This window comes from Larus michahellis, chromosome 1, assembly GCF_964199755.1.
Source record: "Larus michahellis chromosome 1, bLarMic1.1, whole genome shotgun sequence".
NCBI classification, from domain to species: domain Eukaryota; kingdom Metazoa; phylum Chordata; class Aves; order Charadriiformes; family Laridae; genus Larus; species Larus michahellis.
In genome coordinates this window covers 40,509,982-40,654,160 of record NC_133896.1, presented here as the reverse complement: position 1 = coordinate 40,654,160, position 144,179 = coordinate 40,509,982, and the positions used below count along the sequence as shown (strand labels likewise).

General features: G+C 41.3%; 2 protein-coding genes across 2 annotated transcripts; both read right to left on the bottom strand.

The window, feature by feature from the left end:
- Nucleotides 1–39,630: 39,630 nt before the first annotated feature.
- TPH2 (tryptophan hydroxylase 2) lies at nucleotides 39,631–91,605 on the bottom strand. Its single transcript, XM_074572647.1, has 11 exons — nucleotides 91,343–91,605; nucleotides 87,924–88,076; nucleotides 85,294–85,477; nucleotides 85,087–85,187; nucleotides 81,917–81,984; nucleotides 76,363–76,559; nucleotides 74,442–74,577; nucleotides 68,864–68,990; nucleotides 48,849–48,944; nucleotides 40,696–40,829; nucleotides 39,631–40,608 (listed from the first exon to the last, which is right to left on the bottom strand). Exons 1-11 carry the CDS (start codon nucleotides 91,445–91,447, stop codon nucleotides 40,434–40,436), a joined length of 1,476 nt encoding a protein of 491 aa, XP_074428748.1. The 5' UTR covers nucleotides 91,448–91,605; the 3' UTR covers nucleotides 39,631–40,433.
- Nucleotides 91,606–103,347: 11,742 nt separating this feature from the next.
- On the bottom strand, nucleotides 103,348–143,842 carry TBC1D15 (TBC1 domain family member 15). Its single transcript, XM_074573377.1, has 17 exons — nucleotides 143,647–143,842; nucleotides 133,641–133,739; nucleotides 133,348–133,422; nucleotides 132,479–132,617; nucleotides 130,730–130,940; nucleotides 121,687–121,789; nucleotides 120,478–120,675; nucleotides 118,685–118,813; nucleotides 116,920–117,023; nucleotides 116,517–116,611; nucleotides 115,027–115,143; nucleotides 112,148–112,248; nucleotides 111,338–111,437; nucleotides 110,872–110,969; nucleotides 106,072–106,188; nucleotides 105,397–105,483; nucleotides 103,348–104,719 (listed from the first exon to the last, which is right to left on the bottom strand). Exons 1-17 carry the CDS (start codon nucleotides 143,668–143,670, stop codon nucleotides 104,513–104,515), a joined length of 2,004 nt encoding a protein of 667 aa, XP_074429478.1. The 5' UTR covers nucleotides 143,671–143,842; the 3' UTR covers nucleotides 103,348–104,512.
- Between the last annotated feature and the right edge of the window lie 337 nt (nucleotides 143,843–144,179).

Genomic DNA, 144,179 nt, shown 5'->3' with positions numbered 1-144,179 from the left:
GTTTGCCATTTCTTCTGCTCACCAGAAGCCTCCATCAACCAGTGGTTGTTCTTGAGATATCTCCCTATCTCAGGGAGATCCCCTGTTGCCATTTAAGCCATCTTCTTCTCTAACGTGCAGAGGACAAATCTGAAGCTGAAACTCCTCTATTTTTCAGTGTAAGATAAAGATATAACTAATTCGCAACAGCAGTCACTGTATGGAACAGAAATTATTTCAGATTCCTTCAGGAATTCTCTAAGCCTAAGCCTATCAGCCTAGGAAGGTATTTGGACATCCTAGCTTAACGCATATGAGCTACCCTAGGATTTCATGTGATTTAGGTAACTTGAGTTCGCTTACTGAATCAGGTTGGCATAAAACACTAATCCTTCTCTTGCCTCCCTCCAGCGTGTATTACTGTGGACAGTAGGTACTGCTTTTCATAACTGGGCACAGAATTGCAACAGTAGTTGTGGTTTTTGAAAAAAGGGCATTAAAATTAATGCTCAGGAACAGTTTTTCCTGTTGCTGCATGTAAAAAGGGGATAGTTTCAATTTATAGCTGAAGTAGCTCCTAAGGTCCCGCCGTTTTGGTAGATCCCTTAGACCACAGCATTGCTACCAGTTTTCTTTGCTTCCCCTTTTTTTTTTTTTCTTTGGTGACAATTACTCACCAAGACCTCACTGTACTGATCCCCACGGAAAGCGGCTGAGATGGTGGGTGCAGGCTGGGTGTGCCAGCAGCTTGGCTGTGGTCCCTGCAGGCACGGCATGCCCGGGGCACTAGGCTGACATCTAAAAGGTGAGTGATGCTGCTGCCTGGGGGACTGCTGCCTTCCCCCCTGGCCTGGGTGTCAGACAGGGTCCTCTGGGTGCTCAGGCTGGGACAGGACCGCCAAGCAAAGGTGCAGTTAAGCAGAGATTACTTTTTTTTGGCTGTAGCCTGTGCCTGCCTGAAGGTGTGATCTGTAGGATATTCTTGATATCGTTAATGATTAGATTTGCTTGTGCCCACTTATACTCACTTACCAGCCCCTGGTTACTACCACGTCATTAGAAATGGACATGCAAACTAGCATTCTCCATGTGTGATGTGTTTGTACTGTGTTTGTCACAGTATCAGCATAAGAGCTGACATAATACTAAGAAAAATGAGGAAGAATCACGGTATACCTCCTCAATCCCTGTTTGTGCATTAAAGTATAAGAACAACATCCCTGAAAAGGCAAACTGCCACTGGCAGGTGCCTCACTGTGCACTGGAACTAGCAACTCCAATCCCTCTCTTGGGTTATTGAATTGTTTTCCCAGCCCTGCTGCCCTCTCTCCCCGTAGCCCCACACCATGCCTTCACATGGACAGAAGGAAGAACCTTCTCCATATAACCAATCCACCGAGGCTGGCTGGCAGGCACCAGCTGCATGCTGCCCTCTATGGCCAGGACTGCTTGACGTCCTCTCGTCCAGTTGGAAACACAACATTTATGTAAGGAGAGTACATGGGTGAGGTTCGGGGGCCTTCCTGTCACCTGGGGAGATGACCATCGGTCTGCCCACATGATGGAAACGCACCCTATAGCAAGGGGCTGGAGCATCCCTCTAGAAAACCTTATCAGACCTGCTTCAGTTGAAAGATTCCTGCCAGTGATGCATATCCTGATGTATTTTTTATTCTGTTGTCAGATGCTTCCAAGCCACTGCTTACCACGTACTTAATATACGTCCATCGGCTTCATCCTGCACTCAAAAGCACGTTCTTACCTTAAAATCCTTGGTTAGCCATATGGGACTCACTCATATACTTGGTTCCATAGGGGAATAAGATCAGGTTATTCATAGCATGGCATGACCAAACCCTACAGAAACAGATGTCCTAATCACCTTTTCCAGCCTTCCTTCTCCACCCACTTCTCCACAGAAAGGAGGTTGCATATTTACACCATGAGTGGATGGGCACCTCTTCTTTTTTCATCAGTGAATGCAGCACTTAGGCAGAATTCCACACAGATCGCACGCTTCACGCCTTTCCCTTAACAAGTGCGGGCCACTTAATGGGACAGTTTAAAAGATCAAGTAACTGAAGCGAATTTATTAAAGCAAAGGCACAGAAATTCCAATTAATGAAGGCTGGCATCACACAAATTGCTCCTTTTCTGAAATACACACTAAAAAGGGTCTTCAAAGGAATTATTTGACAGTTTCATTTATACATTTCTATAATTATAGCCCCCAGACTTATCTCTCAACCTTCTTTATTTCCATTCACAAAAAAAAAAAAAAAAGGTTGTAGAGTTTTATTTTCTGCAGAGGAACAGAGTTTATATCTCAGAGTTTATTTTGACAGAATAAGAATCAGGGCAAGCCTAGTAAACAGTGCAAAAGAACCTCGATTTTTGTCCACAGAAGGGGCGGAGGTTCCCTTGCTAAAAAGTGACAATTATACACCACATCGATATACTGATCCTGGACACACTATGTCATGTACATCTTCCTTGTCAGGTACGAGTAAGTGCCTGCTTCTTCATGCACAAGAAAATCTTAAAATGTTCACTTTCAGCAAAAGAAAATAATCTCACTTCCAAAGCAGCTGGGCTGTGGTAGCCTAAAGTAATCTGCAAGGCAGAAAATATTTCAGTATTAAGTCTTTTGTTATTCTATGCATGTGCACAGTTTACAATATGCGCTAAGTGCATAAATATTTATTATATTTTTATAATTGCGCTTTTACTGTGTGGTTCACTGACACGGGGCTTAGAAGCTTTCTCTGTTTCTCAGTTTTGCATTTAATAAAATGCACACCGAAGTACAATCCTCAGATCGAATAGTGCCGAATGAGCTGAGATGTACAGACACTTACGTCTGCCTCTCCGTGCACTACGTAAAATTGCCAAAGTGTATTTACAAGACAGGAAGAGAGCATCTCAAAGGAGCTACTCTCACGTCTCCTAACAACACTGCAGATTTGCTTCAAGTTGAAACCTTCCTCGCTTGATACTTCTTCAAGAACTGTAAATATAAGCAAACCAGTTTAGTAACGACAAACGTTGCCTTCCAAATTCCAATCATATCTGTTCTTAGTTACAGCAATTTCTACCAAAACACACACACACCCCAAAGCGTTAGAGCTCTTCAGACACTTACCATTTTTAAACCTTAGAAATACAGACCTGGAATAAAGCCAGTCACTCGAATTGTGGAGACGTCCATTCCAAGTATATCTTTTATAGTGATCGTTGCTGACTTGTCGTCAAGATGTATTGGCCTTCTCCAGTTTCTTTACTGCTGAAGAATAATTTTATTTTTCAGTATTTATCCTGATCCTTTTATAAGCTTTCTGCTTTTGTTCACAGTATTATTTAACTTGTTCTCTTAAATAAACCTGGAGGAACCTTAGCCTCAGAAGCACAATGCCAATTTGATCTCCTTCATCATGCTTTCAGCTGGAGTATATGCCTTCAGACTCTATGCGTGAAATTCCCAAGTTTCCTGTCGCACATCAAACCGTAAGTTCTCAATGAATCTCTTCCCCAGCAAGTGAAAAAAGGACTTTAATGCAATCCACTCTGATACGTATTCAGAGAATAGTGACTGTGCGCTTGCGCAGCTCAGAGCTGGTCTGAAAAGGGAACCTGAAGTTTCCGATCTTTACGTCTGAGTCTGACAGTTCAAGATTAATGACCGGTTGCAAAAGGGCCTCTGCTTTGCACCTGCAAAATGACAGCGAGCGGGGAAGTGCCCAGGCGCCTGGCTGCCGCCACAGCAGCAGGAGTGCCTGCTTTCGCATGCAACTTATAAATCACTAAACAGTTAAGTCCTGAAAATACTCAGGGAACAAGAAAAAGGATGAAGAAATGCAGGAGGGCACTGTGGCAGAGGACTGATGTAGATTGGGACTCCCGGAATGTGGAGTCCATGTGGATATTTAAAACCGAGGGGCTTACATTTGCTGTGAGGCAAACCTGTGCATGGAAATTGCTGTTTGCCAAATACAGGGAATATATCTTCAGCCTCTGCCTTGATTTGCTTTTAAATTAATGGAATACATTTAAGAAAAAAGGAAAAAGAAGTAAAGTCTTAGGGGCAAAATACACACACTGCATCCAGAATGCTCTTAAAATTTAAAGATATACAAAAAAACAAATCATAGCAAAGCACAGCAACAAAAACTCTCAACCCGTGTTGAAATATTTATCGACCATGCTCTTTCCATGCAAATCCATCTGCGCTTCCTGAGAGGGGTCCTGTGTCAGTGAAGGAGCCATCCTCTCCGACAAGCCAGCTATATTCTCGACAGCAGTGTATCGATAAGCATAACTTCCTCAGCCTTCTTTAAACCTTTTTATACACAGATTTATATTTAGGCACTGTGTAGACAGTGCAAACGAGCGATTCCTCTGCAGAGAAGTGCTGTGGTACTGCTGGAAGTAGTGCCTTCTTTTGCTCTGCAGCCCCCAACCCACCAATTTCACTGGAGGGACCTGGGCATGAAGTAGCAACCTATCCAAAGCACATAACTCTTACTTATTCATTAAACAGGATATTGTCCACAACCCAGAAAAATCTCCGAGTATTTCTGAAGGGCAAACGGAGACTCTCTGGATATTGTAAGGTCTGTTGGGCCAGAGAGAAGGTGCAAGATGGGGTGTGAGTGGAGCCATGCAAATAAGACCACACTGCAAGAGAAAACCTTGGGTTTCATGGGCTTCCACACCTTTTCTTTTACCCTATCTTTGCATGATATACCAACTGCTACCCCCTCTTCTGTGCACATGGGTGGAGAACAGCCAGTGGGCCAAATAACACGTCAAAGTCAGAACACCATCAAAAAGGCAGGTACAGATTTTTCTCTTCCTGCAAAAATTTGTAAACCCCGGCAACGACTGTGACTCTCCAGGAGGTTATTAAGCCAGCCGTAAGTACAGCTTAAATGGATTCTGAGCAAGTTGAGGGTAGGTAAAGAAAAAATACAGGATTGAACCCAAAACCAGAAACTAGGCAGCAGGAGTCAAGGTGCCATCAGATATGAAGAAAGGGAGCTCAGGTACGATGCTCCAAGCGAGCCTTAGCTCTGAGCAGAGAGTGACACACAGCAGCTGGAGCTCCTTCTCTCTGGCTATAGCTGACAATATTTATAACAGAATCACAGAATTTATCAGAGTTGGAAGGGACCTCTAGAGATCATCTAGTCCAACTCCCCTGCTAAAGCAGGATTGCCTAGAGCACATCACTCAGGACTGCATCCAGGCGGGTCTTGAAAGTCTCCAGAGAAGAGGACTCCACAGCCTCCCTGGGCAGCCTGTTCCAGTGCTCTGTCACCCTCACTGTAAAGAAGTTTTTTCTCATATTTGATCAGAACTTCCTATGTTCCAGCTTGTACCCGTTACCCCTTGTCCTGTTACTGGGAACCACAGAAAAGAGTCTGGCTCCATCCTCCTTAAACCCACCCTTTAGATACTTGTAAACATTAATAAGGTCTCCCCTCAGCCTTCTCTTCTCCAGGCTAAAGAGTCCCAGCTCTCTTGGCCTTTCCTCATAAGGGAGATGCTCCAGTCCCTCAACCATCTTTGTTGCCCTAATAACATTTTGCTTTACAAATTTCCTGCAGGTCCACCTGGATTTTATCAGCTTATATGTTTTCCACAAAACCGTTTTTTAATTTGTCTGTTTCACTAACATTATGATTTGCAGCAAGTGGCTTTGTTTTGATATTGGGATTTATTACAGTCTTAACTTTTCATCCTTCCTCAAATATAGAGTCAGTTCTACAACTGAATAAGCATACAAGGACTGCAGCTTGTGCTCTGGTGATTGTATTGTCACAAAACTGCTTTTAAAGAAAGCAAGGAATCAGTGAAATCATCTTTTCCCTTTGTAACCAGTTATTCTTTCAGCTCTGCGCAATCCAGCAAAGAAAGCTTTTTTATTTAACAAGAATAAAGTAGATGCAAACAGCATGAGCTGCCCCGTGCTAACTATGTTTTTCACTGACGTGTGGTTACAGAGGGTATTTTCATCCCTTCCTTCTTTCCTTAGTGTTCTTTATCAGTCTTGTTCAAGACTAGCACCAACTGTACTTCAGTAATACTTACTACATCGGGAAGTAAATGAGAGTCTCACTCAGCAGTAGAAAATTGATGTGAAACACCATCTGACATGTTTATAGCAGCATTTAATTATTTAATCAATTTAATAACAGAATATTTAAACCAGCATCCAAAAAAATCACTGGGCATAACCAATTCAGTCTATAAATCAGACATTTTGGTCTTCTATTTTCATTCTTCAATCACATTCTGTGAACTAATTGGCAACACTTGATGGGAATATAGGATGTAGACAGACTATAACAGGTGGAGCGATCAGATCTTCACAAGAAAATTAATTTGTACAGCCACTATTACCCTCTCATACACACACATTCGGATTTGCAGATACAGCCAAGCAAACAGCCCTGAGTATGGCTAATTGTGATTACAGCCAAATGTCATAAAACACATTTCACAATATTCAAGGGAATGATAGCTGTGTTCATTCTTTTATCTTTTTATTTTCTTTGACATTATCTTTGTTATCTTCAGATAGGCTTTTGCTTCTTTTTCTTCTTGATTTGGGAACAAAATAATTGTCTTGTATCCCAGTATTCATACCAGGTTTATTTGAACTTCATTAAAGCCACTCTGTTAATTTCTGAATTGAATAGAAAGTATGTCAAAATGTCTAACGACTGTTCTCATGAGACGCAATGAGATATTTCAGTGTGAAAAGTAATAATAAACTGTGCATAACAATATTCCATCAAGAATAAATTTCTCCCACCACGTATCCTCATTTCAACCAGCTAAAATTCTTACTTTCAGAAAAGCAAGTAATTCTGGCTCTGGGAAACTCTGTTAAGCATTAAGATTACCTCTCTGGGTGGGGCTTTGTCTTTCTGAAGCCCCCAGGTGCTTCTTCGCACTCATCCCAGTTGCACTGCTCAGCCCCTCCGGCAGGAGCGGGAGCTGGTGTCTCTGGCTCATGGACTGGACCTCGTCCAGCAAACATCGAAGCCTGGCAGACCCTGGCCTCTGAACGGGTCTTGGGAGGGTTCAGGCAGCTCAGAAGAAAGCGTCTCCCAAGGCGAACGGTGATTGAAGCTCTTTTTCAGAGAGCTGTTAAAATCAGCGCACGAGAGAGAGTTCTACACAGAAGGTATCCTGGGCTGCCTCTGCTGCTCCCGGCGGCCTGCGCTTCTTAATGAGCTGAAGTGGGAGCTGAAGGATTGTCTGAATCACTTACATTTTAGGGATGACTTCAGGAGCAGAATGTTTAGTTAAAGCACCCTGAGCGCCTGCTGCGGGCTGGATCCTCAGAAGTTCGGCACGAGGAGCTTCCAAACAGCTGTTCAACGTGGAATTAGACGGGAACGCTTAAGTCTCTGTTTCCTGAATAAAACCGAGATTTCTCCTTTGCACAGCATTGCTACACTGGAGGGGGGTTGCAGCAGAACTCCCGAGATCCTCAGAGGAAAGAACAGGTACAAGTTGTACGACTGCAGCCCAGACGAAAGGACTGGAAGCCGCCCGTGGTATCTGACACCCACCGTCTCTTGTGCCCCCAGCGTCCCTTCTCAGTTCATCTGCGCTGCACACCTCCCACCTGACAGGAGGGCTTGGTGGCACTTTCTGACACCCAGAGGGATAAAATTTTCTACATCTTGTGTTTGAATACTGTCTGGTCCCCTGTGTTACCCAAACACGTCTTGTCTTCAATTTATCATCACTGTACAAGAAAGAAGGAAGCATTTACCTTGTAATCGGCTCACTGGAGAACAAAAAGCCACATCAGTCATCAGTTTTGTATTTTCTATTCCAGCATAGCTTGAATCGCAAGACATCCAATTACCCAGACATTACGGACCTGCCTTTATTGGGGTTTATCTTTCATTCTTCCTGCCTCCCATTAAGAAAAGGAAAATGGGGAGAAACTCTAATATGCCGTGGGTAGTAGGAAAAGAAGGAAAGAAACAAAGTGGCCAGCGCTCCTCTGGTGCAACAGGAGGAGCAGGAAATCCTTCTCAACAGAGCTGGGGAAAAAACAGCTCCTTCCGATAGGCATCTGTCTATCCGCGTTCCCAGCAGAGTAGGGATGTGTCACTAGCAAAGTCATGTAAAGGGTGAGTGCGTTTTCCACTCAGCTCTGAAAACTGTGCTAGTAGGCAGTGGAAACTCACATTCAGCCACAAACGTGCTACTGCCGTAGCTCAGCAAGATGCTCTGTCTTCCTCTCTCACGAGCCTCCCATTTTGGCTGACGTTCCTGACATTTCCAAAGCAGTCAGAGCTACAGACAGAGCCTGGCTGATAGTCAGCTCCAGTTCCAAGAAATACCTGCGCTGCTGAGCACCGTCTCCCAGAGGGCACTTCCAGCAGGGCCTTCTCAGCATCGAACGTCGCTCTCCCATCATTTGGTGGTCAATAGTTCATTGTCTTCCAAAGCATAAAGCGAAGCCCATATGTCTGCTGCCAGGAAAAAAAAAAAATGACAGAATTCTCTGGTAATACCATCCAGATCCCATCCATCCTCCTGGCTATGTTATAATACATGCAGGTTATTTGTTAAGAAGTAATCAGGTTTCATGAACACATTTGGAATGAGTGTTAGAGCACCTACAGCAGAGAATCGAGGATGCCTTTTTCCATTTTATGAGTGTGCAAATGCAAAGGAATACCCTTGGAACCTGAATTTACAGCAGCTGCAATAAGGGCCTTTTGTTTTCACTTTCAACTAAGCTCAAAAGGAGATGCAGCACAGCCAAGCTAACTTACTTTAGTAACTTTTGCACTTAATTAATAGCAAACGGAATGGCTGCAAGTGATAAATCATCCAGAGCCAGGAATGCAGAGTGAAGTCTGACATGGCGTCTCTGCTTCACACCATTAAGTTTTTGTCACAGCTTTGGGGGTTAGAAACAGAGCATCGGTCTTAGCTCTAAAATAGGAAATATGTCTCATCCTTCACACGGTTTCAGTTTAGCCTTTATATTTAATTGTAGATTACCCTTCTTATGTAGAGAGTTTATTACGGTTTTCATTTTCTCTTGTTTACATTTTCATATCAATTTTTTTCCCACCAATCTGCAATTTAGAGGCTGCTCAATGACACTAATGTTAATGGCATATATTACGCTTCTGTTCCACAACAGTGCATGTTTTTTAAAAACATGAAGTGCCCATTTTGCAGATGCTCTGACAGTCTCATACTCTTATCCCTGCCTCCACGCTGCAGTCATACAGAACCTTGACTTAAACAAAAGGGACGCCAAGAGACCAAAAGCATCTAAATTAATTCCACCCAAGGTCTTCTCTCACAACCTAACCGCTCAGGTGGAGGGTGGTTATCCACATTCCTGTCGATGCAAACAAACAGCATCCAAAGAGCTAAACAAATGTGGACGAGCAGATGTCGGCAAGAGGAATTGTTCCCCCATTTATCTTTGGGGAACTTTCCAGTGTCAGGATGTCACTGGAGATCATGGGGGGACCACGAAGGGGACAAGATCCAGACAGCACGTGTGTGTCCCTAGCTTAACATTCAAGCGAGGCCAGGTGGGGAGGGCTGCAGTGTTTTTCAAGAGTACGGTGATTCAGGTCTTCCCTATTCAACCCAAGCAGAGTGTTTTTCCTAAACAAGCCTGTGAAAACACACAGCTGGTCATCCCACTGCGCTGTACGCACCAGAGTCAGGGCTTTTGTCAGACGCTCACAAAGCTTTCTGAGAATTTGTAGAAGTCATTTCAAAAAAGATCCTCATTTTGTGGGATTTTTTTTTAAACCTCCATATGAGGCCAATACCCCGGGGCTGCCGGGTGCTTGCTACAGACAATAACAAGGACAAACGTTGATCTGTCGTGTGAGCGACAATGGGAGAACTGTTGCTGTTCTTACTGCTGAGCAGCAAGACTGGGTCTGCTCACACGCTGAGAAAGCATTCAGAACCTGCTCCAAGGAAAGTGGATGTTCACCTTTATTGCTCTTTTCCTGAAAAAGTAACTTCTTGTTTTCTCCAGCAGGAGTGGTCATTACTGTTGGTCAAGCTTTTTGTTCCTTCACAGAAGCTTGAGTTTCCACGTAGGTGTGTGTAAAAGGGAGCGGGAGGGAGACGTTAGGGGCTTTTGCGAGGAGGAATGTGCCAATACTTTCATAAAACTGTTTTTCATTACAAACTTGAACTCCTAAACATTGAAATATTTTGTATCCAAAACACTAGAAGTCCATTTTTCTGCCCATGCCTTCCACAATGTCTTTTTTTTTTGTCTTATCTTTTCGATATAGGCTACATAGATACCTCCCCTTCCTTCCTGATGTTCATCAGAATAAGTGGGTCCACAACAGACAGATTTATCCCTTGGCAGAGGAGATGGGATTCAGTGTTCCTACTGACGAATCTGGGAAACAGTTTGCTTTATGTCATTTGTGCATGTGACTACTAATATGGGGTGCTTTGGCTAGTAGTGGCTACTTACCCTCTCAGAAATGTGATTATTTTGTTTTCCCTCCTGTGAGGAAAACTAGTGGACTATGTCAGTGGTTCAGAGTGTGATGTACAACACTGTGTACAACCCTCCATCATTTCCTTGCAAAACTAGCAAAGGCAAAGTGATATAGTCTAGTCCACCCACTACAGCAAGATATAAACACTTGATTGTGTCCTACCAACAGGGCTATTTTAGGCTTTAATTATATGAGTTGTCCTTGCTCATTAGTCGCATACTACTGAAGTGCAACAAAAGTAAGTGATTCATTGCTGACACACGGCATTTCATGAGCAGTCATTAATTAGCAAAGTAGCACTTGGATATAAATTGGCAAAGAGCATCAGTAAAGGGAACTTTAATCAGGATCTCCCTTAACCCTCCTGTTCTCGTGCGCCTCCACGCCGTTCAGAGGTGAGCGTCACCGGCATCGCCACTGGGGTAAACCACCACTGCTGATTTACACCAACCACGGTCAAAAACCCACCGGGGTTGGGGAAAGCCCACCCAAGCACGAATCAGAGTGTTTTCTTCTTCAAATCAAGGAAATTTGCTCCTAGTCTGACACCCTGCCAAAGACCTTTGGATCCGTGAAGGTTGCAGGCTGGGGGGGGGAAGAGGTGCAGTGGGTCAGCCTGCTGCGAGCAGCCTTTTGCTCCTCCCAAATCCATCTGAAACCTGGCAAACATTTTCGTTCCGCAAGACTTGGTGTATTTGCAATTTTGACACACAGTGCATCGAGTTCGGTGGGCAAGCACAAGTAGAAGCCTTCATGATCTACCACTCTACGTTCTTTACAAGGTGTATAACAGTGCTTTAAAAAAAGAAAAAAAGGTGAAAGTATAAAAGGTAGAGCATGAGAGGAGGGTTCTCCATGCCATGGCATATAACCTTTTTCGCTAATACAAATGGACTTCAGTTTGATAAATTTCACTGCCATGAGAATCAATGGAATTAATGGTTTGCCAATTCTGCCACAAAGCCAGGACAAATCTGCATTTTATTTTCCAGTCCCAAGAAATGGAAAATCAAACTTTTACAACAACAGAGCTTTGTGGTCCCCACCTGGTTGGTAAATGAGGTGTTTATCCACATGACAGATTACAAAACTGGAGAATAGCGTTTACTTGAAAGCACTACTTTACAGGTACATTTTCAGAGCACTTTCTAAGTTCCTGCGGTGATTTCTGTGTATTGCTGTGGTGCAAGTACCCTTCTCAGGAGCTGTACTTACAAGAGCTATATGAAACCTGTGCTGGTTTCAGCATAGGCTGATTATGTATTCAGGATATATTTGCAGATACCTAAGGCTGCTGGCTATTAAACCAGAAGAGTATAAAAATCAACTCTCTTTCGAAAGTTACTGTTATTTTTCTCAGCTGGAACATCAATTTAACATTTTAGGGGAACTGCTTTCTTTTTAAAGTGATGCTGTGAAGAGAAACTTCCACTGGTAGGTGACTGAGAGCAATCTATTCATCCAGCCGTAGCTATGCTAAGTTCTATCACAGATAAAGAGTTATTAGACAGCAGATCCAGGCAACCCCCTTCCTGGAATGGTCCTACAGTCTCTGCGGGAACATACCTGAAATACTCTACCAACTTTACTTATTAAGATATTTTTAAAGACAACTTATCACGTAGAAAAACTCAGGGAGATTTTTGAGAGGAGTCGTGAGGAGAGGGCATTCCTTTAGAAAAAAATTCAGTTTCCACTGAAACAGCAAAGCCAGGAAAGAGCTCCTAATTTGAGTAGAGACTTTTGGTGATTCCTGCCCTGACACCAGCTGCACAGGCTACAGTATTATTCTGGACTCACTGGGGAGAGAAGAAAGTATTTACAGATGCCACAGTGTATTCAGTCTGCAGGGAAAGAAAACTTCTGTTTGTTATTTGAGAATTCACACTTGTAATTTTAGGGCCGTAAATGTAAGATGAGGGTTCTAAAGCAGGGATATTTTAAAAGGAGCTATGGAATAAGCATTGGCTCACGGGTTTCAGCAAAGGCAGCCCCGGGTGCAGATCGGAGGAGAATGCCCGGTCCAGTCTGACAAGGAGGACCAGGAGAGGTCAGAGGTGGTGAGATCCAGCTCCATTAGCTACATCAATTCTAGCAAAGTTTAGCATTTGCCATGAGATGTGGCCCAGCCAGGGGGAGCTCACGGGATCAATAAGCAAATACAAACCCGTTTACCCTCAGGCAACCGGTTAAATTCTTGTTCCAAATATTGCCGCCATTGATCCAAGCCCTTCATTTGCCTCCTAAGCCGGAGCCAGGGTGATTTGAGCTCAGCTTCACAGACAGCTGCAATGTCAGGGCTGCAGACCCTGAGTGGCAATTGTAAGACCGAGGCCACCTTTTAACAAACTCAAGGACATTTCACCTTCTGTGGTGCACAATGGAGAATAAAGGTGAAGTTTATACAACCAGGCATGGATTCAAATTGGGCTTCCTTGCACTGTTACCTGTCTTTCCTAAATTGCATTGCAGTATAATTCCTCTTCTATGGATCAAGGGAACACACAGGCCTCCGTTGCTAACTCTCCAGTATACCCTACAAAAGCCAAAGCTAGGTAGGAAACACTGGGAAGGAACTAAGCAAGATTTTCATTTAAAACAAACTGACTGAAGAGTGAAATTGAATTACTTCACATGCTGCAATGACTCGTCAAGTGGTTGCTATTTACTGCTATGCAAGAAAAGAAACCTTCATTTTCTTGTGTATTATCAGCTTTTAAAACTGAATAGCATTCAAGAAAAAGGTACTTTTTCCTCCAACATGATGATCGATCCGGTGAAAACCTGGGAGGTGTTATCATTGAAGTTCCACGTTAAATGAAAAGTGTACTGCTCTTTGATATAGCCTGAGACACATTTAAGATCAATATCAGAAGACATCATTAGTCTCACCACTAAAATGGACCAGGAGTACTATCAGGCCACTAATTGTTTAGACAAAGTAATAAACAATATAGAATTTAGTAGATATCCAAATAGATGAGTTCTGAATTTGCAGTAAAATTTTAATTAACAGCTAAATTTAAACCTGTATTTTCTGAGAAGGACATAGAGCAGCCTTTGCAAATTAGTAAGAAATACACTACATACTGAGTAAATTTTTGTGCACAAACATTACAAAGTCTGTTAGTTTATGAATCCATCATTTAAAAGCATCCTTAGAATAGTTCTAAGAATATTTCTACCATTCAGACAAACAAATCAATCCCAGACCTTTTAGAGGCGACAACTGACTGACTTGCTTCTATTTTGTATGGGCTTCTAATCCATGCTGCTAAATTATATTTGCGTTTTGTTCCTTTTTATGTTTTATGTATTTCTGTGTCACAAGAACCAGCATACATTTTATAAAATAAAGACCAGAGAAATTCAGCACCTCAACCTGTAACTGAAGCTAAGCATATACCACACTTCAAAACACAGTCTTCTATGAGTACGTAAGGGTGTTGTGCTGATCATCCTTAAGGACAAGAAGTCAAATGTCCTACTTTAAGGTCCTGCAGATCTCTATTTGAGGCTCAGATGAGACACCGTGTGGGAGCCAAGTCCTACACCCATTTGCTGCAGAATTTCTTTCCCTGCTTTTGAAGCACAGGAGCCGGGACACAGGACTGTAATTCTGCTCCAATGCCCTTATGAGCCTATGAAAATCATGAATAGTTTCCATAAGTCCATCGGATTATCTTGACACAAACCAGCCTTCAAACATGCACAAACACTAAATTATGAACATTCTCATATTCTGCCCTGGTTGGCTGCCATCCTGTTCCGGCAAAGACACGGCTGGACAGTCTCACATTTAATGATCTACCAGAGAAGTTCAGTGCAGCTCCAGCTCCTATTGCAAACATCACATGTGACCTCAGGGAACTCATTTACTCCGTCTGAGCTTCACTTCGCCGTTTGTGAGACTGAACACAACATCCCATGCTGACACCTGGAGACTACAGTCACTTAAAGTGCTGTGTATATTATGAATATAAACAAGAAACAGGGAATGTGTAGATTTCAGTATGATTTTTGTACGTGGTTTCAGTTAACAGTGAATCGTCCATTGCTCTAAAAATCATGATATATTTTATTAAAATGCATTAGAAATGTGAGTTTAGGTAAAGTAGGATACTCAGAAACAACCGTCTTGATTTTTTTTTTCCTTTTAGGGTAAAATTTATGTTTTTAAGATTCAATGTGTAAGTGTCTAATGGAGCAGCGTCAGTTTTAAAAGTGTGCATTGCAATGTCATTTTTCTTTCTGGACTACACAGTGACAGTGCTGCAGGTGAGCGTGCAGACATGGTCATCGCTGTGACGGGATAACTGAGCTGCAGCGACACTTGGCTAATGTTTGGAGACGCCTCTGGCAAGAGCTGCCTCGATTTAGGATTTCTTTGCACTTTAGGGTTTGTGTTTTCATCAAGAAACCTACTTGGGCAGCCTTAGTTCTCAGGCAAAACGGTGTCCACTGCTTGTCCGTCTGCGGTGGTTAGATGGCGGGTGAGGTGACAGGTGACCCAGCTCTCCATCCGCAGCCCTTCCAAAGGCATCAGTGCACGGAGGGACTGCTTCTCGGGAGAGCAAATGAAACCAAAAGCTGCCCGTATCTAAATGTGGCGCTTACCCAAGTCCATAAGCCATTGCAGGCACGCTCCTGAAGGTAGCTGGTAATAAAGAGAAACAGGCAGATAGGCAAATATATCTGTAAGAGCCACAAACGGCTTTAACAGACAACTCCTCCATAAAACTTTGAAAGGTATCACGCAGGTCTTTTTGCTGAAAAACTGGGCCAGCCTCCTTGCACTCCTCGCCGACATGTCTCCCCCCGCTCCGCGGAGGGTAAAATGATGTATTAGCCCTGCACTTGCCACGTCTCGAGCGCGGTGAACCCTGCAGTTACTCAGCCCAAGCTCCAGCCAGAAGTCACAGCAAGCAGAGAAGGAGACTGGAAATGTGGAACAGGATGAAATTACAACAGGGGCAGAAATTGTGCCAAGCGTTCTGCCTCTGAAGTGATGCTCATCCCTACATCTGAGCTAGGGATGGTGCATTTCAAAGGGAAAAGCATGGCTACTACAAAATCAAATCCGAGTCAACCCCAGAGAGAGGAAATATGAGACCAGCGCTGATACATTATAGATATATCTATTTTATTTCTCTGATGGAAAGCTGTATTCCCTGAATGCATAAAGTATTTTTAACTCTCCTACAGACAACTGATTTGGATTATACAGAGATCTCATGGGTATATGTATTGTTTTTCTTCTTTATTTTTGATGTTTATACCCTTATTTTCATCTGTGATATAGGAACTAATGTTCTGAGAAGCCAGATTTGCCACTAAGGGTCTATATATTTACTGGCTATATCCTAAGAAACTAGCATATATTCCCCCAGTCTCATATTTAACAGTGATTGAGTATGTGTTGTAATTCATTGGTCCATTTTGGGTTTTTCTTCTTTGCCTATTTTTATGACATTGTTTTGTTAAAAGAAAAAAAAGGGATACCACGCTTTTCCAGCAGTAAATCATCTGTTACCATTTACATATACATAGTGTATCTGCAAATATGTCTTCCTTTCCCTTCTGGGTTTCAGATCTTATCTTCATATCGCATCTGCACATTCTGAATTCAAGATGCGACGTGACCTTTATTTCCTTAGTCTGCTGTGACCTCTGGGATAGAACCAATAGCCTTTTTTTTTTTTTCATGAAAGCAAATTCAGATGTTAATTGAGCTGGATACAGCAATTGGCCAACTCATAAAAGTGAAGTGAAAAGACATAGCTCTCAGTCAGGCTCATTTTATGAGTTTACAAAAGAAAAAACTATGGAAAAAAAATTACATGTCATCTACTACTAAACCCAGAACTGCACTCAAACAAATGAGCACAATTAACAGATTGGATTCCAGGTTTAGGAAATGTCCAGATCCAGATCCACCAGACATGACAGTCTATCTGGAAGCTCTCACCACTGCCCCACAAAAAAACTGACAGATGCTCATCAGAATCAGTACAAAATTTTCTGGCCAATCCCTAACAATTTCAAAACAGATGCTAAAGTCCCTACTTTAACTCACTCTGAATTCAACAACTGAGGACATAATAAAAATGGATCAGGTGGGTATTTCGAATTATAAATCATAAAATGGTATGTCAAAGTGCTGTTTTCCCAGTGATAAGAGAGTAGGAAAATATAATAGCGGATAAACGGGCTGTGCGGGAGGAAGATACAACACATTGTAGCCAGCTCCCCATAGATGTTAAAAATGGAGGGCATCAAATTCGAAGGAGAGGCAGCAGAATATACCTCTTAGAGGATTTAAGTGGCACAGTCCAGAGACCATTTCATTAGTGGGTTTGAATTATCCACAGTTCCTTTTGCCAAAGTTTATGACTGAAAAAAAAATCAAAATCATTTATGAAACCATTATTGAAACATTTCAGCTCCTGAAAACTGCTTTTCCACGGTATCTTTTTTTTTTATTATTATGTTATTAGACTATAAATATGTCAATACAATTTCATTAAAAGCATAATGAAAGACATTACCAGCAACGGTGGGAAATGGCTTCATTTGACAAGTTGCCAAATGAGAACTGTCAGTATTCCTCTAGCTTTTCTTGATGCCACTTCAGACTTTGGACTACTTCCCCAGGGGAAAAAAGCAGATAAAATTAATAAATGGCTTCCCCCCAGTGATGTGAGAAGTCTCTTAAACAGCTCTGTGACCGTGTGCTTTCTAGGAAGCGGCGTGGGGCACAGCGGAAGGCGCCCACCTCTACTGAACTAAACCGGGTAGAATTCAGGCCAAAAAAGGGGCTCAGTCTCTGCCTCCTCCCTCGGCGCTGCCCTTCAAGGGAGAAGGACGGTGGCACACTTCCGAAGGCACAAAAAGCTCCTGGGTAGGGTCCCCGCATCGGCAGAGGAAAGGGGGGTTGGTGACAGACCCAAAAGGCAGGTCTGGGCCAGCAGAGCAGCCCCCGGGGAGCAGAGATGGTCCCCACCAAGGAGGCAGAGCCCCCGGAGCTGGGCGACGGCGCTGGGTGCCAAGTTCCTCTTATTCTCTCTCTGAGGACCCGCTGCCGGCCATCAGCAGAGACAGGATATTTGGCACTCTTCATTTCTTACACCACGGTGGCTTGGTAAGGCAGGCTGTATCTTTTCTGCCTCTGAATCCAGAAACCATAGGGTGCAGCAAAGAAAGCAGCGCAGAATTGCTAGACAACGTATTTGACATCATCTCTATTGAATCTATTGCCTTTCAGGGGTCTTGTTTTGATCAAAATGCTCTTTAATTCTTGACAAACTATCTCCTTTCCTAAATATACTCCTTCTCCCCACTTGCGCTACGTCCCGAGGGGGAACCACTCTAGGATATTAAAACCACACGGACTGAAGCTACAGTATGGATAGACTTTTTACTACCAACAGAAGGAAATGAGAGGAAGAGAGAGGAACACCTATTAATTCACGATTCCCTTAGGAGAAATAGCTCCAGACCCAGCCTCCCCCATATAGACTATTACTTCAAGAGTTGTCTTCATTAAAGAATATTCCCAGTGTAAACAAGGAAGTCTATATTTCCTGTATATTGAAAAAAAAACACATTTGGGCTTTGGTTTAGTTGAGTTCTTCTGCCTGCTTCTAACCTAAGGAAAATCAAGCAAGAAAACAGCAAACAAACAAAGAAACCATCCCTCTGCCACCTTTTACACCACACATTTTAATCATTCAATCACCGAATTTTTGAAACCTGCCACATCATTAAGCACTGCAAAAAGCCACACAGAACAAAAATATTGTTATCACAGAGGTACACAGTTCAAGCACGGGCTCATGAAGGAAAATGTTTTTACAGTGTTTCCTGAAAAAAATCCACATAGCTGGACAGCCTCTGCAGCGGGGCTGCCTCTTTCCCTGCTGGGACTGAACAAACCTCTTCCAGGAAGGAATTACTTAGTGCCTGGCAGAGGGACTAGCAATGGTCTCTCTCTGTGTCGTTATGACTGAGATTGGACACGGCACTTATGTTGACACATCTTGGGTTTGAACTCCTGCAGACCACAGGCAGGCAGTTTTTGTGTTCAAATTCATTCACGGAAAGCACAATTTGGGATGGTTTAGGGTTTTTCTTTATGAAAGTTTTCTATTACCACTTACTATGAAATACATAGGAATTGCCTCAGTGCTGGTCAGATCGTTAAAGAATTGACTGTTCTTTCTCCATGACCTTAAAAGTGGACCTATTTTCGAGAGCTTTTCTGGTCACACGCAGGCTGGATATTAAATGAAATTGGAGAGCCTATCTGAAGCGCCAGCAAAGAGGGAATGTGAGCACTTCGATTGTGGGAATTCTTGAGAGGGGCCTGAGAATTGTTAGAACAAGCTGTCAAAAAAAAAAAAAGATTAGTCAAAAAATACCACCCTCTGCAGCCTGAAATGTGCCAGTCAACGCGTCTCAAGCCTTCACTTCATCCAAGACAGCCCTCTGAGATCAGTTGTCCTGCCTGCTGGCACACCCGCCCCAGGCCGGAGATGCTGGAAGCTGTGCGGTCCCTCAGCTGGAGCCAGTCTCCTGGTGGATCCCCCCAGAGTCCCGTTCGGTGGCAGGCGCCAGCAGCAGCTCAGGGAAATTGGCATCGCTGCCCGTTCTTGCTGGAGGTGGCAGTAAAAGTGACAAGAACATCAGTCTCACCGAGCTGAAATGTCGTGTCCTGGGAGCTTGTCAGTTGGCAGAAATTCCAAAATCAGAAAAATGCTTCTACCCCAAATAACATTGAGATCAAACCCGGAGAGGGAGGGGAAGGGGAGGTTATTTCATATTATGGAAGCTTCTCTTTTAGGCTGCCTCTTCTTGAGGGTGACAAATAACTCCCCGGTACCTGTGGTTCGACAACTTGCCCTTTGCCTCTCCCCAAAACTGCCACAGCACCTTTCAGTTCCACCTTGCTTCTCTCCTCCAAGGACTCAAGAGTTCTCTAATATGTCATAAAATGAGTCTAGGCTCTGCCTAATTAGTTTGGACACAACACATTTCAATTAAACAAGGCTTCCAACAATGTATTTCAAACACTTCTGATTGAACGCTGCAATGAGTAAAAATGGTTGGGAGGAGTGACAGAGATCTACTTGGGGAATTTCTCCTGCAAAGGAAATAAATAGAAGGCTGTTTGTTAGATACTTTTGCACTGCATAATCAGTCTGCGCCATTAGCATCCCCAGGCAGTGGTAGTCGTACAGAGGGTGCTGCAGTTGGGATCATTAGTCCTCGCTGGCAACCGCTACAGCAGCATCTTTCTGACACCAGTTTCCTGCAAGAGACCCAGAGGAAAGAACAGTGGTAGATTATAAAATCGCTGTGAGCATAAAGTTACTGTCCTTTCCCTGGAGTCTGCCCTCCACAAGCAAAAGCTCCCTCCCCAGGCCCTGAAGGCGCAGTTAATAAACTTCAAGTCTCTGATCTGGCAGTGAGAGTTGGCCTCCTGAAATGGGGCCCTGGATCCTGCCCCAACTCTAAGGACCATCCACAGATTTTTACATGAAACCATCACCGGGTAAAACACGGGAACAGCTGGAGGACAGAACAACAAGGTGCTACCAGCAGCGAATGCCCAGCAGTCCCTCCTCTCTCTTCCCCACACATCTCCCTCCTGCCCTGCAGAGTAACAGGGATGTCCCTGCTGCTCCCTCCCTATTTCAGTACCGGCTTTGAGCATCCTTCTCCTCCCTGGGGCTCTCTCCCGTGCCCTCCCTGGGGACATCTCTCCTGCTATCCTACCCCCTTGCGCTGGGCTCCTCCGGGAGAAGGAGGCGGCTCTCACGATGAACATGTGCATCCTGAGTCCGTAGGAAAACTATCCATATACTGCAGCACAGCCTTAGATCTTGGAGCAGAAGCTCTTTCTGCCTCAGAGTTGAAGCACAGCTTTGGAGGCTTTTTGCGGTGCAAGATCCCCCGCTAACTGGAAAGGGCAGAGTGGGGAGGAGCCGGGTCCGAGTCTTTCACCAACACGCAGCAAAACAAATCCTCCGCGAAAATATTCCGGAGTTATGATGCCATTTACCTACGTTTGAAGACTACTCCCACTTCATGGCATTTGAACCACGTCTGTCTTCATAAAAGAGACTTCCCAGCTTCCACATCAATACATTTAATTCTTTAGTGTTCTGGTGTCGGTAAGCACGTTGTTTAAAACTGTTATGAAACACGTCAGTAAAACATATGCCCATTACGTAAACTTATATGAATGCAGTGGAACTAAAAGCTGTGCCATTATGTTAATAGTGTTGAAAATATGTATCTGTATGTATAGATGTGTGTGTGTGTGCTTGAGTGTATGCATGAAATCCAGCTCCCTGCTGTCAGTAGCAAAACTCTCTGTGGATTCAAAATTATACAGAACTTCATCTTATATATAATAAATAGATTTACAGGTATTCTAGCCGAGATTTTGAAGACCACAAGGAGGATTTGGCATCCAAATTCCACGTGCAACTTCAAAAGTCTTTGCTTTGCTTTGAAAATTTGTGTCTGTGTAGCCAACTGCATGAATGGGTTGTCATATGCACCTGCAGGTTGCTATCAAATTATTGTTTATTAGCTGCAAATAACTGCATGTGCACTTTCGTGCGAACTTTATTTATGAACATGTTTTCCCGGGAAGCACACCTGTGGATGCAAATGTACACATCCCATCCTGACAATTCAGTCCTTGCCTTGTACCTGTTATTTACTCCCTAAAAAAAACCCCACCCAACAAACAAACAAACAAGATGTAAAAAGCTTTTCCCCAGACATCCCCTGGAGCAATATCCAAAATATACCGTTGGTTTTATCCCTGACGAAATCTTGAAACAAAACAAGCGAACCCCTCAGATGAACCCCCCAGGCCGGAGCGCATTTGGTCTAATTTGCCACAGTCCTTTGTGGAGCTGCTGTTCCAGGGAAAGCAGCAGGTCTTGATCTTGGGCTCTAACAGATGGCCCCAACAATATGACAGTAATAGCATCTGACATGTGTTGTTTCAATGATCTCTCTAACTCTCGGAGAAGTATGCAAGCGTTACATGCCGTGTGCTGCTTCAGATTGTTATTTTTGGCATGCTTCTGCTGGCATATGTTATGATGAACCATTCACAACATCTTACATTTCCATCACAAAATAAAGGGGAAATAAGAGAGTAGGGCCATAAGCCTATCGCTTAACCTTGTTCCCAAGGTAACGTTTCCTTTGCCTGTGGGTCAGCTCCGCAGAAACCAAAACACAAACAGCATTTTGAGGGATTAGCTGTATTGCGGGAAGCGGAGTCCTGGGGATGGTAGAGAGACAGGTTGATGGAAATATTTATGGCCCGGCTCTCGGAGTGTTTCACAGTGACACGTAATCAGAGTTTTCCACAATATGCATTAAACGGTGGCCATCTACAATCTGAATGGCTCCTGGTGACTGGGGAGCTGTGAGGAGGGGAATCGGAAGGGGCCGAGTGCCCCATCGAGGCGGAGTTTTCCTGCTAATTGCAGGGGTAATGAACACGTCCCCTTTCAAGCCCAGAGGATCTTCTTAAAGATCCTGTGATTTTACTCACTGCCAGGTTTAACAAAATAGGATTTCTGGCAGTGAAATGCTTTCAACTGCAAGCAGCAAAACCTAGCTAAAGCAGAAACATCAATGATTTTCACTGAGTGCAAGTCATTGAAATGTCTTAGCATCATAAACTACTCTTGATTGCTTTTTTCACAAACGAGCTGCTGCCAAATAGAGGACAGACGGCAACAGGGAAACCCATCTCAGCTGCTTTCCTCCTCAATTTGCAGTTACACCCCCTACCATTTTTCCCCTTAAAAGCTTATCTAGCTCCTCATAAAATTATTTATTGTTATTGCTATGTGGGTTGTTTATTCAGTCGATGAAGGGCAGGCTCTGGCAGCCCTCCCTCCCCTGTCCCTCCAGGCCCTTACCTCCCCTTGACTTCAGCGGACGCTGCCTTTTCCCCTGGCGTGGCTCAGCCTGGCTCAGCTCCTGCAGCCCCATCTCCCCTTCACAGTCCTCTGCCTTTTTAACCACCTCTTCTCCGAAGCCGCAAGGACTCCTTTTCAGTGCACCTGAAGGGGCTCTTGAGCAGAGAGGCATGAAAAAGCGACAGCACAGAGAGAGAGAGGCGAAAAAAAAAAAAAATCATGGGGTTTGGTTGTTAGGTTTAGAAGAAGAAAGCCAAACATTTTTCATCACAGCCTTGAATTTTCCTTGACGTGAAGAGGAATGTTACGTGCGTTTCTTACAAAGGTACCAAGCTCGAGCACATGAAGCTACAGCGTTCGCACCAGAGAAGAGACATTTCAAGAGTCATAGTCCCCCAAAAGTGGCCACTTCTCTCTCATTCTGGCTTAGAAAAAATGGAAACAAAAAATGGAGAGTCCCATCCAAGTGACACGGAAAAAAGCGTCTGACTGCAGGTATTGAAAACCCACTGGGAAAAGGCAAGGGGAAAAGCGGGGAAGAGCAGGGAAAGGGAGCTCTTCTGCGAAAGCATCTGAGCAGGGAAGGAGCTACTGTGATGGAGATGAGGCCAAATGCAGACTGGTGCTCTTTGGATACAGGGAAGACAGAAGACAACTTGAGCCTCCATGGAGCCTCTGGGGTGTCCGTGCCAATGCCGACATCGCCAGTTAACAGCGCTCAGGATATTTACACATACTTACTCGCACCGGCCTCCGTGATGGCTGGGATTACTACTGCAGAAAGAGTGGGACAAGGTAGAAGGACAAGAGGCAACCAGCCTGCTTTGCAGGAGGGACAATTTCATAGAATCAGAGAATCATAGAATGTGTTGGGTTGGAAGGGACCTTTAAAGGTCATCTAGTCCAACATCCCTGCAGTGAGCAGGGACATCTTCAACTAGATCAGGTTGCTCAGGGCCTCATCAAGCCTGGCCTTGAATGTCTCCAGGGATGGGGCCTCCACCACCTCTCTGGGCAACCTGTTCCAGTGCCTCACCACCCTTGGTGTAAAGAACTTCTTCCTAAGGTCTAATCTAAACCTACCCTGCTTTAGTTTAAAACCATTGCCCCTCGTCCTATCGCCGCATTCCCTTGCAAACAGCCCCTCCCAGCTTTCCTGTAGGCCCCCTTCAGGTACTGGAAGGCCACTATAAGGTCTCCCCAGAGCCTTCTCTTCTCCAGAAGAGAATTTCAGCTGGCTTTGGGGATAGATTTCCACCATTGGCAGCAGTGCAACACCTGAAGGGGCTGACCTTAGAGGAGGTTGCGACAGGTGAGATGGCCAGAACTCCAGCTCCCGATTGCTCTGCATCACCAGACGGGATCAGTCCATCACCCACGTGCAGAGGACAGCTGATGCCTTCTTCCTTTCTCTATCATTACCCTTCTTCCCCGTGCTTTTCCCTTCCTGCGTGTCCCAGCATGCCCCCTCCAAACCTTCAGATAAAACACTCGGCAATAAGGCAAGTGGTGCTGACATTGAGTGAAACCAAGGAGTGTGAAGCTGGCACTTCACTGAGATGAATGGGGTGGAAAGGTTCACGCTTTTCTGTTAAGGCTGCCTGCAGACTCAGACAGGCAACGTTACCTTAATTGGACTGTGGGATGATTTTCTTGGCAAACAAAACGGTTAGAACGTCACTCGTTTAACAGAAGCTTAGATTTGGTGCTCTATGACGCAGTCACGCCAGTTTTGTTAACTCATCAAATAGCGGAGTCTGGGACACAAGGAAGTTATTTTACATGCAATTACAGAGAAAAAATGTAATTTCTCATGAAACAAAAGGAACTTCTCCAGACAGCTCCAATCCATGCTCTTGTCTTTACAGTTCCATACTCATCTAAGAGCAGTTCTAGTCTGAGGATTATCTTTGCAGAAAACAGCACAGTCAGACTCCATATTTACAATTTTTCCAGAGACTTCCAGATCAACCCACCTTGTTAAAAGTAGAAAGAACATCTTTTCTTTTTCCCCAGACTACTTGTCCTCCAAATTCAGCCTGGCACATAAAATTCGGAGAAGGCTATTGTAGCTTTGGTTTTCCACTATCTCAGGAATCATCAGTAATAAGGACCTAAAACGCAGTCAGGAGTTTTAACCACCTTAGTCATTGCCGTGGTGTCACCAGGGTATGCAGGAAGACTACAACCAACCTGTAGGTCCTTTCTGTATGGTTGCAAGGGTCCTGCTGTTGCTGTGCCTGCCTGCTGCCACTCAAATGTTAGCACACATGGCACCACGGAGCCTGGTGGGTTGACAGCCACGCTCTTTGCCCCTGACCCTCAAAATAAAGAGTTGCCCCTTCCTCCTTCCTTCCTGGCTGGTCAAACGGTGGGCTCACTCAGCTGCCAATCTGCCAATATCTCCATGAAACAACCCATAGAATGCACTTTTTCTTTCTTTTTTTTTTTTAATCAGGGTAAGATAGTTTTCATGCTATTTCAAATTCCCACTGTACCTCTGGGAGCAATATTCGCTCTAAGTAGTGGTAGCTAAGCTAAAGGAAAAGAAGTAAAACCCCAGTCACTACGTCCCAACACCAGGCTTCATGTTGCCCCCTCCAGTCCCTGATGCACAGAGCCTGAGTTCTTGGCAGAGAAGGACCATGCATCAGTGGCTGGGATGTCCAGCCCAGACAAGAGGTGCTGGGCTCTCTTCTTTCAGGCAGAAGACCTCTTATGCCTTTGGTCAGTTCTGCTTCCATCTGGCTACTCTGTTTTGGAGGAGGAGGGAGGGGACTTTCCCTGCTTGAGTTTTAAAAGGGAAAGATCACACAGGCCTAATTTCATGCAATTAGTCCTCCTGGTTCCAATCAACTTGTTCATGACTTTCGGGAGATTTGCTCAGGGAAATGCCCGATTGGAAATCACAGCTGGATTTAGGCAGTCGCCTAGTCCTGACAATGCCACTTCTGGGTCTTTCCAAAGATGTAGGCACCGTGAAATGCCAGAGTCAAGCCTTGTGGCACTTAAGGAATTCAAATACCTCTAAGGTGTAAGCAGGAAAGGAGTTGACATTTTCCGTGCTTTTCAACTTAGGTGCCTACACTTTGCCTAAACTACACTCTCACATCCTCTATTTTGGCACTGATGCCTAAATTCAGGAAAAGACCTGTTGAAGACACAGATATTTTCCTACCAACTGGCTACCACTTTAATTAACTCCTACATGAACAGAAAATTGACAGCCTGATGTCATGCCTGATGACAATGCTGGTGACATTAAGGTTGACAGTAAGTGCCTCTCCATTCCATAATGAGACTGATACTTTATTCAGTGCCCAGTGAGAGGTAGAGAACAGGCAAGATTAGGCTGGTAAAAGATGAAAATGTCGCTGGGAGAAGCAATCAAGGAACATTATAAACAACCTTCAGAGAGAAGGAGCATTACTTTGGTTTACAACTGAAAAGCCTGTTTAGATGCCCAGCCAGCACCTGACAACCACGTAGCAGCATTAGCTGGCACTTGGTCTCTCCATTCCCGCTGGTCAGGAGCTTGCAAAACTACCGTCCATTACATTTATTAGCTTCTGATTATTCTATTTACAACTTGTTCTCCCCAGGGAGTGCCCTGAAGCCCCCCGGACAAGCTGCTGCAGCATCACTGGATGCGGCAGTTGTACTGTGGAGGCTCCGACTGTAAGCACATGCCCTGGGCACTCAAGAATCTGCACTGGCAAGCTGTTAGTTTTCACCTATAATTACCAAAATGGCTGGGGATCTGCCTGTCTGCGAGACACTTCTCTCCCCAGGTGACCAGACTGTCACAGTGGCACTCAGCAGATGCGCTCAAGCTGTCGCCTTGCCAATTTAAGAAAGAGCAGGACCTGCTTGCAACGATTTTGCTGAAGAGGGCTTCAGGCTTTGAGATATTTTCCCTTAGCTTGAACAGAAAGGTAAAATCCCAGGAATCTCTTGACTTTTACAAATACCCCATAAAATCTAAAAAAGCTTTTGCAATGATGATAGCAGTGGTAAAGCAGGGTGTGCAATCAGCATTTGTCAGCTGGACAGATTATTCTTTATCTACATTTCACTACTCAGCATTTAGTCTGTAAATAAAAAGGACACCACTGGATTATGCATTCAAATAGTCAAGAATGAAGGACTGTATCATTTTGTAAAACTTTAGGGAGAGTTGGGGGGGAAAGGAACGCAGGTTGCTAGCAGAAATACATCAAATTAACAGTAAGATTTGCATGGGAAAAGAGATTTTACATTCCAGAGTGGGACGCGAGAGCCCTCCACATTTTCATTAACAAAAGATCTCAGGACCTGCTACTTCCAAACAACCCACCCACAGTGTTCAGATCAAACACCCAAGCTATTGACGCTGTGAGAACAAAAAATGTAGCTTGAGCTTAATTTGGTTCATTTTTTTTCCCCTCTGTAAAGCACCACACATCTTAGCCTGATACTCGTTTTGCCTACCACACTCTACCTGATTTACATTCACATGCCAATATACCTGCTATCAAATTCGCTCACACCATTTCCTTGTAGACCACAAGAGCTGAGCACAGAAAGTTAATGTTGGTAGTTTAATGCCTTGAGAAGGAGAATTAAAAGCTGTTCTCCCGGCATCAAATTAACCCCAGCTTTTTGGAATATAAAGTATATAGCAAGGATCAAGTCCCTTGATCCTTATCAGACGGGTGAAATATGCCCACATGTACAGAGACTGAGATTAGTATGAGTTTACATAAAACAATATGGACCCGTGTGGAAGAGTGGGCTGTATGAGGGAATGCAAGTACACACACACCGCCCACAGGCCATCACTATTCAGTAGGAATGGTCACGTTTGTTCCATGTGATGGATGAACAGCAGATTAACTGACTATGTTTTGACACTTATTTTGGAACAGATCCTTGAAATTATCTGAAGTCTAGATAATGGGGTCAAAGAGATTGAGGATATGAACTTACTGACTCCAGAAAACAGTTTTCTCAGTTTTTACCCATCCATAAAGCCATATCCTTGGTGTATGTCCTACTTCATCACCTCCAGAAGTTCAGGAGAATGAAGTCACAGAATCACACACAGAATGGTAGGGGTTGGAAGGGACCTCTGGAGATCATCTAGTCCAACCCCCCTGCCACAGCAGGGTCACCTAGAGCAGGTTGCACAGGAACGCGTCCAGGCAGGCTTTGAATGTCTCCAGAGATGAGACTCCACCACCTCTCTGGGCAGCCTGTGCCAGTGCTCTGCCACCCTCAAAGTAAAGAAGTTCCTCCTCACGTTTAGGTGGAACTTCCTATGTTCAAGTTTGTGCCCGTTACCCCTTGTCCTGTCCCTGGGCACCACTGAAAAGAGCCTGGCCCCATCCTCCATCCCACCTGTGGCTCTCTGGAATCTCCCCTAAACCCTCAGAGCAGAGCAGAGTGACCTGGCCTTTGGGCTTTGACACCCAGAGGACTAAGAAAATTTTTCTGATCTTAGTCCACAGTGGGAGGATCTTTGCCAGATTTCTTTGCTGAGCTGTAGGGGCTGTTAGACTCTGAACTCAAAGCTGCAGCTCGCTCTCAGGAATAAACCAGCATCAGGCTTACACACTCAGTGAGGTGCAGGTTGCTGATGCTTTTTGCAAAATTGCATTCCTCCACGCAAAAGTTTGGTTTACTTTACATGCTTAAGTTTGCTTTACCCCACTTATGGGAGATCAGAAGAGACCTTACTCTGTCAGGAACAAAGCTCACTGGTTAATAATCAGTGATTGATGTCTCAAGCAAAAGCATGGAAGATGGTCATAGAAGAAAACATTAGGCAGACAGCACTGTGGATCCTACCTCAAAAATAAGGTGTCATCTGCCACTTGATCCACATTTGGTTTAGAAAGAGATGGCGGAGCTTCTAATGGCACCATTATTACAATGTATTAGCAGCATTTGTGAAATGTCCTGGTCACAGTGTCTCAGCATGGTTGAGGCTGGAAGGGACGCCTGGAGGTTGTCTAGTCCGACCCCCAGCCCAGAGCAGGATCAGCCACGGCAAGTTGCTCAAGGCTGGGTCCTGCCAGGTTTTGAGTGCCTCTGAGGACACAGACGCCACAACCTCTTGGGACAACCCGTGCAAGTGTTTGACCACCCTCATAGTAAAAAAGATTTTTCTTCTGTCCAAGTTCCATTTCCTGTGCAGCAGCTTGTGCCCATTCTTGTCCCTGGGCACCCCTGAGATGCGTCTGCTCCTTCTTCTGCATCCCCATCTCCCATCAGGCATGCATGCCCGTCCATAAATTCCCCCAGAGCCTTCTCTTCTCGAGCTCTCCCGGCCTCTCCTCGGCCAACAGGAGAGCCCGTCATTGTGTGCTGATCCCACAGCAGCGCCACCACGCTGAACAAGCACCAGATCATTTGGCAATGACAGTGTCTCTGTTTCTGTTACACTCGCCCCGTGTCCCCCTTTGCTCTGCTGTGGGCAGCACTGGCCAGTCCAGCCCCCAGTGCTCCACTGTGTCCCTGCCCCATGTGGGACCTCCCCGCTCCCCAAGATGGGATTCCTTCCTCTTTCTCCCTCCGGGACCAGCCAGAAAAGCAGGGCTGTTGCATCGACAGGGTCGGTGAGTGCTGGGAGACACCCTGTGCTGGAGTACGAGGGCATCCACATGAGAGGGAGGAGAGAAGAAGGAAGTCCTGTGTTATGGCACCTACCATGGGTGTAAAACCCAGACTGTCCTTCCCCCTCCTGCCTGACCAGACCAGACGGGGAGCAGGAACTAAAACTCCACCCATCCTTTGCATGGGAATGGCTGTATTTGATGTTTTTGTGGTACCAAAATACAGCCCATGGCTCTGAAGCACACACTTCAGCCCTGAGATGTCACTCAGGCAAATGTTCTCCTGGCCTTGCCCCAAGCTCGTGACTGACCTCCAGGGACTCCCACCAGGAGAGGACCCTGCACGCAGCCCTAGGGTTAGCAACGCCCCTTTAACATAGCGTCTGTAATTTTTTCAGGATTATAAAAACAATGGTGTCTCTTTATCTATTGAAGTTCCAATCTAGCTCCTCATCACCATACTCTCTGGGCTGTAATTATAACATTATTAATGGTTATCCGTCCTCTGTGAAGCAAAGTAATCTTGACTACACCAGTTAATCAATACTTGGACAAATGAACTGAGCTTTTCCCTGGGCTAGGACAAGTAATTGTAATTATGAGATGTGATCAGCTGGTGAAGTACGGTTACTAACACGTGCAGCTGGCAGAGGAGCAAAGTTTTAAATATCTATCAAAAGGCTCTGGTTTCACAGAGAGAGTATTTCTTTAAGTCTAGTTAAGCACTTGTCAGAAGCCATTAGCTTTAGCTAATCAGATATCATCCTTCTGAGGAATGACAAGCGAGAGTCCAGCGAACTGACTATCGAGATGCCTTGCTGGCACCATTGTCCATCTGTCCGTGCGAGCACTGAGCAGAAGGCACCGCGTTCGCAGCAAGGTCACGGGGCATCAAAGGGAAGCGCATCAGAAGACAGAGTGGATACGGACCAAAGAAAACAGTAATTTTCTGCAAGTCTTGAACACTTTGAGGCATCTGGTAGTCAATATGGGTTAGTTACGTTACGTTTGCTCTGCTTTCTGCACAAGAACCACACGTGCAGCCTCGCAGAACCCTGGGCAGCAATTATGACATAGGAGACCACGGAAAAATCTGCTCAGAAAATAATTTGGCCTCTTTTTAATTTATGCATACATACATACACACACTGAAAAATAAAAAGTTCAACAGTATTGCCACACTGAGAAGGCACAAGATTAATTAGGGCAAATGGTAATTTAAACACAGAAGGGAAGGAGGGCAATAAAATATCAGTTTGCTTGTTTGCTTTACTCTTCTGAAAAGACTACAACAGGTTGGGTTTTGGTTTGGGTTTTACAGAATTACAGGGTTTTACGTACTGGGAAATGTCCAACAGTGAAGGACGTGTGCAGGCTGCAAGCAGTTAGGCAAACGTGTGAAAGAAGACGTACTGTCTGTCATCTCACCACAAAACATTTTTTTCAGGAATCTGCAAGAACCAAACGTCCTTTCTGCAGTAGCCAAGACGAAGCCGTCTTCTGAAAGGGAAACACGAGTCACCTTTCACCGTGCTGTAGTGCTCCAGGCAACTGAAAATAAGGTTGCAAGAGGGAAGCGCAGGGAACGAACGCTGTCTGCAATGACCCTGGGGCGAGAGCGCCAGGGAGGCTGGGAGTGAAGCCGTCACTCTCTTGAACTTGGTGGCGGTGGACAGGGAAGCTTTCTGTTTGCACCACTTGCTTACCAACAGAGAGAAAACATTATTATTTTTTTTTTCCAGTTTGTGGTTTCTTTCCCTTCTGCTACGCCCAGTAGAAAGCGGAAACTCAGGAATCTAAGGGAATCCAGAGAAATCTGCTGTAGCTCCTTAGTCGCAGCAATGGCCTTGTGCAAATTCTGCCCAGACTTAGTTTAAAAGACAGCCATAAGGCCACCGTGATCTAAACTTCTTAGCTCAAAGAGTTACCTGAGTGCCAAGGTCCATCTCAGCGTGGTAACTCCTTGGGCAGATTCCTCCTGATCCTCAAGATGGGTGATCTATTCCAGAGCTAAACAAAATGGCAGATTTCACTTAAATTCAGACCACTGCCAAGGTTTGCCTGGAACTTGCTAAGGTCAGAAAGATCCAGGGTGGGAGCCATCCAACTGAATGCAGACATCTACCGCTACATTTGCAGAAACTACCCCAGGCTAACTTTACAGAGAAAAGCACTTACAGGTCACATTTCACTTCATCCTGAAGTAAACACCTCATAGGACAAATCTGCCCCTGTTGCCCCATATTCACTCCTGCCACTCAAAGGGAAAGCTGCACTTCTCTGTTTAACAGGGAGTGGATTAACCGTACCACTGCAAATCCCAGCCATGAAACCAGTACTGCTGGCTTGCCCAGCAAACCCAGTCCCAGGGTGCTGGCTTCAGAAAGGGCAGCAGTAAAATCACCCAGAGACTCAGCAGACATTTAACCGGGCACTTCTATCCCAGTGTCATTGAGGGAAGTAGCCCTGGAACTAAGGATTCTCCTCCTGTGCATGGAGAGATGTACTGATAGCCTAGGATTTATAAGAAACTAACAAAAAAGGGCATTTTTTTACCTTAATATGCCAAGATTAGTTAACTCCAACTCTTCTGCTAGTGATAATCTCAAATCTTTTTCCCGTACCAAAGTCCTGTAGGCTGCTTTTGTCTAACCTTCTGTCCCTATTCCATTGTACCTATAGGGAAAAGGCAGATACTATCCCTCCGCTACGCGAAGTTCCCCCTTGGGTCTCCAACGTGCAAAATGGGTGCTGTGAAACTCACGCTCTCCAGTTGCTCTGAAGACACCGAGGGGTGCCATTCCCAACACGGCAGGTCCCCTCCACTGCCCACCCTACCTCCCCAGCAAGATCCGGGATTTCAGCACCCACACTGGCTGCCGCCGCCGCCGCCAATTTAAGCCGCTCTCAGACTAAAAGCATTTTTAGCACCAGCTTTATACTCATTGTTTATGGTGAGCATAAGGGGTAGACTCAGATTCTCCCAGGAAGCGACAGTCTCACCACCATTTAGCAGAAGGGGCTACTGACTTTTAATTTTTTTATATTTTAGCTAGGTAATTTGAAATAAGACTCCTAAATCCTCAAGTATGCAGGCTCTTACCCTTATTAATAGCTTTCATAGCCATCTTTATAGCCATCGCCTTCTCCCACCCAACCCGTTGACTCTCACTGGATTTTAAAAGCTCTACTGAATTAACACTTTAGGACAGGGATTACCCTTTTACAATATATACGTCCAGAATCTCCTTCCAAATAGCCCTAATAGGCACTAATGAGTAATAAATAGTCAATATTAACGAGCGACTAATCACACTCTTCTGGAAGGCTGTTCCCAGATTTTCCCTCATTCAGACACTCTGATCCCACGAGCAGGAAATGTATGCAGTCGGGGCCGGCTCACAAACATTTCCAGATTAAAAAACTGCAACTCCTCATAGTCCAAGTGATTTCTATTCTCAATAAAACCGGGGTTAAAGGCAGAAAAATGTCATCCTGCCTTGTAAAGCAGCTTAGCACATTTACCAAACGCCTCTGGGAGAAGCATCCCGTTTTCACCAGAGCTTTACGTGGCCAATTCAGCTGTAACTGTTCTGGCTACTTTACTACCGACAATTTGACAAGTGGACTCAAACGGGAGATGTTTTGTGATCTCCTTTCACAAACCTGGATGGGGAAAACATTAACTAGAAATTGAAAACCAAGTTCCATTGGCATTTTTCTTTTGGACCTATTTTCCCAGGGAATTTAACTTCATTTTTAGAGGAGTGTTCCAACAGACCTCTGGAAGGATAACACTGGCTTCATTTCCCTTCCCTCCAACCTTAAACAACCAGGATTTATACAGTTATTTTTATTCTTTTCAGATACCACAGCCTTGTCTGTTTATAAAATGTGAGAGGTAGACAGATAATTGTACTATTTCACTAGTAAACAGGGAACTGAATATGAAACCGAGCTCAGAATTGGAAACCTTGTCAGAGTGTTGGTGAATCATTGCATGAAACAAATTGTTCACTTTCTGTTCAGTCCATTAGCTACAAGGATGGAAAGAATTGCTCTCACAACGCATAACGCTGCAATTTCCTATATTCACTTAGCACTTCCCCTTTCCCTTCTGCAAATCAGAGGCATTACCTTTAGGATTTAATTCGCTCCCTCTAACCACGTTTTTCATTCCCAACTCTGACTCTATCGCTCGGTGGAAACGCAACAACTTTTACACAGAATTCACGAATACGGCACTTTTCCTCTCCTTTGGAAATAAGGTAATGGCAGGAAAACACGGAGAATTATAAAGAGGGCCCTGTGCCTACCCAGCTGCAAGCAGCCCCCCTTTTGATTCTCGAGATTTTTGAGAGATCGCATATCAAAACTGAATTCACACGAACCCCATGTCGTTTGTACGCCAGATTTTGCGCTGACATTGGGATGAGAAAATCAATACTTGCCTTCAGGTGCCACACGGTTGCCCATGCCCTTTCCTTGTGTTTGGGAGTCTGGGGGAGCTGTTAACATTTTTAACAGTCCCCAAGTGCTAGGCTTCCTAAGCAAGCTATTTAAAGGAATTCTGCCTCCGAAATGGGGCAAGGAAGATTCTATTGGTATAACTGGGGGCCACGACTATCCCGGAGGGCTTCACTCCAGCAGGGAGGCTGGGCTCACCGTCCCACGTGTGCTACCACACTGTGCTCATCCTCAAACCTGCACGAGGCCACACGCCTCTGCACGACAACGTCCGTGCAGAAAGAAAAGAAAAGAGTTGAAAGGAGAGCTACGAAATAAAATTCTGGGCATTTTGCAACCTCCCTTCGCTACCTTTCCTGCCTGTATGACAGCGTCTGTTAATTGATCCCGCTGCACAGACACCCACAAAGCCTCAGGAGTTGCTTTGGAAAAGCAAGTCACAGGAGACAAACAGTGGTCATCTGGGGCCACAGGAGCAGGTAGGAGTGGGAGCACTTCTCTGGCACTCGGGTGGCTTCGTAACTCCTGCCCCCCTCAATTCGCGTGGGCCAAGAATCTTCCCTTGGATGCATGAGCTGTGCTGACCGACACTGGGAGGAAGCAATGACCCCTCTGAAAAGATCAGACCTCGTTGCCTCTGCACCTTCCGCACACTGCATTTTTATTCGGGAGATAACGTTGCAAAAAAGGCTTTTAAAAAACACCTATAAATGAGATAAGGAATGGGACTCGCGTGCCCGACTTATGGCTTTTGCTCTTGCTCCAGCAGACACAGATCTATCACAGAAAACAGTGGCTGGATTGAGACCCCAAGGCAAAATGTCACCTTTCAGTTCAGCAACTATGACATCTCCTTTGAGCTACTTCTAATTGAACTGACGGGTACTGGCTCTAAAATACCTCTTGGAACATTTGCTGGTTTTGCAGGAGTTGAGATTTTGACTCCCCAGTTCGGATCTGACGTGAAACACCTGCTTTTTCATGACTTTACCTGCAAGTGATCTATCAGAAACAATCATTAAAAGGGAATTCAACCAAACTGATCCTCCAGACGAATTCTGCTCGAGTGGCAAATCCGCTGTGTGCATAACCTTAAACTCATTTACCATTAACTGGCCTTATCCACATCTCCGAGGTCGGCAATCCACGCCAGGGAGGGATGGTGAGGGAGGGTAGCATTGCAGGTGTACCCACCAGTTGTCAAGCCCTGGGCAATGACGGCATCATATCTTCAGCATTACTCTACTTCCACATAAAGCAGCAAGACTGGGCAGGGAGTTTGCTGGCAACAGGAAAAGCCTGAGGCAGGAAAGTGCTAAGAACATCAACCATTCCATAATTAACACACCTCCCTATAATCCTTACAGAAAAATAAAATAGTAACACATTTCAAAAGGTTTTTTTGCAAAAGAAAGAGAAAACAAACCTGATTTAATAGGAAATAAGAGTTGTTTTATTTGTGCAGTGCAAGCCTCAAATCACCCACTTTGTCTCCTGTGGGGAAGCTGTTTGGCTCTGGCGTGCTTTATTGCCACCCTCTTATCAGAACTGTATCCACACCGGAGCTCCCGCAGAAGCCGGTGATGTAGGCGTATTTGGGTCGTGTTTGAGGCCACGTGCCAGTTTAACACGGACCAAAATCTACCTCCTGCTGCTTTGCAAAGTCAACTTTTTTCCTCCGAAGGTGGAGTGTGGCAACAGCAGTTGCTTCTCCATTATTTTTCCTGTACATTTGAAATTTCTGACTACATTAAAAAAATGTCCACCTGAATATCCATCACCCGCTTGCATTTAAAAATACGCAACTATGTAACCCATTTCACACTTATTCTACCTGAATAGTCCACTCCAGGCCAAATCCCAAGAAGATGCCAGCACTTACTTTTAGTCTTAACATCTTATCTGTTGGCAAAGAGATAAGAATTCTTCCTGTAAGCTGTTTTGGGCCTTTTTAAAGTAAATATGGTTGCTGCAAAATGTTTTGTATAGGTATCATTGAATTCAGATTATTTTGTGTTTATTACCTTTTCTCTATGACCAGATATAAGATGAAACAACGGAGGTTTCATGGAGTATTTCAACTGAGGAGGACATTATTTAGCCTCCAAGCTCAGTTAAGTCACAGGAAATTGCCAATAAAGATGCCAAGGACATCTCTACAGCCTTCAGTACGTCAACTAGAGGGACTCATTACGAATAAATATTTGGTTGTATAACCAGAATCTCTCTCTTACCTCCATGTGTCAAAGACACTTTGAAGCCTGGGAGAGGAACCTGTCCCTGTTGTCCTGTTCATCACTGAGAAGGCAAGAATTTGTCTGTGAAACATCTCCAGAGTTGGAGTGATTGATACCACGGAACACAGCCTTTATGTAACAGTACCAGAATTACTCCCTTTGCAAATTATTTGGAAATACAATAATGGTTCCTCCTGAGATAGAAGGGAAGCTGCCATGTTTCTAAAAAGGCATAGACTGCCCCGCTGAAACAAGAAGAGAAGTTTCCAGGTTGGGGTGGAAACTTGATTTCCAGAATGGAAGAGCATTGCACTGATCCTTACCTGGCCCTTAATGTGACACCGGGCTGAGCAGCAGGTGTGGTCCCCAAGTTCCGTGGCCAGCTACATCAGGGGCCTGAACCAAAGCTCCCTTCTGGACTACACCAGGGGGTTTCTTTCCCATGGAAACCAGGGGAGTTAGGGAGAATGGGCTGCTCCGTGCCGAGATTTCACTGAGACACAAGGCTGATGGAGCACTTGGGCTCAGGAGCTTGGAAGAGCTTCAGGTTCTCCAGATTGTTCAAGGGAGCAGAGCCTTCCTGACAGCCCAAATGCAGGCACAGATAGGATGAAATACGCATTTCTATTTTGTTTAGAAAGTTGAGCAGCTTTAAACCTTGTTTACAAAAAGGACAAACGCTGGTTGTTCACTATCAGTCTTCTGCCTCTGGGTAGCTGTAACTAGCAGGTAACTCGCAGGCAGAGCTCTCTCAAATGGCCTATGAACTTGAAATAGAGCACCACAGTCAGCATTTAAGGCTACACTCCAACTATGGATCCTATTCATTCCCTAAGGGAAGATGGAAAGATCTACCCTTTAGGGTTAGTCAAAGAGTGAAGGAGGGGGCAGAGGTGCAGGTGACACACAAACGGTCCGCAGTGGTGGCTGTTGACCATTACAGCTTTCGTGAGCCGGCTGGAGCTCTTTCATGGAGGGGCTGGAACCTTTTCCAGGCAGTCGCTGTAAGGGACTTCAAGATGTCGTGCAGCCTCTCCCCTGGTCTCAAGAGGGGACGGACTGTGCTAACATCATTCCTGAGGGACAGCAGCCTAATCTGTTCTCTTAAAAAATGATGGAGGCTCTGCTGTCTGCCCAGGCAATCTGCCCCCAATATTTCCCTGTTACATAACTTAATGCTCCTTTCCTGCAATTTAAGTCCATTAGTTCTCGAGGCTGGAGAACAGTTTGTGCCTTCCATTTTGCAGCTATTTCTCTGTGTTTGAAAAAGGTTATCTCATCTCCCCTCGGTCTCCTCTGCTCCAAACGAAGCAATCCCAGCTTCCCAGTTCATCACACAGAAGCCAGGCTGCTGCTGGCTGGTGATAGCTTTCAGTAAGTGCTGACTGGGCTGGATTCCTACCAGCAGCCTGTAGGTGAAAGCCTTCAGCAGCTTTAGCTCTCTGAGCCAGGCTGTCCTTTCAAAGATGGGAAAACTTCATCTGTAATCCATTACGGCACATCGGTAAATATACATTACAGTACAGTACACTTCTGGAATTTTCCCCATCACATTAGGATATCATAACAAGAAGAAAGGAAAAGACATCTTATTTCATGAAAGTGCACTGAAGGGCTAAACTTAAAACAGGCTCCTAAACAGGTCTCAAAGAGTAGAGAGGGAAAATGCAACATATTGTGTTAACACCTTCCCCACTCCATCCTCTCTACCGAACAAATGAAATGAAATGCATGAACCATGTCTTGGTTTGCAAATGAAACTTGGTATTTGTATTTGCTGCAATGTCTCAGAGTGTTGTTTTTCATTTGAGACTGTGCATGGTAGTAAACACTGCAATGCTTTACATTCATTAAGCTCGGGCCCATTTACTCTGTGCAGGCAAAGCAAGTGCATATATCTCAGACCCATAAAGCATCAGTTCAGAATTACACAGGAAATAAATGAGCCTAAGCCAGAAGTCCAATTTCCAGAGTCCAGCTCACTAAAGCTAAACAACCACCTTAGATAAATATGGCCTATTTTAAATGAAACGTTAGTGCAATTTGATAACTGTCAATAATTCCCTCATTATGCCTAAATGAGCTTGTCATCCAAGGAGATTGCTGCACGGCTGATCTTAATTTGCTAATAAAAACCACTCAGAAGAATTTCAGCTAAACAGGGACTATTTGATTCATAAAAGTGCAATAGTGCACTTTTTAAAGCATGCCTTCCCAGTCCTGGCTCCTCACTGGCTGAAGCCGTGAGCCAGTTTGCTCTGCAGCCTGTAAAAAGGCAGCTTTGCTATATAAGAACAATGAGCAATTGTCTCTCTAAATCACTGTTATTCCTTAGCCCATTATATTTAATTTATTTTTAATCATGTTGTATAATAGAAATAAAATCATTGGATTAAGCATATATCTAGCAGCAGGAGCCCATTATCCTTTGACAATGTTCTGTTTCATTGACATTATATCTTCATTGTAGACAGTTTCCGTGCCATCATTAGTCCTAAAATGATTATTGGATTTCAAGGGTTTCTCCCTAATCCATAATAAGATTTACTTGCTAACAGCACAAAACAAAACAAAGATATGCTTCTATTGTTTTACTACCGTGGAATTCTTATTTTAAGCTATTCAGAAATCATCAAGAATAAATCCAGATATTATAAGTATTTAAAGTTTTCCTGCCTAATTCTGATTCAAGGGAAAGCCTCAGTAACTTTGTAAGCTTTGGATCTTTGTTACTCGTTGTGGCTTTATTTTACTTAAGCAAGCAGAAATACTTTGTCAGCTCTCGAATTCAGTAAGATCTCCTATTACGCACACAATGATTTTTTCAGACCAGTTAAAGCAAATCTCACTACAGTCCATTTTCACTGGGAAGGGCTACGAGAGGTTCCTCAGATTCCATGCCAAAGTTGCCAGCGATTCCTCTGTGACAAGTGCTAGCTCACAGACTCAGCACTAATACCAGGAAGCTAAAAAGCTCCTCCGGCATGCTGATCCCCATGGGATAATTCAGCAGCTCTTCATTTGTACCAACAGCAGTCACAGTTAAATCTAAAACTAGATTTTTTCCACACCCTATTAACAGCAGCATTAGAATGCAGCAGGGATCATCCAGAGAAAAGAGTGTTTTCTGTTATCTCATAGTTATCTTTGAGGAGGTGGCAGATTTCCCTGTGAAAATTATCCTTATAGATTGCCTCTTATTTAAGGATACGCTGGTACTATCAAGTGGTGCTCTTTTTATGCTGAAATTGCTAGCAACGCTTAAGAGTATCTGCATGACTCTTCCAGCTGGGAGAGCAGCTTCAATAGATACCTACTTCCCATATATGTAGACAAGCTATGACACTTTCACCCATACTGACATGATCTGCATAAGCCACGTGGTGTCCATTAAGAAGGGTCCATACAATATAGTCAACTCTCCACTATCTTGGCTAATAGGAGAATAGAATAACCCAGATAAAGGAAAGACATGCATAATTATTGCTTCCAGATAAGAGCCGGCTCAAATATTTCTGCACTGTGCTCCCCAGACAGAGCTTGTACTTCTGTCAGAGCTTTCTAACTTAAGAGTTTATTAACTCAGGCATTGCCTGCATCCATCTGGTACAAGCTACGCAGCTTGGGTGTCTCTATGATTTAATCACCCCAAACGTAATTTACTAACTGATAATCGTCTTGGCTATAATTAAATAACAGCTTCCATATTCACCCTTTTCTACGCACTGATACTGATACAGTGCAGACCCAGTCGAGCATGGCCATGTCAAGGTTGAATGTGGCATAATAAGGAAAGGCAAATTATGCATGAAATGCAAGAGGAGAACGTTCAAAAGACAAGGTAACGCGGAAGGCACACGATGATGTAGAAGGGCTTTATATTCACATCTAACAACCTAGAATTAACACAAGCCCTTCCTCTCTTATTCCCAGATCGCCCTTGCAGAGGAAGTATCCTCAGGACTGTCACAAGTAACGCATGCATGAACTAGAACTACCTTTCTGCATGAATTGTCAGAGGGTTTTTTTTATTATGGTGTTGCCATTACTCAGCCACGTTGAACATTTCTCAGTTGTGTGTTCTCATAATTTGTAATCTCCACAGAGCTTTTAGTACCGATATACAGCCTTCCTGATCTCAGCATTAGTATATAAATTGTACTGTTCAGTCACAAGAGACACTCAGTTCCGTTACAGATATATGGGCAAAACATTGTCTTCACCACTATAGAAAGAAATACAGATTCTCTTACAAAGAAAATGAAAATGTTGCAAATAACTTTCTGGATTCTTATGGGAGGAAAGGGATTATAAAGAAATAGACTCAGACTTCACGAAATCAGCAACACCATTTCTTATACATGGAAGTGAATCATCTTGTGGAAACCAAACCATTGCTAGGCAAGTTTTTAATGGTGCACTTGTATATGCCATTGTGTTGAGGAATTGATGATTATATTCTGCCACATTCCATGTTGCATTTACAAATCAGCATTGCCTTGGTTTGTCAGCACATTACAATTAGACAGAGCTACACAACGATGCAAGCCACGGGCCAAGCTGTAAAGGGAAAATGGATGGGTTTGAGAAGTTAGCCGTATCGTGGGATGTTACTAGACTGGCTACAGAAAAAGCAGCTGACAGCAAATCATAGTGCCACACATATCAAATCCCTAAATATCTGTTCATTTTGCTTAAAGCATCACATACAGTGTTTAGATCACTGCGGAGGTCTTGAACAACATTTTCTATGCTCCTGGTATCCTTCAGAATCTCAATGCTTTGCGTATATGGATTGAAATACACAGAGAAGGGACGATTGATTGATTTGGCGAAATCCCTGAAAGAAAAAAGAAAATTAACAACTCTTTTTTCCAACCGCTAAAGATGAGAAAATTAGATTTTTGGGTCAAGGGATATAATTTACCTCATCTTTTCTTTAGCTTCTTCAAAACTTTCTGAAACAAAGTAAGCTTCCTGGAAAGTAGTGATAAGGCATTCTTGCAGACAGGTTGTCTTTGGATCGAATGTTTTCACATTGGCTTTGTCAGAGAGAGCATGCTGCAAAACACACCATGGAATCTGTTAAACCATACTTTGATACTGCTGTGTGTCTATGCAACTGCTCATATATACAGCTTTTATATTGCTGTTCTCTATGTTTCCCATTAGTTGGTAGCCTCTCTTGTTTTACATACAGTGATTTTTCAGTGTGAATAAAATAAATCATTTATTACTTTAAAAAGCTCTTTTTATAAGAATAATTCTCTATAATAACTCAACATATAGGCGTACAGACTTAAATCTTCAGCTGGAAACAGGAAAGTCATCAAATAAACATTCCTGAAAAATTATCTGTACAACTACAAATATGTATGTCCCCAAAATTTCACTTAACCGGCAGAATTGATCATCGTCTTGCTGGGTGCATTGAGTCTGACCAAATCATTCATATAATCTGTGCTTTACATTTTCAGGCCAAAATCATATGCTATTTTCCTGACAGTGAGTTTAAGAGTGAAACAGTATCTTTGAAAATCCATTAAATAATGTCTACTTATTGCGTGCTCATGAAATGCATTACCCTTCTGCCGTGTATACCTGAGCAATAACGCTCCTTATAGCACTGCAAGGAAAAAATAACTAAATAAACAGACATAGATAAGTACAGAGCAGACACCGTGCAAATGAGGCATCAAATGCTGCTACCCAGAGAAGAGATTCCTGATTAGCTTTCCTCTTTACATGACTGGCACAAGCCACCACAAAGGACACAGAGGTTTCAAAACTGAAAACCAGGTACTCAGACATTTTCCAACACAACCTTTTTCTAGCTCCTTTTTCCACTTGAATACTTGCGTGGTCTTTTGGACCTACCTTAACTTTTAGAGCACACATATTTTCATTCTCAGTGCTCTGTTCAAAAGTACGAGGAAGGAGAGCATTTTTAGGTCAGCTTTCAACCTTTAGTTCCCCAATATCTATCCATAGTGAAGATGGGCATGTAAAGTATAGAGAAATGACAGGGAGGGAGCAGATCCCTGAGGTCCAAAGGTGCTTCTTACTTCTTTACTTTCTTTCTGCAGGGACATTCTTTATAGCAGAGTAAGGTATTAACCTTAAGGTATTCATCACACCTTTTATCTGAGCTTTTGCTTATGCTCATTCCTAAATCCCTGTGAAAGGCTCTGAAAATATCACACTAGCTCTCAACCTGCAGTCTCCAAATAACAGGACATAAAACTGGAACAAGAACCTCTTCCTCCCACCTTCTCTCTCTCCAAAAATAAATACATGAAAAATTAATGCATGGAATCTTAAAATGTCAGGGAATTAACTTTCCTTAGTACATGTATCTTTTCCTTTTCACATGGTTTGCTGTTTCTAGCCAGCCACCAGTTAAACAGCTCTGAAAACAAAAATAAAAAATGCTCTGTCTTAACCAGCATCCTCTTCTAAATGGACTGCAGGAACAGGCTCGCCTTATTTGGCCCCTGTCTATATCCATGTTGTCACTTTCTCCTTGCAGAGCCATGATGTGGTTGAGTGCCTGTAAATTTAGCCATTTACCTCCTTCTATCAAAATTAATTTGTTTTTCTTGACTGGGAATTATAATAGGCTCCCTGGGAGGTTAACTATAGACAAAAACATCGCCTCTTAAGGTGCCTTTGTACTTCCAGGTGAGACTTGATGCCTCAAACGTCTAAAGCACAAAGATTTAAAACTCTGAGTGGATTGAGTGAAGCCCTGGGCAGGGAATCAAGAGAGCGACACGGGGCATATTTTCTTAGGATCTGAATCAGTAGGTGACCACTTCTGGCTCACAAATTCTTTCCTGTACTGTGACAGCTTCAACAGAAAGAGTGACAGTGTTGTCCCCTCCCCTTCTCTTCTCCTCCACTCACTAACGGCTTCTGCTGGGCCAGGCCTACTCCTTGGGATTAAAGCCATCAGAGGCAAGAAGGGATTCAGCCAGCAGCTCCTACATTGTGAACAGCTGCTCTAACTGCTGAGCCCTAATTTTATAAAAGGAGCGAGTTTAAAGAGAAGCAAAAGCTAATCTTTATCACAGTGGATGTCCTCTGAAAAAGCCTTTCTGGTTATTCTCCTCAGATTATCTATGTTTATCTATGTTTATCTATCATTTCAGATTCCTACTTTCTGGGATACCAGCTTAGTTTATCCACGATCAGAGCTGCTGCTGCTGCTTCTCAAAGCAACTCAGCAGAGACTGGGATGCGCAGACACCAGGAAACATGCAACCTGGAAGTAGAGGGTAAAGAATTCAGCCATGCCTTCAAAGTTAAGTGACAGCTGATCAGTTATTCTTAGGATTGCAGTTTGAGAATTAAATGCCTAATTTCTGATGAATTCCCACAGACACCTATCTCCCTTCTAGGATATGGTCTTTTGTCTCTTGGATCAAGTAGGCATTGTCATGGCTACCAAAGCAATGGGAAACATCTTTGCAAAGCTGGATGTTGTTTTCAAATTCTGCAGCCTGGCATCCATAACATCTACTATTGAGTTGATACGCTGACACCAGCAACGCCAGAGATCAGCAACTGAACTGAGCCTGCAGACAAACATTCAGACAGACCACAAACTGTCTCATGTGAACTAGGATGGTCAGGACACCGACTCAAAGCCAAACTAGAGTTTTTTTCAGAAACATTACAGTGGTCTACAATGTTGGTCCTTGGCACTCTCAACACTATGAAGTACAGAATCTCAACAAAAAACTTTGTCTGGTAAGTCCAAAAGCTTTCAAACTCAAGCCTGGTTTTTTTTGGTTTTTGGTTTTGTTGTGTTTTTTTTAATTAATACTAGTCACTTATGTTTTGGTTGGACATTCAGTTCTTCAGTAAACTCAAATGAGTAAGTATCCAATATGGATTTCTCCATTAGAAATCTCTTCAGTTACCCACCTCCAATGAGATGTCAAGGTTAACAGCCACATGGAAAATTGCTCTTGGGCAAATAGAGTATCTTACCGTCTTGTGGATTTGTGATAACTGTCTCTAACGGCCCATTCATACAAATTGTACTGCTTATGCTAATACAGCTATTGGTGATTCTCCTTCAGCTTAAGCAACAATAGCTTGGAGTGAAACTTCTCAATGAATCGTCACTGATTCTCAGGAAAAGCAGCAGTATCAGACAGCTGGACTGCTTAAGAATTAGGCAACTACCCATACTGGAAATAAGCATAACACTAATGAAACGCCTCCACTCCCTGCTACATCAAAGGATAAGAGAGTGACAGAGGTACCTAACCACAGGTCTCTAGGTGCTAGGATGTCTGATGCATCTGTACAGGGATGGAAGATATAATGCAGGACCTAAAAAAGATTTACAAGTTTCTGGAGTGGCAGCTGGAGAGCTGGTCAGATATAATGGGGCATCGAATCACAGAATCATAGAATAGTTTGGATTGGAAGGGACCTTTAAAGGTCATCTAGTCCAACCCCCCTGCAACAAGCAGGGACATCTTCAACTAGATCAGGTTGCTCAGAGCACCATCCAACAAGACCTTGAATGTTTCCAGGGATGAGGCATTTACCACCTCTCTGGACAACCTGTTCCAGTGTTTCACAACCCTCATTGTAAAAATTTCTTCATTTATCTAGTCTAAATCTACCCTCTTTTAGTTTAAAACCATTACCCCTTGTCCTATCGCAACAGGCCCCGCTAAAAAGTTTGTCCCCATCTGTCTGGTAAGCACCCTTTAAGTACTGAAAGGCCACAATAAGGTCTTCCTGGAGCCTTCTCTTCTCCAGACTGAATAATCCTAACTCTCTCAGCCTGTCTTCATAGGAGAGGTGCTCCATCCCTCTGATCATTTTTGTGCGCCTCTTCTAGAACCGCTCCAACAGTTCCATGTCTTTCCTGCGCTCAGGGCCTCAGAGTTGGACGCAGTACTCCAGGTGGGGTCTCACCAGAGTGGAGTAGAGAGGCAGAATCACCTCCCTCAACCTGCTGGCCACGCTTCTCTTGATGCAGTCCAGGGTACGGTTGGCCTTCTGGGCTGCGAGCACACGTTGCCAGCTCATGTCCAGCTTTTCATCCACCAGTACCCCCAAGTCCTTCCCAGCAGAGCTGTTTTCAATCCCTTCATCCCCCAGCCTGTATTGATACTGGGGGTTGTCCCAACTCGGAGGCAGGACCCTGTTTCTTGGCCTTATTGAACCTCATGAGGTTCACATAGGCCCACCTCTTGAGTTTGTCCAGGTCCCTCTGAATAGCATCCCGTCCCTCAGGTGTGTCAAGCATACCACTCAGCTTGGTGTCGTCCACAAACTTGCTGAGGATGCTTCTCAGATGGCACCAGGCATTTACACTGAGCAATCATTTCCTAAGTGACCACTATCACTGACACATGAAAAAAAGAGCTTGGTCTTGTAATTTCTCCTTTGAGTATAAAAAATGGAGTATAATAACACAACTTGGAGCTTTTCAGTTTCACAAAAAAAAAAAAAACCCAAAAAGCAAAATCTTCAGCAAGCAAGGGGAAAACTTCAGATGAGCTATAAATACTGCATTGTACAGGAGGGCAGAATAAGAACACAGGTGAGAAGCTGCCTGCGTGCCAGTACTTATTTTATAGCCTTGCTATTCTGTGGGACAATAGAGTCTTGGAAAACCTGCTCTTAAATGTTTTTCTGCTTATCTTTAACAGAGGACACTTTCAGATTTGCGACCCTATTTTACCAGAAATTTGTAATGTTATCAGTATAATTTTGTCTATGGGAAAAGACTCTCTATTTAAAAAAAAAGGACTAAAATGAGCATCAGGGATCCAGGAGTTGTTTTCTATCCTCTTCATAAAACAGAACCAAAACTTGTATTTGAATCTTTTTGGTTATAAAGGCTAACGTTGCCTCTACTTAACACAAACTATCATTACAACAAAACATGACTGAATATTGTATTTGACTTAAAAACTCTATACAGAAAGATTTGTAGTCTACCTCTGTTATATATAGAAGCCTATCACAGGGATATAAGACTTGATCTACAGCCAACTGAAGTTGATAGAAGACTCCTTTAATGAAAGAGTTCAAGAGAGCATCATAGAAAGTAAATGGATTAAAGTTTCCGAGGACATTTGGACTGCCTTTTAGAAATAGTTTTAATAATTGAAATGTACATTATTTCTGCCTTATCTCTAAGCCCCAAATATATACTGTGTAATAACATTAGCTAGAGTTAACCTGACTATATTAGGCAGAACATTTTATAACTACTTACTGTATTACTCGTTTCCCCCCAGGCTTCATTTTCAATCTTCTCTTTCTCCTTATTTTGTTGTGCTTTTAATTTTTTTTTGGCTTGATGCTTCCATAGCATGTACATCAGGAGTTTCATTTTTCAGAATCCAAAATTCAAAGTCTAAATACTGAGTGGGGAAAAAACACTTGAAGGGAATCCTATATCGATAGGCTGGTGCCCACATTTCTCTAGCTTTTAGAGCTCTTTTTCGCTAAAGCCATTGACCAGATTTGCAGAGTGGAGCACTGTAACATAGGAATAGGGATGACTGAACAAGCCATTCACTCATCTGAAAGGCCCAAATACTGCTGTCCACTTCCACTCTGCAAATAGTGTGACTCATTTATTCCCATAAATTTCTAGAAATTATACATTAAATTGGCCACCATTTTGTTTTCTGTGAACAATGTTGCGTTGGAAAGAGAGCTGATAGGGAAGGGCAGCTGGAGAAAGGGTTTTCTTCTTGCTGACAAAAGCACGTTAATATCAAATGCCTGTAAAGTCAAGGTAAAATAACCAACATTGAAACAAGATCTCCCTTTCTAGTGATAAGGGTAACTAAGCATTTGAACTTCTTCACAGCAGGGACTATAAGCCCACAATAGCTGCTGTCTTAAGAATAGCAGTAGTTATTTCTGAAAGGACTTCTTCACTCTGACTCCTATGAGAAGTATGGGGGTTGCACACACGAGGGTCAGACTTCATGGCCATGCAATCTGAGTCTCCTATTCATCCCCACTCACCACAGAAATAGCCGGTATTGTTCTCTTAATATTCAGAGCAATTGCTGCCATCCATTAGGATGTCAGTTACAATCAGGATATTGATATCATCAGGATCTCACTACAGTCTATTATATTACCATTACCTTTCAGACACCTTCAGATCAAGGAAGAAATTTTCTCTCCCAATAGGTGCTAAGAGATAAAGGTGGAGGTAAGGGAGGTTGCTTTCCCAGGAAACGTCAGATACTGGCAATGGCTTGATGCAAGGCACCAATGTCATGGGTGCCCAGACATTCTCCTTCCTAAGCACCTGCCTGATGTACCTTGTTGACAAGAAGCACAGTCACTGCCAGGTTTCTGGTCTAAAAAGAGCTTCTCCCATGGTCAAATTAGCAGAAAACTTAGGGGTTTTGCATTTTTTTTCCTTACTTTTACCTCTTTTCTACCCTGGAGCACAGTCCCACCAAGACTTTCTGGACATTTTTCACCTTATCTGTTCCTTCATGGATACTATCGCTATTTGTGGTACGGTGCTGTTCTGTGCCTGCAGCACACAAGTGCTTAGTCTCTCAATAACTGAAATGTCTAACTTAAGTCCCTACGCTTGGTATATGCAAGATCTGGTGAAATTTAATAGCTTATGATACACAAGAGGTCAAACCAGATGATCTAATAGTCTCTTCTGGCTTCACATCTATGAAATATATATGTAGTGTAATAGAAAAGTGTACAATATTATTGATTTATGGCAAAATTATTATGAAATATGGCCATACCTTTGAAGCAGATCAATATAGTTCATTAATGTGCACATTATTTAATTTTTACTGTTGCTTTTCAAAAGGATTATTCTTGGCATTTATACTCTGAGATTACTGCTGAGTGAAGAACACCGATTTGGCATCACAAACGTGTGGTAACAAAATATGCACCCTTGACAAGAATAATGTGTTTGTTTATGACAATGATGGCAGAAGATGTATTATGTTTTTGACTGTTCATTTCCTCACTTTTATGCCCTTAGGTTTTGTAAATGATGCGACAGGTATTTTCAGGGTCATCACCTAATGACCATAACTGTTAGTTCAAATAAAAGGCCTGATTTTCTGCAGAAACCTGCACAGAGTTTGGGGCTCAGCACTGAATGTCGTTGGACCAGAGGAAAACAAGTGGGACACGTCCATCCCTTTGCATTTAACCTCTTTTTGCACTGTGGGTACAAAATATTGCCAGTCTGATACAGAATGCTTCTGTGACTGAAGTACGCACTGAACTTAGAGCAACTGCAATGCGATCAAAGAAAAAATACTGGAGAAATTAATTTTATTCAACCTTTTTTCTATTAATGAAAGAACAGCAATTTGACTAACGAGCCTCCCCATGAACACTCTCAGCTACAGGTGAAACAAACAGCAAAAAGACTGAGATTCTTCTTTTAAACTGCCAGGTAGCTCACAGAAAGCCAGCCCAGGAGGGTGGGAAGACATTTAAACACAAATAAACCGCAGATATATTGCAAAACAGTTTGTAAATACTATTCTATATATGCTTCCTAAAACCAAATGTTTACCTAAAAAGCTGCCAGGAGTTCATTTGGGTCCCAGAACACGGTACTCTTCCCTCTCCTTCCCCTTCCCTCCCATCTTACCAACAGAGACATGTATTATGTCCCAAAATACTACACTTGCGACAAAATACCTTTTGCTTGTTCCTATGTTTTCTAGGCATAAAAAGAGGCAATAAATGATCCACTACAACTACTCACATCATGCAAGGTTAAACACTTTCACCTTTGTAAGAATAGGGCTCTAGGTACTGTCACATAGGCATGTACTTCAAGTCCAGCATTCAAACAGAAATAAGTTTTGTAATTTATAGTTGCTTCATTACTTCAGTCCTTACAAATCCATTTCACGCTTCAAGTGCCAGCTGATATTTCAAACACAGATTTTAAGTCAATATCACATTTTTAAAGTAAGCTTTTTATCTTGAGAACTTTAACTGTTATTTGCAAGTTATTTGCATCCAACTATTACTTTGTTAAGATTAAAAGAAAGTTGATTCTGCTTTAAGGGCACATACCTTTAATTCGCCAATAGAAGACAGAAGTCCTGCCCCGTAAGCACGTAGCTGTCCTTCTTGCTTGCAAAGGCCAAATTCAATCGTAAAAAAATAGCACTGTAAAATACAGAGATATACAGATACATACAGTGTAGTTGCAAACAGGCACTTCAGCCATTACAGTTGGTACCATATTCACTTGATAGCCCCACTTCTTCAGAATTTCATGTCTTTAATATAAATTCAGATAAAGCATGTTATTACTGCTAAGTACTTTAAATGTCATGTTCTGTAGTAAGGGAGATTTGCACAAAAATGTCAGATTCTGCATTTTTCTGGGTACCCAAGGAGTTCGCAGGAATGGCCAGTTAGGAACAGACAAGCAAGTTCATTTAGATATCAAAGGCACCAATAGTAATCTGCAGAGATTTTTTGAACTTTCTGAAATATACGAAGTGCCTTAAAATAAAATCCTACAAGGCAGTTGGTCTGCCTGTCTAGGAACCTCTGAAAATGCCTGAGATCTAGTTCAGAGCACTCAGCGGTAAGATCAAGCTGATGCCATTTTAAAGCCTGGCACGTATTTAAGTGCTGTCTTGAGTTAGAATGAACTTACTTATATGTACGTGCTTAAGAGCCTTCTTGAGCCAAGGCCTTAGTCTTCACTAGATTTTACTCTGTCATAAATGAAGAACCAATACGCCACTTGGCTTCTTAAATTACAGAAAGAAAACTACAGTCAGTCAAATGCGTTCACTTGACCAGTCCATTACAGTTGTTCTTTAGATCTACATTCAATCAAGTAACACATCTGAGCTGTAAAACTGATGAGAAGCTGTGAAAGGGATGTGCTAAATCAGCGTAACAGTACTATATCTAACTTTGCCGCATCCACCCAACAAAGTGATATGTTCGGAAGACCGTAAGAAGTACAGATAGCCAGCCCACTGTACATGCAAAAGAAGACAGTCACTTCTGCTCCTACGGTACTGAGTTTTAGTCTGGTTTTGTTATGACACATCAAGATTGCTTTTTGATGTTCGTTCGAACACATGAGATTAAGTTAGTAACTATGTCCACATATGAAGGTTTTAAGAAGTTGATTTCTAACTTATACAAAAATACTGCATACAGATACATGCACACATACCTATATACGTGTGTGTGTTTATTACATTATGTGCCAATTTCAGTTTTTGTTCAAAGAGACATAACTCCACTGAACCTAACAGATTTACAGGTCTTTGCAGAAAATATTAATTTAGGATAAGAAACAACCCAGTATTTGGTACTAAACCTTAAGTTTTTCTGAATAACTTGAGAAAGGATCCTAACACAATGGGGGGGGGGTTGCCCATTTCCTCCTTAAAACCCCCACTCTTCCAGGCTGAGTATCATACTAAATGCAAAAGAGCAAAAATTAACAGCTCTCTGAAGTTCAACAAATGTTTAGAAATTGAGAAATGATTCATTTCTCTGCCTCTCATAAAAGTTCCTGTAGAGCTAGTGATTCATGCAGCATGGCACTATGTAGAAAGGTGTAATAAAAAAGAATAAAAACATGAGCCCTCTGTCTGATCCAAACCTGCTAAGTCAGCTGGGAAGAAGGAAAGGTTGTAGTGACTTCAAATGTCTTGAATCAGATTCCACCGCAGCAGTCAAAGGCACAGATAACCACAAGAGGAGGTGAAATCACAACATCGTCAAACAAAAAAAAATCAAAGTTCCACCTCTGGCTTTGCCATTGAGTTGAATAAGCCAAGTTAGCATACATTTTTTCATTAGATGCAACGAGGTGATGTCACCACTTAAGAGGAAGGCTAAAACAACCAGTTTCCAAATGAGACATCTCAGGAACAGTCAGATGCACAAAATGACAAAGGCATCACTGCAGGAGCGATGAGTGAAGCTGAGAGACCTACCACCAAGAAGAGTACAAACTTAGCTTCCCTGCCTAAATATTTTGCCAGAAAAACCTTCAGGAGGCTACAGTCCTGGTTCTGTCCCTGCTGCCACTGCCAGCAACGAACCACTCAGCTTCACACTTAAATCCACTAACAGCTTTTAATTCCCCCCCTCCCCCTCAGCTCTCTTAAAAGAACGCATACTGTAGTGGTTCTTAACGCCCTTGAACACAAACATCCCAACAGAGACACAGCAGGACTGGGCTCCTGAAAAAACACAGTGATCTCAGTCATTTTCATTTTTAAAACCAACGACGACTAAAAAGGGGGGGGTCTGGTGTTTGCCTGTTATAGATCTGTAAGAGCAGCTATGACTCTGCCCCCATATGTGGGACACCTTTACTGTAGACCTTCCTCAGGCTGAGGAGGACCAAACCGATGTCATGCTGCTTCCAGGAGAATGCCCACTCGGCAATCTATAAGGCCAGTGGAGGGAGGGAAAAGTAACGCTCTCCACTTCCCTGAGGACGTGCAGTCACAGGGAAGGAAGGGGCAGAAGGCTGAGAGCTGACGCTGGCAGAGGAGAGAGCAATCCCCGCTGCCCAGAGGTAGGGTGTTCACAAGACAGAGGGAGACCTCGATTTCACTTCCTCCTTGATGGATAGACAGCACACACAGAGCGAGCTTTTTTTTCTTTTTACTTAAGTTGAAAATTTATTATTATTATTATTATTATAAAAGGAAGCCATATTTATAAGCCAACACTTGCTGATGAGAGCCTATCTTCAGTATTGATAAGACTTGCACTCTCAGTATAATGAACTCAAATAAAATGCATACAAAATGACCAGATGATAAAATATGTCTGCCTACTACTAACCAGTGGCACTAAGCTATAGCAATAATAAAAGCCCTTCAAATTAAAAGCTGATTGTTTGATAAATTCACCATATGCAACAACTACAATTTCTGTACTTAAGAGAGCTCTCCTTAGCAAAGAAAATGAGATAGCTCACCCAATGCTGCCATCTTCAGATCATTATTCAGCAACACACGATTCCCCCCCCCCTCCCACTCACAGACAGACACGCAGAGGCAGCTCCATGCATTATGAGACTCTGCAGGCTTTGGCAACCCATGCTCTCAAGTCTACCAACATCGAGGCATACCGATAAGGAGGTTAAATATTAACTATATAGACACACTTTTTATAGACCAGACACATAAATACCTACTATATGTCTCTCTTTGTAGGGTAAACTACACTGACTGTGGTACTCTATATTATATACAGCATAACTGCACTGGAGTGGAAATGACTGAACAAAGAAATAGCTGTTGAGATAAATACATTTTTTAAATTCTCAGCTGAAGGCTGATTATTTCATTGTTGTTACACGTGGGCTGGTGAATGCAAGCGCAAATGGAGGCATGCAGGCTCTCATGTTCTGATTTCAAATTTTGGACCCACCTCTGGCATAGTCCCAGCCTGCGGTTCCTCTACGAGCTACAGCAATATCCTGTCATCTCCCTTTAGTTCCAGTTCCACCTCATCTTTGGGGTGAAGCATGGCTTTGCTACAACCTATTCTAGGAAGTTGTTTTGAAATAGGAAAGGTCTCTTTCCATGTTGCATAAATTCTCAAAGAGCCTTCCACTAAAATGCCGCTCTGCTAGCCAAATCAGCAAAATAAAATGAAGAGTCAAAGGGCCAAATGAAGGATTTAAAATAATTTTTAAGCCAAGAGACATCGATATAATGATCAAGACTGTGCCAGAAGCACAAAACAGTGTACAATATGATCTTAATTTATTTCACTTATTTAACCAAAATATGGTATATATGAAATACAGTCATGCTCACAAAACACTGTCTACATGGGTTCAAAAATTATTAAATAGATCCATGAAAGAAAATCCTATTAAGGGCTATTAAATACTAATATAGCAGATCTCTTCCTTCAGAGTCCCTGAATCAAAAATCATTAGCAACTAAAGCAGTATACTGGGAAAATATCACCACCGTACGGCTTTAGACCTACACTGTCCTCCAGATGTCTGCCATTTGCCAGTGTCAGAGACAAGATACTGGGGCAGCTACTCTGGCCCAGTATATGTGCAATTGTAAGAGTCAGATCAGTTGTCCTACTATTGACAGGAAAGATCACGCCCTGGCAAACTCCAAGACTGGTCTCCATGGTAAACACAATGTCTGTTCTTTATGTTCGGGTCTATTCTTCAATACAGGTACTGTCCTGCATTATAAACTGGATTACCAAAAAGAGAAAGAAATAAATCAGTGACACCTATGAAAGCTAATAATAAAAAAAAAAAGTCACTCAAGGGTGTTCAGAAATTTTCAAAGGCAGGAAGAAAGGTCTGATACGCTCAACTCTCCTCATCTGACCGGTTTCTAAGGCATTGAAAATTACTCCTCACAGCACATTTTCCATTTGGGAATCTCCCTCCTGGGACCCGTGCAAAGAGCTCGTACAGCGTGTTGGGTGCTAATGTCACAGAGTCAGTACTTCAAAACCTGACTTGTTCATAAAAAGGCCTTTCAAGCCATTCCACTTCGCTTAGTTTTCTTACGGTATAGCTTAGAGACTGGTATTTGTGTTCACTTGGCAATTTTCAGCATGATGTATAACATGAGATTTTATCTGTTCTCTAGAAGTACCTTGTAAAGATGTTGTCAGGATGAGTCCTGAGAACACCAACCATGTCAAGAGCTCATTCACTTGCACTCCCTGTCGCAAGGGGGAAGAAGGAAGGACTGAGTAACTGCATGACTGCAATACTAGCACGTGAGCAGGAATATTCACCACTACAGGAGCTTCTAATGGGATGGAGCGACAGCCCCAAGCTGACACACAGTACCACAAACAATCACTTTATATTTATATATAAAATTAGTTGCAATGAAGACAATACAACTACTAATGTGTGTAAATACTTGCAAGACCAGTGCCAAATAAATAACCTTAAGAAAACATCTTGACCTCTTTTCTACTGGATTTATTATTTCAAAGGATATTTGAATGGACCACTCTTAAAATTCAGATGTGTGTGATACGTTCGTAATCTGCAAAGATTAATTCCTTTTTCCTTAGAACAGAAGGAAATCTTTGATATTTTAGCTCTAAAATTATTCACCTAGAGATTAGCGCTCTCATATAGTTGTAATTATCTTGTAAGAAGATAGTTATACACAACTGACTTTCAAAAATCCCGTTGTTAGAAATTAATCCTAAGAATTAATGAAGTAAAGGTGTGTTCTTTCCCCCTGTAAGAGTTGCTCAAGTTGCAAGCAAATATTGATTCAGAGGTGTCGTCAATTCCATTTGCGGTTTCTTTCTTCATTCAGAGCTGGCGCAAATAGATTTGTGAATAGTCGCTTATTTTTCAGTCTCAGAGATATCAATAGTCACCAAAAAAAAAACCAGCTGGCATCTCACATTTGACTGAATTATTCAAAATTCACAGTCTGTTGAGTAGTATCAAGAATGCTCCGCTACAAGAAACAGACAGATGTAACACAGGTAACTCAGGCAACTAGCCAGTACAGCCCAATGTTGGAGTCCAAACATCAAGCAATCCCGGCTATTTGACAGCTATTCATGTGGGAACATTATTGAGTAGAAATGCAGGGAGACTTTTGAACAACAAATAAATCTCATGATGAGCTTGTGAATAGATCAAAAGCAGAAAAGAAGTAAAATTCAATGGCTAAGTCTTTCATTATAGATGATTTGCCTACCTCCAATAAAGGCAGTGACCCTATTCACAACCAACAGCATTTCTAAATAAGAAAACAAAGTTTAATTTTTCAGAGTTACCTCCTTGAAGTATTTTGTTTAGTCTGCCACTTTGAAATGTATTTAGGCTCACTGAAATGAGGCTTCCTTTGGGGATTTCAAAGCGTATATATTTAACAATATTCTCCTTTTCCCCCTCATCTGACTGCTTTGCATTCAGACCTTTCACTAAGGGTGAATGCCTGGAACAATCTCTTCATAAACAGAAGTTTGAGTAAATGTTGTGCCGCTCATTAGAGCACGCGGGGATAGACGCACACCAGCCTTCCCATTTCTGTTGACACTCACAGTACACAGTATCACTATATGCAAATTCCTCTAAGAGGCTCGACATGCTCAGAGAAAGCATGCACTATAGTGAGCACAGTGGGGCTTAACCCCTTGTGAATACTTTGAAATTATATGTTTCTTTTTTCAGCAGTATCTGGAGAAAAACTCATAATGGCAATCAAAACTACCATCCTGAGCTTGTGAGGAAGCAGAAAACGTAGCTCAAGCAACACAACGCTACAGTGGTATCAGTAAGGATGTAACTCCGTAACTCCAACACTGGGGAGCACAGCCAAGACAAGACAACGCATATGGCAGTTGCCTACCTTGCAGATGCAATCCATAAGATCTAGAGGACATTCCTACTAACATCTTTGTGTCTCTTGAGAGAATGTGTCATTCTTCTGTCCATTCTCACATGAAGGAGGCCCTCTTGCTACTCTAAAGAGTGGGCAGAGAGAATGGAGGATGAAGCACCTCTGGGATCTTTCTGCTGCTGCCACTCCAAAAGAAGTTATTTCCCACAGAGCTGGAGCCACTGAATCTCCCACTGCACATTTGAATTACTCCTAAATAATCTGAATTCAGTCTTGCTCTGCGCAAAGATGGTGTCTGTCCACCCCTCTCAGTTGAAAACCTTGGAGACCCCTGGAGCTGCAGGATCGGGAACCTCAACACTTAATCAGAAAATGTTTCTGTGTAAAAGGCCAGTGTTTCCTGGCAAGGCAGCAATTCCCCTCCACCAAAGCTAGTGCTCACAGAGATGATGTGAAAAAATCACTCCCACAGAAGCACACTTGCCTCAACCTGCTCAGCTCTCACAGAAAGAACTCCTATTTTCTTCAACATAATTAACTAACAGTGCTGCAGGTTAATATGCAGCTGAGGAGATGAAACTATGAACTGCTGCTTAGATCATTCGTTAAACATAAGGCATCGAAGCCCCAGTGCTTTACCCTTCCTATTTACCCTTCCCTATCATTTGACTCTTATCTTGAACAACTTCTAAAACCTGGGGTTTTAAGGTTTATTAATTTCATACAGAATTATTAGAACAAATGATGTGCAATAATGAGCCATTCCCTTTCCACTTTATTTTACAACATGTAATGTGAATTCATGTTCAGCGGTCCCCGTGGTAGCCGAAGTGAGTATTTGCTCATTTCTTTTGCAAGCTGTTGCTTCAAATTTCAGACATCTAGAGATTTCACACAGTTAATGTAAGAGGCACAGTCAGGTCTTCCGACATGTTAGCTGGGACTGTTTAACCACAGTCTTCAATCTGTGCTGCCTCATGTGACACACCTGATCTACCATGATCCTTCACAATTCACTGGCTGCAAGCAAAGACTGTCTTTAGGGCTCTGCTGTTCCTGTTTGCCAGATCTTTGTCCTGCTACTCTTTCAAATGAGGAGTTTGTGTTAACAAAACCTATGAAAGCAAGAACAGTCCTGATTTTATACATTACACGGGCAAGGGCTGGCACCCCAGAAGCCCTCCCTTAGCACTGTGGCTTATGCTACAGCTTGGAGAGTATGACTCCTCTAGCAAACAGCCAGGGACTTGAACACTGACAGGTTGGCATGACCCAAGCAAGAGCAGAATCTGAAACAAATACACATACCAGAGATCATTTAGCTGTCCTTCACCTGACAGCATGCCCATTTTATGGGGAGCCATCAACCCTAGGACTGTTGTTCCAATTGTGAACTGCATTGCTTAGAAGAACACCCAGAGAACTGGCAAGAACAACTTCAGACACTTTTCCTCCTCTGGCATCCAGAGCCAGCATCTCTACAAAAGCCTAGCCCAGCCCTCAGGACCCATCTCCCACAGTTACCTGTAGACCTCAGCACTGGTCCAACATAGTTTTCCCCTTCTCTAAAAAGACCAACTTCCATTTCTCAGCAAGCACGCTAAGAAGGAGACTCAGAAGAGAAGGCATGAAGTTGCAGCACTCCCTGAAATACCAAGAAAATCTCTTCAGGCTGGGCAGGCAGAGTCTGTCCTTTTTAACGTGATGCCACGCTCTAAGGAAACCGCATAAGGGGAAAACTGGCACTGGAGCCTCTTCCACTTATCTGGGAGAAGTTTTTGGTAGACTGGTAAGGTAAATCCACAGATTAACAAGAAGCAAAGGTGTAAGAACAAAACACAGTACAGGCAATCCTCATTTTATAAGCAGGGAGTTTACTGAATCACCGCCCTATGCCAGTCCACTGTCAGCATTAATTACCGCGGGTGGCAAGGCCTCTTTAATAACTATCCTTGGCCAGCCAAGAGACAGACCCCCAGCATCCTCCCTGACAGGCATTCCCCTGGGGAAGGCACCAGACGCATGTGGTGCTTCTCACGATGCCATTCCCTGGAGCAGGCTGCGTCCCACCTAACTGCCAGGTCAATTACTGCATATGGCAACTGCACTGCAGGGAGCGATGCAGAAGAGTCACTGAGCCTCCCATGACATTTTAGCTGAGAAGGGTGTAAGGTTCTTCTGTACACAATCAGCAGCAAAAGTCCTAATATATCTGCTAATGAGGGTAAGTCCTATCTTCAGGAAGGGAGGCAGATGGAAGGATCTCAGAACTTTTGCAAGCCCTGAAATTGTGAGGGCTGAAAGACACTGAAGAGACGGCAACAACTGGCCAGCTAAGTTTTTACATTCTTATTTCAAGGAACAAATGCACTATTTCTTCGCAGTCATATCCACTTCAAATTTATTTTTCAGGAACAAAAAAAGGGTAGAACTAACTTCCAAAAACAACAGCACCCACAGGAATTTTCTAAACATTTAAAAAAGAAAATTAACTTCTTGCATCTCTTTACTGAAAATGGATTTAATAGCTGAGACTTGTTTTCAAACATCACAGTTTCCAACAGCAACACCACATTTAAACTCAATGTTCTTTTAATCACATAAATGCAAAGGGACTCCCAAAAGCTTTTGTGGCTCTTAATGCATTTGCTTAACCTGCCTTGCAAAAAAACGATAGTAGGCATCAACCCAGATTGTAAGTTCTATTCATGTCAAGCTGACAGACAGATCAAAGAGAAGTAGCTCAGGGAATTTTAAATATCTATTAATTTTGCTACTATAAATATATCCAAATGGAAGATGTTTTTCACAGCCCCAAACAAAACCTTTTGCAAGTACAGTTGAGCATCTCTTTGTAGCTCCCTGCTTTTCAGCAGCGAAGGCATGTAAAATGAATCTACCATAACTACAGAGTAGTCAACTGAGTCACCATTGAGTTACCTGCCAGAAGTCTGTAAACACAAAGCAAATCCCATGAACACGTATCCAGTAAGGTGGAAAAAAGTTATACTGAGCAAAGTACCTGTGAGCAGAGAGATCACAGTTCTGCACTGTACCGAAGTCCAAGGAATTCACAGTGGTTGTGGTCTAGGAGTGACTTACCAAATGTGAAGATCACTCTGAAATCATAACTAGTGATCAGGGTCCCTCTGATATGCAAGTTTTCTGGGCACGAATAGGTCCTAAATTCATTGCTGATGTATAATATGGATCTGCTCATAAGCTAGTATGTTTATTCAAAGTTGAAAAATTAATCCTATAAAGGTGTTTACATTCTAGAAACGTATGTCTGGTTAAACTATAATTTTAGCCACTTTTATATAGTCAAACTGTTGTAATGGTAACAATTACAGGAAAATCCTTTAGAAAAAGAACAGTATGTTTTATGGGGAAAAAAGAATAATCTGAGAGTACCCACTCTTTCCAGCACGTCTTGAAAAAGCTCAAATTGTTTTATCCAGCACTACTAGTAGACACTATCTTTGTCAATGCCACAATGATGATCTATAGAATGTTCTCTATAAGGTACAGAAAATACAAAACTTACAGATGCTAACTGAAAAAAGGTTATCTTGTCAAAACTAATGCTTTGTCTGCTGCAAAAGCAAAATCCCAAACCTAACAAACAGCTTGAGGAAGTGGAGGGGTTGTTCAAAGCATGCCTGAAACAGCACCATCACACTGATGTTCTATTGACCTTGCACTGCAACAGCTTCAGCCACAGCTGGAATCAAACCAAAAGAACCAAAATTAACAGATACGAGGCCCTTCAACAGGGCTCTCAGGTTTCCAAAATTGTCAATAAAGAAAAAAAAAACTTTATACAATAACCTAAGGCTGCCAGCCAGCTCTAAGAAGTAGCTAACAGCATTTGTTGCATACTCCACCACGTGAGTTTGGTTTGGACAGAGAAAGAGCCACGACTGCAAAATCACGTGTCTGGCAGAGTCAATTCTTTCCCTGCAGAAACCCATATTCCTAAACAACAGGTTTTGGCAAGTAAATGATTAACAATAATTTTACAGCAACAACTCCTACTTTCATTTACATGTGTACAACCCTATTGAGTTTTAGGAGACTGTATACATGGAAATTAAGGTAGTATTTAGCCCACAGGCCTAAACTCATTGAAAGCAATGGCAAGCCTCCCCTTGGCCTGCTGTGGTGTCAGAGTTGAACCTATAAATATATAATTAAGCTATACTTACAAAATCATTATGGTAGATCACCCAAAAATATCTCAATTAAAAATTTATGGGACCATATTCCATCCAGCACTTTGATGCCATCTGATAGAAAGATGACAACAGGCACGAGAACCACTTCCAAAGCTGCAGCATTAAGCAATTAAGCCCTAGGCATAGTTAGCTCTTTATGGATACCAGCCATATTTCATCTTACTTCCATACTTTTATCTGTGCATACAAAGAAAATACCCAGGAACATGATGGATGAGAGAATTAGACTGAACACATGCTGTACGTTCAGTTCTCGAGCCAGTATTTAAAACAATCCAGATTAGTGCATAGTTGTGAATATTAAGTTTGGGTCTTTTCAGCTCTGTACAATCAAGAATTTTAAGATTCTTTCCAGAAGATGGTATTTGGGTCATGCATAGTAGCTACATGTATGAATGTCCCTTCCGGAAGAAAAATTATTCACTAAAATACTCCAGACAATAAAAAGAGAAGTGCATGCTTTGAGGACTTACTTCAGTACACAGAACTGCTTTGGTTTCTGCCTGAAAGCCAAATCTCCTGGCTTTCTTCTCCAGATGGGCCCACCAACCCCCCAGAGGAGGGCCAGGTGTGCAGGGTCACGTCCGTGGTGGCACTGCATGGCACAGGAGGATGCATGGGTCCCTGAGGGAGGGGAACCTGTAGGTGGCCCACCCCGGCAACACCGCAGGTCCCAGCCAGGCAACCGGGCAGCTCCGTTCAGGGAGCAGCTCCCAGGAGAACCCCACCTGCAGGCATGAAAACTTCTTTTGCACAGCACTCCTCAGCTGCTCTGACTCTGTAGAAAGCATGGATAAAGCCAACTCCTCCACCTGTGCACCCACAGCACGGACATCCCCTCGGCCCTAAGTGAGACCTAGGCATGGCTGAAATGAGTTGCCACGTGCTGAACTCCTTTACTTCCCCATACACCTGTGTGCAGCTGCCGGAGGATCTACACGTCTCATACAAATGACTCAAATAATTAACACTCTATGTTACAGAATCTTACAGATTTAAGTATGTAAACAAACACGACAGAATAAACAAGGAGCATTATAAAATTTGCTTTGTTAGTTTGCTTCAACACCTATATGTTCCTCTGAGAATGCTTAACATAGTATGGGGCGTACTGTGGTACACAAATAAAGCTTTAGCAGCTTGAGACCCTCGCAGTTCTGGACTGTATATGAATGTATTTTACAAAGTGAGCTTCACATGTATGTGCTATAAGCAAAGAAAAGTAAGCATAGCAGTGTCAGTATGAATGATACCTACACAGAGCCTGGGATTATCTCTTTCCTTCAACATATCAGTGAAAGCACAGGGGCAGTCAGGAACAGCAGTAGCAATATATTCCAAACCTTTCCTCTACTGCTTTGTTCCACCTGTTTTCTTTATTTAAACCTTTATTCCTGTAACTTATGTGCTTTGTTTGTAGTTGCTACCCAAAATGCTTGTGCTGCTGTTGCTCACTGGAAGCTTATGCAGGGTCCTTTCTTTTGTCCCAGTTACGTATGTTCTATAAATTACACTTTATGCCTTTTTGGTAATACATTTCCTACTCTAGGTCAAAAGAGAAAACAAATATGAAAAAAAAACCCTACCAAAATTCACAGACTCCTTCCATCTATTCCTCAACCCATCTCAACTGTATCCAACACCAAAATGGTAGATGCTTGCCATTTGCACACACTCCCAAACTCCACAAATTCTTCCTAAGCTCTTTTTTTGAGGCTCACTTTCATTACTGTTGCGGCAGAGCACGCATTTAGAGTGTGAGCTATTGAACTACCAGCAAAGATTACTATTGCAGAATCTGCAATTTCTTAATGAAAATGAAGTTTCTTCTGAAAATAAACAAACGTAATTAGCAAGCCAGTGCTGTGTGAAATTTGCACCATTCTCTTGTTAACCTACATGTCAAAATGTATTACTCGTGTGCATGTAAATTTGCATTTGCAGTTCAGTAACCTCACAGATTATGATCTAACCACTTTTGGAAACATAATGCTACAAGAAATAAAAACAAATCCAGTGTCTGGCTGTAATTTGTTATTTTATTAGAGGCTTTTGCTTTAGTGCTTCTAACTGCTTAGGGCTTGATCTTCATAAACAACATCCTGTCTAAAAGAAGCTATATTATTTCTACAGCAAAATTTCTAATTCATTCCCTGCTCCCAATTAAGTCAAATTAGTTCTCTCTTGCATTCAGCTCCCCCATTACAGGGCTGAGCGCAAGCATACAAACATACAAGTACGTTATAGAACAACACTAGTTACTTGTGAGTGCCAAATTTTAACTGTTAGGGCAACTTGAGATCCTCCCAAGAAGCCGGTCACTGACCTGACCAACTGGGCACCCTCATAGTAACAGGTGAACCCTCCTTCACGTTCTTGAGTGACACAGTACAAAGCACAAAACGTTTCATTTCCTGATGTAACATGGCCTACGTTGACCTACTTGGCCCAAAAACTAGTTAAAGCAGGAGGTTTGTACTTTAAAAGGTTTTGCAAAACATTATTTTATACCACTCTCTACAAACAAACAAACCCAAACCAAACAAACAAACAGGCAACCACACCAAAATTCCAACTTCAGTAGTCCAGCTCCCCACCTTCACTGCAGTGGCTGACACACAGTTTCTCTATCATCTAAATTACTTCTCCCACTCCCTCACAGAATTTGCAGCAGCAGAATCGCCCCTTTGTACTTCCTGCTGATCAGAAACTGCGGGGACTCGTATCCTTGAATAGCAATGCTGGTTGACAAAAACGGATTCGCTGAATCCTCCTTCCCTCCTGCATGCAGCCCATTTCTCCTGTCCCTAAGCAGCAAACCCTGTCAGCTCTACAACATCAGGTCCTCTCTTCCTGCCATACAAAAGGCCCCCACTTCTATAGCAAGCACATCCCAAACTGGCTTAACTCCACAGTGCTGCTCTTGACCAAAACTCAGACTAGGGCTCGAATTGCTCATTTATCCCACTCCCCAGCCTGGTGATTGAGGTATCTTCTCTCTTTCTTTTCCAGTTCTAGCTGGAAAGGTGGAAAGGGTTCGGGGAAGGAATAACACGCTCAAAGTTACAGAGCATCTTCCACATGATGAATAACTGAACAAATGATTGCTCTTCAATCCAGAAAAGGAGACAACGAAGGGAGACAATGGAACAATTCTGTAAAGTCATGATGGCATAGCGGCATGATTCGATCGTTCTCTCTTCAAATACAAAAAAGCTAGTAGGAATCAGGTTAAAAACAACAGAAGACAACAGCTCACCGACAGTGAATAGCTGAGCCATAGAGCTCTTTGCCAAAGTTACTGCTTGTACTAAAAATTTACACATCTTCTAAGATACACAGCTGTCTCTGGACAGAAATCCATTCAGAATAATTAAATACATAAAAAACACATTTGGCTCAAGAGTTCTCCAAGTTTCTGAATGGTCAGAAACTTGGAAAGCATTTGAAAAGAACCAGACGTGCTCATCCTGTTCTTACATGCCTCCTAAGCAGCTATTTATGACTGCACTTGGGCTCAAGGGACCAGCCATGTGGCCGGACCAGCACAGCAATTCTTCGAGGCCGAACATGGAAACAGACTCTCTCCAAACCCAGAACACAAAGGCCTCAACAAACCATCACAATTCCTGCAGAAGACACTGAGCGTTTGCTCTCATTTTAGCAACAGAACTCTTCAAATTCTCCCTGTAGTAACTTCTCTGGACTGGTAGCTTATTTACATGTACTACAGAACCATTTGGTTTTGAGCTACAAAGCTAGTTAGGTACCGCTACTGAGATTTCATTCTTGTACCATGAATCTCTGACGTGATGACCGTGAAAATGCACTGCAGGGGAACACTGCAGTATTCTAAAATAATAAATATTGATCCCTGGAATCTAGAAGGTTTTTTCCTCTTTAGCCCTGTTCTGTGATATATGTACTATCTTTTCTGCTTACCTATTTGATTACGCATACTGTAGGAAGGACTTGACATCAGCGCTTCATCTAGTTTATCAAAAAGTATTGCTGAAAGAAACCCTTAAAAAATGGAGACCACTACCTGTTATTAATTCCTGTAGAACATTACGCAGAGCAAACCCACAAATTAGGGCATGCTTTTAGAGTAGCAGTCAGTGAGCCCAGGGACACCTCACCAATCAAAGGAAAGTAATCCATGAGTAAGTTGTCCTTCTCTCCTGATTCAAACAGACCTGTATAACTTTGTAATAATTAAGAGAGGCACAAGGTTTCACCAGCTTTCTCATCTGCTACTTGTATAGGTTTCAAGTTTTGCACTTGGGCAATTTCCAAATACATCCACATATGGATTTTTTTGCCTGGTCAAAGTCAGGAACATAGCCCAGGCCATCTACTGATGAACAATACGGATCACAGTTATTTCCAGTGTCAGGTTGTGTGGCAGGACAATGTCTGGCTATAGTGATCCATCATATCCGATTTCAGCTTTATAGCCCTAGCTTTTACCCTGGGAATCGGTTCATCTTCCCTAAGTGACACACATCCCAGACAAAAGTAATTTCATATGTCTCCTGTCAGTCCATCAGAATTTACTCAAGCAGTTTTTAAATCATATCCATGCACAGCTCTCCATGCTGCAGCTCCTTTATTTATTAACTACAGGCGAAGCTGGAAGAGACTCCTTTGCAAGAAACTCCATTATGTCACCACTGGACTTAGGGTACTTGCAGTGCTCACTCTTGGCATTCGTCACACAATCACGGCACACAATTAGGATACAGGAAAAAAACCGAGCAGAGATTTGAATGTTAAACGTCAATACACTCAGTGAATGCCATAGCTCTTGGGCTAAAATACCAGGTTTCAGTTGGCCAATACTTAATTATTTTTATACGTCAGAATATCTTCAGCAGGGGAGCTGATCACACCCTTACCACAGTGCTTAGTTCACTGTCTGTCATTTTGCAAATATAAATGAAAAACATTCCAGCAGTCTTGATTTTCCAGATGCACAGTGGGAATGTTCAAAATCTCAAATATTTTCGTAGTTTTCTTCTCAGCAGCATTTCTTCATTCATGAAGGAAAACAGTAATCCAGTTCACAAGCTGTACTTACGGCCTAGCACTATCAATAGCCCCTCCGGGAAATCTAATCTGTTGTTTGTGAAGATGAGAGACTGCAACAGCCTGCTCTGTCTAGTGAGACCACAAGGGCTGTGTCTACCTGAAGTTACCAAATGCAACTCAAGTCTTTATCTGCAATGCTCCCGTTTCTTCCATCCTGGTCATCTCCTCAGCAAACATAAAGCGCAATTGTCCTGAATTATGTGGCAGTTGTTCAGCATGGGGGAAGAACTAGAATGAAGCCAACAAGACCAGATAACATAGATCCTGAAAGAACACAAGTAACTAAACTCACGTGAATTACCACTGACTTCTCCCAGAGAGGCTGTTCTGAATATTATTTTTACGCCAGCCTACATATCTAAGCTATTTTTTTTGTCATACATATACAGATAAATGAAAGTCAGCTTTAGAAACAAACCAGTGGCTTCAGTCATCATCCAAGCACGGTACAATGTTTAGATTCATAACAAACCCGAAATGCATTTACAAGACCTCATCACGCACAATTCCTTGAAATCCAGAAGCAGGTCCCTATTGTGTTTTTCTGCATAAAGGCTAGCAAAAACAAGATAAATTCCTTGATTTCTACTGTCCCACAGTGTTAAAATACAAGAACAAATATCAAGAAAGATTAAAAGGTGACAATTTTACAGTTCTAGAGAATTGAAGCTTTAAACATAACTTCCAGTAAGAAACCACTGGGAGGGGAAAAAAAAAAACAAACCACAACTTAGTGTGACTAATTAGTCCCTAATGGTCAAATTCTTGAGCGGAAAGATTTGATGATAAACTGCATACAAACCATAAACACTCTGCTAAACTCCTCTTTTCTGAATCACCACCAGTTAATGTGTGCCCCTGAATTTTATATACACAAACACATCCTATACACACTGCATCACAAAGTGGCAACTTGAGCTGCGCTGAAACAACTCAGCAGGAGCTGGGAGTCATTTCTGCCATTAGCAAGAGAGACAGGATCCTGCTTATCAACTTGCAGCTTTACAAGACAGCAGCTCTCTGGCTCCCAAGTCCACAAATTACAAGGTAACACTGAAATGTAAACTGACGTCTATTTTTTTACAATTTTCCTGACAAAACCTTACGTTATGTGCTGTTAAATGTGTTGTAAATGATATATTATACAAATTAGTTGAAACACCTCATGTCAAATCCTCCCTACAGCTTATAGTTTGATAGGTAAGCAGAAAAGACAGTCTTTGTTTATTTTTGTGCTATGTGAAAGTAGAAAGACCAGGCATGCTTGAAAAATCAACTCAAAAGCATTTTTAGAAAGTCACACAGAGTAGCACAAGACATTAGGGATGATGATGATAATAATTAGCACCCAGGCATGCATGGGCAATATTGTATTTCCTCAACTAGTAACCGCATTATACCACACTACAAGCAAAAAAGCGGATTGTGCAAATATTTTGTTTTGTTTCAGTAATATACCTCTCAGTCAATTTTTTTTGTGTCTTCCCTCTTTCTTACTCCCTTTAAACATTGCAAAGGGAACTGCACCTCTCAAAAAAACACTGCAAAGACAGTTGCTTGGCTCTTTCACTATTCCACTTCTCAGGGTAAGAATGCTTAAGTTTAAAAAGGAGCAGAAGCCATTCCTTTCTCCAATCTGACTACCAGACTCAAACAGGAGGATGAAGGGAGCTCACATCCTTCCTCTTCAACCCTCTTACCCTGCAGCCATTCTTCCCCCTCCAGCTGGCTAGTACCAGGGCCTCTACAATGCTCTCTCATTTAATCCCTGCCCTCAGTGGGGCTGCACAGATGTGACTAATTGCAATTTAGCAAACACTTCTAGTCTGTCCAGGGACCAGGCTACAGCTTGCTCTACAACCACAGTGTCAGCTCTGCAGGGACAAAAACACAAGCAGGTTTCCTTTGCGGCTCAGGACTGATGGGGCACAAAGAGCAGTTCTATCAAGGCTGATATGTGGTGGCTTTTGAAAGCAGAACACAGTGAAAGATGACAAAATCACCTGTAATAATTCTTCCAATTCTGATCTGAATTCCTAAGAGGTGTTTTCCTCTCTTCTGAAAGCCATTGTCCTCCCCAGAATGGCTCAGCTGTTAATGTCACTATCTTTTGAAACAGGTCATGCTAATGGCAAGCTTGCTTTGGGCATAGTGCTTCAAGCTCATTAATATGCATGTTCTCTCTCCATTCATTTGTTTCTCTCTTTCCTTTGAAGTTGCCTCGCTGGAACCTGCACTGCTTTTCTGTGTTAAGGCTCTTGGCTGGCATTTTTCAGCTCGCTGCAGTCTCTGGTTGTTCTCTAGGATGGAAATGGGACCGAATGTTGCAAAAGGCAATTAATAGCACCTCAGGTGACATTTGGTGCTCAGCTGAATGAATTTCTTGGCCTCCTCACCCTCACTGCTGAGAGACGTTCTTTCTACTTGCTCTCAAGTCAACTGTTTACATTTCAAATTTTAGGGCAAGTAAAATCTCTATATTTGTCAAGCACCTACCCCAGGGGAGTACAGCCCCTCACTGTGCTTCTACGAAAAATAACACCACCTGGGTTGCCTTCACTTTCTCTCTAAATGTCTCTTCCACCTGAAAGAGCTATTTCCAGCATGGGAGGAGAAATCAACTTTGACTCAGATATCAGCTCCTCAGTGTGATAAGGGAAAGCAATTCAGCTGTCTTCTTTTATTTTTGGCTTTGTGATTCAGGAGCAGCTCATTGTTCGGATGACGCAGTCAGCCATAACTGGGAACTGGTGTGAGGGGGAGGAGTAAAAGCATTTAAGTAATATTTAGAGGTCACTTTATATTAATCTCTCCCCAAACAGACCAGTCCTAGCATTGTCCTCTGCAACAAGCCCGTGTCATCCAAGTTTATTCTGGGGTGAAAGACTTGGACGTACTGTTTTCCTCAAAGTACCTACAGGGACAGCCACTTAGCTAGTTTCTCTTGATGCTGCAGGTTGTGGCAAGGTAGATCTGCTTCCTATTAAGTCCCTTTCTTGCAAATGTGCAGACACACAACTTTCGTGATTCTTCCATACAAACAACAGTTTCTTCTCAGTAGACACCCATTAGAAAGCCCAGGAACACCCTGAAGCATGTGAGACGAACTGGCCATAAGCAAGACATCAAGCCTGTCTAACTAAGAAGTAAGGCCTATTTGATTAAATAAATTTGGTGGCCGCTTCCGGAGGAGTCTGGGAGAAAAAGCTAACAAATGGGTACAAACTCCTTTTTCAGCAGATGGGACTCTAAGCCACTGCATCAAAATTATTACAGTTAATTGAACTTGGTTTGAATCTGCCTTCAACACTGTGTCAAAATTATTTCCAACCCTTTATATCCCAACTGCACTTCTCATGTAGAGAAGCAGTAGTATGCTGCATAAGATTTAAAGTAACCAATTCTTTTGCTGGTTGTCATGGAGGTTTTAATGAGATAAAACATTTAAATATGGAGTTGGTTTTTTTAATGCAATATAGTTCATTAAATTATTTGCAGCATTAGTTTTAACAGGATCCACAAAAGGAAGCATACAGTAAGTTAAAGCAACTGAACAGAGCCAGTGGCATAGACCGGGGTCACCAAAGGGCTGTATACGAGTTATTTGGAAACGGCAATATAGCAGGGCTGACAGGTGGGCAGGAGCTCAAAGTCCTGGCAACCTGACAGGGCTCTTCAGTGCAACCTGAGGGTCCCTCACACGAGGGCCAAGAAGGCTCCAGTTGGGTGGTCAGTAGCATCTAACATCTCTAACATGTAGCCCCTTTCAGTTCACACTGTCTACTGGCACGTGCCTCATTCGATGCAGCATAAAATCCATCTCACAGCCACTGGCTGAGGGACTTGACCTAGGCCTAGATCTACTGCTGCGCAGCCTTGCCTTAGTAGCTACATATTCTCCAACAGCAGCAGTAGCAAGGATGCAACATCATCTCAAAATCCATCACACGCCACAACACAGTGAACAGCTGCAAAATAGAAGAGGGAGTACAGAAATAGCAGTGCTAAGAGCTGAAGTGGCCATCTGTGGAAAAGCTAACAGTGTAGAGCTGAGAGCACACACCAAAATGTTGGATTTTTGGGTTTTAGTTGGGTTTTTTTTCAAAATTACCTTGCTTACTTGTTTTCAGCACCTTAAAGTAGACAAAATCTATTTCAGCTAGCCCTGAAAATTGGTGGTTATTGCACATAAAAAGTAAAACTGAATCCCTGAAGACTAGTGTGTTCAGCTTTACTCTTATTAAAAACAACGGAAAAATACCTAAAGCTCTGTGATTGTCACATCATAGTCATCTGCAACCTGAAAATGCAGTCAGCTGTAATAAGACAATGCACATCACTTCGTCAACCAAAGAGGAGGACAGACAATAGAACATGCCACAAAAAGATTTTGACTCACAGTGGCTAATTTCTGAACATCTTCATCAGATGCTCCCAGTGAAGCAAGTCCTATCTCTTGTGAAAACTGCGCAAACTTGGGATCAGCAAGTAGAGGCACGTGTCCCAAGAGTTCATGGCACGTATCCCTAAGGGAATGAAAATGAAAAGAGAGTCATTACAGAAATTAATTCCATAATCATTCCATAATTACTTTAATATAAGCCGTTTTACATGTGTCTGACCTCTGCCTTAAAAGTTTTACCATGAAATTTCAGGGTTTTTTTACAAAACAGTTTTTCTTCCCTATGTACGGTGCTGTAGAAATATCCAGGTTTGTTTCTATTAAATGGATTGTATCTCATTTAGCCCCACTTATTCCATGATTTCTCCAGCATTTCCAGATTGAGCGGGAGGGCCTGATCACTGCTGTCTTCCAGGCTTGGTGCCATGAAGACTGAACTGCCCAAAGAAAAAACACGTCTCACAAGTACAGTTTTCAGCATTTCTCTCCACATGAATCAAGTTCAAAATCCAACACGTTCCCTCTTCCTCCTCTCTATTCCCCTTTCTGCACCTGGGTGCAGCTCCACAACCAAACATTTTCCATTTGCCACTAGACATTCAGGACAATATTTACAGAGGTTTCTGCGTGTTTAATTTCTCATTTAGTCCTGACTTCCTACTGCAATTACCGAGTACTTTTGTTACACGGTCCACTTTTCACCGAATACATTTCAGAAAAAAGCAGAGAACGCGAATCATTTTAGAAAGAACTACTGTCCACACCTGTAAGTGCATTAGTCGCAACAAAGTGCAGGTGTAAGTGTACAAAAAACCGCTAACCAACCTAACGAAAGTGCACATGCATCATCTACAAAAGCTCTCAAACAATTCTGAAAGTTTTGGTGCATTTGTTCACAGAAAATAATGGACTTGGTAGTAAAGCTCACTTTAAAAAATCGGATCTGACATTTCCTTTGCTTTTGTCTCTTCAAAGACATTTCTCTCTTTTTTTTTTTTTTCCTAAGCTGTAAACAAATGTTTTAAAGGCAGGGAAAAAACATCAAGTTTTCTGCCTTCTATCCAAAATCATCCAATTTGTCTTTTATAAACTATTTTTGTTCGAAAAGACACAGAACCTGACACTTCAGATAAATCATGAACAGAAAAACAACCCTCTATATAATTTAAAGTCTCCTTACTCAGTACTCTTCACCAAGAAGTCTGTGCCAAATGTGTCTAGGTAGATAGTGGTAGTTTCTGAATGCATGCAAATGAAGATTAGCATTTTTGGTATTCCTAGTTTGCCTCACCAAAAGCTTATCAAATATCATTCCAGTATTGGAGGGTTACATACAAGTCTCTCTTTTCAGCCCAGATGGACTCACTGATAGACGCTTACCAACATTTGTTCACTTTTTGGTGAGACAAGCACTGCTTTGAAGTTTTCTGTGGCAAGTTTGAGCCAACCTCATATATGAGTAATTGACCCAACAGTACAGAGAAATTACCAAATCTCATTTCTCTTCCTTCCTAGACATAGAGATTTCCCAAAGAAGCAAGGGAAGTAAACAGATACTCTTGTGCCTGATGTGATAAAACGAACATGGTCTATGGACACTGACTGGAGATTCAGTTGTAGTAATATCGGCTGAGTTCTCAAATTTACTGTGCACCAATATTTTTAGTCAAAACCCATAAAACATGTTTGATACGTACAGCTGGCTAGGAACAATATCAGACATCATACTTGCATAAGGAAAATGGTTTGCATTTGTTTTCCACTGCCTGGTAAAGCTTGTGCTTCCTCCTGAAAGTCAGATCTTTCCTCCCATGTTTCTACATCATTGCATATCCTTTCAGAGCCTGGGAAATTCCCAGTTTCTTCAAAAGCAGATGACTTTTTTCTTTTATGATCTCCGGACCCTTTTGTTGATGCTCCGAGTAAGTCTTGCAAGATGATCAAAGTTCCCTACTACAAGACCCATAGCTTAGATATTACTTCATTCCTCACTGGAGCTCAGACTTGGCTGGCTCTGCATGGTATCCATCTCTTTGTTCAGGAGATGGCTTGAATCACTTGAGTGGGTAAACATCAAAGGTTAATGACCCTTCTTTTTTTATGCAGTTCCAGTCACAATTTCTTGTGTCATCTCCTGAAAGGTTTAGATGTATTGCTAACAACACAAGGGACATCAGGGAAATGGAGTTTGTAATCTGATAGATACACCCACAGAATTCTCAGTACCAAACAACTCACTGGAGGAACCTGACTCCTCTAACCATCACCTTCCAACACAGAAATGAGCCACAAAGCCCATCCTCTGGAAGCCCAGACCTTTAACTCCACTTTCCATCCTCACTAGAGAAATCAACACTGTTTGCTGAGCACTTCACCTATACTACACTACATCAGTCCAGATATATTTAAGGTAACTTCGTATCAGTAGTTCAAATAATGAGAGCAAAGAAGATGTAGCGGGACTGGCTTCAAGTTCCTGGCTTCAGGTAAGCAATCTTGCCGCCAGGCGGACTTCTACAGCAGCAGCACCACCACTATTAGTAGCTGAGCGAGTGTCTACACCTGTATTTTCCTGTGCTGAAGTAACAACTCTCAGAAACAAATAAGTGAAGACATGTTGTTTCTAGTTCTGCACTGGGACACAGGCACTTTGTGTCACTTCCATCCTTGCAGACAAAATGAGCACAGACAAAGCCTAGCCCCATTAACTTGTCTCTCCTTGCAAGGGGAGGAGGATGAGGAGGCAGAAGCTATTTCTGTCATGCCTTTAGCTTGTAGATTTTTCCATTAAAACTATGCAAAGTAGTATTTTGAACACAGAGTTACAAAGAGGGGAGCTTAAAAAAATTATGAACAAAAAAAAATATTTCAAATCTTCCAACCAGAACCATGATCCAGCATTTGGAATTGTCATTGGAGTCTCTTAGATTTCCCTGACAGTCTGGCCCTTTGTAGATAGTCTAAACAATATAATTCTTCGCTTAACTACCAAGGCTTGATTCTTTTGTTTTATTTTATTCAGAAAATAATTAAGTTCCTTTAATTTATTCACACATATAGCTCAGAGAAAATAAGATTTTTGTAATGCACTTTTCACAGCAAAAGATTTTTCTTGGAGTAAATTAGTTAGCAGAGTGGAGGAAATCTATATAGCTCTGCAAAAGTAGTAGAAACATAATGAAACTCAGGAAGAAATGTTTTAAAATGCATATAGTAGTGATACAGATCAGACCAAATGAACTCTCTAATTTGTATCTAGCTCTATAGCCCGGGTGTTAAATCTGATGGAAAGCCCACTGAAGTCAAAGGGAGTCTTTTTACCAGGTTTATATCATTGAAATGCAACATTCAGCAAGCCAGGGACCCGCAGCAAACCTCATTATGGCCCCATATATCAACCAGCAGATCTCAGGGCATTGCAGCTGCTGGGGAAGATGAAGAGCTGTCCCCGCTCAACTCAGTTTAGTTATGCTGCCGATTACAAAAAAGCCAGGATTTGACTCTGCATTTCTGATAGCACTTACTATCTGCTCTATCTTATGAAAAAATTTAAACACATTTTTAAAGGTATTTTCAAAATTTTCCTTTGGAATACCTGATGGTACAGATTATTTACTTTATGTGGTTTCTGGACATGCAGGTCTGCAGGAAGAGAGTAACATTATTAGAAAATGACAACTTAAATTCCTCTGTTAGTCATATTTAGAGCTGTTAAGACTATAACCTGGATTTTTAAGTTCAGCCCAAATAAGGGATAAAAATCTTCCTTCTAATTGAACTAGTATTACTACATAGTGACTTTCCAGACACAATGACCAGAAAGGTTACAAAAAAGTAGCTGCCGTTACTACTAAGGATCAGCTATAATACACTGCATAATTCTGAATGTAAACAGCATCCTGAAAACTATAGGGGTCTCAAATACCCAAATCAACAAACCAGAGAACATCAGCAAAAACATACACTTGTTTCCTGGAAGATATTCCTTCCTTTGTTCCTGTTGGAGTTACGTACCTAAATCCCCTACCAACAGATGAAAATGTTCTCCGAGTTTGTATTAAGGTAATAAATGCCATTCTTTTACGAAGCATTGGCAGGTGCTGCAATCTGAGACATTGGCTTCCCACAGGAGAGGAAATCATTGGTGCAAAACCTGGCACTTCCTAAGTATAATTTCTTTTTTTGAAATATCTACAGATATTTTTAGACAGACCAGAAGAGGTCCGGCATCATATATTCAAGCCCTTCTTTCAGGATTTTACATTGTAGCAATTTGCCTACAAATTTAAAAGATTAAAGTTTTAATTACAGAGGTTACAGAAGTGAGTGAATTCCTTCAGGGATTACCTCTTCTTTCCCAATAAAAACCTGCACACAAAACTAGCCTGATAGCATTTTTAGCAAATACTTTGCCCGGTTCACGTGCTGAGGAAGTGTAAGTAGATATGTGTATAACAGCACCACCTGGTGACTCCTGCCAGAAAAATGTTGGAGCATTTGTAGGGACAGCTTACTATGCGGTTCCATTAATGCTTTTATATCCAAAAATACTATTCCATGGTTTCAGCAGTCTATTCATGAAATCAAAGTTAGGCACGGTTCCAAGTGTTTATAGGACTGGAGCTGAATACCTTTGAGTAAAGGTATTTTTGTTCGAAAAAAAAAAAAAACCTTTGTGTAAATTTTGTCAAAAATAAAATACACCAAAATAGGACAAGCTGCATAAACAGTTACAATTTGACGCTAACCATCTGATGACTGATGCACTGCAATGTCATTCCTGTGGTTACAACATCAGTGGATGCCTTTGGTGAAACTACCTCCATATTATCTGACCGACATGTATTGTTCTGTTATTACTGCACAGACCACACCATACGTAATACAAGACAACAACTGCAATCACTTCCATCTTTTTTTTTTCCCCCACTTTTCATCAAGAGACCAAATGCCAAAATATTTCATCCAAACTTACAATATTCTGTTTTGGAAAAGCTGCAATGCTGTCCCATGAAAGTCATAATTAAAGTGTCTCATTTCTACCATGTTCCCTGTAACAGGCTTCGTATCTCGTATCTTCTCTGCGTGAGAGAACAGTAGCTCGTGACTTGCTTACATTGCGTTACAGGAGAGAAATTAAGTTCAGCTGTGGAGTGTGGCCCAAAAAACATAAATGAGGACACAAGACAACCCATTTATAATTCTGAAAACAATTTCTTTCAAGAAATTCAGGGCCTTTTTTTCCAACTTCTTTCTTTAGCTGTCCACAAGAAAAAAAAATTTTAGATACTTTTTCAAACTGTTTAGTCAAAAACTCCATTTTCCACTGAAAAATAATCTAGATAGAATTTTTTGACCCACCATATAAATAACCTAGTTATTTAAGTAAAAGTTCAAAAGAAGCCTTTGAATTAAATTCTAGCTCACCAATGTGAAGGGGTTTGTCATCAATGGTGTAACTAGATTTCTACCTTTGTGGGAAGGTTCCTCTTTTCAATCTTGGCAAATTCAATTACGTCGTTTAAGAATCCAGTGATCATATTTTTTCAGCACTAAAGCAAATGTAGCAACTTACGGTTCTGGTGTGTAGAGAGGATCTGAACCATGTCGTATGTACTGAGTACAGTGAAAAACTCTATATGCTAAGCCAGCTAAAAAATCTCGGGGAGAGAGGTATCCAGCAACTGGTCTCACTGTGAAGCCAGACCTTTCTGAAAGTGAAGGAGATCATAAAAGACCATATTAGATATCCGTATATCCATTTCTGAGGACAGGTAATGATCTATAACTAATTATTCTACCAGAAGCATGACACAGAGAAGATCTTGGTTGAAGATAACCACACATCTTTTTCACCTAGTATGTACAAGAACTATTTTGTATTGCTAGCATATGTTTAATGAAAGCAGCTTGAGGTATTTCAAAGTTTAATACCTTTGTCTAGAAAAGATGGTAAGGGACCATAAGAGACGTTCTCAAATCACCACATACCTCATTTTCATGTCTAGTACCATACAGAGAGAAGTTTCCAAAACAGAAGATAACTTCTGTAAAATACGTGAAAATCTAACAGAACAGAACAGGATAAAATCAAATCTTCCCTTATTTTTACAGATAAAATACTGTTTGTGACAGTAAGATATCAACTTTCACAGCTGAGGTCCTCATTTATTTAACAAAGTGTTCCTTTGTCAGATTAGTCCCCCAGTGGGGAATTATTTCAGAGTCAGTGACTTTGAAAAGGACATTTCTCTCCCAAATTCATTCGTTACTCTTTCCAAGTGTTTACAGGAGAACGTTCGATGTTTTTCCTCAACAGACACTACTATTGTTGTATTTAGTCTGAAAACATATTTCTGAAAGAAGTGTGAAGTTTTGAGTTTCTAGTTAGGGAGAAAGAACCTGTACACTTTGGCAGCATTCCTTAGAGACCATAACACAATAGATGAGAGACCATAAAGGACACAACCAAGTGCAGAGTGATGAGTCAGTTATTAGTAAATGCATGTGTTTCACAAACAAGCATTACAGATGAAGCAGGGACCGGAGAAAGTAAGCCTTTCATTACAAATTTTGTATTTCTTAGTTAATAATTTTCCATGCACATTTGGGACAAAACACTTTGCTATTTTTTCTCATAACACTTAACAGCACAGAACATTTTTGTCCAAACAACTGCCTTCATAATATTTTAGTTTCTGAGCTCCAGAAGTTCCTGAGCAAGACGATTAAGGAACAGTATGAAGGGACCCCTGAGGAGAAGAGAAAATCTTAACTGAACTCTTCGGCACCTTTTCCTCTAGAGTTAAAAACTGCAGGGTCACATCTGCCACTTCTCCATCCATATGGGATACATTTCCATTACAGATGAAAAAGAAGGGTATTTTCAGACTTAAATATGTAATATCCTGACCCCTTAAAAAATAACATGAAAGAGAAGTACCAGATTACCTGTGGAGTCCCATTGAGTTTTTTCAACATACAAATATAATGACTAACTTCATGAGGTCTTGGGCACCCAGGAAAGCCTCATATTCACCCGGCTGTACAACAATGTGCCAAACCTGCAGTCCTCTTTAAATTCTGTTATCTTGGCATTTTATTCCCTCTTTTACCTGCCTGGATATTTGGGGGGATGCCCACTGCGGTTATCAGAACACCCACCCTGTGGCAATGAAAAGAGCAGAGATAACTCTGCTCTTTCTTTTCGTTGTACTGAAGGACTTTTCTCCCTGTGCAAGATAACATCATGTGATACGTGTTCAGCTGTTTAATTCCTCTCAGCTTCATACCTGCAGGTACATACATACAACTGTCTTGACTCAACAAACTCTCTGCCATGGACAATGTCAAAAATAGAATGATACTTCAAACTAAACCAAAATCCACTGACAAAGCTGGGAGTCTTTTCATTCAATGTGCTTTGTATTTCGTACTAACAGCAAAGAGTGTTTTCATGAAACCGTATCTATTGACAAACCAAATACAAATCTTACCTTTAAGAAAAATAGAAACATCTTCCAGCTGAGGCACATTATCCTCCCTGTATCCACAGTACTTGGTCAGCAGAGGAAAGTTTTTTAAATATTCACGACAAGCATGGGTGGGATAGAGTTTACTGAGTTCCCTAAATACCACCCCCCATGTTTTAATTTCTTCAGCTGTGTACTCCACTCTGGGAATGGGCTGACCACTGTAAAAAATAAAATAATGCAAAATACATTTGAATACAACCCGATGATAGACCAATTGTGGATGGCAAAATTTCAGTGAAAAGTGTTATTTAAATAAATAAAGGCAGACAGAGACTAACAAATCTATTAAAAACTATTTTTAAATGACAGGTAGATGCTTTTTTCTTAGAATGACTTCTTGATATTATGTTGTAAATATTACATTCATTTCTTAAGAACTGTATTTCTTATTAAGCAATGAGATTATTTCTTAATCTTTGTACATATCATAGTAGAAAGAAGGATTTCTTATATGTCATGTTTTTATACCAGAGTAATATTTCTTTGTTTACTGACACTGATGCCTTTGCAAGTGGTTACCTGAAGATCTTATTCAGTCTAACTTGTATATTCAGTAAGACCATCAGCAGACTGCATGCTTTATGCCTTCTTAAATATACATAATGTTCACATAGTATCATTGCCTAGCATTTTACGAAATGAAGATTAGGCAATTACACAGATGTTTAGAAATGTGTAGATTCAATCAAAATACATATATATATTGTTTAGATTGTCGTTTACATGTGTAGGTGCATTTGGAAACCCAAATACATGCAGGACTACATCACGAGGAAGCTCACCTCAGAGCCAACAGCTTAGCCAAGGTGAAACTAAGCTTCTAAATACATCTCTCTCCTTTTTTTTTTTTTCCTTCTGTACCATTTTTCTGCCTCCTCCCCCTTATACAGATATACAGAAATTGCAAAGCAGGAGCCTCCCAGGGTACCTGCTAATCTGTCTCCAACTTCCAAGATTTGCCTTGAGTCATTACAGCTAATTCAAAACTGACTGACAGCGTGAAGGGTATGAAGGGCTCCTTGCAATTTGCACTGCTTTGTATTTAGCTGTAAAGAATTTCACATACTATGGTCATGGGCCACCATTACACACTATGAATTCCCCCTAGAACCTTTATAATCTCTCCCTGGATTTAATGTTCACAATCTATAGTATGTAATCTGTGCAATCTGCCTTCTCAGGTATCCTCTTTTCCTGCCCTGTAACGAAGTACAGATTAGCCACAGGATTCACAGGATCCCCTTCCACCCCATCAGTCCCTATCTCCCACTCCCCTGCAACAGGGCTGGCAACTCCCAGCCCAGTGCTGCAGCTTCCCCAGTGTCCCAGACAGCAGCTGAACAGGCGGATCGGGCACGGGGGATCTTACCGCACCAGAACTGCAGCACTGGGGTTTTGCTGGGGGTTGGTTCTCTATCTCGACTGTCATCGGGTTCATAATCCTGCCTCTACCCTATGAGGTAAGGAATGAGCCCTCATGTCACGTGTGATTGCTATTATGCAGTTCCTGCACACACAGGAGCATCCACCCTACACGCACTGTGGTCATCCCCTCATCTTTATTGAAAACTTACTATTTAAACCCCTTGCCTTCCACTGTATCAAAGTATTTTGACCCACGGCAGTTACCTATCAGTCAAAGGCCACTTTGTGTGAGGTAGTCATACTTGTTAAGGACTCATCGGACATCCACTACATCCACTAGTTCCCCTTCAGCCATTCTCTTGCAGATATGACAAGAATTGCAACACATTTAGTGAAGCAATTCTCATCAATGGAAGCTACATTAGGTTCATGCCCATTCTGCTGCAGGAGTCAGTCCTTCAGGCCGAGCATCTGTCTTCACCATTACACTTTTACCTGCCTTAAGCTGCCTGCCAGCTCATGGAAAGCACAACACGGCTATTCTAAATTGTACCGTACATGACAGATACAAGCAGGCTGCTACTCCATCCACCTGGGGCTGCCACAATACTGTGCAGCAGCCTCCTCCTTCTTCCTCAGACCTGACCTCTACTACGGGTACTGCCAGTACCGGGTCAGCACTGGCCCAGCAAAGCCAAAGAAATCTGTGCATCAGTGGAAAAACTCGGGTTTCTGTTTCACCCGTCACTAGAGAGGTATAAACACAATCAAGGATGTGAAGCTTGTTCACTGCTCGCTAAAAGGTTTATAACTTAGTTATTGTTTCAATTAATTCATTAGCACCGAAGTAAGGTTCACCGAACATTAATTCCTTAATAGGATTTATGCCTAGGAGGGCTGATCTTATTTCCAGCTGATCATGATACTGCTTGCTTTATTGAAAGGATCAAGGCAGCCAGACTTGAGGGAGGACCTATGCCTTTCTCAGCTCTGCAAATCTCATTTTTCTCACCCTCTTACTTCAACAAGCAAGACTCACACCTTGTGCTAAAACTTTTCCATAAATCCTGGGAATGGCCAGTCTGCACAGCCAGTTTTCTTGTGGCTGAGTAAGATCATTCTACAAGTTAACCTATCCTGATTTTTTATTTTCCCTTATTAAAATAGGGTCTTTCCATTTTGCCATGGTCATGAGCTATCAACTCATATTATAAATTCCCTCTTAAACCTTGTATTTTTCCTCCAGATTTAATTTTCTCAACACTTTTGCAATCCCTTATCAGTCTCAAAGGACTAATTAGCAAGATTAACATATTTTCCCTATCTTTACGATAGAAGCTAAGTGAAGGAGGGAGGAATATTTTTCTTTGGTCAATTTCTTTCACACAGCTGATTTTCACTGCTGTGCTCTATTAACATATCTTTCCCTTTAACATTCAGCACTAGCAAATATTTGCTCCTCCAAGTTCACTTCTTAGTCTTTTTTTTTTCCTCTCTCTCTCTCTCTCCACTGCAGAGGCCTCTTTTTGTTCAAGCAAAGCAGAACACCTACCACTACAGAACAGCAGTAATTTGTACAGGAAATGCTGATCCAGAGTTTTCAACTCAACAATTTTTTTTTTACAGAGCCAATTCCTTGCAGCCAATTCTTTGCAGACAAATTTCTTTGTTATTTTTTTAAGGAAACATGTATGGGTGGGTTTTGGTTGTGGGTTTGGTTTTGCGTTTTGTTTTTTTTTTTTTTCACACTGGAAAATGAAAAGTAGAAATGCATCAAGCCTCAGGAAATGATTAGGAAGGTCACTTACCTGGAAGACACTGAGAGGTTCAAGGCAATGTTCTGAATTTATCCCTGAGGGAAACAGTCCTTACAACAGACCTGCTCTTTTTGTGTAAATAAGCAAATAGTCACTAGACCACAGAAGAGGTTGTGATGAGGCATGTAGCGTTGAGACATCTATATTAATTCTGAGCTCCCCAGCATGGGTAGCAGAAGCAGCTTAGCTATAGCAGCACGGAGTTCTCCCTGAGCTGATTTGCCTTTCCTCAGCGTGGCATAGGCTGAGTTGCAGGATGCTGAGGGTAAGTATCTGCCTGGGCTGTCTCTACAAGCGTGCCCGGAGACAGACTGACTGTACAGCCCAGTAGATATGGCACATCCCTGAGGTTAAGATAACCACTGCAGGAGACCTGAGAGTATGAACAAGATTTTGCCACACCTTAGGTAACTGCCCTAATCACTGGCCTCCCAGCCGTTTTGTGATCCCTAGCTACAAATACGCCAAGCATCTTGTTTTCCTTCCGCTGATAATAATAGGAAGACTTTGAAGCTTTTAAAAGGTTTGAAAAGATCAGCGGGATGAAGGAATACCTCTGAGCAGTTTTGCTGAAGATCTGAACCCCAAATAACCTCTGAGTTGTTTGATTTTTGTAACGTGCCTGCAGAAATGGTTCTTGAGCCTTCAAAATCTAAAGAAGGAAAAGATCTTTGCTTTCCTTTATCTATTTTTCTGGGAATATGCAGGATTACTCTACGTGATTTTTGTGAAAAGACATTTCTCACTGCTTTCAGGGTGACAGAAAAACCCTTTGTAGCAGAAGACCAACCACTGCTTAGTGAGCCAGCGGCATGATCTTTCCAGCACTTAGGCAGCTGAGAGGGAGAAGGGAGGAAGATATTTCCAGCAACTTAGCAGCTGTGAAATGCACGGCACTACTGCCACCATCATGGGTAAATGGACAACTATCTGACTTACTGAAAGAGTTCTAGGAGTACACACAGTCTGCCCTCATCCACAGGTACCTGCTTGACATTTCGCATTACAATAAATGCTAGGCAAGAAGCACTAACTCTAGTGCAAGCACTAGTCTGAAAAGATGATAATAAATCAATCACCTCTAAACAAACAAAAAAACCTGTCTCATTTTGCATTTGAAAGCTGGCTAAACTTAGGACTTACCTTGTCAGCCTAGGAAGCTTCTCTACCAACCAGTACCCTGCCCCCAGCAGGCAGCAGCTCAGTGTGCTGGATGAACATCATGACCACCCAGCTAAACAAATGTCACCGTGGGTAGAAAAAAGGGGAACCAACACTAGCACTTACACATTTACTAGGCTGGTAATAGCTTAACGAAAGGAATGGGACAAAAGTAAAGAAGAAATACGATCAGGATTATATGGTCACAAAGCAGAGTTAATCCTCCTGTCCCCCCAGCCTTCTGCAGCCTGTATACCAGCCTTATATTAAGAACAAAAAAAACAGAACTGAAAAGCCTTCAAAAATCTATTTTTGAATTGCTTCCTGACAGGATGTACCTTCTACAAAGGGAGAAAAAAAATTGTTGTGTTTTATATTCTTTAAATAATGTAAGTAGAAATCTCAAAGGAGAAAAATGAAAAACCTGAAAATGGAAAAGAACATGAAATTAGTATGTTCTTTCCCTTGAGAATGAGGGCTTAGGCCTGTTGCAAATAAAACCCAGAGTAGGATTAAAATTAGTTGAATGCTTCTGTGACAAGAAAATTGCAACACGGTAGGTATTTGTAGGTAGCACAGAAAGTTTTCTATCTTCCAGGGATGGTAGCAAATTGAAAATACTGTCTTGACATGGGTGGAAAAAAAAAAAAAATCAAAAATGAGAAACCACATGCAGTGTACTTGTGCACAGGCACCAGCTCCACCAACTACAGAGAAATCTACTGACTGAATTCGGAGATATTTAGAGCTGTGTTGGCAAAACTGATAAACGGCATTTTGCAGCGTCCAGTATAGTAAGCACAAAAAAAGAAAATAATTCCGGTTTTCAGTGAGCTCGTCCAGCTACGTAGGGATGCTAACTATGTGCGATTCAGTAGTACATCAGTTTGTCATTAAGACATGCAAGCATTTGTAAGAGTTTCTTAAGTTTAAGTAGCTATGAATGAAACGTTGAAGAGAGAGTACTTACCTTTCAATTGCTTTACTTGCCTGTACCTGTACCGAAAATGTAACGGGACTTCAAGCAGCAGGTTTGTCATTTATAGCCTACACTAAACTAGTCAAAGTTTAAAGGATGACTTTGTCTACTGTTAAACTTCATCCTACAGAATTAAGTAGAGCATGAATTCTAACTAGTCAGCAGCACGGGGAAGAATTATGCCAGTACTTACTATTTATAGCTCATAGCAACATCCACAAAGTACTTTCTCCTCTGTCGATAGACGTTGTCTTTAAATCCCTTAAGCAAGGAAGAAGAGAGTAGTTTACAATATGTACAGAAAAGCAGCTTAAGAATTACAAAATAAATCATTAAAGTGTTTATTTAGTACCTAATTATATTGTATTTTGATTAACACTATCTACTGGACTGCAAGAGAAGATAGAGATTTCTTCTTTTTTTTTCCCCACCAAAGTCCCACAGGAGCTTTTTCAAGACAGGTTTGTGCCTAGGTACAGTCATTCATCCAAGATGTTGAAAAAGGGAAACTTTTTCCTTGTCATTTCATCTGAATGGAGATCTACACACAGGCACAAAGCAGAATAATTTACCTATCCTTAATACATCTTTCTTCACTAGAAGAATCAAGCGTCCAGAGTTCATACAAAGCTCATTTTGAAGACGCTACTTCAGCATATGCCATCTTAACCAAAACATTAGGGACGGCGCCATCAGCCTCCACCAGCAAATATGCATATTGCTCCAATCTGAGTTACAGAGGATGAGCTCTACCTCGTGGGCTACAGCAGGCTCATACCTTTTCCATATTAAGCACACAAGAGCTGTGTAACACTTACACACCAACCAGTTACAGCCCTTTGAGTTACTCAAAACTAAAACAAGATCTCTTCTATACCTATAAAAGATGTAGAAACCTCAGGTTTTGGACTATGAAGAGAGTTATCTATTTTCAAAGCAGAACAGCTAGCCTCTTGAAGATGAAAAAGGGTGAAGAGTTATCTACGTTCCCCAGCTAGTAACCCAGAAAGTGCATTTAAGTTTCCCCTAGTCAGAGCTGAAAAGTAAAATGCATTTTTTCCTTACTGCTCACATACACAAACACAAATCACTGAAGGGAATGAAATGATAATGTCGTTTGATTTGAAATACTTGTATGAGCTTCCAGAAAACTCAGAAGGCATTTTACTGCCCCATAACCACAACTGAGCTGCTGGGGCAGAGTAAGGGAGGATGTCAGAGGACTGCAGAAGATCTTCAAGCCTCCACTCCTACACAGAAAAGCTTTTTTTGACTGGCAAAAAGTTGCTGTAATTGGGGGAGCCTCCTTGTCTGCTTAATAACTTTTGATGTAAGCATTGAGTTACTCAGCTGCAGACCGTTCAAGAGCTGAAAAGCGATGGAAGACAGGACAGGGGATTTAAAAGCCTGTCACGTGTAGTGAAACTGAGACTGAAACCATTAGCCAATATGGAGTGGTTAGAGCTATGCTGCTGAAGTGGTGCTATACTGGTTCCGTAATAGGGTAATTCTCTTTGGTCCTCTGACACCTACACGTCACTGCTAAGAAACTGGGCAGGCACCAGAAGTGGCCTTTGAAAGGCCAGTCACAGATTTTACTTTTTTTTTTTTCCCCCATCTCTAATACCTAGCATGCTGCATAGGCTAACAAATGGTGTGTAAATTATGTTTATAAGAGTTCCCCCAAGTGTAAAATATATATTCATATAATGCAAATGTCTTTTTTCATTGTCTGTAAAACTGAAGACAGATTTTCAGCAGAGCACTCAAGTATTTAATGAAGGCACCAGATCAGAACATAAAACAGTATCAAATGGCCTGGCACAGTCATCAACTCAAGGCCAGAATGAGTTGCCACTACAGCCTCTGTTTGAACCAAATTACTGTTAGTGGTTGAAGGTAATCAGCGGGCTTTTCCATTCTGAGAAAATGTGAGGTAAATCCTAGTTTGTCATCATGAAGTGCATGGCAGAAACCAGGATGCAAGAACATGCTCCCCAACTGCGGGTCCAGAGCATGGGAAGGGCTCACACATGGTAGAGATGGCTGGGAACCAAGCGAGGCCATAATGATTATTGTGGGTGATGTGCGGCCAGGTGACACCAGAGACAGGCAAGTGGGGCTGCCAGGGGACATTGTGATGATGTGCGTTTGCTCGTGTGCACAGGCCTGAGGGTCTGTGCCTGAGCCCCCACCACGGCACGGCCACGGTAGGAGCTGTGGAGCAGACAGGACAGAAGGCAGCAGTCTGAGTGCCATTTCTGCACTGACATAGAGCCCCAAACCCAGGGCCACCAGGAGTACATGCCCCTCCTCAGCCAAGGCAGTCACCAGGGAGGAGTCTGTACAAGCACCACAGTACCTGTGCAGATGCACGCTATACAGATGCGTCACTAGAAAGTCCCCTACACCAAACGGATCTTTTCGCAGTCGCTTACAAGCTCTTCAGGGCCATTTTTCACCATCTTGGACAATACCAACAAAAATGTGTGTGACAAAAAAAAAAAGGAGACTACTGCCTACAGCTAGAGTTTAATATGACTCTATTAGAAGACAGTCTCATGGTCAGATATCTTAGCTCAATACCTGCTTCCTTTCAGCTAGAAGTTTCCTAAACACCTGTTTAATCCAGCCTATTTTACAAATGAATACAACAAGCTACCACCAGTATCTTTCAGCCAAGTGGTCCAAAGGTAGAATCTTGGATTTTTAACAAGTGGAAGTGTTGTAACACAAATGCTTGCGATCATCTGCCATCTAAAGATTCAGAGGGTAAGTATCTATGGACATCAGCCAAAACGAATAAAACAATAACAGATAAATTTTTCTGCCTTTTGCATTGAGCATTTGGCACTACTGCAGATACAGCTTGTGTGAAATGCAGACTTGTCTCCTGTCACCAAAGTCAGGAAACAATGTGAGACACCTTCCCATCTGCTGCATTCACACAAAAACAGGAACATGTTGCTCTGTTTTATTTTGCAATTATCCCTTGAGTAGCCTTTCTTCTCTGACACCTAGGTTAATATCACTTCTTACCTAAGAGTTGTGACAGAACTGAAGGTCTCTTTGATCTAACCTCTGACAGCTTCTATCAACTAGTTAATTAAAAAAATAAATGAAAGCATTACAAAAGGGACATAGCTGTTCAAGAGTGAATAAGTTTTCTGGAGGACCTCCATTTTGGGTGTCCTACTACAGAGAAGGAAAATTAATTCACTGAAAACATTGCAGAGAACTAAATCCCCTTCTGAAAACCATGTGCTCAAAAACGTACTCAGAATCGTCAGTCAACAAGCTTTTTATTTGACTGGCAAATAACCTGAACAAATTATCTACAATATGATTTTATGTTACACTTACAGGGTGATCTGCATCCAGCTCCGATCCATACATCAAAACTCTCTGTGAGCATTTGTCTAATTCAGATATCTTCCTGGGGAACCAAGGGACACAGTCAAGATCTGTAGAAGAGAGAATGTGAGTTGAGCAAAGCGGAGTGTAAGACTATGGAGATACCTGTGCAAAACTTTTCTGTGTCTAAACCAAGCAATATAAAAGCAGCCTTGCCTTCTTCATCAGTCCAGATGTTTTCTGGTGGATTGAGAGATACAATATTAGTTTGAAACTTGAGCAACTGGATTAGTTCATTAAATTCTTTCTTACTGCAGTCACAGTCCACAAAAATTTCTACCTCCGAGCTCCTTCTCTTCGATTTTCGTGATTCAATATGAACCATACTGACATGTTTCTCCTGTGGAAAGATGAAATAGCGTATGAATGCAGACATACCAGCTAAAAGGGGAATATTGATGGCATGTTCCTCAGAAAAGTTTTTCCCAGTGATTAAAAGTTGTTTTTATTCAAAGTACTCACTTTGGACCTACATAACTGGTTAGTGATGCTTAAACAATAATAAAGACCAAAAAAAAATCTGTATACAGAATGTAAAAATAATGCTATTGTGTTTAATGAGGAAAGTTAACTAATGATTTAATTTTATCTAAAAAGCAATCTTTTATAAAGGACAATATTACTTTATAGCTTTTAAAAAGAAAAATAATTTAATGCAATTGTATATTTACCTTTATTAAACATTAAATGCAATTTTATTAGGCACTGTGCACAATAATACTGTTAATTTAACTGGATTTGAGTGTGTTTACTTAGGCGCTATTAAACGTGTACTACTTCAGCATCTCTCATGAACACAAGGGTGAAAATATTTTTAAGGATAACTGCGTATCCATCCTCATCCATCCTTCTTGCAATAATTATGAATTACCTGCAGTGGTGATAGTAATAAAATTAAAATCTAATTCAATTTATTCTCTATTATGATGTCCCCATCAAAACTAAACACGAGTGTGTGGACAGTTCTCGCATTAAAATTTTCCTATGAGGTGTCTCTCCCACCACAACTACTGGTCTGCCAAGGGTGTCGTACAATGACAGACAACCGTAACGTGTTAGGGCTGACCTGATCTAGTGTTGTGATTAAGAAGGCTGAACTAGATGATTACTTTCAACCAATATTTCTATTGACCCTTTGATTTTTCCTTTTTTTTTTTTTTGCCAGACACAAACTATCTGTTACTTTTCAGAACTATCCTTTCACTTACTCAGTGAAGCCAATAAAATATTTTTTGACTTCCAAATAGGGAGGACTCTGCACTGGTACTTCCGCCTGCCTGACGTATTTTGCAGAAATGTCCATTTCAGGCGAAGGTCTCCTCTGGTACAGGCGACCAGTAGTCTCTACTTTTACCCCTCTGGATATATGGACATAATTCTTTAACTAGCGTCCCCCATAAGGTACGTATACAGTATATCTCCTTAGCTAACCCATTCACATAACAAATTCACAGAAGGAAAACCCTCCATCTGCTGAGGGTTTTGAATCTGCTATTTGTAAATTGGCAGATTACAAAGCCAAGCAGGATCATCTTGATGATCTACTGCTGAAAAACACAGGCCACAGGACTCCCCTGCATGTTTCCAGCTGACACGGAGCTACAAGTTTTAGGCATTCTCTTGGGAAGTCGGACAAGCAGCTTTGACCTACCCTGGGTTGAGAAAAGAACAAAACCCTGCGCTCCCCCTCACAGTACTGAAATCGTTGAGTGACTCCATGAATGGGGATGATATCTCTGCAACATCTTCCAGCCATGTTTTAAGAGACCAGAGTGAGTTGTATGCCCGTACAACAAGGCAAGTTGATGTGTAAATCCAGGATTTCAGGTATGAACCCATTCATTTAAGCCAGAGCTGCAGTTAGACACTTAACGCCCAGGGAGAGAAGCTGTATTGAAAACATGATTCCTGCAATTCCTATCAGCTTTCTGTCAAACACCCTGGTTCCTGGCAGCCTCCCTCCTGGGGGTCTAACTCACCCAAATCTCTTTTCCTTGGATGGGGAATCCAGGTATCTACGTCAGCTTTGGGAATCTGCTCCCAGAGCCAGCCCCTGTGAGTTAGGACTGGTAATGCCCAGTGCTCTCACACTTAAACCCCTCTGATGGTTTGGCCTTAGAAGTAGATCCCAAGCAACTCCTAACTTTCTCTTCACTGCACTGCATAGACTGTACAACTTTTACCATGCTGCTCCTTAACCATCCTCAGACATGCCTCCAAGCCCTCTTCAATTTACTAATAAGGCAAGCAGACTATGTGCAGTACCAGTCGTCTGACCAAAAACCACTGACTGCATGGGAATCTACAGGGAACTGATACTTCACAATTCACGTTCTAGTTAGAAACATAAAGCCCTGACCCTGCGCACTTAAAGGTGCATTTAACTTCATGACCAAGCATTGTCCTGCAGCAAGGCTGCTGCCGCCACCACCACCTCATTGTATGTAATTTAGATTCTCAACTGCTCTCTGGAAGTGCCTCCTTTCACTGTGGCCTGTGCAGACAACTTCAAATCTAATTTACGGTGTTGAGAATCACATGTCGGTAATCTAAAGCAAATGGTGTGAACATCAGCATCACTGTCAAACTTTATTCCAGAAAACCCTTCACAAGCCCAAAATGCTTTGTTGAATGGTCCATAAAATTTTAAGTTACTTTTATTCAATTCTGCAGAGTGTAACTGCACTTTATTCCTTCCGCCACGGTCCATTAGATTTATACCAACAAACAGCCCGACCTCAGTAGCCTTTCTCAGCCCAGTCAGCGTAATGATTTGTAAGCTTTACCTGGAAGAGTCGGAGAGCTTTCACCAATCCACCAACTTCATTCTTCAAGGAAAACACCACAGCTGTCTTTCCACCTTCAGAAACAGATTCGCCTTTCCCATTTCCCTTATTCCCTTTCTTTTCCTCATTTTTCCCAGAACTTGATCTGTTTAGCTACAAATGGACAAAGAACAGCATCATCTCAGATGCAAACAGGCATCTCCCAAAATTAAGTCCTTTTATGCAAAGAAAAATTTTTGTTAGAAAATAGCTGAATGGAACTCATCCAGACTTAAGTTAAAAGGTAAACGTTATTTACTTGAAACCAGAATCACAGATCAAAGGCAGCTGTTAGAGATGACTATGTAAGAGGCCAGTCCATAAAAAAAAAGGCTTAAGGAAAAGCATAGGAATGTCTGGAATACAAATACGACACTATTATTAGGGCAATGCTGTCATTAGTAACAAATACGGAGCAAACGGAGATAGTCTGAATTACTGCAAAGCTTGCAATGATGCTGTTCTAACCTGAACGTTGCTGCAACGTTGCACCGCAAAATCGTAGTGATGCTGTTCTAACCTGTAACAGCCAATTTACGACGATTTACAGTGGTCTATATTTTGTATTAACTATTAAACTTAAAACATAAACTTTTAAGTTCTCTGTTATAGTACAATTAATGTTGTTGTGTAACGTCATTTTTCCTGAGAAAACAAAACCTCTGTTGCTTACAAAAACAAGCACAGAAATACAAGGTTAGACTGTACCTCCAATAGAAGACAATCTGTCTGAGGAACTCAAGAAAATACAGAAAAATCACACCATCCTTAGCCACTCCTACATTCTTCTCTCAACTTGGGGGTCAAAGACTGCTTTACAGCTAGCAATTTTCCACAAACTACTATTTTATCAGTTTAAATCTTGTTGAGATGCCAACAGTACAGCCTTTATAGACAATTTTTCTAAGATTGACCATGATTTAAAAAAAAAAAAAAAAAAAAAAAAAAACCACCTGCATTTTTCAATACCCAGGTTGTGACTCCTGGAAAAATTAAATCTCCAGTGAAATTCTAACTGCTTTTTTACCATCTATAATGTAGTCACTAAAAAAATGTGAAACAGAAATTAAGAATCATATACAACTATTCCACGTGGATTAAATTCTCCCTTGGTTAATTGTAAAGCAGCTTATGGAAAGTCACTCAAAAATTAATGCAGTTTTTAAACAGGTCTCTTAACACTTGATGAAAGCCAAGTTAGATCTCTATTCTTATTTTTTCCTTACAGGTGAGTTATTCCACTCATATGTCCGTGGACCTGCAATGATGAACTTTAGCAAAGAGTCTCCCTGTGCTTCTAGAAGATTTTACAAGATTTTATGAAGTTCTTCGTGATGCAGGAAAAAATTACTAAGCGTCAGCCTGATTCCTTTTCCAACCAGATTATATAAAATGGTTTTCTTAAAAATTGATATCACTAATAGTTACAAAGTATTTGCATCACATCCATCTTAATATATCCACATGGTTCACGTCAAATTGGTTTACTTTTTTACCCAAACCTAGTCCACTCTGAAATATCTCCCTCTACTTAATAGGGAGCCCAAAGCTCTCAAGCCAGCTGTCCCTGGATCTTCTGAGATATTAAGGTACAAGAATGCACTAAATAAATTAAAAAGAGGGCTATTTACAATGCATAATCTTGCCAAAAACCACACTTTAAATGGCACAGGTTAAACCAGCCACCCTTAAACTAGTTACCGGACATGCTAAAAAGTCTCTGTGGTCTTTTCTCATAATTTATTAGACTACACAGAAACAATCTGGAAAAGCAATTACATTTGTAGAATGATATATGAAGGGTTTCAAACATGTTTATTTTTTAGTAATTGAGCTTATATGATTCTGCTCAAGAAGAAGGTCTCTTTTGTTTTAACTTCAATAATATTTGGGATTTGGCTGAGTCCTTTACACATACATCAAGCACACAACCTCGGCATGAAGTGACAAAGATGCTATTTTTATAGCATACATGATTTTTCACTGTATGCTGCTTTCTGGAAGCTAAGTACCAAGGATCGTGTAGTCAACTGAGTGTCTGAGAATCTCAGTACCATCAATCCCTCTGGGAAACGAAAGCACTTGCCACCTTCCAAGACTGTCACAGATCCCCTAATACTCTCAAGCGAGCATTACCTGAAGTGATGACTGAAAACCTCTCTCAAGCATCTGAAAACTGGATTAGCTAATTGTTATGAGCCCAGCAAAAGAGGCTGTGATACTGCAAGAACTCAAATCTTATCAGCCATCCTCATTAGTACACCTCAAAATTAAATAGTGACTAAGTAGATCAACTTTTCTAATGAAAATTAATTATCTGGAGCAAACGCAAGTACTCAGGAATGGAAGTGATCTATAGCAGAACTCAGTGAAGAAAGTAACTCAAATATAAAGACAGTAAAACAAGTTTATCCTATTTAATTCAATATTTCCAATAGAAATAAAGCACATACAAATAGAGATACTGCACATTTTACTATAAAGACAATAGGCCAGTTCGCAACTGGAACAAACTGGTGGAGTCTGTTAGTTCTACTCAAGTGATCTGAATCCTCATGCTCTCCAGAGCTGGCACAGAATTTTACAGGAGGTAAAGTCTTTATAATCCTAAATATTTCACATATTCAGAGCAGATTATATTATTAGTACCTATTAACATTCTTTATTCTTATTAAAGTAAACCTATCCAAATATATTTCCCCATAAGCATGTAGAATTTTATCCCGTGCCTGAAATCACCTGTTGCACCTGTATCGTCCCCTTACAGGGAACCATTCCTGCCTCCTGGCAGGGATTCCAAGAGGGAAACTGCACATCCCCTACATGATGCTCCCGGAGGCTCTCGCACCCCTGCAAGGCGGCAGAAGCCGGGAGACCTCAAATCCAGCAGCTCCCCGATGGAAGTGCCATAGGCACCAAGGCAATAGGAGGAAGTTGCGCATCGCCAAAAACGTTTTACACACCGTGCCGAGAGGTTTGGAAGTGCCTTGGAAAGCAGCAGGTTCTGCTGACAGCAGCCCGGGAGCGGGCAGCCGGCAGGGCTCACCGCAGGCTTCCAAAACTCAAGCAGTTAAAACAACCTGCACTGGACCCTAATACTTTTATATTATTCCAATAGCAACATGGTTAATCTCTGTAGTAAGGCTCGTACTGCGAATGAAAACTTTTACTATTGTTTGAAGACAGACTTTTTTGAACGAGGACTAGTCAGAATGACCCTCGAACTGCCAAAAAAAAAAAAAACCACCCACCCGGCCTTAAAACTGGGAGGAAGGGGGACGGCTGCTCGGCACCGGGACCCCCGGAGGGGGCCGGCGGAATCCGACCCCCCCCGGCAGCTCCCCCGGCGGAGAAGCCCTTCTCCCAGCCCCGCCACTTACGGTGAGGCTGCCGACGGCGGGGCGCTCCTCCGGCAGGGCCGAGTCCAGCGAGAAGCCCCTCCGCGCCCAGTACTTACTGGAGAACATCATCATGGCGGGCTGCATGGGGCCGGCCGGGCGGGGGGCAGCGCCGCGCTCTGCCCGCCTCGCCCCGCCGCGGCTCCTTTTATACGCCCCCGCGGAGACTGATGGAAACACGATTAGGAGAGACCCGTCTCCGGGTGACGAGAGCCGCCGGCAGATAGACGCCCACGGTCCCCGCTTACCTCAGCCGCCGGGGCGGGACGGGGAGCGGTGTCGCCGCGGGGGGCTGCCCAGACTCGCCGCCCCGGCCCCGGCGGGAGCCCCCCAGGGCCAGGACGGCGGCGGGCGCCCCCGGGGAGCCGTGCCGACCACAGGCCCGGTGGCCCCCGCGGCTGGACGGCTTCTCCCCGCCCGCCCCGCGGCCGTCTTTGGGCGACGCCTTCACCTTCCCCTCACGCCGCCGCCCGCTGCGGGGCACGGCAGGGCCCGGGCGGCGGCGGCAGTGTCTCGGCCCGGCCGCCTGCCTCGGGCGGGGAAACACCGCTTCGAAGGCAACCCGAGACGCCAAAGCAGCCTCCCCTCTCCCTCCGGCAGGGAGAGCAGGGCTACAGGCCGGAGGGACGCCGGCACCGCCGCCCCGGGAGCCCGGGGTGGCCCTGGGGAGGAAGAGGCCCGGCGGGGACGCGGGGACAGTTCGCCCAAGGGTGGTCGGGGCTGAGTTTCTACACGGGAAAGTTGTGGAGAGATTTTGATGTGAGCAATTCTTTGATGTAGAAACTCGTCTCTCTCCCTTTTATAGAGTTCTGCTTTGGAAAACATAGGCAGGTTCAGAGAACGTCTATTAAGGGAGAGGAATTCTACGTTGTAATGAAAGACTTCCTTACCTTATGTATTGAAGGGTGAATAGGGACATGGAAAGAATACTTCTACTGAATGAGAATGCTTAACTGGAGAAAGCTTTTTAGTCAGGACAGGTTTGTGCCTGAGCTGTGTGAAGGCCAGGCTCCGATCATAAGACTGTTCTAACCACAACATCAATAAAGCAATTAATCACCTATGAAGCTAAAACAGTCCCATACAGATTCTGGGGGTCTTCTATATTTATATGTGTATGACAACTTCACTTGCTTCTGAAATACTTAACATCTCTGGAGTAAAAATTATATATATATTTTTCTTAAGAATTTGTTTACTACCTAATTTCAAACTACTGTTAGCTCCGAAATTTTAAGTGAGCAGAAGGCAACTGCTGAAACAATAACGTCACAGCAGTGTTAAGGTACTGTCTCAGTCTCAAATCTGCCTGTGCAATTGCTTTAAGATTTTTAATTAATTTCTCTTACGTTAACATTCTGAGATCAAACACTCATTTTGTCACCTACTTGCTCTCCGTATAATTTTCCTCCCTGCTTCTCCCATTTTCCAGAACTTTTCCGTCACCTGCTTTGAATAAATAGGTTACCTTACAGAGTGTAGGACTGAACAGCACATCTGGATTGGGAGCACTGTTTCAGTAAATTTCCTTCAAATGCATACACACTTTTCTCTGTTCCAACACAGCAGGCGGAGAAAATGGGCATCACTTCCCCTTGCAAGTCACCGACGGTGCTTTTCTCTGCAGCCTCGCCAAACGGGCAATGTAGCTGAGAGCGACGGCTGGCATCATGTGGCCGTAATTTCGTTGGTTTGAGGAACCAACAACAATTTATTGTCACTTAGACAATAATTATAAATAATTATCATTAATAACTCTAAAGAACCAGTATTGGTCCCAATACTAATATAAAATATACGAGGATTACACTCAACCAATTCTATCAGCAGGAAGCTGCGCGCTCCCAGCAGGGGACAGCAAATGTCGGACACTGCGAGTGCTACGACTTCAGGGGAAAGGGAAAGACTCAGGGGTCTGGCACGGAGCCAAGAAGTTCTCAGGATCGCAGCCACCATGGGAGAGAGAGAACTTCTCAGCAAACTTACTAATTTGTACTGAATGTGACGTTCACGGTATGAAATAATCCTGTTGGCCAGCTTGGGCCAAGTGCCTGGGCCTTGGCTCCTCCTCATCCCTGCGCCTGGCAAGGCTTGAAAACACTGAGACCTTGAATCCCGCATACCATATCTGGCTGTAAAGTAAATATTTTCACAAATTTAGACACAAGAGTCTTCTAAAAGCCCATTTTCCTAGGCATTAGAAGATAAATTTGTTCTCTGTCGCTCAAACCAGGACATTGGTACACCAGGAAAAAGTTTGGATTGACTGAAGCTGAGACAGGGAGCAGGGAGGTCAATGCACAAGGAAAGTAGCAGGACGTATCGCCCATAGTACTGAGCTTCATGTCACATTTAACTCAGCTGCAGATCACCTCCTCTCACAACGTCAATGTCTTTAGCCTTACTAGACTTAGTATCATATAACTAGCATTTACATACCTCCATCATGGCAGAATTCGTTTTGCTCTTTAAAATAGACCAACACAGAAGCACAACAGAAGATTTGAGAGGGTTTCATAGCTCCCATGAAGTATCATGAAATCTCACAGTTTATCACAACTAACAAAAACCAGCAAAAGCTTCCAGTCTAACTGGCCGTTGTCAGTCAGATCACCCCCTTCTTAAAACGGTGTTCATGCTCAATGTTCAGGACCAGGTCAGGTTCACAGGTGCCTCAGAACTGGAGGGAGGCCTGAAGCAAACCCATTTAGTCTCACTTTTCCAGAGTTTCCCATGTGTGAAATGTAATGAGGATCCTTTCTTCCGCTTGACAATAAGATGGTAATAATATTTGGTTCCTCTACCTGCTTCTGTAATGCAAATCAACCATTTTCATCATGCTAACCCACAAAGTTTTACTGCATTTTCCCAGTTAGGGGAAAGCATGTCTACATCTGACAGTTCAGTCTTACATCCTAAGTTATCAAGAGATATTCTCTGTCAGGTTTGTTCATTATTTTTAATAATGGGAAAGCAAGTTGGAGTCTTTGGACACTGATATTCCTACCTGCTCTGCCTGAGATACCTAGACACAGTTCCTGCAGCTGAACAATTATGAGAGTGAGATCACTTAAGCACTCTCCAAATGCCCCAATGACGAAAGCAAGCTCTACTGATCAGGCTTTTCTCCTACCAACGTGACAGCACGATTTTACCTACGGTTAACTGTTAGCTCTGCAGCTGGGACATCACGCAAACCAATGACCCGCTACCCAGTAGCCTTGTTGTCCATCACAGCTCTGTGCAGTAACTAGAGCATGGCAAAGGTTTTCTGTCTCTCATAACCTCCTCAGGATGACTGATGAATGCAAAACAAACACAGCTACTACATTTTGTCAACAGGTACTTATAACAGGCAGGGAAAACTAAAATTCAGCTATTTTAGCCATGCTGCCTGTCCATGAATCCCGCAGAGACACTGATGCTCCCTGGAGAGGAAGTTCTTCATTTGCAACTTGTATTTTGTACGTATCGCTGCCAGATTGAAGGACCTACATTTACAGACGTTTGTTTCCTCTTTGTTCTAGCTACAGTACAACAGAGCTGGTATTTGGCTCTACACAAAATCTGTAGTTCAGCAGTATTGCCAGAGTTCAACTAATTTTTCTGTAGTTCACAGTGCTGTGTACGTAACACAAGCGAACTCTTAAAAATTGCTGGCCAAAAAATTGGAAGTTCATTGAAGCAGCTATTAAAAAATATCTGTTCTAGAACATATTCCAGTGTGCCACACAGCAATCTTGTTTCATTTTGGGAGATGGAGTTAGTGTTGATAGTAAGAAATAAAGCTCTGTCTAGCACACAGACATAAACTTAATTTCTAAAAGGCATCTTATTGCTTATAATCAAGGAATCAGAAACTCCGAGATCTTTAGTTTATGCACACATATTTTTCTTTCCTCTTATGAGGGAACAGAGTCACTGTTGTCTGAACTCCTAAACTGTGCACTTTTTAAGCTTAAGAGTGTAGAATTCTCAAGTGAAAATTTAACTCTAAATCTGAAGCAAGACTGTGAAGTGTTTTCAATGTTTGAGTCGTTTTTTCCCCTTAGAAATGGACTGACTGTCCATTTCAGCATAGTTTTCCTTAAAACTATTTGTAACATTTACCATAGTTTGATGACATATACTAGCAACCTTAAGACCTCTCACATTTGATTTTAACAGGAGGATAAAATTCACAGTGCAGAGCTAGCTAGTATACACCAAGAAATAATCTGAATTTACTTCTGGCTCTCCCAGACCACCACCAAGTCTTTGTCTACTGGCTTGCTGCAGCAGGAAGGAGAACTTTCAAGTCATCTTGTGGCAAAATGGGAAAACAAACGAGGCTATGAAAAAGTACCCAAAAAGCATGAAGAAAGGTGGACTTCACAAGGATCTAAAAATGAAAAGAACATTATTCAATGTAAAGTCAAGAAGTCAAGGAGGAGAACAGGTATGCTTATTATTAATGCAAAAGAGTGTGACACAAGCAGAAAATAGAAGTCTTGATACCTAACCAAATCATCATTTATTTGGTAAAACAAGGACTTTGTGAAATAATTGTCAAGTGGACTAGCCAAAAGAGCTTCTTACAACAAGGAAAGAAAGATGTACAATCTCTTCCCAGGTCATCAAAGATACACACACCAAGTCCAAAGTCCGTTTCTCTGAGTGAGACGGGTCTCCTGAAAAATCTGTGATGAGAACATACACCTGATTTTTAAGTCATGAAGATGTGGGAAACACAGGCTTTCAAGCAGCCAGCAAAATCATCCCAAGTTCTAATAGTACTAAGAGGATTTTAATCAAGCAACAGCTGTTGGGAAAGGATACCTACCAACTGATAGACTGGCTAGGAAGATTTGGGAATACAAATGATAAATTTTAATCCAGGATTTGGAAGAAAACAATGAAAGAAGAGGCTCTGGTAGATTTGATTTGAGCCAACAGAGAGGAACTGGTTGAAAATATTATGCGGAAGGTGGTCTGTGTGAAGAGTGAACATAAAATGAATTCACGATCTTCAGCCAATAAGGGTCAGAGAAGAAAGCAGAAACTGACAATTTCAGAAAAGAGGACTTCAGTAAATTCAGTTATTATGACATCCAAGGGGAGGAAACGTAGTGCAGAAAGACAATTCTTTCCTTGCTTCAGGAAAAAAGTACAGTTTCGTCAAGAAACTCTTCCACTGTAGAGGAAGCGTAGTCTTCTACTACACTTTTACTAGTAGTATTCTAAGTCATTAGTTTGTCATTACCTTCAATTCAAGAAAGTAGTTTAAAGGAGATGAAAGCTAGGACCAAGCATAACACATTAATGCATAGACAAAGGCTGTGGTAAAAAATTCAAAGTAATTAGTATAGGACATCAAAAGCAATTTTTTTCCAGCAGCCAGAGGAATTGAAGTATTAGGCCACTACTGAACATGAAAGGACAAAACAAAAAACTTAAAATTATCAAATTATTTATTGCCTTTTTTTTTTTTTACATCATTCTTTGCGAAAAGAATTAACTGTGACCAGGTGTCTATCATTATTAATAGCAAAGGCAAAGAGGTAAGCTCTTAGCTTTTAAGGAGATAAAAAAATGTTGGAGAATACTGGGATAATTCTGATAGTAGCAAATAATTTGGCACCCTTACAGAGTAGGCTCATTAAATCTTTGCCATCAATAAGTATTTTAAGAACTCAGGGGATGGACAAGTGACAAAAGACTGGGAAAAGGCCAAAATAATGTCAATTTTCAATAAGGTATTATGGAGGAGGAAGGGCTGAAGAATCATGGGCCAGTCTAATTTCATTTGTTTCAGAAAACAGAAGTTATTTGTAAAGACCTAGAAGATAACAGATGATTAAACAGTCAAGATGGATTTGCTGAGAACAAATTGAGTCAAGCAAATCTCATTTCCTCTTATGACAGTCCTGTGGACCAAGGCAAAACAATACATGTCATTCATCTTGATGGTAGTGAAGCATTTGGCGTGGTCTCTCATAACGTTCTCACAAGACAGATAAGGAAAGTCCAGATGAAACTAACAGATAGATTGGACAAATGGGTGGGTTCGCTGTTAAATGGAAGGGTGCAGAGAACGGGAGGAATTAAATACCCTCACTATTTAATAATAGCCTCAATGACCATGTAGAGACCACCCATAAATTCCCAGGCTGCACCTACCTCAGAGATGCTGTAACATTTACAAAATTTAAACAGATCTTGGCAGGGGGAGGGCTACTTATAGATGACAAGCTGCACAATTACAAGAGAAGGCAGAGCTGATATGGAGTCAGAAGTTACAGAAGTCACCAGCTGCATGTGATCATTCAGTCTGCCCTGGAAGTCTACAAACACTTGAAAAGTGCTTGCATAGTAGACTGCAGGATCTACAAAGGAATCCTCCAAACGGATTAGACAAGCATCTGGCAGAAGACAGACATGCCTTCCGACAGGAGATACTCTAGCTAGTCTATCATTCATGAGCTTTTAAAAGTGCCTTCCAGTATTGCAAATCTATGATTTTAACAAACTTGCTGTATGTAAATACTGAGGCATATTCCTCATGGTGAAAAAAATGTGCAGTATGATTGATCTGACCAAAAGAACTGGTTAAGTCTGAAATTTATCAGCTCCTTTATGTGGTTCACCGTACCCTGCACAAATTAATCATGCCAGCATAAAAGATGTAGCGACACAGGGCAGAGAACAAAGAACTGGGACTGCCACTTTTGGTAGCCATAATTGTACTGGTTTGCTGCTTGAGGAATTATCAAGTCCCTGAATCCAAATATCTGTACATTAGAGACTTTCTTGGTCTCCTGACCAGGACTGACTGGTCTCCTCCAGTTCCTTTAACAGTAAAACCCAAAGAGTGCATGGAAGCTCTCCAAGCCCAGTGCCCAAAGGTGGCATGCACCCGTGTAACCTAAAGGATATCTTTACCAATTCATACCCCAAAAGGGTTTTGGAAGAGTTTCTGGTGTTGCATCTCATTGAATTATGACAAGCAACAGAACAGCTGAATATAAGTTCTTTATATGTATTACAGCTATTTTTTGCATTAGGTCTAAATGGGCACGTAAAGGGTGTCATCTTCAACAGGAAGGGTTAATTTATTTCTAGCATGAGCTCAGACACCATCAAGACTGGCCGTCATCACACCACGCTGGGTCAAGCTGGGATGGAGTTAGCTTTCCTCATCACAGCCCGTATGGTGCCGTGCCTTGCGTTTGTGCCTAGAACAGTGCTGGTGACACAGCAGCGTTTTGGCTATTGCAGAACCCTCCCTGCACAGCACTGAGGCTTTCTCACTTCTTCCCCCGGGAGTGGGCAAGAGGTTGAGAGCGGACACAACCAGGACAGCCGACCCAAACTGACCAGAGGGATACTCCATACCTCATAGAATGGTTCAGGTCGGAAGGGACCTTAGAGATCATCTAGTTCCAAACCCCCTGCCATGGGCAGGGACACCTCCCACTAGACCAGGCTGCTCAAAGCCCCATCCAGCCTGGCCTTGAACATTTCCAGGGATGGGGCATCCACAGCTTCCCTGGGCAACCTGTTCCAGTGTCTCACCACCCTCACAGTAAAGAATTTCTTCCTAATATCTAATCTAAATCTCCCCTCTTCCAGTTCAAAACCATTACCCCTCGTCCTATTGCTCCACTCCCTGATAAATAGTCCCTCCCCATCTCTCCTGTAGGCCCCCTTCAGGTACTGGAAGGGGCTATAACATCTCCCCCGAGCCTTCTCTTCTCCAGGCTGAACAACCCCAGCTATCTCAGCCTGTCTTCATAGGGGAGGTGCTCCAGCCCTCTGACCATCTTTGTGGCCCTCCGCTGGACCTGCTCCAGCAGGTCCATGTCCTTCTTGTGCTACCACTGTGCTCAGCAATAAAAGCCCGGGGAAAGGAGGAAAGCAGGGACATTCATGGCCTTGGCGTTTATGTTTCCAAGGCCCCTGTGCTGAGTCCTTGCTTTCTAGGAAGTGCCTGAACATCTCCCTGCCGATGGACAGCAGTGAATGAAGTTCTCTTTGTGCTTTGCGTGCAGGAGCAGCATTTGCTTTCCCTGTTAAACTGTCATTGTCTCAATCCAGGAGCCTTCTTGCCTGCCTTTTATTTTGTCCCCATCCTCTGGGAGAGGGGAGTGGGCGAGGGGCTGGGTGGGACGCTTGGCTGCTGGCCAGGGTCAGCCGCAACACACAGAGGAAACGTTTGCTGAACTGCTAGCCTAGGCAAAAAATTAAGCTCTACACAACGGGGCTCTGCATTTAGTTGGTTAATAACAAGATATGTACGTAGAAACAGTCCAAGAACTAATGTTAAGGTAGGGCACACGTAGCCTGTATAATCAAAATAGATACTATAATCAAATTCTTTCAAAACATAACCCATCTAGAAGACTGCATTTATTTGAATTACATGGACAGTTTGAAATATATATTTGATTCAATTGTGAAATTCATTTTGGATGAGGCAAAAAGTGACATCCTACAATATATTTTTTGTTTGCAATTCATCAGAAAATTCAATTTGTGCCAAAGATAGTGATTTAACATGAAAAAATAGCACACAGTTCTCTAAAAAACGTTTAAGATTAAAATCCCCACTTGAATGAAAAATGAAATTCAAGCTGAATTTATACAAGGCCTGCACTGCAATAACATCACTTAATTGAATAGCAGACATTTGCAAGTCCCACTAAACATGAAGGAAAATTCATATTTTAACATCATAAAAACATTTGAAAGCATCTTTAAATCAAATAGTACACATATACGAAATCTGTCTGTTAAGTGGATATTATGCGTATGTGTCTCTTATCACCTTATCAATGTGTATATACAGTCATGTCAGCTATTGAGCCGGATATAGGTACGTGATTGCACATAGAGAACCAAGGGTTAAAGTTTTCCTGCTTTAATCCCAGCCACCATAGAGCAGCTCGTGGCAATTCCTCCCTAAGAACAAGCACAGACCTCACTGCCACGATTCCTTCACGCAGATGGAAACGGCACCAGCCGTGGACTAGAAGCGTTCCAACAACAGTCAACAGATTTGAAAAATATACTTCAAGATATTTAGCCAGCCACAAACAAAATCATGTTACCAGCCACTTTTCTACAGACCAAACTTCAGTTTTAAGTTGCATCTATACAAGAATATTGACTAAATGTGAGTCTAAGGAATCAGTTAACACATTTCCTAAACAAGTGATTACTCCTGCACGCGGCCCACTTAATTGCTATTTTCCAATCACATCTGTAATGTGAATCTATTCTCAGATGCACCTTTAAAATTTCACCGTCTTCAGCATTGTTATTTCTGTTGTCTAACAAGGAACAGTTTGAGAAGAACATAGATTTTTACCTACAGAAATTCAATCCCAAACTTGGCAAGGCTTCATTTGCATCACACTAGGATGCATGACTCGTGCTAGCGGTACCAAAACTCCTCCATGGTCCAAGTTCTGAATGCCAAATCATTTACAATAAAATCTTTTTTCAAGTTAGGCAAGATTCTCGTAACACAAAATTCTTCAGAAAAGTGAGGAAAAAGTGCCTCATTTATTTTGAGCTAGAACATTATCACAAAAAATGAAAGCTAGAAGAATACTTTTTACGGCTTTCTTAAGTTTCTGGAGCTTTGATTCAGTGCTTAAGAATATATTTGAAAGTAGTGAGGAATCTGATTCCTCGCTGCTTTGGCTGACTGGGATCAAAGAATTTTAGAGAGTAACACGTGAGGAAAAAGTAAAGAGAATAATTGAAGAGACACCATCAGCATCTTAAATTTGTCCGCTAGAAACATGCACAGGTTTTAAGAAAAAACTTGTTAGCAACAAAAATTGAGCTTGTTGAACATTAAACGCCTTAATTTTAATTAAACTACACATCCAAACCAAAATGTTGCTAATACAATCAGCATGACAGTATTTCCACATCTGGTTCTTAAAGCAATGAGGACCTGCTGTAACGTATATTCCTTAGGAAGATGACCCACCGCAATGAATACAAGTGGCTATCGCGTGTATCCACACCCAACAGGGGTTTGAAGGCCACTGGGAGCAAACACAGGCGTTAGAGATGAACGGGGACAGGCACACATTTGCTAAATGTAATCAATGCAGCTGAAGCATTAAGTGATTACTATGGGCAGCTACGTATAGCATCATCCTTTTTATAGTTTTTTTTTAACCTCCCAGTGTCAAAACCATTCTATAAACATTCACGTTCATCCAACCTTCCGAGAAGCTTCAGCCGCTTCTTTTTGTAAGCTATCCTCTTGCCCTCAAACAGAAGAAAAGGCCCTCAAGAATGTACTTTCAAAACCAATAAAATCGCCCAAACAGGCAAAATAAGGAAAATCTCTCTTAAGGAGAAACCTACATAAGTGTAATTTTTGCCTTGGAATGGATAACACTGGAATACTGCCATGATTGAAAAGTATGATGTTTTAAATACACACTCCCAAGAGATAATTATCCTCAAGTCAAGCATGAAGGTAAAAAAGAAAGCAAAACAGGTTTGCAGGAACTAAACAAATACAGCCTCTTTCATAGCCTGACAACTGTAACCAAAAACGTATACTGAGTTAATTCACAGCTGTTAATTCTAAGCAATCTAAATCATTCGTGTACAAAAGAAATTTACACATCCACAACCTTCAACCCATGGCATTCAGCCATCCTGACCCGAATTAAGGGCTCTCACAGTGTTTGTAGTCTCGGCTTAGACTAAATCCATCCCTAACGATCAGGAATAGTTTGGTGGAAGATGAAGTTCCTCTTAAATCGCAACTCTCTGCAAGGCTGCCTGTCAGCGGGAAGGAAACGGCAGGTAGCGAATGCTGCAAGGGACTTGATCTTACTGTAGGGAAGGAGAGGAAGCCTTCCTATTCCAAGCCTTCCACAGCAGCTGCTCACTGTTAATTCAGGAGCAACCTTCTCATCCTCAACATCCAAGTGCTTAATGCAAAGGGAAAAGATCAACAATTATACCCAAAAAGGAAAGGCAAACTTCAAGGGCTGGTAGTACTTCTTAGCAGCTATGGCTGTAATTCTAAGAAGTGACGGAATTCCACTTAAATATGCTTTTCCTAAACATTTGAGTAGTCACATTCAGTCAATTATGATTTTCTTCAAGATCTTAATATGTTGCATATAATTTTTGGTGGCTGTACATCCTGAATAACCAAGAACCACGCACAGTTAATTGACAGACTCACCCACTGCATGTCTTAGTTTTAGACATTTGCCCCCCCCGCCCCGGCCCCCGTTTCATTTTAACATAATTTTTGACAAAAAACCCCATACTGCAAGTACACTGCAAAGTGAACCAGGGGCTCCAAAAATACTGAAAGTAACCTCGCTTAGTCTATTTGAACCAAGGTGTTGATTATGTAAGTTCTATGCCTTTATGCATTCTGTGCCACATTAAAAGAAGTGCCAAGCAGCACAACGCTCAACAGCGAACAAAGGCACGATGCTTCACAGTCATTTCCTGGACAGGAAATGAAAGGCCATAGATACGCCGAGCTGTGACTCCCTGACTTCCACCGCGTAAGACTCTTCTTATTAACTGATGAGAGATAGCACACTGACGATATTAAAAACAAAATCTACACTGATTTAGCTCTCCGGTGTCTGTTCACAACTGGTGAGAGAAGTTTAATCGGGTCTCAAATTATTGTAACAACTTGATTTATCTATTAAAGCCTTTCTGTATTACTTGTATTTGCTTTAGATGGCACAAATAACATTTGTAAAAGTAAGCTGCTGCAGAAGAAAAGAAAGCTCTGCCATATGCCACACATCAACTGCCTAGACGTGAAAGGCATGTTCCACTCTGTAACAAACAGATGTTCCCACTGCTCTTCATTACTCACAAAATATAAAATATTGATGAACTGTTAACGTTGTTAGCTATCCCCTCTATCTCATGTTCTTATATCAACAACCAGACAAATAGATTTTTTCTCTAAATATGATTTAATTAAAAACACTAAATCAGCTTTGATTTTTATTTTATATATGTACAATAGTTACCAAATAATGAGTACACTGATCAGTTATGTTAAATTTCACATAACGTCAAAGGACATCAGCATGGCATGGAATAAACTCACACTGCCTTCTGCATATACAAAAAATGCATTAACGTTAATTCCAATTACTATTTTGGTTTGTGGGTTTTGTTTTTTTTATAATCTGATCATTAATTCTCCAAATACTCTTGCCATAAAAACAGTGTAAGTAGTTAATTGATCAGTTAATATATTAGCAAAGATAAACATTAATAAAGTTTGCAAGAAATCGATTGCAAAATTACCTCAAGTGTAGGACTGACTGTATTCACATAAAAGTTACCTTCAGTTAGAAAAGTTCTGAAGAAGAGCCCAAGTTGGAGCTGTGCATTAATTTGGTCAAACTGATTCATATGAATGAACAGTCAGTTTATTCAGGTACTGAAAATATGACTATCCTTTTTAGTATTCACAAACATTTGTGTATATAGTGTGTGTATGTGTGTAAATATATATATATGCATATATAAAGTGAAGATATGTTAATGTAAAAATATACTGTTCATCCACTCCCAATTACACAAAATCCGGTATTTGGACATTAAACTGTGTAAGTATAAATGTCCATTTCAAATCTACATTCAACCAGCAACAAATACTTAGAAGTATTTTTGTAAACATTTGAGATAGGGCAAACCCATTCATTTACAGAACGATCCTTCTTTAACACATCAGCATCTCTTCAGCTTGAAAATTTTGTAGAGTGGCTTCAGCTGGCCTATTATGAATCTGCTGAAATCAAAGAGCTCACACTGTCTTAGGTCAATACATGTGAAAGCTCGACAAATGCAGAATTTTCAAATTCATTCTTAATCACCATCCATTTCCAGTTCACCAGCAAAAAGAAAATGCACTTGGCTACAAAAATATTAAGGAATGTTATTGAAAACAAAAGGCTATTTTGGTAGAAGAAACTACAAAAATAGTTAAGTGGAGTCATGTTGTAAAGCTTTAATGCAAGAGCATTACAGTACAGATTTTCTTTCCAACCTTAAAGCTTAATCAACACCAAATTTAAATATCCATCTCTCAAGTGCTTGAAAAAAACGTGCTCAGTAAAAGTCTTTCTTCAATTTAACCAGCTGTAATTATGCAGGTGTCAAGCTCTGCGTGTCAGACATCTGTTGAGTGCTGTCTCTTGTTCCATTGGCAGCAATTACAGGTGGTGAGATACTCTGATATAATGACGTCGGACAACTCAGCACAGCTCCGCTTTCGTCCTCTCCAGTATCCGAATCTGGTGTTACAGAACTACTTTCTATCCCCAGGATCTCACTAACTGCTTGAGGCAATTCCTACAAAGGAGCAGGGTGGGAAATAAAAAAAAAAAATTCACTGTAATTAAATGAAAAAAGTTAAGAACAAGGTCCCTCCCAGTCCATCCCCCATCCCCAGTAAGTAATCATTCATCTGAATTTAGCTGTGCCGAAACCATCTCTCTCAGCATTAATTCCATTAAAGCTACCATTTTCTGTATCTGCTTTTCGAAAAGACCGCAAAGGAGACAGGCTCAGGAATCAATTCCTGATTAACAATATAATCTTCATTACAAAAAAAAAAGTGTAAACAACTATTATAAATACACTTCATGTTATTGAAATTAGTTATTGAGTGAACCACTGGTTTCTGCCTGGTAAGTCTAGTGTGCTTTCAGTGCAATGTGCCTTTCACCTCATTTTTCTCGAGCACACTGAACATCAAATTACTTGTATTGTTGTTATCTAGTAAGAGTTAAGAAATCACCATCAAAACCAGCACAATTCAGGTTTACCCCAGTGAACGATATTACTCTATAAAATTAATCACTCTTTCTTAGAGACCTTTAGAATATAGGCGCTGTATAGATACAGTCCATCCTTTATCATACACAGGCATTTAGTTATTTTACAAGTCATACATGTACACTTAGAGTCAACTACATACTTTTACTCTCTATAAAAGCTCATGGTAGATATATTCAAAATAACTTTACCTTGCAATTCATCATCTGCATAGAAATTGCTTCTGCTTTGCGGAGTATATATTCCACATCAATTTTCATAGACAGTTCATTGATATGCTAAAAAAATATTCACAAATAATAGTAAGTGTGATCAGTGGTAAATATGCTTTATTATAAAATACACTAATACTGCACTGCTAATAAGTATCACCTTATAAGCTTGCCTCTTAAGCTATGAAATGTTAAACATACTCTATTTGCTGTGACAAATGGTACTGAAAGACGTAGTATGCAACAGCTGGCTTTCACCGGCATCCAAGATGTGCAAGAGGAATCCATGGTACTTCTAAATGTGACAAACTATCTAGCCCTCCTGGGTACCCTCCCCCTCTTCCCCCCAGCCCCCCCGCTTCACATTTTCAAAGAGATAACAAATAAGATTACAGAAGAAAAAGCAAAAATTAAGATTAAACATACTAAGCAGTAGTCTAAGGGGGAGACCGTTTTCCATCTGTTAACAATCTTATCACTAAACACAGACATCAAATAAACCATTTTGAAAGCTCGGAGGACAGACATTCTGTTCACATTTAACCCTTCAGAAGGTAGTACACACCTTATCCTCCCTCCAACATGAAATACAAACATACTGCATAAACACCAAAAACTTACTTAATATTTAAATAATGCATAAGAATTTAGTACCTTTAGTATTTCATTAAAGCCATAGTGCTTGTCCATTATTTGCTGTTTTTCAGATTCTAAGATAGCACAACAAAGGAGAAGATGAAAATTCTGGCAAGGCAATTCCGTCCACATGACCTGTTAAAATATGAAAACCACTTTTGAAATGCTTATGCTTTTCCTCTGAAAAGAACAGTTCTTGGAAAAGTAAGCCCTCAAGCCGAGTGGCTTAACTGCAATTAAGCTATTTTTGAAGCCAACTAAGTATTTGTCCAGTGGTTTGAAATCTTTCTTTTGGCCAATTAGTGACAACTGCAAGTCTGACTCACCAAATGCTTATCTGGTTCTTTAAGACTTCTGTGTCTACCAGGTTATCCACCATAATACCATTAAGCTCCCTGAGCTTGCGATCTTGGGAACATGTGTGTTCTGCCTCAGCTCACGTGAAGTTTTCCTCCTCAACTACTAACTACACATAAGTAATTAAAGCTAACAAATTATTTATGTATCTTTTGTGTCTGGATTAAGTGTGAATTGCTAGAAGTGTGTCATGCTCAGCAATCCCTCCAAAAGGCTCTACGGGTTATAATTAAGGTGCTAAAGTTGTACCCAATCCCCCACTACAAGAGCCTAAATACATGTACACACAGGTGTTAGGGGTGGGTGGGTGTTACTTTCTGACTGGAGACACATTGGCTTTTGGAACCACAGAGGACACAGATAATCACTCTTGAGGTCACTGGCACAGAAATGTGCACTCTCAGTATTAACACCCTATTTTAGAGTGATCATGAGAGTCAAATCTTAAAAAAAAAAGTATTAGAAGAGAATGTGTGTGGTGGGCAGAAGCTAGAGAACAGTTTTGACAACAAAAAAAAAAGAAGGAAACAAAAAATTGTTTGCATAAATTACTCTTGTCAAACAGATAAAGGGATTTAAGTCAATGGATTTATTTTTTAAAAAAGGCAGGTAAAAAAAAAAAAGAGAGGAGGCTCATGAGAGTCTTACTTCACTAGTAAAAATTTTCTTGCTTCATTATTCATAGAACAAGGCCTTAAAGCTCAACAAGAGCTTACTTATACTTGAACTTTTATCGCTAGTACATGTAGCCCACAAATGAAATTGCATAAATCTGAAAGATATCCAAACCAAGTTCACCCAAAAATAAAGTGCAATTAATCTTGAATGTTTCAATTAAGATTCTATTCATTCAGTCCAGAATTAAATTTCTTATCTTTTTCAGGTATCCAATGTTCTGTTAAAGCACTCTCTCACACCAGGAAAAGGGCTGGAATGTAAATAGGCTGATATACAATAACAATCATTCAAAAACACCTACAGTCTACCAAATACAGTCTGTCTACAAACTACTAGTGTATTTCTACTTCATAAGAAGGAAATGTTGACAGCTGTACATGGGTTTCGTTCAACGTCAAGTCTGCACGTGAAGAGAGCAAACTACTGCCTACACATTTCCAGTACAATCAAATTCTCACAGTACACGTTATTAATCACCTACAGCAATCACTAATGAAGCATATCAGACAACAGGCTGCCTCTTGGCATTAAATCTAAACCAGAACATAGATGATAGAAACATGACAATGCAGGATATGGGGGGAAAAAATCAAACCAAAATATAGATCTGTATAAAAGTTACCTTCTTATAGACATTAACAGATATTTAACTTTCATATCTACAATTTAATGCTATCCTACTGGAATATCTCCTTTAAGAGGTATTTGCTTTAAGGTGTAACTACAGCAGTAGCTGGATCCAGCTTCAAGAATAGAAAAAACCCAAAAACACTAACAAGGATGTTTACAGACATTCTCTCCTCTGTGAGGTAAATTAGCTGCTGTCACCAGCTGCTAATACCAGCTGCAAAAAATTCCATACTTTTTGCTACCATTTTTGAAACACCTTTCAAAGTCTGGAGCAGAGCACATACTTAAGCTTATGTATGTAAATGTGTAACAGCATCATCACAAAGTGCTTGGAAAAGGATGAAAGAAAAGCAGCATTTAAATTAAGAATATAAAAATACACCACTTAAGTACAATAATTCTTTTCCTCCTATTTCTTTCTGATAAAGCTATGCAAGTAAGGACTGATTAGTTCTAGCACTACCTGAGCATGCATGAATATTTGTATCACATACTAGCATATATATGAAGTAATTTATCACTAGGTCATCCTGGTTTCATACAACATGAGCTGTACTAGAATAACATTGATAGTAAGTGTGAGCTAGCTGTGTAATTGTTACAGAATGTTTTATCTTTCTGTTTCTTTTTCTACTCAGTCTTCCTGCACCATCTTGAGAACCAAGCAGCTCACTATGCAAAGGAAAGACGAAGAGCTGTCTGGAATTACCGAGTAATATTGTCTGTCCCTCCAGTGTGAAGGAGGGACTGAGCTGCTCTCATTTTGGGACATCTAAGCAGCAGCTCGGGATGCTGTCTATCTGGGCTGAGTTTGAGAGAGATTGCTAAAGTGTACTGCAAATAATCCCACCCCCCGCAAGCAGTTTAACCTCCATTCGTATTTCTGCAACCAGGTGTTGCAAGTAACTGCAGTCATACAATGTGTCTCAATTTATGCACACAAAGTGGAATGCCACCTCTCTGGCACTCACACTGCCCGGCACATCCTGCTGCACCACGCAGCGATGATGTAACCACCCACATTTGCTACCACAATCCGATTATTAACGGCTCTCGCTCAGTAAATGGGAGAGCTTGGTTTTAGCTTCTACTCTGGCTGATGGACACTGGTATCTCCCATCTCGAAGGTGAATGTCTAATAATCAGTGTAGTGAAGAATCTTCTTCATTCCGTTTTTTGAGATAAAACACTGGAAGTCATGAAGCCAGAGGGAACAGGGAAGAAGCATCCAATGCTACCTTAGTGGTTCAAGCAACTCACAGGCCAGAAATGGAAGTCCAAAAGGAACAACCTGAAATTCATAGATTACACAGAACTAGGGACTGGAATCTCAGATGGTACCTCCCTCACATCGCTTTCAAACGGGTTCCCTCAATTCAGGCACTATTACAAAACAGCACGTGAAATTTGCTTAAACTGAAATACCCTAAAAGCAGTTAATTTTTCTCTACTGATTGCAAAGGAAGAAATGGGCTGCTGTGCCTATGCTTGCCTTTGTAAATAACACATAACACACGCCACCGATACCAATGAAGCTGCATAGCTATGAACAGGAAAAAACACTGTTGTAAGCTGGACTTTACTGTGACAAAGGTGTCACTAGCTTTCACATAAAAGCATTAACATAATGCCTTAATTATTTGGTTTTATAAAAGAAAACAAGATATCCCCTTTCCCATTCCATATCTCCCAGCAAGAAAGTTGAATACTTGTAGGAAACATACATTATGATTTGCTGGAAGGAACCTACAAGACTGTCAACAGAACTCCATCATCCTCTTTGGACAGAATAAAATACCCAGAAGTTAGAAGTATAGTGTATTTCTTTTCTTTATGCATATGTATACACGCATTAAGGCAGAGGTGATAAAAACATGCTAGCCTGGGACTATAAACTGAATAAAAATATTGTCGTCATCAATTTAAAACCAAAAAATACTGAGAAGGGAACATAACACTGAGGGGGGAAAACCAAATGATGGGTGAAAGTTTTTTCCCCAAAATCATTATAATTTTATCCCTTGGAATAAGAGAATTCTTTTTGGTTTGTACATTTTGGTTCCCTTATTTATGAATGTTGTTAATAAACTTTTTAGTCCTCTTCAGTTAAAAATACCACCTCAATACTCTATGATAGTAAATTCTACCAACTGATGATAAAAAGCTAAAAAAGATTTATTTTAGACAGTTTTAAATAGTGGTCCTCCTCTTTATGTGACTCCTTTTTCATTAGTGGAAAAAGTGAATAAAAGCATCAACGTTATTTTTCATCATACCAGAAACAACATTATTTTTCATTATAGTACAAATTTTATGCATCTCAGTCCTGTTCTTTTCATTACCCTTCTGTTCCCCAGCACAATTCAATTTGATGTTATGTCCTAGTAGATACTCCTACCATTCATCTCAACATTTATTCTCGTTTGGGAGTTTTCAGCGGATACTGTGCTCTTGTTAAATGCATCTTAGACAATAAACCTATACTGTTGACACACTTCTCAATTTTATGGGAACAAAGAATCAAAGAATGTTCAACAAAAGTGTTAGTTCATCTTAATTACTCCATCTGATCCCAAGATCACCAAAGTCAGAAGAGATCTCATTAACCTGGAATTATTAGAACTTCAACATTTTGATGGTTTTTTTACATTATGTTATTTGGCATCACACAGCCTTATCATCAAGATTAACCGGATCTTCTGACATCATCCTCTACGGTTTTGGGTAACACAAAAGCTACCTCGCCAGTGTTTCATCCCACTTATTCTATAAAGTACTACCAATATCAAGGAACTAATCAGAGACACACACAAATGCTATTTCTTCTGGCATAAACTGTTTTCCATTAGAAGTTAACTGGTAGTCTACACTTACTACTTTCACTGAAGAGCCTCATCTGAAGGATCCTGTCCAAATGTTTTTGAAAAAGCCAATTTATCCCCACCAGCTCTTATAAATACTTTTTCATTAACTTCCCAGTTTGTTGTTTGGCTAAAAAGACATAATATATGCTAATATATCCCCCTCTCATTGCAGTGGATCAGTTTAAAAAAAAAATAATCTCAGAGTATTTATCACTTTGAAGAATGTTCCGTGCTTTTCATTCTGAAGTCCAAAGACTGCTGGAGTTTGTGTGATGAAGTATCTTCTTACCTCCCAGAGTCGAAGAATATCTTGAAAACTAAATTCCCTTTTAAATCTGATAAGAAGCCATCGGAAGCAAAAATAAAGGTAGCCTGAGTCTTGAGATTCTAGGAATAAGAGTGTTACATTTCATAAACACCAAATTCGGTTAAGACAACAGGTAAAAAAAAAAAAAAACCACACCACCACACTTCACAGGTACACAATCATACCACCGATTTTTAAGACAGTAGCCTTTTTTCAGAATCAAAGATATTTGCCAGAGGACGACATACTTTTAAAATCAGTAATAAGATGGCGCTATTTTTCAATAGGCATGGTTCAATTATTGAAATCTTTCAGACATTATTAATTTACAAGTCCTGTATTCATATATTACTACTATTGGAATTATGTTTAAAGACTGGTAAGGATATCAATGCACACAGAATGCAGTAAGTCGTTTTTAGTTATTGTGCATGAATAATACACCTACCTAAATAACTGCAAAATCCACTGTCTAGTAAACGAAGCAAAGTACTCAGTTGAATTAGTTGTGTCTTCATACCCTGCATCTGTTCTTCAAAATTCTGATGCTGGATGGAATAAAATATTAGCACTGTCATTTTTATTAACTCATTGATAATTTTGAGATTTACAACTATTTTTAATTTTAAGAAAAAATTTTTGTTATCGCAACAGTAGTTCTCATCCTTTAGATATTTAACATTCAACTATACTTCCATCTAATGAAATGTATGCCTTTTACTGAAAGGTTTAACAAAGCAGTGAACTGTGTTTCTTTGGTAACACTTGTATGTAATAAATGGTATTTTAAATCAGCCTATCCTTAGTATCTCCAAGCAGCACCACTGCACTCAAACCAGAAAGATAACTTTTTTTTAATTCTCATACCAGTCACATTGTTTCGCCATATCCACAATTCACAGAAGCTTCAGTTTGTGGAAAGTCTAAATTGCATTTAACAAAATGTCATAAGCTAAGTATGACAGGGAGCCAATATCCTGAACAAAATCTTGCAAAAGGACTCCTGATTAATAGGAATTTGTCTGTGATGGTTCTGAGTTACTCTGAAATTTCCAAGGGGCCAAATTTGTCTGTATTGCACAATAATAGTATCACACACCCAACACAACCTGTGTCAATCAAAGAAAGACACTGACTTCAAACAAAAGATGATTGCTTTAAAAGAATTTTCAAAAGTAATGAAAATTGTAAAATAAATTAACGCCAAATGTTATCCATAGGTTAACTGTTTATGTGGGCTAAAAAAGCCTTATTTTACCATTTGATCCATGTATGATACAAAGCACCAAAAGGCATCTACTTCATTCTCCATAACATACAAGACAGGCGAAAGTAAGTCGCTCATCCCCTGGACATAACCTTGATGGAGAAAAAGGGAAAAAAGGCAAATAGGAATTTACTTAAACTCAGCAGTTAAACAGTAATTCTTCAAGTGTTGAATGACTGAGTGAAATGAATGTCTGTATTCCCAGTTTGTACTACCATTTTCCAACATCCAGCAGTTCTAACAAAATTTAGCAGCAGTTTTTGCCAATCTAAAGAAAACATAAAACATACACATTGTGTTTGTAGTTGTTAAAATACACACAAACTGAGCTGACACCAGAATAGATTTTGGCTCAGAAGCATATATTGATATTTTTAAGATTAAATATATACCTTGCACCGTCACAAATACAGACTCATATTTAGTCTTCTCTCCACCTGTAATTGATTGCTTTCTTTCATACATTTAAAATCTTTTTATATCTTCCCACTTAACTGAAGGTTTTCTTTTCAATAGATCATCAGAGAAGAGATGCTGAGTTTCAATCACAGGAAAACATATGGTGCAATAGCTTTTATGAAGAAGATTTCACACTTAACATCTCTTTTTTCTAGAACTGAATATACTTTAAGGATTCCTGTATTTAGGGAAGTAGGAACTGTTCTGCTTGGATGGTATTTTAAATACACCAAAAGCCCAAGATCATCTATGTAACCAAGCAGCCAACAACACCCCAAAAAAAAAGACGACTACTACCTATCAAACTGAGGAAGGGGATTATTAGCAAAGTATTGCTTGTGAGAAGCATGAAACACATATCCAGACCTGGTTCAAGGAAGTGCTTTAGGTTTCTGTGCCCAGAAATGGTGAATCAAGCTCATATGCCCTAAAAAGCACTCACATACCTTATAAGAAAGGCTTACATCTAAGTGGAGAATAAAATGCCTATTTTTAGAGCATATCATTTTTACACATAGCTAGAAAATTCTAGTTGCATGCAGAACATTTTCAGAATTTTATAGCTTTTTAATGTGTCTTCCATCTTCCTTGTTTGTAGTTAACAGCCCAATTAAAAGTAGAGGACAAGGACTTTTAGAGCTCATTTTTCCCCTTCTTCCTGACTCTTCCAACTACCTTACCACTGATGCTCAAGTCAGCTTATCTACTGGCCTATTGCTGCTGACCTCCCTAAGTAAGGGAGAACATGATTTATGTGTATGTCTATCATCAGTGGTTGGTTCAACATGACATGACATTTCCCCGTTAGACTCAAGCTTGGCTGATTCCATTTCTTAACGATGCAATTAATTATAACTGAATAACCAAAAAGAGGATTTGAGTCAATGACTGAAAATATGGAGTAGGTGCGAGAAGAGAAATAGAACAAGGAACAGAAAATAGGTAAATAATTAAAAGGTCAAAAGAAACAAAATGATTATTCTCTATGCATTTAAAAATAAATCCAGAGAAAATTGTGTTTCAAACAGTTTAAAAATGTCTCTTAAAAATGAAAACCAGTTTCATTAATGCAGGGATTATTTTGAGGAATTAATTCAGAAAAAGTGTTGTATTAACAGCTGCTCTGTCCCTTCCCCTATCTGGCAGTTTGTGGCCTTATTCATACCTCTCTAGAGCTGCTGTTGAAGGATTAAGATCAGCATTGTACCAATGCTTGAGTAGCTTAGAAGCCTTGGAGAGATACAATATCAAATGTACTATATTCCTATTATTCTTGCTTGTTTATAAAACAGAAGACTGCATACGTTTAAGCCATCTAAGCAATGTTTTTAATAGAGTGGGTGGTGAATGTGCTTTAATTTCACTTAGCACTGTGTGTTAATGCAGGTTGAAGTGTGGAGAGACACACGGGACAGAGCTCCAGGTTTAAACAATCTTGATCAGTTTTAGTTTTCCCCTTCTTTTTCAAGCCAAAGATCGAGTCTCTCTACAGACTTGACAGAAAGGACAAAAGCTGACAAGTACCACCACTCTGCAGGAAATCTACTAGCAATTAAAGATTTGTTCCTACTTTTTCCCTTCAAAATTTGGCACAAAGTGGGCTTTAAGAACGCCAACACATTTTTCTGAGACAGAATACCCAAAAAAACCTCAAGTACACAACAGCCAAATTTCATGTCAGCGTGGAGGGGGGAATCAGCTAGAAGTATCTTTTCCCTCCCTCCCTTCCAAGACAATTAACAGAAGCCAAGACTTAGACATCGCGTATACGCTGTGATTAAAATAAGATGTTATACGCTCTTCCTTCTGGAACAGATGCATACACTAAAGTGTAATTTTTGACAGACTGTTAAGTGTACTCCTCAAGAACCAGCTTTGAAAGTATTGCTAAGAACACCCACATTTACAAACAGCTGGTTCAGCATGCTGAGCTTTAATTACAGCAGTGGCAGCTGGTTTATCATTTTTATTGATATATCGGTCTTAAAAATGGATATAACACTCAAGCTCCAAAGATCTAAACCTATTTAAAAGTCTGAAAAGTAAACTTGCTTAAATTCTAAAAAAAACAAAAAAAAACAAAAAACCACCCACCCCCACACCCCACCCCCCAAAAAAAATCCCCACAACCCAAAACCAACCAACAGCAGGGCTATGGTGAAGACAAACTGCCACTTAATTCCCAATCCCACCTCAGCTGATGAATTCAGATGCCTGTGATAAGCATCAGATAGAAGACAGAAAGAAGCAGGATGAGAAACTGAACAAAGTTATCTACATTATTAAAATGTCAAGATTTGTATTTACAAAAAGCATTGTAATCAATACAAGTTTAATAGTATTAACAGGCCTTAGCAAAACTGCACATCAGAAACTAAAAAAGTTTTTACATTCAGAGGAACACAACTTACCTAAGTCAAAGTCATACATGCAATAGGTCATCAAAATATCATGAAGTAAAATCAATCCTGGATTATCTTCACCTTCATAGAATTTATTTGTTCGATCTGTCCTGTTTACATCTTTTTCTGAGAAAACAGTCCAGATTTAAAAACATTTTCAAAACAAGTTCTACAAAGCCAGCATCAAATGAATTCAGAATGTTTTTAAGCTGCTGATTTTTTCCTCAAACACTGTTGCAAAGCTTTGAAGTGTTTAAGACAACTAACTGCATAACAGAATGTCATTTCAAAATAAAGAATATTTTAAACGAAAAGAAAATCCTTCCTGCCTGGAATAAAAGGATTTGCTTATAAACAGATTTTAAAGCTTTTTGCCTTTTCTTTTGCTAATACTTTTTAATGGAAAAATTCCTGATTGTAATTCAGTGAAAATGTTCTACACTTACAGGGATTAAGGACAATTTTATGTGAGTTTGCTATGCAGCGCCATTTATGAGTACTTTTGCAATGCCACATAAGCCATAGTAGGAAAGTTACCACATGGTCAGCTCAAAGACACTGTGATAGGTCATGACATCACGTTTGTAAGTTCTGTTGAACAGCTTCCTGTAACTCAGTGAGCTGAAACTGCCCGCTTGTTTTATCAGGCGGTTTTCATGCCTCAAAAATACATGCACACAGCGTACGTTTTAATAATGTGAAATTCAAGACTGATGTATTGAAATAAGCAAAATTTTGAGTGCACTTTAATAAAAGGAGTGTTTTGTAGTTTCGGATCTATTTTAGAACATAAACCTAATATTGTCATTTACATTTCAAACACTTAAAAAAGGAACAGAGCTGCTTCACCAGAAAACTTTGAAGCCTTTTTGAACTCTGAATATTTTTTTTCATGTTAACACATTAGACTTTCTCAACCCTTTCAGCTTGACTGTTGAGTAACTGAATGAAATACATTTAGTCCATGTGTCAGAATAACACAAAAATTTTATCCTGCCTCCTGAAATAACTATTTAGTAATCCTAAATATTGGTGCCCAAATCTAACTGCCAAAGAGAACTGAGGACACAAAATGCTAATATGCAGAACTTGATGAATTTTTAGAAGTAGGTATAAAACCCCACAAGTCAGAATGCACATACAGAAATCCCTGTAAGAAATTTAAAAATATAAACAGACATATTTTCATTCTTATTGTATGTCATTAATGACATTTCCAGTAAAACTACATCAGGAAATAACAGTAAATAAAGAGCCTTTTGTGATTAAGTAAAGGAAGATAAAAAAATCCAGCCGTTCTGTAACACTAATGTGTAAAGTTCTGAATTACTCTGGTTAAAATAAGTATATAACAAAGTTTAGACACCTCTGAAAACAGCAACTTGTTAGTTTTTATTGCCTCTTCATACAGGTTACTCAAAAGATTACATTTTTTCAACTTCATATTGTACAAGTGTGTGAACTTGTACAGTTAGGTATGTTTCTAAATCTAAATTTACCTATAAGACTCCGGTAATCTCTTAATCTTGAATTTCGTTTTTCCTGTTCCTCACTGACAGATTTCCACTGCAGTTTCATCCTGAAATATTCGTCCCTGAAGAAAGATAATTTTGAAATCAGAACATGCTCAATTATTACACTTCTTTTGTTTTTTATCTAAGCATCCATTCATTCCATTTGTTCTTCAGCATAATTAGGATAACTACACCCTGTTTATACAATATTTTTACTTTAGTGTAACAGTCATTTTAAAGAAAGTCTCACACACTTCTTTGCATTCAACAATTTTTAGTAGCTGTCTTTCAAGCTTCCAAAAAAGCTTTCTACATCACTATATGCCTTAAGAAGAAAGCAGCTTTTTAATTTATTTTGTAAAAAAAAAAAACAAACCACTGTACTTACGTTTTCCTTTTTTGCAGATTTGCTCTCTCTTCTTTAGTGCTATTCCAAGGAAAATACCCCAAAAGATATTTCCATGCCTCTTTTCTTAAAGTATGGCAGAGACCCTAGGGAAAAATGGATATGAAACATTAACAAAAAGACAATTTCAACTTTGTGAGGAAACCTTCCTATAGTAATAGAACAGTTCTTAAAGTAACAACTTAAAAAGGAATTTTTATAAGTAAGCTTTTTACATTGTAGCCAAATCTTATCTGCTAACTAGGTATCACATTTGGAGGAAATGGGAGGAAAAGAATATGATTAAGCAGAAAACCGCAAACGGACTGGATTCATCCTCGAAGATAAAAAAGAAACCTGACAAAAGATTTTTCTGTACTTCACTGCTGGCAATAAAAACCTTACAGGAAGAGACATTAAAAAGCAAAAAAAGTACCTTTAAAATGTATATTTTTAAACATCATGCTGCCTAACTGCCAAACTTCCGGTCTCACCACAAACTGATTTGGAGGACTAGACTTCCATTTATTTATTCTTTTTAAATGAAAATTTTAACCTTACAAGACACAGACAACATGCAGATGAATCTTCCAAGTGATCAAAAATATTAGTGTCTGCTGAAGGTCATTATTTGTCAGAAATCTTTCCAAGTAACATTCATGATTTGTAGATGACAAAAAATGACTAGCTGAATCATACCCCACTGTCATCAAGAGTTTCATTCAACTCCTGCAGTACAGTCACGAAAATGAGGCCCTTTCGCTGTCAGGCTCCCCAGTCTGCGTCCAAGGCAGACCTCATTCCTCACTACATTTCCTCACTTACCATTAGATTAAGGCAACGAAGACAGTACAATAAACAGCATCAACCACTGCAAAAACAAGTAGCAACTGGAACTTTTCCAGTAACTGGCAAGGAGTTTAACAGAGGCATTTTAACTTTTTTCTTTTTTTTTTTCTTTAATAGGATCTGTACTTAATGTACTGCAAGTTATTGGAATCTTGAGTCAAAGAAAATCAATTAAAGGACAGTCACAGAAACTGAAGACAGCCTCAGTTTCGCTATACCCCCCTTCACAGTATATTACTTAATACGTATAGGTCTTTAAAAAACCGTAATATCAAAGTTATCATTCTCTACTTCTGCTCAAACTCCCAAGAATGCAAAACTGCATGCTTGGAAGCACGCATCAATGGGTACACAAAGAATGCATTAAGGCAGCTGGATTCCCATCAAAAAAGAAATAAAGTAACATTACGTAGAACGGATATGGGATATAACTAAAGTTTTCAAAATTTCCACCACTGAGACTGAATTCACATTCATATTGCAAAAACCCTCAGTTCAATAATAAATATCAGCAACAGTGTTTAGGACTGTTTATACAATGAGGGCCAAACCCAGGCAAAAAAAAGAAGCTTTTGCTGGAGAGGAAAAGAAAACATCCTCAAAAAGAACAGAATAAACCCAATATCTTAACACTGAAGCACCAGTTTTTTCCTGAAAGGCACTTTGATTTCTCTTTTTTATCCCTTAAGCCTTTGTGTTTTCAACTCATTCACTTTAGCCAGCCACCACAAGATCTCTCTCCTTGTAGAGCACTTTGTATGGCAGCAAGACTGTCGAGGTATTTGATAGCATGAAATCATGGTTTATGACGCCTCTCCAACAATACTGACTGGCTCATGCTCAAAGTCCCACATGAAGCATTACAAGTATAATGAAAACTGCAGAACCATGGTTTGGGAAGGAAAGAAAAACAAGTTACCCCTTTGAATATTAATCGCTTTATGTAGTCGACATTTAAAATTCTTCCTTCAGAATCCATATTCTTAGCCCATTCTTCAGCTGACACAGGCTCTCTTCTAGTAACTTCAGGCTGTTTTCCTAGATCGATCTGAAACATATGCAAACATGTTATATGAATGATGTGCTTCAGTAGTTTTAAACAACTGCACAAATAGTACTAAGCTTGCCGCTTGCTTATATTCAGTGCGGCTACATTGTCATATGTGCGTACCTCAGTTAGCAATTCTACGGATCTAAGGCTGTGTCCACATTAGCAAGTAGTGTGGACCAAGGCAAGCACATCTTTAGAGCAAGACACTGTGCTGAGGAACTGGGTATGTATGTTAGTATTTCAGATTTTGGAGGAGGATACACACGTGTTTTAAATCACCTTCTACCCTCACAAACACCTCTGAACTAGCTTCCCATGGACTAAAAGCCTCTAGGCAACTAGAAATGTATTAGTATGTGCAACACAGCAAACAAGGACAAAAGGGAGCTTCACTTCAAAAGCACATTCCTGATACACGCTAGCACATCTTAAAAGAGAACTGAAAAACTACTTGGGTTCAGAGATGTTATGCCCACGCAGACTGCACAGTATGGCTGAAAGATCCATTTAAGTACACCGCCTGTCACGGTTTGGGCTGGACTGACCACTGAAGCAAACAACAGACACTCTTCCCCACCTCTCTCTCCAAGGAGAGGAGAGAGAGAAAAGGAGACTTATGAGTTTAGAAAAAAAACTGCCTTTAAAAAAAAAACTCAAAAAACAAGACTATATGTGCTTTCAGAACTCTTAACACACAACAAAGTTCCACAGTCTGTGGTTAGTCTCTCTCAGTTCCCAAATTGCACATTTAAGCACAGCAGAATTCAGACAGTAATCCCCTACTTTCAAAACATATTTTGGTGATGGCAACCACCAAGTCAATTTGTGTTTCAACTCTTCAGAAGTCTAAGGCATTTGCCAGATTAAGATATATAGGTCCGTAGTATTTTAAATATGTAGCATTTGTTACGCTTTTTCTCATTGGTAAATTAACTGATTAAGTGCTGGGCAGCCAGTTCTTACAATTACATAGTTCATACACCTACTGCTAAGTTATTAAAATTATTTTGAACTCAAGAAAAAAAATAACATTCAAAACAGTTTAACATGCTAAAAACATGTTAGCTGCTTAAATAGTAATCACAAGCATTTAAAAATAAATCTTTTTCACCAATCTGTAAAAGACCCCAACAGGAGCCCACACAAAGTGATTCATGATTCAATTGCAAGCTCATTCTAGCTTTATTTCAATTCATACATAAATCCATACATTTATACACCCTAGACATTAATCATACAATTAAATACTTTCTTTTAATCTTCTTAGCCCTCTTAAAACAAATTGAAATGTTAAAGTGATAAGCCAAGAAAGTTGGTTATTAACCTGTATACCCCAATTTTACTTAATACAGCTCTATCTGACCACAGCGGAAACACTAAAAACAAAATGGGTCACTTTTCAGGGTACTGACACTAAGATAATATTCTCATTTCAGTAATGACAAACTTTCTTTCAAAGCAAAACTCCTATTTGCAGGCATAAAAATTCCATATTCTAGAAGTAGCTGATAATGATCTTACTCTTCTGAATAAACGGTAGGGCAGCATACGCCACAATCGCCAACCATAAACAGTATAACTCACCAAGCCTCAAGTCCTACCATTCCTTTAAAGGTGTGCATAAACAGAATCAGTGCATCCATATCGATTTATACACTCACTCGTGTAATGACTTCAAATCCTGGTTCTTCCTGCTGATTTATCTTTAGCCCTGGAATAGCATCATTGAGAAAATCTGCCATTTCGGATGGTGGTCGCCTTTGAGTTGAAGGGTCACTTAAACGGAAACTGTCAAAAATATAGTTTGTGACTTTGGAAAATCTTCCCATTGTTACTGTGTATGGATCCTTCTTCAATTTCTGTGTTATAACAAGAAAAACAAGTAAAATACAAAAGGCCTCAGATTATTTGGAATTCTTGTACTCAAAGGAGGCAAAACAACACGGAGAGTATCGTAGCTCTCAACATAATTGAGGTTTCATGTATCAGTAGTTTCATACAGTACATTCAGTACTGTACATTCATATGTTATGTGATTAAAAAAAGATATCTTAAGTATTAAGATAATACTACTGATTGATTTGAAAGACTGCATAGGAGTGTACTCAGTAAGCCTGACCTACGTATAAAAGTGGATCAGATCTACTGTTTGCTTTACAGCAATTAATGCCTCAAAAAGTCTTCCTTATGCCTAGCTTCTTTACCTTCATAGAAAAAAACACCTTGAATCATCATGTACTCTGTTAGGAATCTCACACAAAACTTGATTTGACAACTAAATCCAGAAACAAATGTTATTCACTCATGAAGATTTTCTTTAATTAAACAAATCAGTGGGTCAAAACTCTGGCTCATTCAAGTCAGTGGAAATTCTGCAGCTGACTTTCATGAGTCCACAAACCCCACCACATGATAAGCAGTTTTAACATTAAAAAGAGCATTTAGCTCTTTGCTGCTGTATTTCCAGCATCCCTTCAAAACTGTCAGAAAACATCAAGGAAAAGAACGTTTAGTCAAGGAAAATTTATAAAATTCTGATTAATGCATTTTGATAACTCCTAAAATTTTTTCGTTCTTCCCCTCTCTAAAACTATCTGTACCCAAATGTAGAGTCACAGACAACACTAACGTGAATATGTTTGAAATACTGCCACAGGGAAGTTAAGAAATTAGAACATAGAAAGTGTTATAAGCCTCCAGAAACGTATAACCTCCTTATAAACTTATAAGTTTCTATAGTAAGCATTTGCTTTAGGATACAGTCAATGCTACTACAATGGCAATCATTCAGGGAATATTTGTGTGACACAGTACAGTGGGTTTTTTTAATAAGTGTCTTCAGAATAAAAAAATTCAAAGATAATACATACTTGTAATAAGCCATATGATGGTTCATCAAAGAGATTTTCAAAAGACTGAGACAAAGACTTGTTCTGAGAATTCACAAGAAGAATCCGTTTATCCTGTGGAGATCTGAAAAAAGTTAAAAAGGGCTTCTATAAGTACCACCAGTTCTTCCTGAAAACATTTTTAGAACATCTACTGTTTTCTTAAATCACATTTCAGGTTTTGTGCACAGAAAGTATGTTTGATGCAAGATTGCTCTTAGTTCTTGGCACAAGTTCACAAGCTAACACACTACAAAAATGGGACTTTCATTTTTCACGAGATTAGTCATCATCATATTAATTCTGAATTGTACTCTTTCATTCTTTGAAAAATCATAATGCTTTTGAGAAGTTATTCTAGAAGCTAACTTTTGTCACCCACATGTAAACAAAGTTTTCTTCAACTATAGTTTTATATATATGACAACAGACAAAAAAAAAGATGACACAGGAAAGGAAATTTTGTGAGACACGGTCAGCCTCAACACAGATACACTGAAACTCCTTTAACATAAGAGGACATGAAAAGAGCCCATGTCACCATATACAGTTAAGGATTTCTTTCTACTAAATGGTAAATCTTACATGAAGGCACCCTGTGAAACATTACATTAAGGAATACAAACTGCTTTTCAACGTATAGAAGCAGATCAACAAATTTCTAACCAACAGTATTACAACAGCTACTGTCAGAATAATTCTAAAATTCATACTGATCGGAGCTTAAAAAACACCACAGCCATTGTATTGCCAAACAGAACCATCTTATCTCAGTACAGCCCTGCAAATGTGTTTCTGTGTAGAGTCCAAAAGCTAAATGAACACAAACTGATTTGGCCTAACTCACTGTATTTGTACACTCTTGTTCTTTAATATAGCATTTGCTTCTCTGACAGGCGTGCACAGGCAGATGAAAGTGCTAACAACAAGGATAGAGGAACCACGCTGCTTCTAGCATGTGATTTGTTCTTTTGCTCTCACCCCCCCCATCCCATCTTCTCCCATCCTCTGCCACAGACACCTCTTCAATTCATTAACCAGCTCCTGAATCACCAATTTACAGCTCAATGTGACAGAAGAGAACAGCTCGGAAGCCAGACTGACATTCCAGCTTCAGAGTTGGTGGCCAGGCAGAGGGAAGCCAAGCACTTCGCCATCTGACTCTAATCTATCACACAGACTTACATTTATAAAATACCTCTCTACAGCTCTCTCCCAAAGTTCAAATCCACTATTTCTAGTCTTTGAAAGAAAAATTACTTTTATTTTTATGAGTACCTGCATCATCTACCAGGTTATTAAAGTTAAAGATAAGAACTTTAATAAGCCTTATCTCTCCTCCATTCCAACAGGACAGGACACTGTTAACACCGACGGATATGAAATGCAACAAGAGATCTCATTTTGAGACAGCCAGACACCACTGTCATAGTTCTGAGGCAGCAACAGTTAATGAAGTTCAACTGGCTTTGGCTAAAAAACAGAGCAGGGGCAAAGGCTGAGTCATGTATTTTGTTTTCCTTAACCAAAAGAACAAAAACTTTGTACCATATCTCCATTTTAATTAAACATTCTCTCTGGACAGGCAGTTGGGTATCAACAGCTACTTCAGTAATGTTCTCAACAAATTTGAGAGCTAGACACTTTATTAAACACTTACTCATAATACTGCAAGTTAGACAGTGTCATCCCTACCTGCAGTGTTTTCTCAATATTAGACTGGTGCCTCCAAACTAGGAAGCACACAATCTTTAAAGCAACAAACTACAAATATTTTGTTCAAATTTACTCACTTTACACACATTCATCACACACAGTGACATGACATTTTATAAGGAATGGTGTTAAGGGAAGGGCAAAAACTTTTGAGGTAATAGGAACAGAGGAAGAAAATACCCATGACAGAAAGATATTTTAGAGAAAAGCTAAACTTTCTGCCTTAACATCAATATCCCATATATTATAAACTAGAGGTTGGGATAATAAGTAATTATGCTGCCAAGTATTTGCTGATGACATCCAGAAAGCTGAGTAAACATCTTTTCCTAAAAGAGGTTGTGAGCTTAGATATATCATGTACTAAAGCATAAATAACCATCAGGAAACAACTTACATGGCCTATTTGCTCTTTTTGCTCTCCTTAAAAAAATAATCATCTTAATTCATGACTAGACCACAGAAAAGAATTTGGTGCCAGAAGCAAAATTTAACTGGAAGAGAGGAATTTAAGTAAGAAAACCAAAACTGGAAGTTCCTGCTAGCTCAACGCTTAACTTCATTCACATTTTATTTCCATATCTGTCTTAGCTTTCTAAAAAGTTTTAAAGTTCCCAAAGTATCTGCTGTTGCATTCGTCAATGCTGAGAACTCTTCGAGGTGGCAATACTAAGCAGCTCAGCCTGTCCTGAATGCTTGAACATCACCTCAAGTTTCCCTTAGCAGGGAACTCATCTGATAAGCATTCCTGGACCTCCCAGTGCACAGCTGCTGGGTCAGACTGCACAAACCCTACGCCGCTGCCTTCTTGTAAATTCAGACACATGAGGACATGACTGCCTCTCTTCACACAGTTTCTTCCCCACCTAACAGCTATTGCTTTGCATTGTCCCAAGAAAAATGTCCATCACCTGGCAAGAGGCTACAAAGGGCAAAAACTAAGCATCCACTGGGTCAAATAAAGGAAGAATGGTAAGCACCCACTCACTCACCGCAGACTACCTGAAAGAGACAAGAGTTTGGAACAGGACCCAAAATCACTACCCATTTCATTTTCATTCAGTGACTCACCAATGAGCATTAATTTTATATAGCAGTGTGAAATATGATTTTTACAGCACATGACTCAATAAAACTGGAAATAACACCTGTTAATAACACAAACTGCCTAACACCATGTGCAGTAAAAAACTGACAACCAAATGCTGGACAAAGCCTAGATGTTTGACTTACAGGAGCTTAGGTGTCCAACTTTATAAAATGATTTAAGATACTCTGGTATGTTAGTTTAGATTCCTGGGTGTTGGGTTTTTTTCCCCCAAAGCTTTCAACCATGAAGTCAAAAGATACAAAAAACCTCCCTGAATATGAAAATACAAAACAACTTGTTACATAGCAAAGCAGTATCTTCTTGTAAATATTTTATGCCTTTGAGCAAAAAAATATTAAATATAAAATAAGCTTAGTCCTGGTGTCTCAACATTAAATACATCGAACTCCAAAATTAATGGAAGTATAACTACAGATCTGTAGTTGCAGTACTGCATTTTAATTATCAACTTTTCTGTTGCGTATTGCTTTTCATATGTGTATATATACATAGAATCACTGAATCACAGAATCTTCATGGTTGGAAAGGACCCTTAAGATCATCGAGTCCAAACAAACAACCTACAATCTGTGCCCTTCAGAGCATGCCCTGAAGTGCCACATCTAGACATTTCTTAAATACCTCTAGGGATGGTGACTCAACCACCTCCCTGGGCAGGCTCCTCCAGTGCCTGACCACTCTTTCAGTAAAGTAATTCCTCCTAATATCTAATCGAAACCTCCCCTGCCCCAACTTCAGACCATTTCCTCTGGTCCTGTCATTATTCACCTGGGAGAAGAGGCCAACACCCACCTCTCTCCAACCTCCTTTCAGGTAGCTGTAGAGGGCAATGAGGTCTCCCCTCAGCCTCCTCTTCTCCAAGTTAAACATGCCCAGCTCCCTCAGCCTCTCCTCATATGACCTGGTCTCCAGACCCCTCACCAGCCTGGCAGCTCTCCTCTGGACACGCTCCAGCACTTCAATGTCCCTCTTGTACAGAGGGGCCCAGAACTGAACACAGCACGCGAGGTGAGGCCTCACCAGTGCCCAGTACAGAGGCACCATCATCCCTGCTCCTGCTGGCCACACTATTCCTGATACAAGCCAGAATGCTGTTGGCCTTCTTGGCCACCTGGGCACACTGCTGGCTCATGTTAAGCTGGTCGTCCACCAGCACCCCCAGGTCCTTCTCTGCTGGGCAGCTTTCCAGCCACTCTTCCCCAAGCCTGTAGCATTGCTTGGGGTTGATGTGACCGAAATGCAGGACCCGGCACTTGGCCTTATTAAACCTCATACAGTTGGCCTTGGCCCATCGATCCAGCCTGTCCAGGTCCCTCTGTAGAGCCTTCCTACCCTCAAGCAGATCAACACTCCCACCTAGTTTGGTGTTGTCTGCAAACTTACTGAGGGTGCACTCAATCCCCTCATCCACATCATTGATAAAATATTAAACAAAACTGGCTCCAAAACTGAGCCCTGAGGGACACCACTGGTGACCGGCCACCAAGAGGATTTCACCCCATTTGTCACAACTCTCTGGGCACGGCCATCCAGCCCCTTTTTAACCCAGCGAAGAGTACACTTGTCTATGCCATGATTCGCCAGCTTCTCCAGGAGAATGCTGTGGGGGACGGTGTCAAAGGCCTTACCAAAGTCCAGACAGACAACGTCCACAGCCTTCCCCCCATCCAGAAGGCGGGTCACATGGTCATAGAAAGAGATCAGGTTGGTTAAGCTGGACTTCCCCTTCCTAAACCCATGCTGCCTGGCCCTGATCCCTTGGCTGCCCTGCACTTGCCGTGAGAGCTCACTCAAGATGATCCTCTCCGTGATCTTTCCTGGTACCGAGGTCAGGCTGACAGGCCTGTAGTTCCCCGGATCCTCCTTCCGACCCTTCCTGTAGATGGGCGTGATATTAACCACCCTCCAGTCATCTGGCACCTCCCCTGTTGACCAGGATTGTTGATAAATGATGGAGAGAGGCTTGGTGAGCTCTCCTGCCAGCTCCCTGAGTACTCTTGGGTGGATCCCATCCGGCCCCATAGACTTATGTACATCTAGGTGCAGAAGCAGATCATTGACTACTTCCTCCTGGATTATGGGTGGGCTGTTCTGCTCTCCATCCTTACCTTCCAGCTCAGGAGGCTGAGCACCCTGGGGATAGCTGGTCTGACTATTGAAGACGGAGGCAAAGAAGGCATTAAGTATCTCAGCCTTCTCCTTGGCCTTGGTTGCAACTTTCCCCCCCGCATCCAGTAAGGGATGGAGATTCTCCCCGGCTTTCTTTTTGTTGATGTATTTAGAAAAGCTTTTTTTGTTGTCCTTAATGTTAGTGGCCAAGCTGAGCTCCAGCTGGGCTTTTGCCTTCCTAATTTTCTCTCTGTATAACCTAATGAGATCTCTGTACTCCTCCTGAGTTGCCTGTCCCTTCTTCCAAAGGCAGTAAAGCCTCCCTTTATTCCTAAGTCCCATCAGAAGTTCCTTATTCATCCAGACTGGCCATTTTCCCCGCCCTTTAGACTTGCGACACTTGGGGACAGCCTGCTCCTGGGCCTTTAAGATTTCATTCTTGAAGAGCGTCCAGCCTTCCTGGACCTCTTTGCCCTTCAGGACTGTCTCCCAAGGGACTCTCTCAACCAGTGTCCTGAACAAGTCAAAGTCCGCCCTCCGGAAGTCCAAGGTGGAGGTTTTGCTAACCCCTCTCGTTACATCGCTACGAATTGAAAACTTGACCATTTCATGATCACTAAACCCAAGACGACCTCCGACCACCACATCTCCCACTGGTCCTTCTCTGTTTGTGAGCAGTAGGTCTAGCAAGGCACCTCCCCTGGTAGGCTCACCTACCAGTTGTGTCAGGAAGTTATCTTCCAGGCACTCGAGGAACCTCCTAGCCTGCCTGCTCTCTGCTGTGTTATATTTCCAGCAGATACCCAGCAGGTTGAAGTCCACAACCAGAACAAGGGCTGGCGATTGCGAGACTTCAGCCAGCTGCTTATAAAATACTTCATCTGTCTCCTCATCCTGGCCAGGTGGTCTGTAGCATACTCCCAGCACAACATCTCCCTTATTTGCCTTTCCCTTCAACCTTACCCATAAACACTTGACTTTATCATCACTGGAATCTATCTGTATACAATCAAAACACTCCCTAAAGTACAGAGCCACGCCCCCACCTCTCCTCCCTTGCCTATCCCTTCTGAAGAGCTTATAGCCTTTCATCGCAGCATTCCAGTCGTGACAGTCATCCCACCACGTTTCCGTGATGGCAACTACATCATAGATGTCCTGCTGCACAATGGCTTCCAGCTCATCCTGTTTGTTGCCTGTGCTACGTGCATTCATGTAGACGCACTTGAGCTGGGCTACTGATCTCACCCCCATCCTTGGCCCTTTATCCCTAGGCTCATTACTAGTGGGCCTGGTTTTATCCCCTTCCCCCTTCGATACCAGTTTAAAGCCCTGTCCATGAGCCTTGCTAACTCTTGGCTTAATATCCTTTTCCCATTTTGGGATAGGGTTTTCCCATTCTTAGCAAGCAGGCCCAGTGTCCTGTAGATCAAACTATGATCACTGAACCCAAAGCCCTACTCGTAGCACCAGTTTTGGAGCCAGGTGTTGATCCATCCAATTTTCTTGTTCACCCATTCGCAAGTCCCCAAAGCTGGAAGGGCAGAGGAGAACACCATTTGTGCTCCCGAACCCCTGACAAGCTGTCCCAAGGCCCTGAAATCTTTCTTCATTGCTCTCAGACTTTTACTCTCCAGCTCTTCACTGTCTGCCTGTAAGATCAAAAGAGGGTAATAATCTGAGGGCTGTATCAGGCCAGGAAGCTTCCTGGCTATATCCTTAACACGGGCCCCAGGGAGGCAACAGACCTCCCTATGGGAAGGGTCCAGCCTGCATATGGGACCCTCAGTTCCCCTCAGAATGGAACCCCCTATGACTATGGCCCTCCTCCTGCTCTTCACAGAAGCAGTCTTAATGCGTGGAGCTGGCTGCTTTGGCGACTCCCTGGATAGGGCTTTATCAGTATCCTTAGTTCCCTCCTCATCTACCTCCAGAGGCCCATATCTGTTCTGTATGGGCACCTGGGGGGGATGGGGGGTCTGGAGGGGGCTCTCCTGCTGCTGTGAGCAGGTACCCACTTCCATTCCCCCCCATCCTCTCCTAGTTCCCCTCCTTCTGCCTGGTGACAAGAGGGCAGGGGATCCTCTCTCTCTCATGGAGCCTCCTCCTGCTGCTTTTTCCCTAAGGATGGCAGGATGTGCCTCCACCAATCAATCTCCCTTTCACACTCCCGAATGCTCCTCAGTCTTTCCACTTCCTCCTTAAGCTCAGCCACCATGCACATATATAGTCAAATAAACTTTTTTAGTAGCAATTAAAAAACCCAGTAGCATGAACTCATTAGTTCTAAATTGCTTTTCTTAAAGCCTCAAATGGACTAACTGTAAAGAAGGCATAAGGGAGAATCTTCATGTAAAATTTTAAAGTTTCTAGTTGATAGTTAATCACATGAACAAAGTTTTGATTAAGTCAATGCAAACCAGTTTGCTACACTATCAAATGCACTCACTAGGCCTACTTAAAACTTCGTCCTGTTCACGAAATACACGTTATGGGAATCAGTTAGAAAATTTGAAATACATTGACACAGTAGATAGGGTATAAAGCTTTCATCGACTCACTATACAACACAGCTGTTTTCCTAGTGTTTACTACATACGTCACCCCAAAAACCTGCCCTAGCCTACCAGCAACTAGTCAGAAGATATCAACAAATAGGTAAACACGAAACAGTACGCTCAAAAAGGAAAAATTTCCCTGGGGGGAAGGGGAGGGAGGCAGGGGGATGGCAGGATGACCGTATTCCCCTGTGCCTGCAGAAGTAGTGAAATTAGGAAACGAAATGAAAAAGGAGATTTAACGAAGAACTCAAAGGAAACCTAGAGGAAAAAACTCAGGTTTTAAGATGAAGTTGTCATCCAGGGTTTCCTAATCTACAGCTGTACAGAGAATATTCTTACTTACCCCTTTATCTTGTTCCCCTATAGCCTTCTCTTTTTTTCTTCTTGAATTTTCCCCTTAAAAAGCTTGCATATAATGCTACAGCCAGTACCATTTCACCAACTGGTCACACTGACCATGCTACTTTCTCCAAGCAGTTGAAAACTTCTGATTATCACCAGCTCCAACACCACATCTTGACACTGTCAAAGCCTTTCACAAATCAGTATTACTGAGCAACGGCCTTCCCTACTCAAAGGCAAATCTGACCTCATTGATCCTACCAACATGAGAAGAGCCCTCTATAAGGATTCCCACAGCCATTTCACTATCCACCTTCAAATCTGTCATCAGAATATTAGGTTGCAAGTGATGATCACAAAACACTTCTGAAAACAGAATACCTGTTACACTGATGTTACACATGTTACAGGTGTATCCGTTACCCTTCAATGTTTCTTCATGCTCTACCTGCTCTTATTTACCGTGTTGCCGTCTTAAATTATACTTATGCCTAAATAGGGAGAGCAGAACATCTTATTTTATTCTGCATATGCTGATCAAAAAGGCTTTTATCCAAGTGAAAAACTTGGAGGTAACACAATACAAATACAAAACAAAAGCCAAGTATTTAACACCACAATAGAGTTTCACTATTTTTACATTCAGAAAGTTGATCTGAAGAGTAAAGATCAAGTGTGAAACACTCCCCACCACAAGAAACTACAGGGGAACAGAATTCTGGGGGAAAACTTTTATATACAAGTTGATTTAGGTGCTATAAGTTCCCTACACACTGATGTCAATACTCAGATATTTCACATAAGGTAGAAGATTTTAACACAAATTTTAACACAAATTATCCCATTTAATAGAAGTGGTTCATGAAGGATTTAACTTTACACTGAGTGTTCATGAGGCACTTCTGTACCCACTAGAGGGAGCTACTGAGGTATTACAGAGCTAATAACACTTCAACAGATTCTAGATGAGCTCATAAATTGATCCAACAATTTTAAAACTTCAACCTACGTTCCAAATGCGTATATAAAATTATCATTTCTGGCACCTTGAAAATTGATTCTACTAATTAAAAAAAGGGGGAGCAATAATACATTAGGAAGCGTTAATCTGAAATTCATTACAAAATTTAAAAAGTAAACCAATAACCCATATTTAAATCAGAAATCAGAGTTGCCCGATACTTACTCATTCAGCACAACATGCTTTTCAAGGCATTTAATCAATAGTTTGCTATTTCCACGATGAAAGTGAAGAGCTGGAAGCTTCACATCGTCCTTCAGACAGAACACCAAATAAGACCATCCCATGCCTTCTTTGTTTTGTTTGATTGACTTCAGATCTGTCAAACTGAACAGGAACGACCACTTGCTTTCACCATTTGCATGAGTTGCAGCATCTTAAAAACAAAATTACCACATGATTTTAGTTTGACTTCTAATGTTAGAAATTAAAAATGCATCATATCTGCCACTGTTCCTAAAAAACAAATCCAAACCCAAAACGCAGCATTTGTTCCGATAATAAAATGCATCCCATAACTACTTTAACTGCTATTTCTGGATTTTGCTTTGTGCCTCCTTTTTTCTACAGACTTCTAAAATAACAAAGAAGTCCATCAGACTGCTCCCCTAAAGCTGTGCCTACAGTTTAATAAAAGTGATGCAGCAGTTAAACATACAACTGCTGTATCAAATTCCAGCAGCAAGCTGATTCCTACCAGCATCTCCACCAAGTACTACTACTTAAACTAAATGTAACATACATTACAATACTGTATGCTATGTATCACACACAGTATTAGCCATGTGTTGCAAGACTACTAACAAAGGGAGAAGGAATTGAAAGTCTTTCCACCCACCCCTCTCTCCCATACTGTGCAAGCAGGCATACACTCTGCGCAAGACTGTATATGTTTAAAGGGAAGGGATTAAATTTTACTTTACCACAGGATACAAAATTGCCAGCACGCCTGGAGGAAATCTGGCAAACCCCCTGGCCTGCCCCTATCAAGTTATAGCAACTGCAAATAAGAAACAAGCGGCAAAAACAATCTAAATCACTAGCACTCACTGACACCAACTTGGATGAAGATGTACTGACACCTAAAGAAAAAAATCGACACAAACCAGTGACATAATAGACCATCCCTATGCCTGACAGAGATGCTGGTTTTAGCTTTATATCATGCTAGTACTAAAAGCTCCTCCTCAAACACAGCATTCTAGGAGCAAGAACTGTGCTTTACCCAAATTTACCATTCATAATCTTAAATCCCAACCCTGCACTCATATATGACATAGATGACACTAGAAACTATCACAGATATGGTGAAACAAGCACAATGGTTCCCAGTTACAGGCTGAGAAATAATACACGGAAAATAGGTATTATAAAGAAAAACACTGCTGTAGAATCAAGAAAAAAAAAAGATTACTTGAGAATCAACGTCCTTCCTTCCCTACTTTTTTTTTTTTACAACATATCTACTGAGACACTATAACAAAATGATGTAGCTATAAAATTATTTTACTAAAGTAAAAAAGACTCTATAAAAAGACCCATGTACCACATAACTGTACATTCCATCTCCCCCTGCTGTTGCAGTGTGGAAAAGCATTTGAGTAGTAAACCACTTATTTTTTCATTTTCCTTTCTAACACAACATTTAGTTCCAATTCCATTTGTTTGAAAGAATGCAAGAGCCCAAAGCAGATAAAACTGCTACATCATATAACGATCATCACAGCAAGGAGGCAGACGGCAGCTATTCCATTGTGAATTTTTTTCCACACCCAGAGATTCACCTCTTACCACAAATGACTCTCAGCCTTTCAATTCCTAATATAAACCATTTTACTGTATGTAAAAGGCAATTCTTCAGTTACAAGTTATCATAAACAAAAACAAAGAACCCCACACTCATTTTTTAAGTACCTCCATTCGAATGAGGTTTCTTTTTAAAAGAGACTGTGGTGACCATGTCCCATTCTGCTTCATAACTACTTGGACGGTCTGCTCCTCGGGAACATTTTTCTTTAGGAGTGTGAGTCCACTCCACAACAGAACTGGAATCCTAAGAAGAAAAAAAGTGACTATCAAAAAACACAAGGCATGAAAGGCTCGTTTCTCAGATTCAATAAGAAGAATTAGCATCTTCATTTTCACAGGTTAAAAGAATCTGTAGTATTAAAATCCTAAGAAACATGAAACAGTTCAACCCAGGAAATTTTGACTTAAGACTAATAAAAGAGGTTTTACTTAATAAATTCAACATGATACTAAAATATTCTAGCTTTTCTTGCAGACTCTACCAACATAACAAATTATTTAAATGTAAAACTTAATTATCTTTTCTTTACTCACATCCTTTAATGCTGCTTAAATACCACATAGCACTGGATCTTGGAACCTCCATAGACTTCTATTTTTATTTTGCATTAGAACAGTACCTCTTTGTTTTGAGTCTAATTATGAAGAGTGAATCACCAGACTACAACATAGTAGATGCAAGGGGACCAGTGACCATGATACAATCATTTGGTGTTTACTATTCATAGAGATAGTCCCCTTCTATTTTATATATGAACCAAGTTAAAACTAAATACAGTCACCTACACATGTATCCCAATAACCTCAACTGGGCTGCAGTTCACAAATATGATTCCTACATACAGCTATTAATACCAACAATAATCACATAACTAGATTTTGCTTCCAGTTATGAGATCACCTACACATAAGTTAACACAAAATAAAATCTCTGGAGAAACAGAATGAAGAACACTGATAACTAACAAGCATACCTTTCCAGCACAGAGGATATTAGAAGTATCCAAAGTATCATCCACTGGTTTCCAGTCTACTATTACTTCATTTTCCTACAATAAAACAATCATAAAACATTCCAGTACTACACAAAGCACGTACAAAGAACTTACACATATATAAAAAAAATGATGCAGACCATGTCAAACATTATGTGGCACTTGTTCATTTATGAAATCCTATACTTAAAAAGACATTTAAGATTTGCCAAACATGTTACGTGCTTTGTCAACAAATATATGAAGTTTCTGTAACTGTATTAGGCAAATACCTTTTCTATGACACGTAGTACTCCTGGTATTAAACTGTCCTGGTCATCATTTTTTCCGCAGGATGAATGGATGAAAACACCTTCTTGCTCATATACAACCTATAACAAAGCAGGTAATGAAACAAAACCCAAGATTTAAAAATTGTTTCTCTCTCCTGTGGTACTCATTATCATTTTGACTCAGTTACATAAGTTGAAGTGAGCACTTCTACCTTATTAGGGGTTTTGTTACCTTTCCTTCCTCCCTACCCCCAAGATCCAAGTCTTTCACTCACTTAAATCAAGAAACAATGGAAAACAGAACTTGTTAAATTTACTCTAAGTAATATAGCAACTATTATTACTTCACTTGTAAATCACAAAGAATGCTTTCAACACCTACTATTTTTTTAAAATCAGCAGGCAGAGGGGTTCATATGGAAATACTACACATCTTTTAAAACATTAAAAAGCTTTCTTACTTAGTCTGCCTTCCCCCACTAACCATCTAAGTATGTTGAAATTATAACCTTAGTTTGAATTAAAAATGGATGAACTCTACCAAAATTGCAGCCTTAGATTAAACAATGGTGCAATCCTACATTCAGGGTGAATGGCAAAGGTTCCATTTCAAAGGCAGAATATGTGACAATCCGATAAGAGAGGCTTGTAGGAGTACACGCTGCCAACATAACTTTTGCATTTAAGCATTTACAAAACTGTTCACAGTATTCTGATCATGCTCTGAAAAAAAAAGAAAATCTGAGAGTTCTTGTCTGTCAAAATTCATCAGGCTCTTCAAAGCTACATGCTATACATACTCTTAAAAGCTCTATAAACAATGTAAATGGGTTCCGTTTTAAACAACTCTCTAAAAGAAGACTGAAAAAGTCCCTAATATACCAAACTTAGATTTTGTGGAACTGAAATACATCAAATAGTTGTGGGGGTTTTTTTTTATAACCATGTTAATTTTCAAACCAAGCTGCAAATACTGCCTTAAGAAATACATATCTTTAAAGGCAAAGCCTAATAATTCTTAACTAATCAGAGACACATACTATATTTCTTTGGTAATGAAATATTAGTATCTCTTTTTCCCCAAATTATTTGTTTGTCAGATTTTTAAAATCAACACATCTGCAGTCAGGCCAGTAAACTAAAAGTTTAGGTGTGAAAGCTTAACTAGCCAGACGAGAATACAGAGCTTAAAAATAGCAATAAAATCCAGTTAACTCATCCTTTCTGTTGTAGATTTACGTCTTAAATTTCTCTTCCCTTTACACAAGCAAGAAATTCCTAAAGTGTCCTGTTTGATCACAGAAATATAATTTGGAAGAGACCTCTAGAGGTCACTTAGTATAATCTCCCTCTTGAATGATTATTAACATGAAGTTGCCTTTCAAATACTGGAAGCCTTCTTTCCTCTTCTCTATTACAGCTTTTTCTTTTTCCTATAAAAAAAAAAATCCTCCATTTCTACCAAATACCTGTTTTTAAATTCAGTCCCTGTTTAAAAAGGGTAACTTTGGAATTTATTTAGATTTTACCTTCTAGATAGTTGGACCTGACTATCACTACAACTAGTGAGAAGTATGAACAAAAGTGAACAATCACTGGGATAGCAGTTCCAGAAAAAAAGTATTTGTATCAGAATTACACTGGCAGAAGTGGATTTCTGCCAAGAATGTTATTAAGTACCACAAAATATACCATCTCAGTCTAGAAGGTATACTAATAATAATTTTTATTATTTTCCATCTATTAATCTCTCAGAAAGACAAACATTTCCTTTCACAGGAAAAGGGAATGTATTCCCAACGCCACAGTTGTCATGCAACTGAAAAATTCTCCATTGGTCTGCGTAACAGATCCAGCTCCCCGCCCCATGCTCCACCAAAACCAGCAACAAAACCAAAGAAGCGGGAACATGCGCAGAAGTTTGGAGAGCATCTATAAAAAAAGAGGACTTCTCACAGTGCAGCTTATTTCACTTCTACTGTTCTTCAAGAGAAAAACTTCAAGTTTGAAAAGACAGAAGGCCAAGCCGCTGGGATTTATTTTTATCCAATAACAGGTGCAATCTTGTATATTTTTTTCCAACTGTTATCAAGTATTTAATAATAAAAAATTGCACTTTTTAAGCTCAGTTACAGCATTGAACAAAAAAACTTGACTCTCCAGTCACACATAGATGGGAATCTAGAAGATGAAAAAATGTAACTAGTTTGAAGACAGACACAGCATTCATCTTACAAAAGATTATCTAGAAAGTGATTTAACAGCTTATTCTACTGCAAAACATTTTGGAAGTTACACATCTTTGAATTATCTGAAATATTGAGCTGTTCCGTTTAGCAGCACTTTGTAAGGTAACTGAATTTGAATAAGCTGATTTTGAGAATATGATTTTACAGTGGTAGCACCTGAAGATTATTTACACTGGGTGGCTGTATTTCACACAATGTTCTTAGCATGCTGAAAATTCAAAAATGCTACTAAGTATTCCTATAGCACCTTAGAGTAAAATGCAGTTTGTGATAGACTTTTGTTTGCTGGTATTACAGCACTGGCAAGCTATTAATCAATTCAAAGAGGGAAAGTAACATTAAATTACACATACAAGTACTAAGGAAAGTATCAAGCTGAAAGACAGTATTCCAATAGTTAGATCTGAGTAAAAAACATCCATCAGTAGACAACTGCTATAACACTGTGTAGCTGAACCCCACACACCATGTGGCCCACAAAGGTATTTACTCAGTGCCTCCACAGCCAGGCAAACGTCTGGTCCATCAGCACACATGGAAAATTGATATTTCAAAACCAGGCAACAGCAGTATACACTGCCACTTGCCAAACAGCAGATTACAGCAGAACACATAAGATGAGTATCTTGAAACAAGATGTGGGAGAACAGACAGCAAATGATGGAGGACAATTAGAAGCATTACTAAAGTACTAAGTACTTGTGTAAGGCATGCATGCAAAATCTATGTAGTGAGATCCTGGTACATATGGAGACTTCAGAAGGAACGAGATAGGAGCAGCGCAGGATAATGAGCCCGTTGCCCCCTTATTAGCAGTTAAAGTAACTACAACCCTGCAAACCCTACCAAAACCAGCACCAGTATTACTTGTCGACACCCCCTGCATAAGAAAGTAACCCAATCTTCTTAAATCTTGGTAACTTTTTGGCTTCAGTGTCAGAGGTGTGTGATCTAGAAAGGCCTCATTATCCACTGTGTGGAAAGAATTCAAGAGTTTTAAGAACGCCATCCATTCAGTTAGTTGATTATGCTTCTTGCCTTACGAGACAGAAAAACAAGCTACTGGCTCACCTTGTTTTTGTACTATTCATTATTTTACATATTTCATCATGGTCTTGTTTTCAAGGGTGAGAAGTAGGTGGAGTCAAGCTCAATCTTTCATTTGCTTTTTGTATGATAACAGTCATCCCTCTTCCTCTAAGTCTACACAATATTAAGACGACCATCATGAAAAAAGACAAGTTCATGTTAATAAGTGTACACCACAGGTGACTAGATAAGTCGATACATCCCTACAATTTTAACTAAAATCTGAAGGTATTCCTCACCCTAATGTTATAGCCCTTCTACTCATCCACCCACTAAGAAACCTGTGCTCTGCACAGTCAACTGACTGGTCACAGAAACAGAACCTCAGGGAAGAAAAGCAGCATACGTTGCTTAGATGCTTGAGGCCAGAAAAGCTGTCCAGCTACACAAGGCCTAACTACAGATCTAAACAACAGTAGTTTTGGTTTCTTCTATATCTATTTGCAGACACTTGAACTGTCCACAGAGATGCATGTTCCTCAGGTTTAAATACATGCATAAAAGCCAGACCCTGCTAATCCCACAACACCACCACAAATGAAAAAAATAACAGAAGTGTTTGTCAAAGGCACACACCAACACAACCAAAGCAAATTAAGATGTAATGTGACAGGAGCTAAACAACATTGAAAACTACTTGATTTCAAACAAATTTTCATTCTGTCTTGTAGCCGTACATATATCAGGATTACTCAAAAGTTTTCAGACATCTTGCTAGGTTAAAGCTAGTTCTGTACAAAACAGTTTTCAGATTTATCCATCTATGGTATCCTTAAGTTTCTCGAATGCTTCAAATCATAAGCATGACTACCTAAAGAAACTTATCATTGTAAAAGCACTCAGTTGGCAACTTATTTCTACCAAAAAAAAATATGGAGAAAGTAGCAAAAAAAAGTTTGTATGATTTAAGTATTATTTTAATAATCTCAAAATTTCAAGTCTGAAATAACACGTGCCTGAGAAGCTCATGTTCATATGTATTTCCTGCTTGCCAAGCAAGTCCATGCTTGCAGTCTGCAAGAACGACTTACACATTTATTTTTTCCAGTTCTACAGAATGAAAACAAGACCCATTGCCTATTTGATTCAGAATGCTACCAAAAAGCTAAAAATTGATGCAAGAGTTTCCGAGTGACACCAAGCCACCTTGACCTGTTGTTCCCCCTCCCCATACAGAAGTCAAAGGCAAATTCACAATTCATTGTAATCAGTCACTAAAAGCACTGTGCCACACAGAGACCACAGCTATTCCATCTCATAGACTGACAGAGCATCTGTAAAAATAGGGAACCACAGCACAAAATTCAGGAAAGCTGCACAAAGGAATACCTGTCTACTCATCTACTATAAAAAGCAGAGGGAAGCTGCAGGATGTAGGCTCAGTTTACATGTCATGGCATATGCTAGTTAAGGTACTGGAAAACTGTTCAAGTATTTATACTCCCTGTCCAGCAGAAAGTAACTTTCTGAAGTCCCACTGTTGTCCCAGTAACATTTTCTGAGAAATAAATGTTAAGAATACATTCTTAATACTGTAAGGACACAGCATGGACAATTCGTGTCTTCGACTTATTATGCTGCTTACAATGGGCAGTCATCACGCAATGTTTGTAGCTTATTATTTCCAGGGACATACAAGCACAGAAGGCTCAGCATACCACATCAACAATTACAACATATGCCAAAACACAAGCAAAGTTTTGGGATTAAATGCTTGCCATCTGATGGCAATTTACAGCCCTGTGCTACCAGCTAGCAAGAGATGACAACACTGCACCCAAAGACAATGTGGTCCAGCAACGAAAAAGGAGAGCTAGGATCTAGACCTACCATGAAATAGGGTGGTCCTGCCCTCCTCACCCATGTTTTTCCCACCCTGCCTGTGCTGGGCACCTACATACTAGTTGATGTCATGTGCACTGATCATTCATACCTTACACTCTTGCTCTTACCTGTCACAAACCAACAACCTGCCAAAAGCAGGACATTTGAGAGAATGGAGAAGCACTGCAACTGTCCCAGCTGGTTAACTAGTCCCATCCTCCAGAAACTCCACAATCTCTCCCCATGTTCTTGTCTAACTCACTCTCCTTTTCTGCCAGAGAGTATAGCTCAGGGCCAGCATCACTCTGCCAAGATGCCATCCAGCTTCTCACGACAGATGCAGCTTGCAGCACTTATACAGCGAATCAGCCACTGCTCTGGGGTCATTAAGTAATTATGGCACTGTGCAAATCCTGATCCTAGCAACTTTTCAATAGCAGGGTTTTTTGCCTCATATTAGAGAATCAGGTAAAGGACCTCACTGTGGATTGAACAGTTGAAGCAGCAAGCAGGTGTGCTCATAAGAAAAGTGACTGAATAAGAAAGTCTGAATGCTCCACAGACTACAAATTAAGGAAAAATGGGTCTGGTCTGCAAATGTTAACAACAGATAGAGCAGCTGTGCAGCATCTTATTTTCAGATTCTGACTGAAGGTAAACAGAACAAAAGATGCAACACAGTAAGGAAACAACTACAGGCCAATAAAATAAATTCAATTTAGGCAATCGTTGCCCTGAGAGACCTTACATCCCCAAAAGAAAGCGTATTAGTTCAGAGCTATGCTTTAAGTTAGAAGAAACAAAACTCAATTTAAAAGTCTGTATTATGCTGCTTTAATTTCCATCTCCCTCTTTGGAACAGCTGAGGTTTCCCCAGAGCTTATTCACACATCCACTGCTAAACTGTGACTGGATACGTCAAACTACCTACTACATCAATAGTCTGCTTTCAGTGGCCAGATAGCAGCACATTTGAGTACTCTGCAGAGTACCAAACTAACCTTACTTAATCAACGTGGCCTTCTGCTCCACTGACGATATCCTACATATCCTGGCATTTGAATTTTAATAAAAGTATAAAGCCATATCCTCATATGTCTCTTTTTTGCTGACTCTATGGCTCAACCTTCTTCTCAAGACAGTAAAATTTCACCCCCTGCTCGTCTTAAAAGACTAAAAGTCCTACAAACATCAAGTTTCTAAGCAGGGGAAAAAAATTCCTCGTATATTGTTCATGTTGTGACAAATATGAGAAAACTCACAACATCAGAAACCACATATCATAAGAAAGATCTCCTGCTTGACAACAGTAAGTTTTTCAAGTCTGCCTTTGGTGCAGTGAAGATTTCTTGAACCACAAAGTATTTCTGCTATTTACGCAACAATAGTGGGATATCAGTGGAAATACAAGTCTATTCAGGGTACCGAGAGTAAGAGCTTGAGGTGGTAACAGACTATTTCTACTGTGAACACTTCTGCAAGAGAAATCTAGTGAACAGAAAACAGAAAGAATAAACGGAACTTTCCAAATTATGAGTGAACTGCTTCTGTTCTGAAGGCTTCTGTTCACAAAGAAAACCTGTGAAGTACAAAATATTCAGAAAGGATTATTATTCTGTATATAGTAAATGATGGAGGCTGAAAAAAGTTATAATGAAGATTTTAAATCAAGTGCTTAACAAAATGGCACAACAATACATCGTATAGGAGTCTCTATGCCCCCAAATTTAACTAGTAGAACGTACAAGATGACACTGCCTACATCACAGACTATATATACATCTAAAATAATCCACTATATCTGTGACAAGAAACTACTTGAAGGATGCAAAGCCAATTTTAACAGACTGTATTTTAAACCTCTTTGCTGGTCCCAGCAACAAAACTCAACAGCAAGCACACACCCCACTCCCTAACACTACAGCATTTACAATATTGTTCAGTACTAGCTACAGTGCCACTCAAACACTTCTAGTTGCTGAACTGGCCAAACATCTGAGGTTAGACCTGATGTTTAGTCATTTAAAGCTCTGAAGCTTTAAATTCACAAGCAAGGGCATAGGCAAGTGAAAAATAACTTCTCTGACAGCCCATGTGCCAATTGGTAATTTGAGAAAGATCTAACAGCCCATGCGCTGAAGATACTCTGAACTCCAAGAGCGTAAAACAAAAATCGTTACTGTCTTTAGACCTGCTGTAATAATAGCCTACGCACCAAGAGACTAAAATTGAAGTTTGTCCTCCTCCCCATACACAGCTTTTTACCTTATTTTCTAATATGGTTTTCTGTTATAAGGCTTCCAGAGTCGATTCTTCGAAATAAGGAAAGTAAACTGCTACTTGTTAAACAACACAAAGAGAGAAAATATACCTGCTTTCATGCATAATGTCAAAAGCACTGAAAACAAAAAGCCTTACTGCCAAGCTATTTGCAGAAACCAGAGACAATATGAAATAGCCGAGCTATGAATCCACTGGTATTAATGATGTCTGGGAAATAAAAAAAAAAAAAAATATAGAGAAGGGGAAGGCAAACAGGGTAAAAATATAATAGAAACCACAACCTTATATGGTTTGCTGAAACAGCATTTCATGAAAGCTGAGACAATGCAGGCTATCCCAGCTACTTAATATATTGCCGTGTGCATTCCATGGGAATTACTTTGTGCAATATTTTGCAGAAAAGAAGATATACATTAAAATACATTACTTTCATGTCATAAGATCTGCCAAGTGAGACTAAAGCACCCCACAGACTAACACCTACTAGTCTCTAAGAAATCTACCACCTGAAACACCTCATTACAACACTGCATAGCCAGAAAAAAAAGTGCAGTTAATTTAGGACACCCATAGCTTGGAAACTCATGAAAGTGCAAAATGCCCTAAGTGAGAATGTTGGGTCTGTACCAACTTATACTGTGTTTATTCCACCTGGAGTGAAATTTCACTAGTTTGTGAGCCCTTCTAAAATCCTGCTGCCATCCAAAGGAACAATTTGTGATCAAATGTGCTCCAATAGAAAACCAACCCAGACAAAAATAAGTACACACAGGCTTTTTTATAGTATTTCAGCTTGCTAACTCAAATCACTGAGAGATCAATGAGTACAGAATCCAAGAAAAGAGAAGCGCAACACACAGGTGGGGAGAGCTACAGAAGGATGGAACTGCTCCTACTGAGAGCAGTGAAACTTCAAACCAGCCCAGCCACTTCATGAAGTTTGAGAAAACACAACTACCGTTTTTTCCTCTGTATTAACAGAGACATGGCAAAGAATGTTACTGCATTAGAAGTTGCGTTAACAAGTTGCATTAGTATTGTGGACATGGAATAACTGAAATGGAGTTTTGCAATGTCTTAGAGATTTAGTTGCAAGCTAACAGACTCTTTTTTTTTTTAAACAGCAAATATATAGCAAATTTCCAAACAAAAATTTCCCTGAACAGTTTCAGCCTGTCATATAAACTATGATAATACAGATGCTTTCAGGAAAAACTTCCTGAAGAAGATCCTGACACAAACCTATGTGAAAAAAAAAATCAAATGCTGCAAAACAAAAATATTTACCATCATCCAATAAACTGCTGGACTGAGCTTAAAATGGACAAAACCAGAAAAGTAACTTTCCTCTATATACATGAAAAACAGATGTGCATAGCTAGTAACAGCTGGGAGGACAGTATGGCTGTCTTTACATTTACAGCACCTAACAGGAGTAATAAAACTTTATTTTTAAGTTGTAACAACTTCAGCTGAACAAATTGCCTGCTCCACCAGTTCTGTTGAAACAGACATGACAAAGCAGCACAAGTGAGATACCGTCTAAACTTTCCTGCTAGCTAAATGCACTCCTCAGCTGAAAGAGTCATTTGCTGCCATATGCTGGAAAAGTGAAACTGAAGACTATCACACTCTAACGCCGGCTACATACAGTCAGACACTACACTGAGATTTTAAATCCTAGATAAAGGATCCATGTGACCAGGAGCCCAGCATTATCAAGTAACACCTTTAGAAACGGAGTCATGGAATAAAAATATTTCTACAATAAAGCCATAGGGACCCAGCTCGGGTCTGTCGGTGGGGGAGGAGGGAGGCAGAGATGGTTGCCAATACCTTTCCTCCTGTGACCTCAAACCAGCCGGACATTTGAATCCTTGTCAAGCTCTACTGTTTCATTCAGGAACACTCGGGCAAGGCTCGGCGGCATGTGAAAACCTTTACATTACCAAATATACCCGACCGACAAGGCTTTCTATCCATGCCGGGGCAGGCACCCGCGCACCACCGGCGCGCAGGCCAGGGGAAAGGCCAGTGACGCCTCCGAGCCCCGCAGGGACAAGCGGCCACGTAGCCGGGACAAGCCTCGTCCCTCCGGCTCGGCCCCAGAGCCTGCTCAGCAGAGGCCGGCCCCGGGGCTGCCCGCCTCCCGCGCACAGCGGCCTCTTCCCACACCGGAGCCGGCTCTCCGTGGGACGCGGACCGGGCCGGGCGGGAGGCGCCGCGAGGTGCCGCCGTACCCGCCCCGGGCACGGCCCGAGTCCCACCCGCCGACGGCGACCCTGTTCCCGCACTCCACGCAGAGGGCCCACGGCCACCCGCCACCGCCAAGCCCGCCAGGGGGCGGGGACGGCCCACGTCTGCAGAGCCCCGCGGCCCCGTAAGGAGACCCCGCACCCCTGGGGAGGACAGGCCCCCGCCCGGCCACACGCAGCGGCCCAGCCGCCCCTTCCAGCGGCTCCCGCCAAGCGGGGCGACACCAGCGCCGGACGCGGCGGGGACACCCCGAGGGGAGACACCGGCAGCCATCGCCGCCCGGGCCCAGCCCGCCCCCCCGTTACCTTGCCGCTCGGAGGCGCCGCCATGTTGCCTACGAGTGTTTATGATGACGTTGCGCTCTTCACGTGCTTCCCCCGCCGCTCCACAACAACACCCGTCAGCCCCTCGGCGGGGCGGGGCGGGGCGGGGCGGGGCGGCGCGGCGCGGCGCAGCGCAGGCGCACTCGCGCCCGCGCACGCACCCACCCGCCCGAGGCGCGGCGGCCGGCGACGCGCGTGAACGGCCGGGCCCAGCTGGGGGGCGGGGCCCCAGTCACGGGGGGCGGGGCCAAGAGGGAAAGCACCGCCCCCCGGCGCGCGGCGGCCTGCGCGAGCGGTGGCGGCCTCTTTACCTCAGGGGGGCGCCGGCAGGAAAGAGGAGAAAATGGCGGGTTTATTCCTTTTTCTTTTTTTCCTAAAAACTGCGCTCTTTTTCCTTGATCTTTTTGCTCGTTTTGAATCCCCCGCACGCAGGTACCTGCGGTGCCCAGCCGCGGAGAAGCGGCTGGCCCCCTGAGGCGGGCGGGCAGGCAGGCCCCGCGGCCCGGCCCTGGCTA

Bases quoted from the DNA above. Each gene is read 5' to 3' on its own strand.
- TPH2 (XM_074572647.1), bottom strand. From the start codon at position 91,447: ATGCAGCCCGCCATGATGATGTTCTCCAGTAAGTACTGGGCGCGGAGG. The intron at 85,188-85,293 runs GCAAGGCTGCTT...TCTCTTCTACAG, and splicing joins CATCTGGACTGATGAAGAAG to ATCTTGACTGTGTCCCTTGG. The intron at 40,609-40,695 runs GTAAATTATATC...TTTTTCTTTCAG, and splicing joins GAAGCTAAAGAAAAGATGAG to GGATTTCGCCAAATCAATCA.
- TBC1D15 (XM_074573377.1), bottom strand. From the start codon at position 143,670: ATGGCGGCGCCTCCGAGCGGCAAG. The intron at 117,024-118,684 runs GTAACTTGTTTT...ATTTTTCCCTAG, and splicing joins AGCGATTAATATTCAAAGGG to GGTCTCTGCCATACTTTAAG. The intron at 112,249-115,026 runs GTAAGTTGTGTT...TTCTCCATCAAG, and splicing joins CATGTATGACTTTGACTTAG to GTTATGTCCAGGGGATGAGC.